Source organism: Vitis vinifera, chromosome 7, assembly GCF_030704535.1.
Source record: "Vitis vinifera cultivar Pinot Noir 40024 chromosome 7, ASM3070453v1".
Classification (NCBI taxonomy): Eukaryota; Viridiplantae; Streptophyta; class Magnoliopsida; order Vitales; family Vitaceae; genus Vitis; species Vitis vinifera.
In genome coordinates, this window is record NC_081811.1 from 8,470,183 (window position 1) to 8,585,341 (window position 115,159).

Here is a 115,159-nt window from a genome sequence, read left to right on the forward strand (position 1 = left end):
AAGGGAAGCACTTCTTGGAAAGGTGTCTTGACAGGGATATTGATGAGAGGTGGTCAGCCCTGATGCTCTTGCGCCACCCTTTTCTTTCACAAGATGATCCGAGATTGTAAGCAACCCATCTAACACTGTCACACATTTGACAGAAAAATGTATAGTGCTAATTCATAGGGTGCGGTTGCATCAATTCCTTCTTGTTCATATATAGTGTAATTTCTTTGAAACTTCTTAACTCAAAAAAAAGTATAGGGGAAATTCTAAAAATTGATAGAAGAAGAAATAAGACACACATTTTCAAGTTGTTTTATTGAATTAATGTATGTATTTCAATATTTAAAAATTAAAATCATTATATGTATATTTTTTTAATTTTTAAATACATTATATTTATATTTTTTAAATAATTTTGTTGGAACCCAATGGAATTTTGACAAAGTTGTGCTAAAAGGAAAAAAAAAATTCCTATGTAATTGCATTGGATTCTATTCATAATTGGATGAGAAGTCATTATTAATATAAAAATATTAAATGAATAAATACCTTAAACAAGTATGAAGTAATGTATAAAAATAATTCGTTGTCTTTGAATCTATTTTTTTTTTTTTCTTTTTCTTTTTCTTTTATTCTTTCCCTTACATATTTTGCCAAAAATTTTATGAAACCAAGCACGGCTAGAGGTTGCAATACAAGTTATTAGAATAAAAGAGAAAAGAGAATCACCAACTGATGGGGCCATGGACATCCCCTTCCCTAAAAAGAAAAAAATTGCCCCTTGAGTTTACACTTAAGTTCCTTGTTTTTATTTTTACTCACAAACCCAATAAATCTTTTTCTATTGCTTCTATAGCATACAAATTTATAGTAAGAGAAAGGAATGGATTCCTTTACATGAACAAGAGCCAGGAGAGATTCAAAAAGTGAAACCACATTTCAAGCAGATGTCAGATATTGCCTATACAAGGAAGAAAACACAGTCATAAAAGCAAACTTGTCTTTTTCATTTCTTTTTCCCTTTTCCCCACTTTCCTTACTCCTTTTCAATTTTGTCTTTCTATTTTATTCTTGCTTTTATCCAATCACTGAATTTAGAACCCAATGCACAAGAAGTTGGGGGTTGTCTCCCATTGTTTTTACATTTTCAAATAAAAGGCAAGAGGGAAAGAGAAAGAGAAGAATAAATCTAAAATCCAATTGAACCTACGATATAAATATGCGATATTATGAATAGTTGTATATGAGTTAAAGATAATCTACTTCGACTTATTATTATGAATTTAGAGGTTGATTCTAATGAAAGTCCTTTAATTTCTTTTATGACTATAAATAAAGAAAATAGATTAGATGAAGAAAAAGAGTGAAGAAATCAAAAAATGATTGGAATAAGGAGATGGGAAAGACTCAATGGATGCACAAAAACTTCAATAATATTATAATTCAATTCATAGTTATTTTCATGGGATGAATGTTAGTAATGAAATAATTAAGTCATAATTCATTGATTGACTGTATCATTAATCGTTTCTTTATTTTGATGCGAGGAACTTATCATGAATCCACTTATTTCTCTCTCAAATTTGGGAGAATCTCATACTCATAGAGGCCTTGCTATTTTCTTATATTCATTTGCAAGAAACAAAGATTAAAAAAAAGGAAAATAATATTATAATTCAATTCATAGTTATTTCCATGGGATGAATGTTAGTAATGAAATAATTAAGTCATAATTAATTGATTGATTGTATATTAATCGTTTCTTTATTTTGATGCGAGGAACTTATCATGAATCCACTTATTTCTCTCTCAAATTTGGGAGAATCTCATTCTCATAGAGGCCTTGCTATTTTCTTATATTCATTTGCAAGAAACAAAGATTAAAAAAAGGAATATAGATAAATTTTTTTATTTCTTTCTTTATTTATAAAGAGATATAATTTTATAAATATTACTTGACAGGTTATTATGTCAATTAATTATAAAATTAACAAAAAGACATCATGAAATAAATTTGAAACAAATTTCAATTACCAAGTTACATTTCTAGACTTTATTTCCAAAAACATGATTTCCATCCAGGGACTTTTTTGGAAATGCATACAGAGAGAAAAAGAAAGACGAAAAATCATTAGAGCACATTTGAAGAGAATAAGAATGGTAATGGAAAAAGATCAAGCTTGGTCTTATGAAGTGTATCATTTTGTTTGATCTTACAATCCTATGAAACATGATGAAAGTAATTATGATGTCTCTCGGATAAGAGAAAATGCTTCCGATTTTATATATTTATAGACCCCTTTTAATTTTATAGACGTGTTTTAAAACATTAAATTATTGGACTAAGAATATATAATATCTACATGATTACAGGTCAATGAAAATAATTTTGTATAAAATTACCTTTTGTGTTATATTTAAAATTCTATATGACATTTTCAGATAATAATCAAATATCGATTAAACAACAATACCTTTAAATACATATGATTCAAAGAAAATGCAAAAAAAATTATTAAAAAAAATATATAATTACCTTTATTCCATGTTACAACACTTTCTTAATGCACATGCATTAAGAAAATAGACTTGTAGATTTGTAGACATTAATGAAGTAATTAATATGGGGATTTGTGAAAAATATCCATTAACAAGAAAAAGTTAAAACAAAATAATATATATTTGGATGATGTACATAATTTAAATTTTTTTTAGCCACTACTTTTCAACAAATTTTCATATATACCATATATTAAGTAACTCCCTTATTCTATTTTAGTCATCCTTTTTGCTTTTCTCATTTTTGTGTCTATTTATTTATTTAAGTGTTGTTAATAATAGTTATTTTTATTTTAAAAATTAATATTTTATATAGAAATGAGAACAAAAAAAAAAACTTCTAAATCATGTTTAATGATATGACTTATTGAAGGGATGTTCTCATTTTTTAAGGAAAAAAAAAACAAATGAAGAATAATGTTTACAATAATAATAATAATAATAATAAGCATTTCCTAAAAATGACATATTTTGTGGGATTTTTTTTTATTATCTTTTAAAATCTTTCATGTCATTTTTTTAATTAATTATTTACCCTTCAAATTGTTCATAATAATTGCTCATATATTTTAAAATAGTACTATATAGGTCATCAGATGATGATATAAATATATAAGATCAAGATAAAAATAAATGATATCATATATAAACAAACGAGATTAAGGTATAAAAAAACAACATTAAGTTGCGAAGTAATGGAATAGTAATGAGACTTAAAGTTTGAATATTATATGATTTTAGTAGTCCTACATTTCGATGACCCTATAATAAGATTTCAAATAGGGTAAAATTGTATAGGTAGTTCTAATTAAGTGAATTTAATAATCATTTAAAATTCAATTTATTAGTTCCAAACATGAGATAAATTCCATTTTTAGTCACATAATCTTCAAGGCAACACAACAAGTACATCACTTTCAAAAATTTCGCCCCTCAAATGTTTGACCAAACTCCCAATTGGTTGGGACAATATTATCCGACTGCACCATCCTACCATCACTAGTAGTCACCTGAAAAGATAGGCCTTGGCCTACCAATTGAACCCCCGTTTCCCAATTCTGGCCCCAATTCCGTTGCATCTGTATCCAGTCAGTCCTTGAACCCTTGACCTTCACATTAGAAACATCCCCCAGACCTCCCACATTGTACACCAACACAAGAATCCAATATGGGTTTCCTTTGATCTCGAACTTCATTCCTCCCTTCTTGTAACAATACACCCTCCGGAACTTCACGGGCACGACTCCGCCTTGGTATATGGCGAACTTTAGAAACATGTATTGCGACAAATCGAAGTGCTTTTGTGGTGGATTGCACCAGGGGTTTGGGGATGTAGAGCTAGGCGGGCAAAAATTTGTTGCTGTCACTCGAATGCCTCCGGCCCCCTTTATGCACCATTTTGAGTGCACACAATATAGCTCAAAACAGGCTCCACATGTCGCCCCGTTGTTGAACAGCGCTGTGCTTAGCGCAGTTGTCTCGAGACCATACCCTTGTTCAAATAAATTTCCATAGCCACATGCTCCATCTATAATAAAATTAACATTAAACTTTCTGATAAAACATAATACATAAATCTAATAAACCAATAATGAGACTTACACATGGTTTCACTCCCATGAATATCACCATAAAATGTTGCACGTCCGTCGCCCCATGCATCGAGGTGGCCTCCAATTTGACCTAAAGCTCCGACGACAAGAGCCATGGCCATGAAACTCGAAACTAGAAAGCTAAGACTAGTCATGGTTAAAGATCAGATGAAACTTGCTTTAATGAACCAAGATTAGAAAGACATGAATTTATAGGGAAAGAGAAGTAACGGAGTTTACTTTGACTATCTAATATGGGAAGGATGCTAAAAGGTATATTGGAGTAAATGGTAATTTAATTATAATGGAAATAGAGATCCAAAAAATTAATGTGAATTCTATATATATGGTAAAGCTTATGCTACGAAGAAGATGCAATTATGACACTTTAAGTATAAAAGACAACTATAGTAATTATTTTTCTAAATGAGATGAAAAAAATTGATATAGAGGGTTTACTTAAATGGAATTTTAGTGACACTCATCAACTAAGTGCAATTAAAGCCATGGAGTGACAACCATATTGTATTTAATGTAATAGCAATAAATGATTTATGATACAATCAAAGGGAGGTTTTTTTTTTTTTTTTGTGGGTCAATGGTGGAATGAGAGTATGGTGTTTTCTTTTCTTTTCTTTTTTTCTTTTTATTTTTATTTTAATTTTTATTTTTGGTCGTGATGGGATGAAAGTAAAACTAAGTCAAATTAGGCTTATTTGATTAAAAAGATACAATGAACTTGATCCTCAAAAAAAATTTGTATTTAAAAAATATTATATTGAACAAAAATATCTTCTTTAATTTTTGTTTTTGTAATCATTCATGTATGAGTAAATAAGAGCAATTTTATAATTTTTTTTTCTTTTTTTCTTTTTTTTTCCTTTCTTTTCTCTTTTGCAAACTTTCTAACATCAAAATATATTAAGATTATGTTTGATTTCCAGAAAATTTGAGGAAAAATATTAGGGAAATAAAATAAAGAGGAAAAATTGAAACGAAGAACAAATGATGGAAAATAAAAAATAGGTTAAAAGTCAATAAATTATTTTTAAGTATTCTTTAAACTTATTTCACTTATTTTCATCTATTATATAAGGATTAAATAATTTTAAAATATATAAATTTCTAAATAATTATATATATATATTTGTATTTTTCATAATAAAACCTAACATGAAAAAACTATTTTCTTAACATTTTTTTCTTTCCCTTATTTTGAGGATCCAAAAATGGAAGGATTGGATTGGAAAAGCTTCCTTTCTTAATTTTCTTTTACCTCCCTGAAAAGTTAAAAGTACTCTAGCAGTTAGGCTCATTTAGAGAAGTTTATGATTTTCTTTATCAATTTATTTATTTTTTCTTTGTTTCTTATGAAATTGAAATATGTATTAAAAAAAACCAAATAATGGTTACTCGAAGAAATTAAGGTTATGTTTTGTTCTATAAAATTTAAGGGAAAATGTAAATGAGAGAAAATAAAGAAGAAAATATTCAATAAATTATTTTTTTATATTTTTTGAGACTCGTTTCACTTATTTCTCTCTCATTATTGTAATATTAAATAATTTGAAAAATATAAATTTTAACTAATTTTAATTCTATTTAACTTTTTTTTTTTTTTGTATTTTCCATGAAAGAAATCAAACATGAGAAAACTTTTTTTTTTTTTTGTATTTTTAAAAAGTGTTTTCAACTATATAAGGTATGTAATTATTTTTTATATAAGAATTTCTACATTTTGTATAAAAAAAATTATTTTAAAAATAAAAGTAGAAAATTATCCAAATGTGCATTTAATTAATACAAAATCTATAGTGTTGACCCAACTTGGCCTGGGTTTCAAATTTTGTCATTTTTCAAAATAATAATTTAAAAAGTGATGGTTGAAAAATACTTCCAAACTTACACAGTTCTTGTTATGTAAAATAATTTTGTTATGACATGTTTTGAAAAAACAATTAATTTAAATGATTTTTTCAAAAGATATTTAATTCAGAATTATAAATCAATCTAAAACTACATCATCCAAAAATTATAGAAACTTGATCGAATATTTATCAAATCCGTTTGAAAGACTTGATCACAAAAACATGTGTTCTAACAAAAACCATGTATAATGTTAGAAAATCGTATCAAATTCCTAATTGATATATATTTTTCCTATATAAAAATTAAATAAAATATTTCTTAAGTTCAAATATCATTGTCATTAGGTTCCTCAAGAAAAGGTACTAAAGATTTCTCTATAAATATTATAGGTTGGGAAAGAAAAATTTTAGTTTATTAAGACTACACGTAGTAGATAAAGATGTGATAAAGAGTAGGAGACACTTGGTAGAGTAAAAGGGCCTACAATTTAGGATGAGAAATGTATGATGCTTCGGAACTTAATAGTTGTATATGTTTTTTCATCCTATCTAATATTCTTTATAGTATCTTTTGTACATTTTTTTTTTTTTTATTTATCTTGGTAACCTTGCATTAATATGTTTACATTGAAACTTTCATTCATACAACACATCATACTCAGATAATCAAGTATCTCCATACACGAGTTAATCAATAAACTAAGACTTATTATGCTTTTCATCTAATATCAACATCATGTCACACTCTTCTACTTTAGAAACTTCCTCAGTATTAATGTAAGATTTATTATAGCAGACTCTATAACCATAACCCCACCTAAAATAGCCTTCCCAATCAAGGTGCATAAATTTTTTGTCTTTTCCTCCTTTAGAGCTACTAAAGCACTTTTATTAATATTTATAATACCATACTTTGCAGAAAATTCATAGCTCGGAGTGTTCAAACCTCCAAAGTCCTTAATTTAGGAATATGGTTAACATTAATCAATAGCTAGACAATGCCATTAAACATCTTCACTTTCACGGTACCAATTCCAATGGCTTTAAAGCTTCAATTATTGTCTAGTAGAAACAGTACTAACATTACATTTCTTATAGGCACCAAACCACTTCATATGCTAGCACATATGAAAAGAACATCTAGAATCCAAAATCAAAGAGTTAAAAAACCTTTTCTCAAGTATAATATCATCTTTATCAAACTTTTCATTAACAATATTAGCAAATTTTGAAGTCTCTTAGGATTCAACTTTTTTTTTTCTAGATACTTTATCAATTTTTCGTAATATCTCTAGATATGTCTCTCTCTTTTTTAGCGATAATGACATTTCACTTCCCTTTAAGAATATGATTGGGAACGATAATCTCTCATTTCATAATATCTTTGTCATGATTTACTTACCATGATATGGTTCAAACTCTATCACAAGAGCTTGTTGAGTATGAAAAAAAATTATTTGATTGTTTAGTGTTTTCTCTCTTTAAAAGAGTAGTTAACACCTCATCCACAATAAATGTTGTCTTTCTAACTAAAAGTGTGGCCATGTCTCATATGATTTCAATTAATAAGGAGGTTAATAAAATAATAGTTTGATCTTCTTCATCAATCTTGATCTCTACACTTAACAATTGAGTTGTTCACTTATTAAGTTTATTTACATGATCCTTAACAACAATTCTTTCATTTATCTTCAACTCATCTAACTACTTCAAATATAATTTATTGTTAAGTATTTCAACATATAATTTTTTTATAAATTTTTCCATAAATTAGAATGAGATTTTTCATTCAAAACACTATATTTTATTTTATGAGTTAGACTTAAATGAATAGTGTTTACTGTTTTTGCTTCGATATCTTTTCAATTTTCATGTTTTCTAGTTTCTTTCCTTGTAATGCTTTAAGACGCTCCTATTTCACTAAAATATCTTTAATAGTACTTTACTAAATAAAAATTATTCTTTCAATCAAAGTGCTCAGTATCAAATTTTATGTCAAACATCTTATCTTGAAAATAACTTTCCCATATTTTTCACACTATAGCTTTGAAACCATCGATTGGAAAATTAAACCATTTAAACTGTCACACTCTAAGGTCTTAAAATATTGTTTAACATACCCATTACTCAACTAATCACTTTCTATAATTAAATAACTAATTAAATGAATAATTGAGTCATTAATCCTTGTTAAAAGACTTAGCAAACTAATATTAAACTTTTAATAACTTCAATTCATTTCATTCTACCCTCCTTAAAATAAATTTCATCCTTGAAATTTGTAGATGATTTTACCCGAAGAAACAAGGAGCTCAAGATTTGAATTGTAGGTTATATTCCAATTGTAGGTTATATTCCAACTCTTGGGTAGCCTCTTCCATCCTATGATATTGTTGTAATACTAACCAAAATAATAATTTTATTTCTCAACACTTGTTCCTTCCTATGAAGGATCCTCAATTGTTTTTTTTTCTTTTTTCCTTTTTCATAAGAAACATTTTCCTAAAGTTGTAATTCTTCCCGGTTTATTACATGTGAAGGGTTTTGTAACTGTGAAGGGTTTTGTAACGACTCACACCCAACCGTGTAGATATTGTCCGCTTTGGGCCCAATGGGCCATCACAACTTTAAAACGCGTCTACTTGGTTAAGAGGAGTCTCTACATATATAGCGCCAGGAACATTCTCCCCTATCCGATGTGGGATATCACAAACACCCCCCCATGCAGACACAACGTCCTCGTTGTGTCCCATGAGATTGCGGGGCCAAATAGACAAAGTCAAACAAACCCTCACACTGGGGTTGGGGATCAATTCTGATACCATTTGTAATGGCCCACACCCAACCGTGTAGATATTGTCCGCTTTGGGCCCAATGGGACCCTCACGGCTTTAAAACACGTCTACTTGGTTAAGAGGAGCCTCTATATATATAGCGCCAGAAACATTCTCCCCTATCCGATGTGGGACATCACAGGTTTGATTCATACTTTTTAAACATTGACACAAGAAAAGGCATTGTAAATGTCCTCATTTATTATTTTGTCATTTATATTTCCATTTACAATGTAAATAATAAAATACTCTTTATTTGAATTCCATGAATAAATATTTTCAAATGAAAATTCCAAGTAAATCAAAATCTAACTTTTTAATTGTAGTTATGAAATAACAACTTTTATTAAAATTCTTATGAAAAAGTTTGTCTAAGTAAAATTATTAAAAATAAAAATCCTAAAAAATTATTTTGAATATTACCATCATGAAAATAACAAACCCCTTCATTTTTTTTTTTTCTCAAATTAAGAAACTTTTAAAATTGGTTTATTTTCATACTTAGTGAAATTTTAGTACAACTAAATCAATATACAAAACAAACTAAAAGTTTTTCAACTTGTTCAAAGGTAATCAAAAGAAAAAAAAAAATCAACTACAAATATTGTAATTTATTTTTTATGTAATTGATTTTTTAATTCACACCTAAATTTCTAGAATTGTGGGCCGATCCTTGCTAATATATTAAACCATAATTTAGACATTGAGGCTTAACACAAACACAACAAAATAATAAAATAAAATAGAGAAGACAAAAGATTTAAGTGATTCAACCAAATTGCCTACGTCCACAAGAGAGAAATCAAATTCACTAATAAACATAAAAAATATATACTTAAACCCTCTCAACTTTTCTCTACCCAAAATCCAATACACCCTTTTATTGGATTGAAAAAAGGTAGCATGTTACTAGATTCTTTGTGTAAAAGAAACAAATGTCAATTTTTAACTTTTATGTTTTGGGATGTTTCAAGACATATCTTAAATTTAGATGTCCCAAAATCATTTTTCAAGTTGAAAATAGTACCTCAAAGACCAAACATCTTCCATCTAATGACTCTCCTTTGGATCACAAAGAAAAGCGTGGACTTCTCTTTTACCTTAAGAGGATAGTGGTTAAAGTTTTCTTTCTAGAGAATGAAAGATGAAAATTTGTCTTACCCTTAACCCTAACAAGGTCTATATAGACCACTAATGAACTTAAGTGATTAAGGTCATCATATGGGCTTAAGTTACTTAATTCAACCTATTGAGTCCTATTTAATTAATTAATCCATTTGATGTGCATTAATTAATTAAATAGTCTAAGTAGAAACCATAAGTCACTTAATTATAAACATTTATGCAATATTGCTCTTATGTATAAGCAACCTTGTGCTTATTTATAAGCACCCTTATGCTTTATGTATAAAAGCATCTTCCATCTAATGACTCTCTGTTAGGATCCTAGCACAGAGATAAGTGTAGACTTCTCTCTTACCTTAAGAGGATATTAGTTAGGGTTTCTCTTTAGAGAAAGGAAAATCAAAAGTTGTTTAACCTAAACCCTAATAGATTTTATGTTAACCATTAGGGGGCTTAAGTGATTAGAGTCCATCATATGGGCTGAAGTCACTTAATTTAACCTATTAAGTATTATTTAATTAATTAGCCCATTAGACAAACTCTAATTAACTAAATAATCTAAGCAAAAACCATAAATCACTTAATTATGAGAATTTATGCAACTTTGTGCTTATGCATGTGCACCTTTATGCTTATGCTTAAACACCTTTATATAGGATATAATTAATTAAAAAAAAAGTTTCTAAAATCATATGCCACTAAAGAATGTGAGCCCAAGTAGGAACATTGAAACCTATAAGAAACTATTGGTTCATTTCAAATCAAATTTTAAAATTGATTCAACATTTCACTAAGGAGAATCAAGTATGCTCCACTATCTCATGAAAATTTAATTGAAATAATTTTAAATTTGTAATCTACTATTCATTGCATGTAAATTTCTTATAAACTAATGTTCATAATCTAGTAAGGTAATAAGTATCAACCTTTTGATTGTGTTGGTTCCTGAAAATTTGAGAGAAATGTAAGGAAAATAAAATAGAGAAGAAAAGTGGATCGAAAGAAAAAGTGAAAGAAAATAAAAAAATATATTCAAAATCAATAAATTATTTTTATATACTTTTTGAAATTTATTTCACTTATTTTCTTTCATTATATAATGATCAAATAATTTTAAAATGTATAAATTTGTAACTAATTTTAATTATTATTTTTTTTCATATTTTTCATTGTGAAATCAAACATGAAAAAAATAATTTTTTGTACAATTTTTATTCTTTTCTTAATACTTTCTAGAAACCAAAAATAGTCTTCAAAATTACCTCTTTAATCCTTGAATTTAGATCCACTTTTATCACAATCAAATTGATATACTTTTATGTATAAATGACATAATATCAAACGTTATAAAAAGAATTACTACAACCATAAATTTCAGGATTATAAATACTTAAGCTTATGTTTGGTTTCCAAAAAATTTAAAGGGAAGAAAATGAAAAGGAAAAATAGATAATTATTTTTATATACTATTTCAATTTTTTTTCCACTTATTTAACTCTTTGTATAAATATTAAATGATTTTAAAATATGGAATTATTTTAATAATTTTAATTACATTTAACTTTCTTCTTTGTATTTTGCATGATAAAGCCAAACATGAGAGAATTGTTTTTCTTAATTATTTTTTTCTTTTCCTAATACTTTTTGGAACCTAGAAGAAAACCTTAAAATTATTTAAAAGAATATATTGTCTCAATTATTCAAAATTCCATGATGCATCTATTAAAAATATTATATTTTGGATTTAATAAACAAATTATTATGGTGTATCTATTGAAAATATGTTATTTGGAAAGTCATCAAAATAAAATATTTTTCATTACGTGATTTTTTAATAATAAAACTATTTTTCTAATAATAATTTTTTTTAAATAACAATAATAAAAATCAACGGTGGATGCAATGGCAGTAACAATATCCTTTACCAATCAGGGACTAGGGAGTCAACATTCCACCAGCCAGGACCGCTCCCAAAAGGAAGAAACTGGGAAAAGGCTACCGACAGGGGCAAACAGAAGTTCGTTGCATTACAGCAATGGCAGCATCCATTTCCCATTTCGCACCCTTCTCTTCTTCTCGAGGCTTCTCTCCTTCTTCTTCTTCTTCTCCTCTTTTGCTTTCTTATCTTCTTACTCGTTCAGTACAGTTTCACAGCAATCACATCCCCAGAAGCTTCGGCATCGGCCATGCCGGCAATAGAAGATACGGGCCTGTGCTGGTTCGGGCTATGGCTTCCTCGTTTGGGTCTCGCTTGGAAGAGACCGTGAAGAAGACAGTGGATGAGAACCCAGTTGTTGTCTACTCCAAAACCTGGTGTTCGTGAGTTCAACTTTATCTACTTCTCTGTATTTTTGGTTTCTTTTCTTCTTTTACGCCGTTTGGTTGCTGGGAAAATTGAGGACAAGGAAGGAAAATGGGGTTGGGGGTGGTGTTGCTGAATGATTGGAAATCAAAAGTTCAAGATTGAGTTTCGATTTTCCTCCTCCTTTCGCAGCGATCAAACGAAGGGTTGATTTTTCTTCTTCTTTACTTTCACACCACTATGATGTATTTGTGGCGGATTTTGCTTTTAATTTTGTTTGACTTTGAGAATTTGAAATGGGGTATTTGAATTTATCTTACGAAGGTATTCTTCTGAGGTCAAATCTTTGTTCAAGCGACTTGGTGTAGAACCTTTTGTGATTGAATTGGACGAGATGGGTGAGTATTCTTCTTTCTCTATACTTCACTTGTTATATGTGTTATTTGAATTATATGAATTTGTGATTGATTTTTGATTGGAAGCCATGGATTTCGCTTAGTTTGTTTATTATGTTAATGCAAGGTATTGCTCTAATAGTATTGAACCTTTATTGGACTCAATTGTGATTAGTAAAATCACTTTGTATGAAGGTAATCAATCTCGGAGCTTATATCTTTCCAGCTAAGGAGATTTAGTGTCCAAGGTCCCATGAAGTTGGCATTCTTGGGTTGTTTAGTGGTGTAGTAAAAAATCTTGACCATCAATCAGTAAGTGAAGAGAGGTAGAATCATCCCAAATTGGCACTGCATGTTCAAGATGGACATGGATACAGCCATCACTTGATGCCTCACTGGTTGGTCTCCCAAGATCTTTAGTCATTGTTCATGTGGTGTAATAAACACTCTAGAAAGCACAGGATGGATGATACCCAGCTGGCATAGGGAGGTTAAGGGTGAGGGTTTGAAGATTGGTGCTTTTGAGTTTAGCTTGGGGTTTATGGAAGGAGTGGAAATGGAGGATGTTCGGAAGTGTGTAAATGATGGACTAAAAGCTCAAGGAAATTGAGAAGCAGATTTTAGGTAGATTTGTTTCTTGTTGTTTCATTGATTTTTCCCCCCTTGTTCTTCTTGTGTGCATGTTTTATGCTTAATATCTACTTGGGTTGTGGCCCCCTTTTGCAACTTTCTATCCATCTTATAGACATGTACACACACACACATACATATGTATATAATATTCTTGTAAGAAAATCGGTGGGTTTAACATTGTATGAGTTTTTATGGAAGGGCCTACATGGTGTTATAGAGAACTTTGTAGCTTAATTGAACCTGCTAGCTACAATAGTGTGTGTGCCTTGGAAGTGTTTGCAAGCCTGCCTTTGATGAATGAGGCTTTATTAAGAAAATTTCTTGAGAATTGGTAGGAGTTGATGGTTACCTATCAATGGAGCAAGTTGAAATCATAGGATTATATTTGCTGCTAAGATACTTCTCTTAGAATGGATTTTTTGGTTAACTTTTATTGATCAATGATGATGGTAGGTCTTTGTTAAGGAGGTTAGCTATGGAGATAATGTGTTTTCAAGGTTTAAGGAAAGAAGGGAACAAAATGTGAGAAGAGAGAGGATGAGGTGAATTGGTAGCAAGCTCAGGGGGGTAGGAGTTCTCAAGAGTGCTTGGTGAGAACTCGAAGTGAGCTTAAGGGATTCTTGGGTCCCTTGTATGAGCTTAAGGGATTCTTGGGTCCCTTGTATGAGCTTAAGAGTGCAACCATTTGTTGGAACCAATTGGAGGCTTACAACTCATGATGGAGGAAATGCTCATCAATCCAAGCTTGTATTAGGGGCAACCAAAACTGATAGGAGGCTTCTTAGGTCTGCTAAAGCTTGGGACTTAGTCCTAGTAGTGGATCAACCCTTTGATGGTGGGGGGGTGAAGGGGCTTGTAATTGACACAACCTTTGGGAGGGTTAATCTTGCAAAATTGAAGGAAGATGTCTTTTTAATCATGCATAAAATAAGACCCCTTATGAGAGGCAAGTTGCTGCTAAGTATCACCCCTCTCAAAATGTAGCCCATTTAGGAAAGTGGCTATGGAGGTTCCTCATAGAGAGTTATGCATTATGATGACACAAGGTCATTGTAGGTATTTATAGGGTACACTCTAATTGATGGGATGCCAGTTTTTGGGAAGATCTGCAAACTTTGGCGCATGTTGTTCAAACTTGTTTGTGTTGTTCAAACTTGCTGGGAGTCTGGTATTGAGTTTCTTTCTTCCATAAAAGTAGAGGAGGTGTTGATTATATCCTTTAAGGGTTTAGGAGGATGTCCTCAAGGTAGGACTCTTGGGCATATTTCTAGCCTCTCTTTGATTTAGATTGTTTCGTAAGAAAGGAATGTGATGATTTTTTAGGTTAGGTGGTGGACCTTCAAAGAAGTTTGGGACTTGTTTTAGTTCTCTTCTTCCTTTTGGACTTCTACTAGTGAAGCCTTTCTAGGCATCCTTTTGAGCCTCATTTCTTTTGATTAGATCCTTTTGTGTAGGACCACAAGGTTGATTAAGGAGACACTTGTTTAATGATTATTGACTTAAATGAGTTTCGCTAAACTAAACTTTGATTGGTATTCTTTGAGTAACCTAAAGCATTTTCAAGATCAACAGCATATATGATCATTTCTTCTATCTTTTCCCCTTCTCCTTAGAGATATATATACATGATTTCTTATAATTTGGGGCTTCATGGGTTTGGACCCCTCACCCTGCTTGGTGTCATGCATGCTATGTTGGCAGTGTCTGTTCCGTCAATGCTGGAAACTTAATGTCATCAGCAACTCCCTGGCTGAATTGCCTCTTTTCTTATAAAACACTAGAGTCAATTTTTTCCCCTTCTTCTTCTTATAAAACAGTAGAGGCAAGTTTAAATGATTTTCTATTGCAATGTCATCTCTCGGGAATTCATCAAAACTTAATGTCATCACCAACTTAATGTCTTCTTCTTCTTAACTGATTTTCTATTGCAGTGTCATCTCTTGGGAATTCATTGAAACTTAATGTCATCACCAACTTGCTACGTGAATTGCTTCTTTTCTTAAATCACAGGAGAAACAGAATTTTTATTTTTTCCTTTTTTTTTCTTTGGAGATGATTTCTGTTGCAATGTATTTTCTGATGAAAACTTCAAATTTAGTTCTTGGAAAAATATTTGTTCTTTCACATTTGTTATTTTCTAGATTCTGTTCATAAAATAAGCATTATATTATAGATTTGTAATTAATATATACTCTTCCTCCAGAGAATTGGAAACATCATGAAATCAATCCTGACCATTAGTTGGCCCTTTGCATTATATAATACTTTAAATGGATCAGATCTTGTGTATGTTCAAGAATTTCTCCTCTCTTTCAGGACCCCAAGGGCCACAGCTGCAGAAGGTGCTGGAAAGGCTTACTGGACAACATACTGTTCCAAATGTTTTTATTGGTAAGAAGTGCTTATATTTATTGTGATATAGTTTTGATATACTTGACTTGGAAGATGCCTTGTAGTTTATCTAGGCCTCATTTAATTCCTTCGCTGAAGGCGATCTACAAGTTATCATTCTTTTAATAGGAGAAGTAAAAAATATGTATGACATTTATAAAATATGTATAAAAGGGCTCCCAAAAAGGAAAATAAAAATAGGTAAAAAAATGCATAAAGTTGTGCAAAAGCATGCTTCAACCTTGATTATATTCTGTTTTCTAACTGTTTTGGCACAAATGCTTAAATCATGAATAGTACAAAACCTTCAAGAGTCAGCCTCCTTTTGTTGCCTGAGACTTGATGTATGAGCCTTCATGAAAGATCATGTCGTTAGTATTGTCAAATGTGAACTCCATAGCATATATTATTTTCATGACTGAGGATAATACTCATACTCTTGTTATTTATTTCCCCAACCCTCTTTTATGCTAGTGCAATGTGCCCGGATATTATTGCTTATTTCTTATCCACTTTGCTTAAGTCATGGTTGAAATGGTTTTTAAATAAAATAAAATAAAATAAAATAAATAAATAAATAAATTGGATAGTTGAGTGTGCAATATATGAAAAATATGTCAGGGGGCATAATGGGGAGTGTGCAATTTACAGGTGAGGAGAAGAAAAGAAATAGAGAAGGTGCTGAGCGAGAAAGGGCATGCCACTCCCCACTAAGCCTATGTGGTTCACTAGTGTAAAGGATAATCTCCTTCCTCCCCCCTCACCATGCCCTCTTAAAAATTTCTTCTGCTTAGCCTCTGGAAGGTGATTGATAGACTCTTCATTTTACCTCATACAACCAGTTAAATGAGACTTCCTTACTTTCTCTTCATAAGATGATCAATGAACTAAAGCCACTACCCATAGGCAGTAGAGAAATAGCTGACTGTCTCTTCCTCCATTGTCTCACTGCACTAGCATTGGCAAAGATTGTTCCATCTGATGAATATCTCCTCAGTTTCACCTAGAGACATTGCAAACTTCATGGTGGATTTTGGGAGAATGTTTAGTGGTTGAGTGTTGTGGTAGGGTGCAACTCATGTCATTTGCATATTATTTCCTTAGGTGATATGGACAGAGAGAGTGAAAAGTAATAGAGAATCATAGAAATCCTGTGGGATTCTACTTGCTATCGTACTTTACTATGGGTATCTGTTACTGAGGAGTTTCGGGGAATTTCCATCAGCTTGATTCTGTTAAATTAGAGAGGGGTGTGCAATGACTTGACAAAGATAGCTACACCTAGAGTTGAGCAACTCCACACCTTTAGTATGCATTGAAATTCATTTTGATACCCAAACTGTGCCTATTCTTTGCATGGCACACCATCTTCCACGTGGGCAAATGCAAAACCTTTTCCTCCTTTTATAGCAACCCATAAAAAATCCTTTTGCAGCTTCCCAACTGGGCCAACCCTGTTTCTCATTGAATATGGAATGGTGAATGTGAACAAAGTGCTTTTTGGAAGCATTAACCTCTCACTTTTTTGAAAGGTATCATGGGTTTTTGTTTTGTTTTTGGGGCCTATCTCCTTAAAAAGATTTCTGAAACAGGGTCCCAAACAACCTCAGATTTGAAGGAGGCACCTAAGGGTAATCAAATAAGAGGATGGCAAGGATCTAACCTTGCATCATAGTATTGCTGCCAACCTCAGAACACCCTGTACCTGAGACACAGGAAGAAATTTGCTCTTATCCAAGTGTACTTGAACACTTGACACCACCTCAGACTAGAACAGAAGAGCCTAGGATATTTCAAGTTGTCAAAATGTGCCTTGCAGAAGAAAATTGTATCATGTAAAGTGGGTAAAAGATGGTCTTTCCCTCTTGTTTTTCACCCCCATCAAGAAGCCCTTCATGGAGCCACCATTAACAGTTCTAGTACACGCTTACTAAGATCCTTCCATTGCTATAATGAAAAGGAACAGAGAAGGCAATCCCCTTGGTGCAATCCTTTAGAGCTCTCTAAGAAAACAAACAAGGTGCTTTTGACTAGAAGTAAAAGTCTGACCATGAAAAATTCTCCTCTTAATCCAATTCACCCATATCTCCTAAAACTGCAATCCAGCCAGCATATACGCAAGAAATCTCAGTCAATGTGATACAAAGCCTTTTTAATGTTGCATTTGAAAGCCTTTGCTATTGTACTCTTCAATCTCCTGTCTTACATTTGTTGGTAACTGCAGTTGTCCACGATTTGATGACCCTCCAAAAGATTGTTTTGAGCTGCAAAAACATCTATGCTAACGATTGCCTGAGGTACCACCCTAATGACTTCACAGCAATTTATAAATCAACTGTAAGGCTAATGGGTGTGAAATCCCTTAGTTCCTTTTTAAACCATTTTCTTGGAACCAGAAAAATGATTATGGTATCTAGGCCATTCAACTTTCCTGTCTTGTTCCCCCTAACAGTCTCTCAGTTATGCTGCCAAAATACCATTGTCAAACCATCTAGGCCAGGCCTTTTTTCTCCCTAAACCTTTGAGAGTCATTTCCATCTCGTCATATTCAGCTACTTTTGGTCGTCTGAACCAATATTTGTTGAAGAAAATCCTGTCATCTCTGTCTTCAGTGTCCATGATCCGACTACAAGCTCTTAAAGAATCAAGACACTCAATATTTATTGCCTTCCTCTTTGGTTTTTCTACCCCCGTCAGCAGCTTCCCAATATGGTTGGCTTGGCCCTCTGGTTTCTGTCCTGTAGAACTTTGTGTTCCATCTCTTTCTATTGTCTTTCCTTCTCTTTATGAGATATGCTTTCCTGCATCGAAGGGTGAGTCATTCACCTTGAGTATTTTAACTGCATAGTTTAGAGCTTTTTTCAGAGCCAAGCACTAGGGAGATCTATGCAGTGATCGGGTCAGGTCTGATATTCATACACATGCCCTTGCACCACTCAGCTTTCACTTGTGAGCGGTATCCATAGACCATTTGGCACTTGGCAGCAGTATCATGGGGCATTTGATACCTGACTGTTGGCCTATATCATGTATCTGTAACAGCAGCTTCACTTTTTTAAAAACAGTGGATTTGGTTCCAGAAATTGGCAATTCATTTGATAGGTTTTTTTTTGCTTCTATATTTCAACTGTCTTGGTTTAAATAAACTAAAAATAACAGTGCTGGCTTTGTACATCTTTCAACTCTGCTAACCTTTATGTTCCTCCTTTTCCTTAATCCTCTTCCCTGCATATTCTACTGTAAGCCTCTTCTCTCCCTTGCATCCCCAAAACTGATTTCTTCTAGTGCCCTTGCTTTTATTAATGAAAATGCTTCCAAAATTTCTTAACTTCACTTTGGGTTTTATTTTAGATCTTTCATCTTCTTTTCCAATTTGAAGCTCATAATACTAGAAAATCATGGATATTCCACTACAACTTGGTCCTGTGGCCCCCTATGCACCAGCATCCTCCTAAGATCCCCTAATGCTCTCAGTTCCTCCCAAAGCTTGTTTCTCTCTCTCTCATGCACTTGCCTGTAAACCCCAGAAAATAACCATTTGAAATAATCCTTCATGTTTCTAAATTGATGAGACCCAAAAAAGCCCAAACTTAGCATCCTGCTCATCCTGCTCTAAGACCACCTTTGAACTTATTTAGGGTCCATTTTCTCAGAGGTGGCAACCAATCAAGTAAATGTGATGTCAGAAAGTAAAATTTTGGTATATATATAGTGAACAAGTATTGAATTATAGTAATGTAGAGAAATATATATATATATTTGCTCCTTCTCCCCATAAAATGCTATGGAGCCAACAAGTTGAGGAAGAAGAAGCAAGGCTTCATTCTTCTAACACTATGCCTAACAAGATGATGACCTTGTACTATGATCATTCTGATCCAGCTAATCCAGTCAAGGCCACCCAGTACCCAGCCATTTCAGGGTCCCAGACCTTCAAGCAAGTCACTAAGGCTAATCCCTCTCAAAAGGAATTAGCATCAAGCTCCTCTTTTTCAAACAAGCAAATTGTGGTGGCTACCAACCCCACACCTCTTTCAACAAAATCAAGATATTGGCAAAATGATTTAAATCAACCTCTTTTGGTTATTGAAAGATAATTTTTCTCTGAAAACCCCAGAGAAATTGCTGCAAAAGCTTTTCAAGAAAATTTTCATTATCCCTCTGGTGATATTTTAAAAACAAGAGAGTTTTATGAAGCAGTCCTTACAGAAACTGGATTTGTTAAAATTAAGCATAATGCTGACAAATTCAACAATATGGGTTTGACATTCTCCACCTGCCATATATATAAGATTCTTACTGTCAAGCAATGGGGTGGAAATCCTAATCTTTCAAGGGAATTTTCTGAACCATCAAAGCCAAGGTTTTTTAATTATTGGGATTATCAGAGAGCACGGTTTAATGCTTTTCTGATCTAGAATAGGGACTTCCATCATTCATGGATGTCTATTTTCCATCTAAGAATCAACTTTCCTCTTTCCCATTTTGGTTCTACAATTGGTGGATTTATTATGGTCCGACTATTAAGATTTTTCCTAAGCCCATCCTGGATGGCTTTGAGCTATTCAGAAGTTCTTTTGATATCCCCAAAGAACTTTCAGCTTTTCCCCCTTTACTATTCTTTTTCAGCAAATTTGGCCTTGCTTGGATAGTCCAATGGGACTATATTATCATTACAGACGAATCAGCAATCTTTCCATCTCTGGGAAGGACTTTTAAAACTAAATGGTGGGATGCCTTGAAAAATGATGCATATATTGATGCAGTCAAGCAGTATTTCCTCAAGAACCCCACACAAGTCTCAGCCAGTGATGATATGTCTCAGTTTCTCCTCAAAAAGCAACAGTTACAAGCCATGCTCGCAGTAGCTAAGACCCCTCAAGATTTCCAGAAAATCCTTGAAGAAGGGAGCTCAAGCTTCTCCTAAGAAAATTCTTATGCAGAGTCTGATGATTCAACAAGCTACCTTCTAGACAATGGTGATGACTGTGAAGGAATCCTTCCTCCAATAAGAAGATCTAAGTAATCATCAGCCTTATGTCTTCCATCAAGAATATTTTACAAGCTTTGCAGTTTCTACACCAAAAGCAGCAAGCATGTGACTACACAGTCTAAAGAAGCCTGTCAGAAGTCTTCTCAGCCGAAAGTAGGTTTTTCGGTGGATTTCGGTGGAAAAGTGAATTTTACTATTCACTATTCACTATTCATGCACGAGGCTACTATTCATCTTTTTGCCTATTTAAGGAGACTTGATCTCCATTTGTAAGCACTCATAATTTTAGATTTGAAACCTCTCCCGAGCTTATGCTCTCCCTTCTCTCTTCTTTCTTTTTCATCATGTAAGCCCTTTAAGCCCCAAGCTTTCTTCAAAGTTTTCCTCCCATTGTAAGATATTTCTCCTTATGTATAATATAAATATGTTTTAATTACCTCCTATATGGATGGTTTTTAATTAAGTTTTGTTTTCATTTCATTTTATGTTCTTGTACCTCCTACATGGATGGTTTTAATTAAGCTTTGATTTTAATTTTATGTTTTTTATTCTTATACCGCCTATCATGGACGGTTTTAAGCTTATAATGAACTAATAAGCTTTTGTTTCCTTCTCTTTTTAAATTTCTTTGGTTATTTATTTTGGGTGATTTCTAACCCTCTTCTTTGTTTTGAATCATGACATAATTCCTGTTTTCATTGCATATGACCTTGTCCTGGGTGTCTATGGTATCAGAACCCTCGACCTGACGTGCCAAATTCAGGCGTGACACCAGTGGGAACTCTCACTCATGACTTACTTAGTGACTAGAGCGAAGTGGGGCTCTCCGCCCACTGGTGACGGTAATTCCTCTGACGGGGGTTACCTAGGACTCTGATAGGTACCTTGACATGCTCTTGGAAATTGTGGGTGTCTATGGTATCAGAGCCATCGAGAAGGGAAGTTGGGTTTGTTTTGGGTGATAAACACCCAAGACAAGGTCATATGCAATGAAAACAGGAATTATGCCATGATTCAAAACAAAGAAGAGAGTTAGAAATCAAACAAAATAAATAACCAAAGAAATTTAAAAAGAGAAGGAACCAAAAGCTTGTTAGTTCATTATAAGCTTAAAACCGTCCATGATAGGCGGTACAAGAATAAAAAATATAAAATTAAAATCAAAGCTTAATTAAAACCATCCATGTAGGAGGTACAAGAACATAAAATGAAATGAAAACAAAACTTAATTAAAAATCATCCATATAGGAGGTAATCAAAACACCCAAAACAAACCCAACTTCCCTTCCCGATGGCTCTGATACCATAGACACCCAGGACAAGGTCATATGCAATGAAAACAAGAATTATGCCATGATTCAAAACAAAGAAAAGGGTTAGAAATCAAACAAAATAAATAACCAAAGAAATTTAAAAAGAGAAGGAACCAAAAGCTTGTTAGTTCATTATAAGCTTAAAACCGTCCATGATAGGCGGTACAAGAATAAAAAACATAAAATTAAAATCAAAGCTTAATTAAAACCATCCATGTAGGAGGTACAAGAACATAAAATGAAATGAAAACAAAACTTAATTAAAAATCATCCATATAGGAGGTAATCAAAACATATTTATATTATACATAAGGAGAAATATCTTACAATGGGAGGAAAGCTTTGAAGAAAGCTTGGGGCTTGAAGGGCTTACATGATGAAAGAGAAAGAAGAGAGAAGGGAGAGCATAAGCTTAGGAGAGGTTTCAAATCTAAAATTATGAGTGCTTACAAATGGAGATCAAGTCTCCTTAAATAGGCAAAAAGATGAATAGTAACCTCGTGCATGAATAGTGAATAGTAAAATTCACTTTTCCACCGAAATCCACCGAAAAACCTACTTTCGGCTGAGAAGACTTCTGACAAGCTTCTTTAGACTGTGTAGTCACATGCTTGCTGCTTTTGGTGCAGAAACTGCAAAACTTGTAAAATATTCTTGATGGAAGACATAAGGCTGATGATTACTTAGATCTTCTTATTGGAGGAAGGATTATTTCACAGTCATCATCATTGTCTCAAAAGGTAGCTTGTTGAATCATCAGACTCTGCATAAGAATTTTCTTAGGAGAAGCTTGAGCTCCTTTCTTCAAGGATTTTCTGGAAATCTTGAGGGGTCTTAGCTGCTGTGAGCATGGCTTGTAACTGTTGCTTTTTGAGGAGAAACTGAGACATATCATCACTGGCTGAGACTTGTGTGGGGTTCTTGAGGAAATACTGCTTGACTGCATCAATAGATGCATCATTTTTCAAGGCATCCCACAATTTAGTTTTAAAAGTCCTTCCCAGAGATGGAAAGACTGCTGATTCGTCTGTAATGATAATATAGTCCCATTGGACTATCCAAGCAAGGCCAAATTTGCTGAAAAAGAATAGTAAAGGGGGAAAAGCTGAAAGTTCTTTGGGGATATCAAAAGAACTTCTGAATAGCTCAAAGCCATCCAGGATGGGCTTAGGAAAAATCTTAATAGTCGGACCATAATAAATCCACCAATTGTAGAACCAAAATAGGAAAGAGGAAAGTTGATTCTTAGATGGAAAATAGAACATCCATGAATGATGGAAGTCCCTATTCTAGATCAGAAAAGCATTAAACCGTGCTCTCTGATAATCCCAATAATTAAAAAACCTTGGCTTTGATGGTTCAGAAAATTCCCTTGAAAGATTAGGATTTCCACCCCATTGCTTGACAGTAAGAATCTTATATATATGGCAGGTGGAGAATGCCAAACCCATATTGTTGAATTTGTCAGCATTATGCTTAATTTTAATAGATCCAGTTTCTGTAAGGACTGCTTCATAAAACTCTCTTGTTTTTAAAATATCACCAGAGGGATAATGAAAATTTTCTTGAAAAGCTTTTGCAGCAAATTCTCTGGGGTTTTCAGAGAAAAATTATCTTTCAATAACCAAAAGAGGTTGATTTAAATCATTTTGCCAATATCTTGATTTTGTTGAAAGAGGTGTAGGGTTGGCAGCCACCACAATTTGCTTGTTTGAAAAAGAGGAGCTTGATGCTAATTCCTTTTGAGAGGGATTAGCCTTAGTGACTTGCTTGAAGGTCTGGGACCCTGAAATGGCTGGGTACTAGGTGGCCTTGACTGGATTAGCCGGATCAGAATGATCATAGTACAAGGTCATCATCTTGTTAGGCATAGGGTTAGAAGAATGAAGCCTTGCTTCTTCTTCCTCAACTTGTTGGCTCCATAGCATTTTATGGGGAGAAGGAGCTTGACTGGGTTGGGTTTTCTGGTTAGGAGCTTGGGTATTCTTTTTAGGGGCCATGGTCTCGTGAACCCTACAAATTCCATGAGTTGAGTGATTAGGAATGGAACTTTCTCCTTTAATAAACTTAATTTGAAAATTAGGGTTTAAAATAATCCAATCAGTTAAATTATACTTAAAAGCTATATACTTAATTGTTTTCTCAGATGTGAAAACAACTTTTAAAATTCCTTGGTTCAAAATAGCAGTTGGAAATTTTGAAATGCATAAAGGAATGCTTAAAATATCATTTATAATGAGATTATGAATGAATTGGGTACCTAATATCTTAGGTGGATCATCTATTCTAACAAGATTAATTTCTTGATCACAAAGAGTGATGTTTTCAAATTCAAAAAGAATTTCCTTATCAAAAAGTTTTGTTCTTATTCCTTGGTTATCTACCCACAAGGGATAAATAGAGCTTAAGAAGGGTATTCCTAGAAGGGCTTTTTCCTTAAGATCCTTAACAAGGATAAAGGTTTGCTTAATACAGATGTCATGGTTACGGATATGAACATCTGTTAATTTATGCTTAATAGCAAGTCTTTTTCCATTGGCTCCAAATAGAGACTGACTAGTCTCTTCGCATAAAGGAATAGGTACAAGACCTTCTTGAAGGCAATTTTCAGCTGCTCCTGAATCAATCAAAGCAATAATATCAAAGACAAATTTATCTTTGACTATTATAGTAAGGGAGACTTCCCACCTTTGGAAGATAACCCTACTCACAGTATTAAAAAAAGTATCTGTCTCATTATCATTAACATGAGAAGATTCTGGAATATCCATAAGGTTTCCTTGGTTGACAATTCTATCGATTTGTTCTTGGAGATCAGAGAGACCTAAACTTATGAATTGTCTTAACTCTTTAATCTCCTTTTTATACTGCTTAACTTCTTCATGAAGTTCCTTAATGCTGACTTCCTTAGGAGACTGTTGGTCAAACCTGTTTAAGATATCATTAAGGTTATAAGGATTAACAGTCTTCTTGGCTTCTACCTTAACAACAGATTTCTTAAAAACTTCATAAAGATTTTGCTTAGTCTTTTCATCTTCAACTTTTCTTAAAGTATCTAGGATAAATTCCTGATCTTGGCTTATGACATTTATAGTTTTAGGACGACAATTACAATTACCTTTAATACATTCTGCTTTGTCACTAGAAGATTGGCTAGAAACTTCACCACTACTGTCTAGTTGATTAATGTCATCTTCATTATCTGAATCAGTCCTTGATTCAGAATCTGTGGAGTTTAACATTACTTTACAAAGCATATTTTTTAGGTCATCTGAGACACTTAAGTTATTAATCTTTTGCTTAACTCTACAATCTTTTTTATAATGGCCAACTTTGCCACATTTAAAACAAATAATTGGCTTGACATCTAAAGGAGTTTCTACCTTTTTCTGGGTATCTTTGTTGACCATTCTTTGGACATGTCTTGTCTGCTTAGTATCATTCATCCTATAGTTGTCATAGGTACCTCTCTTACTGTGGTAAAACTTATCTTTGCTAGGCTTCCTGCTTGGTTTTTGCTTAGAGGGAGGCATAGTTTCCTTTTGGCTGAAACCAAACTGGCTACAGAATGATCCAAATTCATTCTTGTAGATTTTTTGTTCATTCTTCATTTGTTGCTTAAGCTTGAAGTCATTGCACAACTTAATCCCTTCAGCTGTGACAATGCTTATAATCTCACCATAGGTTAGCTTATCATAAGGGATTTGACCATTATACTGTTCCCTTATCTTGATTCTAATTCTCTCAGAGAAAAGCTTGGCTAATTCTGAGATGAATTTTTCTTTCCAAAAAGACTGGTTACAATCTGATCTTAGCATGACTTTGGTTAGGAAGACTTCCTTATACCACCTAAAATCATGAAGTTTGGGACACTTAAGGTTGGTCAAGAGATCTGCAGTTTTATCCTTAATTTTTGCAGGATCTCCAATGAAGTGCTTGGATATTGAGTAGATTAGAGTAGCCACTGCATCCTCTATATCTTAGCCATCTTCGTCCTTAACAACTTCACTATTCTCATTAATCCTATAGGCTTTAAGGATACTATTTCTATCATCAAAAGTGAGATAATTATCCCACCAACCCTTAAGCTGACCTGTAAACCCAGCAACAATGGTCTGAGCTACAGCATGATCTGGCAGTCTATTGTTTAATTTATAGGCTGTACTTACCATGGTCATTTCTTGAAGCTTAGTGAGTATGTTATACTCGGTCATACTATCTATGTTCCATTCATGGATAGTACCACTGGTGTATGAGGCTTGAGTATACTGATTTCTTTCCTCAAACTGCATGTCAGGAAATGTAGGTCTAGGATAGTAATTCCTAGTCTTAAAGGTTTCTAAATTGTTAATATCTTTTGAAATAATTTGACTATGGGGTTCCTCAAACATTTTAATTAGTTCATCAACTTCTTCTTCTGAACTAATATCACCTTTAACCATATTGATTCTCCTATGAGGCTGAACAGTCAAAGGGGCAACAAGATTATCCTTAAACTTCTGATTAATCCTATCAACAAAAGCCTGGTTGATTTGGGGATTTTCCTGGAATTCCTTAGAAAATTCAAAGGACTTAATTTTATCAGTGCTCTTAGTGTTATTAACACGCTTATAAGGATAATCTGGATAATCCTCTTGTTTGAAGAGTTCAAACAAAATCCAAAACTTAATATTTTTCTTTTCTTGTCTTAAGTAGGCATAGAATTCTTCTTGGTAAATGGTTCTAATGACCTTAGGGACAGTGCTAAAGAACCAATCATTTCTTTGCTTATTGACTTTAGAATAGAAGTCCTTTCTTAAGAGATCCTTGTTGATCTCAAAGTCCTCATCACTTAGGCTTATAGTGTTAATCATCTGGGAATATGTAGGAGACATAACAGGGGACTCATCTTGTTGGGATTCCTGAGTAGACTCATTTTCCTCTGTGTAAAATGGTCTAGCCACGTTGGTGTGACTTCTAACACCTGTTAGCTTAATGTTCTTTGGATTTCCTGAGCTGGATCTTTCTTCTTCCCTAGTGGTTCTAACTGGGAAAGAAGAGCTTGAAGCTCTAGAGGGTTCATAAACTGAAACTCTAGGACTACTGGAATGTCTGAAAGAGTTGGAGAAAACCAGTTCTCCTCCTCCATCAGGATATTGAACAATTTGTTCAATACTTTCAGATCGCTGTGCAATGGCTGGAACAGCATTAGCAAAATGCCAATTTTCAGGAAACTCAACATCTTTCCACAAGATCTTCTTGGGAATGATGAAATCTGACTTATCTAGCATATCCGAGTGAAAGTAAGTGGTCTCACCTTTGGGACTGGTGCAAAGAGCCCCAGATCCAACGCTTGTGTTCATGCTCTTATAGGCAAACCTGGTTATGATTGAAACAAAATTGTTTCCTGGTTTGATCTTAAAGTCATGGGTCTTAATATACAGGACAACAAAATCTAAGATGTCTGCATCTCTTATTCTAACTGTGAAGTTAGGATAGCACTGGAAATAAACTGGGTCATCATTCAGTCCAGCTTGGACTGTGCCTATAATAGAATCTCGATATTCGAGATGCCTATTATCCCTTAAACACATGACAATAGAGGTGTTTAAACCTAATCTTGTCAAGGGCTTAGCTGCTACTTGAATCATACCAAAGTGTATGAAATTATAGCCATCTCTCTTATGCTTTTCAATGGATCTGTTATCTAGAAGTCTTATGACTTGGTCGTCTTGTTCTAAGCTAACAGACATTTCAGAGGTCTTGATGGTATAATCTGTGAAGAACTTAAAGGTTCATTTCTTATAAATTTCTTGATTAGACACCTTGGGTAACTTCCAATCATCTAAATCATTTTGGATCTTAGGATAATTGATCTCTTCACTGTTTACAACAGTATCTTGAGAATCACTGGATCTCCTAGACATGGTTCTGAAAATTGAACTCATTTTAGGGTTTTGATCTAGAGCCTAATAGCAGATTGACAAACCTTATGAGACGTCACCCCAACCCTCTTACAGCCTAACAAACACTTATCCACAGCTAACAACGGCTCAACCGGCAGGGCTCGCGCTCCTAGGCACACTGCTACCTATCCTAGGATAGGCCAAAACACCCAAAACAAACCCAACTTCCCTTCCCGATGGCTCTGATACCATAGACACCCAGGACAAGGTCATATGCAATGAAAACAGGAATTATGCCATGATTCAAAACAAAGAAGAGGGTTAGAAATCAAACAAAATAAATAACCAAAGAAATTTAAAAAGAGAAGGAACCAAAAGCTTGTTAGTTCATTATAAGCTTAAAACCATCCATGATAGGCGGTACAAGAATAAAAAACATAAAATTAAAATCAAAGCTTAATTAAAACCATCCATGTAGGAGGTACAAGAACATAAAATGAAATGAAAACAAAACTTAATTAAAAACCATCCATATAGGAGGTAATCAAAACATATTTATATTATACATAAGGAGAAATATCTTACAATGGGAGGAAAGCTTTGAAGAAAGCTTGGGGCTTGAAGGGCTTACATGATGAAAGAGAAAGAAGAGAGAAAGGAGAGCATAAGCTTGGGAGAGGTTTCAGATCTAAAATTATATATATATATATATATAATATCTTCTTGAACTGATGTAGAGAAATGGTTAGGAACAAGTATTGAATTATAGTGAACCGAGTTGCTACTGGTTTCTACATGATAGAGGTGAACAAATGGTTCAACTGGGTTCATGTTATAGAAAAGAAAAATGATATGAGTAGTGCATGATGAACAAGAAACTAAAGGAAATTTGGATCTGTATCAGGTAAACAATATTTGAGCCATAGCTTCCAATTATAAAAATATATCTGGAATTTTAATTGTAGAGTACTTGGAATAACTTCATCTTAAAGGTTTATTGTTCCTCAATAAGAGGAACACTAAAATAACTCGCAATTTAGGATTTTATGAGAGACTGCCTTTCTAAAAATAAAGATTTTATGAAAAACCAGCCGTTCTACAATCTACAGTCTGATTCTCATTGGAATTTTGTTTCTGTCTTAAAAAAAATACCTAATGGTTAAATTCACAAATAAAAACAAGATAAACAATGCCATTTTTACAGTAATTTATATATAAATATCATTCCAGGGATTCCACATGCATTATCTATACTGCTCCATTCTGCATAAACAGTACTGGAGATTTTTATTTGAAAATCATACAGTTATTTTAATGCTGTGTTTAAGATTTGCATGCTAATGTATGCACTTTGATGATTCTAGGTCTTGAAGTATGTTAAGGTTTGCACACTAGTTGACAGTTCAGAAATAAAAAATGATTATGAGACGAATTCAACAGTGTGAAAATAGTGATCGATAAGATTGCACATTTATGTATAGGAATAGGTTATTTTTGAAGACCATCCTTTTCATTTGATGTGAAAATGGCCAGAGCCTGTATTCGGAAAAAGTCTCTCACATTTTATTATGCTGTGAACTATGTATTTTAATTATTTGTATAAAGATATTTTATATTTTAATTATGTGGACGTTGACTGATGATAATTACCCAAATTTTATTCCCTTCTGTGATCAGGGGGCAAACACATTGGTGGTTGTACAGGTGCGTTGTCTATGTGTTTTTTCCTCCTTAATAATAAATGCCCATTTATAAGATTTCTATTTCAAAGGCCTCACTTATCTTAATACTTTTCCATTAAGTTGTTTTTCCTTTTCCCTCTTTTGCTGTCACATATAATTCAATATTCCTTGAGATAATCAAAACAAGAAGATGCATTTTTGCCTTCTTAAATCCTTGCTATTATTCCTCTTAATTTCTTGGTTACACTTCGTTTAAATTTTGTTGTATGCCTTTTCTTCACAATCTTTTATTAGATTTTCCTTACTATATTCCCCCTGCCGAAATTACTCCCAGACAGAAGTACTCATAAATCCTGGACTTGTACCATGGTTGTATGATATTATGAGTTTTTGAATGAACTTGAACTCTCTGCCTTTTTTTCAGCTAGGGTTTACAACACCTTAAATCCTTACATTTTGCTCAATTCACCTTGCATGGGGGCCTAGAAACTCATCACTTGTATAAAATAACAACTGTCAATAAGAACATCAAAATTGGAAGGTAAAAAGTAACCGAACTCTTTATGCTTAATGCTGTGCAGATACTGTGAAGCTATACCGGAAAGGAGAACTTGAACCTTTGCTATCAGAAGCCAGCACCAGAAAGACAGAGAGCTAGCCTCTCTAGCAAATTATACTGGAGGATCTATCCCCCATTGCTGACCTTGGATTTCATGACAAGATGTGCTCTATTTCTGCATCTTCAAAATAGCACAATTCATTTTATTTGACAGATCTTTCTGTATTTCTCCAATCAAATTGTACATTAAACTCATGAAACTGTTAATTTTACTCGTTGAATGTGTTGGATTTGCTCCTTATGCTTCTCATGCCTTCATTCTTTATCCCTTTTCTGGTTGCTGTGATCTTGGATTTCTTCTCCACTCTTTCATATCATGTGCATTGTGCTTGGAAATAGTGGCCTTTGTTTTTAAACAGGAACATGATGAAGCTTACTCAGATCTATCTATATATACATATGGAAAATTTTATTTTGAACAAAGCATATGCTCAGTTGCATTACAGAAACCCAGTTACTACTAGTTCTTATGATGCTGCCTCATAAGATGCTGCCTCACCGATAAATGTTGACCTCCTATATCGGAAATAGGCCAACATTCCCTTACGATCAGGAAGGGTCTCCTTAATCACTGGGACTTCCTTAAAATCTTCAATCCATCTCTGTAATCTAGGGAAGCCATCAGCTTCCAGCAGCTTCACCCCAGCTACTTCTCCCAGGACTTCGAGCCAGCAAGCTATCCATCCAAAAGCCAAGTCCGTCAGTCCAATCTCATTGCCTCCAAAAAACTTCCGCTCTCCAAGGCCATGCTCTTCTAAGATCCTCAGCAGTTCTTTAGCTTCTTTTGTTGCTTTCTCTTGTTCTTCTCCAACAGTCCCAAAGAATGCCCAAAAAGCTGGTAGCTACATCACTCAAAAGATCTTGTCAGAGGAGAAAAAGGGTTTTGATTTCTTTTACTTTTTCTTTCTTACATTAGTGTGAAGAAAGAACATAAAAGAAAATATTTCCCATGTGTGTTTTCTCCACGTTTATACAGACAACATAGAATAAACATAAAGATTATTAGCAAGGTTACCTTGTCCTCTCCAAACCTCAACCAGAACCTGGCCACAGCCCTCTCATACGGATCATGTGGAAACAAGGGGTTCTGTGGCCATGTCTCTTCAATATACTCAAGAATAACAATGGATTCTGCAAGGGGTTTTCCACCATGAATAAGGACTGGGACCTTCTGATGAACCGGGTTAGACTGTAGAAGAAGATGACTCTTGTTAAAGATGTTCTCTTCAACATAATCATATTTCACACCCTTGAGTTTCAAAGCCCATATAACTCTGTGAGTAAATGGACTTGGAAATGCCCCTAGTAGCTTTACTTCTTCCATCTTTGTGTAGTGTTCTTCTTCCTCTCCAACTGGAAAGTTTTATATACTCACATTGCTGAAATGGGGTTGCCTTGTTCTTTGTTGGGTCCTAGGATTGTAATTTGGAACCTGTTTATGGCCAGAGGAAGATTCATTTTGATCTTATCTATAATTTCCATTCATTGTTTTTAACCTTTTTAAGTGCTATCTGACAGGTGTTGTGGACTAAGAATTCTTCAAATATGAAGTCGGTGTGCAGTAGGAGCACTCAGAAAGTGGAGCTGGAGAATGGATGAATCTGATATACCATGAAGAATTGCTCAAATCATGACAGTAGGAGCACTCAGAAAGTGGAGCTGGAGAATGGATGAATCTGATATACCATGAAGAATTGCTCAAATCATAATTCAAGATGTTGGGAACCAGTATGCACTTCTGCCTTCAAATTCAAGCCACATTTGTTAAATGATGTAAAAGTTGAATGGAAGTCACAACTTTTAAATGGGGTTCTATTGTTTTAACCGAAGCCGGAACTTGTAAATGCAGTCAGTAGGGCTATTTTGAATACAAGTTTGGAAGCTCCAACATCTAAGCCTGTGAATTATACAATCTTCCTTGCTCCAAAAAAAATCTGAATTCTCCTCAAGACCATCTTCTTCTAAGGTTGTCACAAGTTCTTTAGCTTCTTTTTTCACTCCTCTCCTGTTCTTCTTCCAAGAAATTATCCTATAGCTAGTTTGATCTGTTATTGCATTCAGGGCCAAACACCAGGATAATATTTTCTTACAGTGATGAGAAGAAAATGCATGAGAGGAAAGATATTTTTTCCAAGGCAAAAGACAAGATTTTCCCATGTGTGTTTTCCCTAACTACAGCACAGAAGAAAACACAAAGATTAGTAAGGTACCATTACCTTGTCCTCTGTGAACTTCAACCAGAACCAATCTGCAGCCCTACAATCATGTGGAAGCAAGCAGTTTTATTGCCTTGTCTCTCTGATATTATCAAGAATAACAATGTCCTCTAAATTGGTTTTGCAATATCCTGCATCGGATTTGGTACAACATTTCTGACAATATATATGTATAAACTCTTTTTAACCATGTAAACATATTTGATTGAAAACCAACAATATCCCAAGATCTTTTTCTTACATGAATGTATATGAGACTACAGTGAAGTACATTATGTGAAATGAAGAGCCTCCATCCACATACAATCTCAGAATTATTCGTTTGAACAAAAAGAATAAAAAAAAAAACTAACTTAAAAGAAACAAAGCAAACATGTCATTGAAATGCAGAAACAAAAATCAGTACAAATGATTATGATGTTGCCGATCCAATAAACATCTCCCGTCTCTGTTTGAAGTAGGCTAGCATTTCATTATGGTCAGGAAGGTTCTCTTTGATCACAGGAACTGCCTTAAAGTTCTCAATCCATGCCTGCAAGCGAGGGAACCTATCATCCTCCATCAGCTTTACACCAACTGCTTCTTCCATGGTTCTCAGCCATCCAGCTATCCATCCAAAGGCTATGTCTGCCAATCCAATCTCCTCCCCACCAAAAAACTTCTTCTCCCCGAGGCCTTGCTCCTCTATGATTCTCAGCAGTTCTTTGGCTTCTTTTACTGCCCTCTCTTGTTCTTCTCCAACGGATTGGAAGAAAGAGAAAAATGTTGGGCTCTGCATCATCCAACACATTAGACCAAGTGAGGGAAAGGCACTCTGATTCAAATTTCTTATCTGAATTTAGACTAGCTAGTAAGGTATACTTACAGTGTGTTCCTCAAACTTAGTCCAGAACCGGGCCACAGCCCTCTCATAGGGATCCTTTGGAAGAAAGGGATTCTGTGGCCAGGTTTCTTCAACATACTCAAGAATAACAATGGACTCTGCAATTGGTTTTCCACCATGAACAAGCACCGGGATCTTCTTGTAGATTGGATTATACCGTCGAAGCAAATCGCTCTTGTTGAAAAGATTCTCTTCTACATACTCATATTTCACACCCTTGAGTTTCAGAACCCATATAACTCTGTAACTAAATGAACTGGGCCAAGCTCCCAACAGCTTAACATCCTCCATAGTTGTTGACAGTACTATTTCTTCTTGCTAACCAGGTACTTACTTTCACATACAGATATATGAGCAAATGGGGGTTATCTTGCTTGGGCTCCAAGCTTTCAGACTGGAAGATTAGGACAGATTTAATTTTTTATAGGCTACTCTTGACTAACTTCAGCCATCACCAAGACACTGTTTTGTTTTTTAAATACTGCATGGAGTTTGACTGGACACCTAGAAATGTATGTATAATAATGGGGCATAAGCCTTTAGTTCTGAAGATTAGGAGAAAGTCAGAAAAGTAGCATCATATAAAATGTTTAAAAGGGCTGCTAGAATGAAGCCATTTCAGCATCACAAACTGATGAATTTGGCAATGGTAAGGACAGACAGATCATGGTCATAAAACACAAGAAAAAGCAGGTTTGTTCAAATTGAATTCCAGTACTGGTCTCTGGTTTTCCCTGTGTTGTCATGTACCTTTGGATTAGAAGTAGGTGACTGATATCAACATTTAGTGATTTATTAACCGGCTATTGACTTACACTAAAACCCGAGGTCTAGGCAGCTGATGAAGGAACTAAAACCTCCAGCAGAGATAATTTTGAATCATCAAATCATGAGCATACATGAAGAAAAGCGAGAACATGTTACTGCATCATACACATTAATCAACACATTGTTGGCAAGCTGAAACACAAGGGAATGAAGCAAGTAAACCATAATATAGAATAAGAGCCATGTTCATATTCTTAGCAGCAAATCGACATAATAGTAATGGGAGTCTTTGGAATATCAGGATTATCCATGAGATAATGAAGTTAATCATTCCATGAAATGAAGAGAAGATCTAGAGCTTCATTGGCTAACAACAGTACTAGCTAAAGCTTAAGGAGACAGAGCAGACATGCCATTGAAATGCAGATAGCTCAATGCTAGTTTCTAAGGTTTTACTGATCCAATAAACATCTCCCTTTTTTTCTTGTAATAGACCAACATCTCGTCGCGATCGGGGAGTTGCTCTTTGATCCCAGGGACTTCCTTAAACCTCTGAACCCAAGCATGCAAGCGCGGGAAGATTTCAGCTTCCAGCAGTTTTAGGCCAGATACTTCTTCAATGACATCAAGCCAGCCAGCCATCCACCCAAGGACTATGTCCGTCAGTCCAATTTTGTCCCCTCCAAAAAACTTCTTCTCCCCAAGCGCTTGCTCTTCTAAGATTGTCAGCTGTTCTTTGGCTTCTTTTGCTGCCTTCTCTTGTTCTTCTCCCACAGTTACAAAGATTGCCATAAAAATTGGGCCCTGCAGAATCCATACCATGTGATTGTTTGTCATAGAAATCAACGGATAGGAAGCTAGAAAATATGCTTGTTAGTCAGTATTTCTCCTTCAAACAAACCACATAAAGGAAGAAAACACTACTAAAACTAACACAAACTGAAAAACATGGAGATATATAGTCACCTTGTCCTCCCCAAACTTTGCCCAGAACCGAGCCATGGCCTTGTCATAAGGGTCCTGTGGGAGCAAAGGATTCTGAGGCCAAGTCTCCTCCATGTACTCAAGTATAACGAGGGACTCAGAGATGGGTTTTCCACCATGAACAAGCACTGGGATCTTCTTGTAAACAGGATTATACTGCAACAGCAAGTCACTCTTGTTGGAAAGATCCTCTTCCACATACTCATATTTGATATCCTTGAGGCTGAGAGCCCACAGCACTCTGTAACTATACGGACTAGGCCAAGCTCCAAGCAGCTTCACCTCTTCTTCCATCGTTGATGAAGTTATGTGCTTCCTGGTTTGATTTCAAGAAGAGGTGGACTTTAATTTAGACGAGATCATCCTGGTAGGATAGCCATCGCTAGTTCCGTGAAGGAGATGAGTTGTATAGTTTTGACTTGTGGTCGTTCATTCCTGTAAAGTTCGTCCTGTGGAAAATGCTACCATAACCATGGATTAAAATATCGCGATCGTGTTTGGCGGACCTCGACACGATATATGAATTTCTCCGACATCTAGTACTTTATCGTCATTTTATCGCGATATTTTCGCTCGGGAAGTGCGATCAAAGTTAAAACTCACCTGAAATTTTTTGCAGCTGAGAGGGGTCGTACCCCAACCAAAAGACATAATAAGTAGCGGGGCCAACCACTATGCTAACCTTGCTTTTTGTAACATGTTCTGCACCAAACTTATATAACCTAAAACTCATTATATAAATATAATATTAAAATAATATTTTAATGCACAAATCAATTATAATTATTTTATAATTAAATGAAAATTTTTCATTTAATTGATTACCAAAAATTTAAAAATTATCATGATAATTTTCTTCATAATGTTTTTAATATCATTATTATATTAATTAAATATTAAAAATTATACATATATTAAATAAATTATAATTTTAATATTAAATATATTTTTAAATTAGACAAAGTATAATCAAATATCACAATATTATTATCGAATAATATTTGATATAATTTAATAATAAATGTGTATTTATATTTTTTTTATTAAAGTATACAATGGTATTATTAAATATGATAAATTATATTATACATATATCAACTTCTTAAACAAAATAACTTTAAAATATCTATTACACTTCTAATTTCATTTTTAAAAGTGTTTTTTTATATTTTTATAAGTTTTAATCAATGATAGGTTTATCGATATTTTGTGACAAAATATCCGCCGTTATATTTTCTATATATCCTTAAAATTGAAATATCGATATATCCATAATTACCGATATTTTTATCTTTAACCATACCTAAGTCTTACGGACAGTTGAATAAAGGTAAAAATGAAAGGAATCAATTATAAAAATATAGATAAATAAGATTAAGATATAAATAATGAGATAAAAAAAAAGAATATATAACATCATCTCATAGTATTTTTTCATAACTAAAGGAAAAAGTATACTTTAATATTATAATAAACCCGTAAAAACTTTTTTTTCACTACTAAGATGATACGTTTAATTTACATAATAAATATGCTAAGTTGGATTATTGTGAATTAGATTATATATGAATTGGCATGAATGAATTATTAACATAATTCCAATCCCTTATACCCGTTAACAGGATTTTAACCTATGAAACTCGTTAACACAATTATAACATGATTAACCTATTTAAAAATTTAAATTTATAAGTATATTATTTTAAAATTCTTTTTAATTGTTTTATCTTTCAAGTTAATTTTTAAATTTTTTTTTAACTAATCTAAATATTTAATTTTATTTATAATATAGTTATAATATAAAAATTAAATTAAAACTTTAATTTATAATTATTTATTTAATGTTTTAATTATAAAATATTTTAAATTTTATAATAAAATATATAAAATTTTATTAGGTTGGTTATTTAATTTTTTAAATTATATGATATTTATAATTTAAAAAATATTTTTTTATTTTTTAATACTAAATGGCTAATTTAACCCAAAACATAAACACGATATTTTAAGATTAGCTTAGACCCATTAAAATTCATATTAGGAGAAAAAAAATATTTGTTCAAAATAATAAGTCAAATTTAAGTCCTAACCTAAGTAATAATTTTCAAATAACATATTTTGTGATACAAAAAATGTAGTAAAATGTAAAATTTTAATATCAAACAAAATCAAACTAATTGGATTGAATTTGAGTTGGAAATTTTAAGATAGAGAAACCCAAACCCGGTGAATTGGTCCGGGTCAGAACGTGGGCCTTAATTACGTTTAGTTTTGAATAGCAGGCCTGAGCCCAGACCAGAAAATGGAGGCGCCACCGTGGCATCATGAGGATCATCCATGATCCAACAAACCAACCCCGTACGCAACGTGCGCATGTTAGCGATCTGCAACGCCAACAGTGTGTGTAATTCCAGAACTACCCCTAGGATTTCAGTGAGAGAGGGGAGAAGAGAGAAAGTGGAGTTTCCATGGCTGTTGCTGCTATTTCCTACGTTACAACAACAACAACAGTGATTACTATAAGATGCCCTAATTACAATATCCATCAGAAGAAGAACAAGTTCGGATTTTGCAGTCAAAGAAACTCTCAGTTTTCTTCAATCAACAATGGAAAAACATCAACAACATTGTCCATCATCACCTGTTCTGCCTCCAACAAGCCCTCCTCATCTTCTCCTTCTCCAATCAGGCATCTCTCTCTCTCTCTCTCTCGAAATCTTTATGTATATATATTTGTATATGGACAGTTTTAATTGTATTATTAAGGCTGTGTTTGGTTCTCAATTCAAATTCCACTCTTCTGTTTGTTTGTTTGCTTGCTTGAATTCATGTTGCATTGAATACAAAGTTCTGGGAAGTTGCTTTATGTTAAGAGAGTTACAAGTACGCCAGACCAAAATTTGTGGGATGTAAAAGGAAAAGAAGTGGAAATGCAGTGTTTTATTGCAGGAAAATGGATAAGAAATGGCAAGAGTAGATTACTTCTATGACTGAGGATTGTTGTTTATTAAAAATGGAGTAGGGGGTTGGGAGAATTATTCTTATGGAAATTGAATGGGATGGATGAAGGAGAGAGATATTGGGTTCTTTTTTCTTTTTCTTTTTATTAATTGGGATGGATGCACCAGCTGGAATGAAACATTGTTTGTGATTTCTTTAATACAAGCTATGAATGCAATATGTAACTTTGTATGGTTACAGTGATAAGGATGTGGGGATCAACGAGTCTCGAGTCCGGAAAGGAATTTTGGAATGAATAAGATCATGAGAACTGAGAGGTAGCACTAATAGGTCACAAGATGAGGAAAGTTAATTTAGGTGATCTGGTTTTGTACAATGAGGAATGTAACCAGGTAAGGCATGATTTCTTGCAATATCGCAGTTTGGAGCATTGAGTGTTCTACAAGAAATGAGAATAAACTCAATGATTTATGATTTAAAAATAAAAAGGTCATGGATGGAGTGGAATAGTGGAGCAGAGAGTAGGTCTTAATGAGAAGGGGTAGGAGGAATTTGGGAGTCAACCTCTTGAATGAGCTGTGAATGATTGGAAACTGCCTAAAAATTAATTTAATGATTGGAACTGTTGATGAACTGTTAATGAATGAATGAACTGTTGATTTGGTGACCTTCAATTTGTCAAGGTGAATTCACTCTGTAGTTCTAAGTACAGTTGCAGCTTCCCAGAGGGTATATATTTCAGATTTCTAGCCATACAGCATGGTATAGATGAAGTACTGGAAGATGGGAGATTGCTTATTTAATGGATAAAGGATGTGACATCTTATTGTTAACAATTCATTCCATTCTGCCAATTCACAATATTTCATTGAAAATTTACGATGGATTGCCAAACAAGGCTAAGAAGCACAGTTCTGACAGGAATAACAGCTACAATTGGATTCAAAAAAGCATAGGCCTCCAGCAATTTGGTTAAGAAAAGCAACATCTTTTAATTTAACCGTTTGCTCAAACAAATATATGGTTTTATATGGCTGAAACCTCAAGGGATCTGTAACTTACAAAAATTTTCCTAGTGATATAATTTCATTCTTATGATATAGCTTGGAGAAAAAGGTGTTATAGCTTGATGTCTGCCTTTGAAGCTTTAAACTGCTGAAATGAGCTTCCATACATAGGGAAAATGTAGGTGAAACTACCAGTTGCTTGATCAATGGACTTTGCATCATTTGATTGAAGCCCATTTCTTGGGAAATCAATTTAAGGCCAAAATGGTTTAGACTATAAACTCAATTGGTTGACACCTTAGATCAATCAATCAAGGTGTTTCAATTATGCAGTTTCCTTTTTTCAAATCAAATTCCATGGGCTTATCAGTTTAAAAGTAGGTTTCAGGAAGCCTATTTTACTATTTTTTTTTTTTTTTGTTTAAAAAAATGGGTTTTAGGAAGCCTACATAAGCTGGGTTTTTGTCAGATTGAAGACAAAATTGTTCATCCTAAAATCAAGGAGATTCCAAGAATTGATCAGTATCCCCTAAAAACCTCATTCTTGAGTGAGGAAAACTATGATAATCTAACCATCAACAACCCACACAACAATTTTCTCCTGGATTTTCTGAGTAGTTTAATGTTTGTTGGAGGATTCCATTGTGGAAACAGTGAATGTTGTTAGCAAATCACAGGATTTGGTTCACAAGGGGATATGGGATTCAGTTTGTAGATTGTTTTGAGTTTGTGATGACAGTGGCCGAGATTTGAGGAAAGCAAATTGATCAATCAGTTTGAATGCTTAGCTTGATCTCCTTTAATGTTGATTATTCACTTTGGCATTGTTGACACCTAGATTAGGTTCCACGATTTTTCTTGCAAAGCTTGTCCTCATAAAAATCACACGAGGAAACTACTTATGTGTGCTGGCTAGGGTTAGATTAAACAAATGTTGCCCAAATATTTTTTTGATACATAATTCTTAAATTGATTAATTCAAGTGTCGTTTGGATATACTTCTTGTTTTCTGTTTTTAAAAACATAAAATGATAGTAACTTCTATATAAAATGTAAAACTTTTTAAGATTTACTTTTAAAAGATGATGACTATTAAGAACTGTTTAAAAAAATTGAGGTATTAAAAAATTTAAATTTTAAAAATTGTAAAAATAATTCTTAAAGACATAAGATAAGTCCATATATTTTATATAAGAGTTACCATATTTTTTTTTTTAGAAGTTATTCCTATTTTCTATGGGGAAAAAAAAGAAACACAAAGTGTATTCAAATGAGTACTTAGTTTGGTTATTTATCATTGAGATTAATTGCACCATTGATTGAATTGGTCTAATCCATTAATTGAATCAGTTTTATTGGAAATGGTTAATAGGTTACTTTGTTTTGATAGTTGTTTGAATTTTGATTGGACATGTTCATCCCCCTCTAGATCCTTTGAGTCATATTAACCTAGAAAATTTCAGTTATTATAGATATCCATAATCAAACTCCATATCTAACAAAATAATGAGACCTGGTAATCAGTGCAATATTGCAATTAAACTACAGCGATAATCATTATAGTGTAGCATCATATATGAATGTTATGTTTGATGTTGTTTAATTGACAGCTTCATCATAGGGGTGGGAAACTTTACGCTATGTTTGGTTTCAAGAAAGTATTAAGGAAAGAAAAAAAAAATTTCCAATACACATGGTTTTCTCATCTTTGATTTTACTATAGAAAATATGAAAGAAAATCTAATATAATTAAAATTAGTTAGATATTTATGCATTTCCAAATTATTTAATCTTTAAATAGAAGAGTTAAAATAAGTGACAAAGGGGTCCGGCTTGTAAGGTCACCATCTGCTTATAGAGACTCTTTCTCCAACCTTTGAAGGAAAATGAGGAGATCTGACGTCAAGTGCAGGAATTCCCTACCGTCAGCATCTGTAAGATATCAGCCTAAAGTTCAGACGGCGGTACTAGGGTCCAGTTACAAGTCTTGATAAGAGGGCTTAGGCTGCAATAACTATAAGAAAAATTAATCGGACCATAAAATTGAAATCTAAAGCAATTATCGACTTTAAATCTATTTTTATTTTCCTATTTTCCTTCGCTTTTTCTTTCCTTTTTTTTTTTCTCTCTATGTTATTTCCCTTGTGTTTCCCTCAAATTTTCTGAAAGCCAAACTTCACCTTAGTGTGTTAGATTATTAATTTATGCCTAGCATGACAGGGTTCCACATTTTGGCACCATAAAATGCAAGTTTTGCATGCAAACTTGTTTTTGCCTCTTTATATTTTTTTTCATGGAAATGCATTAGAAACAGAAGTAAATGAACATCTTAGAAATTGTTGGTTGCATGTATTTTTTTATCTTAGTTTCTTTTTATCCAGTGCATGTGCTATCAGATTCTGTTTTACAAGCAAACTTCCTTGTAATTATAATTGTACTTGTCCCTCAGTTCTACAGCCAAGATACGAAGTGAAGTTCTGTCTCCCTTTCGAACCGTACGGATGTTCTTTTATCTTGCTTTCATTGCCAGTGGTGCTCTTGGAGGATTAATAGCCACCACTCAATTGATTGCTGCACTAACAAATTCATCAAGAGCACCCTTAGTCCCTGACATTTTGAAGGGTCTTGGTATAGACATTGGAGCAGTGGCTATTTTTGCATTCCTATATTCTAGGGAAAGTAGTGCTAAGAATGCACAATTGGCTAGGCTCACAAGAGAGGAAAGCTTATCAAATCTCAAGCTCCGTGTGGATGAAAAGAAGGTTATTTCTGTCAACGATTTGAGAGGGATTGCTCGTCTTGTCATCTGTGCTGGCCCTGCACCCTTCATTGCAGAGTCTTTCAAACTTAGTCAACCTTTCACTCAGGGTCTTTTGGATCGAGGGGTGCTTGTGGTGCCTTTTGTTACAGATGGCAAATTACCTAGTTTTGAGTATGAAGAAAGTGAAGAGATGAAGGATATAACCACCAAAAGGAAGAGACTGTGGCAGCTAGTTCCTGTTTATGTGTCTGAATGGTCCAAGTAAGATTATTTTAGACAAAAGATTAGGATAAACTTGTTGCCTCCCCCTCTTTATCATTTTATTCTATTGTTTTATTTTATCTTTTCAACAACAGGTGGTTAGATGAACAAAAGAAGCTGGCTGGTGTCTCCCCTGAATCTCCAGTGTAAGTGTTCTACCATGTTAGTTCTCTTTCTAATGCAAGGAAGCTCTAGGATTTTATGCTCATGCATACGCATTTTGTTTCATCTCATGCCATGTATATGCTTTCTCTTTCTTTTCTTTCTTAAAGTTGGTTATTAAACAATAAACACCTTGAAATCAGTGTCCACTTTCAGATAATTTGGAGATGAGTTCATTAAATCTTTCATCAAATGTGAAAATGTGGGAAAAATGCTGTTGATTGTCTGCAAGTTTGTTGAAGGTTATCATGAAAACTCTTGCATCAAGAGATTTTACTTATTTGTGTTCATTCTGAAGGTATTTATCCCTACGAATGGATGGCCGGGTACGTGGCAGTGGCGTTGGTTACCCTCCTTGGAACGCCTTCGTTGCACAACTACCACCAATAAAGGGAATGTGGACAGGTCTTCTTGATGGCATGGATGGAAGAGTTCTTTGAATAAGATCTCGTTTTTCTTGTTTTACAAAGGTTAGTTTCTCCTTCAACTAATGGCTCTCTCGATTTCCTTGTTGTAATAAAGATTAGCTTCCTTCATGTGAGTTGAGATCTTTTAGGGCTTTTTCATGAGTTCTATTATATGTATCTTCTCTTCTCTTTTCCCTTTTATTTTGAATTCACCAATATATTCATTGTATTGAAACAAGTCTTTCCAGCTTATTCCTAAAACAACTATTAGGCCCCATTTATTTCTTGGAAACAATTGCTTACACCCTATTCCCAGCCTTTTCAGTTTATTGCCAAAACAACTGTCAGGTCCCATTTGTTACTTGGAAACAATTGCTTACACCCCACTCCCAAGCCTTTTCAGTTTGTTGCTATAACAACTGTTAGGCCCCATTTGTTGCTTGGAAATAATTGCTTACTCCCCCACCCCCAGCCTTTTCATGCCAAACTTATACCTCTCTTAATTCTAGATGAAAATGGTGAATGTGTAAACTGTAAACTCTATAGAAAAATCAATTGAAATAGCTAACAGTGACATTTGGAATTTTGGAAAAAGGTTATAATCAGGATTTTCTTCTTTGTTTTTCAATAGATTCAATTAGAGCCTTAAGGACCATTAAGAGGTAAGACTCTTCAGATTAGGAATGGTCATTGTTAGCTCAGATATATGCAAGAGAAGGCCTCACAATGAAGATTTCTTCTTTTGAATTAGAAACAAAGATTCTGTCAAGAGAAGAGAAAAAGAAGTCTCAATCCTGTGTCACACATTTAATATGGATTACTGGTGCTTTCTTATGGTGGTGGAATTGGTTTATCCCTTACAGATTTACCATGGAAGAACTCACAATGTCATGCAGCTTATACCGGCAACTTTGCTGTAGTCCAAGGTAGACTCTTCCAGTTTTGTTTCTCACAGGACTAATTCATGACATGTCGGAACATTTCAGCTACTTCTTTTTTCAAAAAGATCTAAGATGCTTAATTTGTTACTCATGATCTTCAGATGTGGTTCAACGGTTCATGCGAAGCCTGCAGAAACTGAATTACAAGTTCCATTGGATATACAAACATTGATCTAGTAACTATCACATATATCACCCTACTGATTAAGTTGTTTCAGAAAACTCTTACTCCAGGAAATTTTTGCTTCTTGTGAACAATGCAATTTGTGTATTGTTGTAAAGCCAGCAAGTTAGATCCAAGTTCCCATAAATTTTGAAACAGACAATTCCAAATTTGGATACTCTGTTCTTGGTTTGTGTTTGCTTGTTTCTTCATTTCATAATTCATATGGTGGATATGAACCATTAGCATAGTCATTATCGAATATCCAACTTTGACATAAAAATAGTTGTTAATTTGTTATGTACAGAAGTGTAACTCATTTAGTTATTGTATCTTCTGCATTTTGAATGTTGTTTTCTAGATTGTAAGGGCAAATATTAAGGCATTTTTTTTCAATAAGAGGTGTGAACTTTATGTAAAGATGAAAAAAGGGAAATGCAAGATTTAAGGGCCCTTTAAAGAAGATAATGAGTAAAAAGTTTAGGTTACATTTGATTAGTGGAAAGTACAAGGAAAGAAAAAAAATGCTAAGAAAAATTATTTTCTTATATTTGGTTGTATTATGGAAAATACTAAGGAAAATAAAATACGATTAAAATTAGTTAGAAATTTTTGTATTTTCAAATTATTTCATCTTCATGTTAAAAAATAAAAATAAATAAAATGAGTTTGAAGTAATGTATAAAAATAATTTATTGACTACTTTTTATTCTGCTTCATTTTTCTTTCGTTTTATTTTCTTTCCCTTGAAGCCAAACATCGCCTTAAAGAAATGAAAGCAAACTAAACAAAATGAGAATCCAAACCACCAAGTAGGGTAGAAATCTTCTGTAGGAGCCCCCAAGTCCTGTGTCCTCCTCTTAGCCAAGAAGCCATTTTCCTGATTAGCCAAAATATTGCTCCATCTATCAAGACTCCCAGGGAAAGATGATTGAGTGGGCAATGCTGTTATGGTTCCCTAGTGTCACAAGATGCTTCAAATGACCCTCCCCATGGGCTTATATAGGAGGTGAGAAGCTTCTAGAGACCCTTGGAGACATCCACACTTAGCCACTAGTGGGAAGAGTGTGGAAGGTTCTAGAAATGCTTAGAGAAGTCCACACAACTCTACACTATGGTAGAAGGCATGAGAAGGGTCCAAAGCTTTCTAGAGAAATCTAGAAGTCTCTTGTATATAGGCTTGTACATAGAATAGTCTAGGACATTCTAGAATATTCTTGATTTGTAAGGGAACCCTCCAAGGTTCTAGAGAGTTCCCTTGGTGCCTATAAATAGGTGAGGGCCTCATTTGGCCAAGGCACCACCCAAAATCACTTCCTAACTAAACAAGTGAGCATCCAAGCACTTGTAAAGGCTTCTTTGAGTAATAAAGAGCTTCCATTCTTTAAGGAGTTGCCTACCAAGCTTCTTAAGATTTCAAGTCGCGAGTGTCTTAGCCGAGCAAGCTAAGCATTGAGGAGCAAGGCTGACTTAGCAAGATCAAGCGTCTTGGCTTGTCTAAGTGCCGCACGAGCTTAGTGAACGACTAAGTCCGTGACAAGTGGTATCAGAGCGCGGTTACGAGGTGGGCATAGCAAAGGAAGCATGTCGGGTTCCAACGTGGAGGAGACTAGTGAGCAAACCCGTGGGAGGGAGACCGAGCCTACTGCACGGGGCAGGGGCAGGAAGGATAAATCTCGTGATGTCGTTGCCAACATGGAGGCAAGGTTAGCCAAGGTGGAGCTAGCCATGGCGGACACTCGGGAGGGGTTGGACTTGATCGAGCAAGGCATGGAGAAGGGCTTAGAGGATCTAAGGGAGCAGATCCAAGACCTTCGTGAGAGGGTGCTAGTCTCACAAGTTCAGCCAGTGTCGCACGAGGAGTTTGTGTCCTTCCAAGGAAAGGTCTTGAGCATGCTTGCTAGCATGGAGTCAAGGATAGAGGCCTTGGCCACTCGAATGGAGTCCTGAGACCAGGAAGTTAGGCAGGAGTTGGCCATCTACAAGGCTGCTGTGTCGGCACGGGTCATGGCCACACAGGAGGCATCTAGGGTGGAGGTGCCGAAGCCACACAGGTTTAGTGGCAAGCGGGATGCCAAGGAGTTGGATAACTTCTTATGGCATATGGAGCGATACTTCGAAGCTATCGCATTGACGGATGAGGCGGCTAAGGTGAGAACTGCGACCCTCTACCTTACTGACACAGCTACTCTATGGTGGCGTCGAAGGTTTGCCGATATGGAGAAAGGCATTTGCACCATAGAGACGTGGGAGGACTTCAAGAGGGAGATCAAGAGGCAGTTCTACCCCGAGGACGTGGCTTACCAGGCTAGGAAAAACATGAGGCGTCTCAAGCACACAGGCTCGATACGCGACTATGTCAATGAATTCTCTTCACTCATGGTTGAGATTCCTAACATGACTGAGGAGGAGTTGCTATTCAACTTCATGGATAACCTGCAAGGGTGGGCCGAGCAGGAATTGAGGCGTCGAGGTGTTCAAGACTTAGCCACTGCCATAGCAGTAGCAGAGTCTTTAACGGATTATAGGAGGGGAGACTCCTCCAAGGTTGAGTCTTTGGAGGATAGCCACACCATGGGTGGGGGAGACGAGGTTCCAAGGGACCACAATGCTCCTAAAAAGGGATCAGGCAAGACGTCTAACGTCCGAGAAGGAAGGGATAAGGCGGAAAGGAAAGAGTTTACGCCTAAAATCAAATGCTTCCTGTGTGACGGTCCACATTGGGCACGGGATTGTCCAAAGAGGAAGGCGCTCAGTGCCATGATCGAGGAGAGGGAGCAGGAGGACGAAGCACATATGGGCTCAATGCAGCTACTAGGTGCCCTCCAATTCAACCCGAAGCCTAGTACGCCTGAGACCTCCTTACTAGCAGGGGTGCAAGTAAAGGAGGAAAAAGGGGAGCGAGCTGAGGTAGCCCGCACACACATGGAAGAGGTCACCAAGGGAAAGGTGAACTCAATGGGTAAGAGGAAGCAGCACTCTAAGCATTGGAAGCGCACGGGTCTGCATCCATCTGAAGCCTCACGGGAGAAGAAGGTGAAGAATATCCTGGCTGAACGGGTCACCAGGAGACAAGGGGTCCTTCCTGTGATAGAATATCTAGTCCAATGGAAAGGACTACCTAAGAGGCAGGTAAGTTGGGAACATGCGGATGCCTTGAGAAAATTCTGGAAACACATCAAGAGGTTTCAGAATGAGGCAACGACGAGGACGTCGACGGCATCGGTGGGGGAGAGTGTCACAAGATGCTTCAAATGACCCTCCCCATGGGCTTATATAGGAGGTGAGAAGCTTCTAGAGACCCTTGGAGACATCCACACTTAGCCACTAGTGGGAAGAGTGTGGAAGGTTCTAGAAATGCCTAGAGAAGTCCACACAACTCTACACTATGGTAGAAGGCATGAGAAGGGTCCAAAGCTTTCTAGAGAAATCTAAAAGTCTCTTGTATATAGACTTGTACATAGAATAGTCTAGGACATTCTAGAATATTCTTGATTTGTAAGGGAACCCTCCAAGGTTCTAGAGAGTTCCCTTGGTGCCTATAAATAGGTGAGGGCCTCATTTGGCCAAGGCACCACCCAAAATCACTTACTAACTAAACAAGTAAGCATCCAAGCACTTGTAAAGGCTTCTTTGAGTAATAAAGAGCTTCCATTCTTTAAGGAGTTGTCTACCAAGCTTCTTAAGATTTCGAGTCGCGAGTGTCTTAGCCGAGCAAGCTAAGCGTTGGGGAGCAAGGCTGACTTAGCAAGATCAAGCGTCTTGGCTTGTCTAAGTGCCGCACGAGCTTAGTGAATGACTAAGTCCGTGACACTAGTCCCTTAAGAAACCTAAGAAATCACTATCAAAGCATCACCCACGAGAATCAAGATACTCAACCCCTGAGCAGATGTTTCTCCCAAACTCAAATAGCCCAACTATTCCCTCTCGGTTCCAGAATAGCCAACAAATCATCATTCTATGAAACCCTTGCAACATTTTTGGCATCAAAGGTGCCTATCAAGCAGTACACAAATATCAAACTCCATCTCATAGGTTTTGAATCTATCAAATTCTTACAGTGAATTTCTTGTTGTGTCTCCATTATCTTCATCATGCATTCCTTTAATTATAGATATGGTGAAAGTTTACAGTTTCTAACCTCTATAGTTCAGACTATTTCCTCAAACTTGCTTTTAACATTTTCAATTGTATTGTCAGGTCCTGACTCTGATAGAAAAAAGGAACAAAATGGAGAATTTGAAGAAATAGCCAGCACAAAGCTTTATATTCTAACAATCCTATGGTGTTTTTGCTATATGAAAACTCATCTTTTGCCTCACCAGTCCTGTAAATTTTTTTTTTCTATTTGATAATACAGGGCCTGCAGATCAGAAGTTATTGCTGATTACTTTTGCAGGATTCCCATTTTTTCCTGGAGAGCGCAGAGGATATCCACAGGAAGAGGTTAAACATCGCCCCCATTGCGATGAACGATGATTGGTAGCCGTTATGTTGGTAAGAAAAAGAAAAGGTATTGGATTTACAGTCCTGCATTATGGGCATTTTAAATGGAGATTTCAGGAGCAGTAATAAAAAACATAGATAGGAAAAGGGCAAGAGAAGAAGAAATCATTAAGAGTAGATATGATACATTCTCAACACAGACAAGCTATTTAGCTGGAGATCGGAATGATAGGAGAAAACTACAAATTACAATGCCAGCATCACTCAAATAACTTCTTGAATCTCATCCAAAGCATAATTGTTTGTAGACACATTTGCATAGTTAACTTTGTTGAACCTCACCACAACTGGGTAGCGTGTCTTTGGGTCCTGCCCAGCACAAACCAATGAGTCATTGGTCAAGACTTAAGGGTGAGTTTTAGGTAAAGACCCAAAAAAGGAGAGGGAGAGAACTGACCTGGTCAACAGCTACAACTGATCCAATGCCATTGTACCAGTAGGATTCCTTCCTTAGAATCTTCACCTGTGCAGTCAAAGGTAGATATAAGTTATTTGACCCTGCATTGCATGTGCTTAATCCTATGCTTGGTTGCTAAGAAAATTTTGAATCTAGTGAAACCAGGACTCCACAAAACTCAGAATCAGTAACTTCAGTCAGCCTGCTACAACCTTGTAATACCCTTAGCTTTCTTATGAATTTCGATTTCTTTTCCCATATTCCTACTCTAAATCATTAAATTGGCTTAGTATATAGGAGAGGACTACATGTAAAGAAATTTATGAAGTGAATGAAAATTTTGATTGAAGTGAAGCCTTGTGAAATAGAAATGGAAAATTGGAAGAATATTAGAATTACTGCTAATAGCAAACTTGCTAGTTTTTTGCCAGTGGACTTAAAAGTGTTCAACACCCTCTTATTGAATTGAATATGAATTATATTATACATGATAAATAATTCACTTGCTTTCATCCTATGTGAGTATGAATGATATTTACTTCTACTGGGAATACAAAAAAATAAATAAAATTAAAAAAAAATTAAAAAAAAAAAAAAACAAAAACAAAATTCACATCAGCTGTCAGTTTGTATTAGTTGTATCATCTTTATTGCTGCAAACAGAGATATAAAAGCTCCTAAAAACTGAAGCGATGATGACTGACCTTGGTGCCTCTTTTGGGTCCAATCGGAGGTGGCTTAGGGGGAGGAGCACCACCCTCTGCCACAGGCGCGGGAGCAGGGGGTGGGGGTGGGGGAGGGGGCGGCGGCCCGCCCTCAGAAGCCCTGACAACAAGCCTTGAATTTCTATGGTTCTTGGGGGAGAAGATGACCATGGAGGGGGTGGAGGTGGGCTTGGTGGTGGAGTTAGGAGTGGGGGTGAGGACGAACCCAGAAGCAGCAGATGCCATGCTGCAGCTAGCCATTACCCTTTCTGCTTCAAACACTTCTCTCCTCCTCCTTTCTGCTTGGTGGGTGGTGTTATCTCTCTATGAACAATAAAGAGATTGGAAATTGTGGGGGACAAAACCAGAGTTTTGAGAGGTTTAGACTGGTGGGCTTGGGGCTTATAATTTTTTGTGGGAATTATCTGATCATGATTCATTTGGAGGGTGGCATCAATTCGTGCCACCACTGGGGTGCTGCCACATCTGCACCATATCTCATTCCTTCGGATAATGTGATCCACCTCATCTCTCTCTCTCTCTCTCTCTCTCTCTTCACCTATATAAATAACATGTGCTCATTAAATGTATTAAAATTTATCCAAACTATGATACTTAGGAGTGGGCAAAAAAACAAGTAAATTGATGAACCAAACAAATTAAGCAGGATTATGTAATTTATATTTTTGGATAGAAAATAAATTTGAGGGCTATCATTTTTGAAAAATTAAAATGTATCAACCTATTTTTAGCCTAAATTGAATAAATCAAAACGGATTAAATCAAATCAATTTTAAATCGTGTTGGTTTGAGTTAATAAATTAGCTTTAATTAAAGTCAATTAACTCAATTTGATTCTTGAATTCATTAAAAATCAACCTAAATTGAATTGCATCAATTCCTATTAATGTTGTTCATTGCAAATAATTGAAAAACTCAATTAAAAATGAGGTACATGAGAAATTATTTGAAAGGGTGGATTGAACGTTGTAAAGACACTAAAGAGTCACTTATTTTAATAAATCCTTTATAAAATAGAAGAAAAAAAAGTAAGAAGTCTCTCAAAGGTCATTTGATTAAATAATAGGCAATAATTCTTAAAATGTTTTGTTATTCAAGTAAGAGCTAGTATTTTGAGTTGATTTATTGTATTGGATTTAATTTTCCTTTTTTTCTTTTTTCTTTTTTCGTTTAGGTATGATAAGGAATGTGGTGTTTAGAATTTTAGTCAAAGACCTCTCTTATAGATCATACTCTTCTCATCTAATATTTCCCTATACCAAGTCAGATTTTTTAAACTTAGATGTCTAGAGTGTAAGGTGGTTTTTGTTTTTTGGTTGAATAGAAAAAATCAAAATATTTTATTTTTTTTATTCAATTAAAAATAATTTATTGACATTATCCAATATAACTAAAGTGAACTTGTTATTAATGGGTTTAGTTTAGGTATGTTGGTTGATATCAACGAGTTAGTTTTAACTGAATAGAAAAAGTAAAATATTTTGATTTTTTCTATTCAATCAAATAATAAATACCACCTAAGACTTTAACCAGTCCATTTCCACTTACAACCCCATGTCAAGATCAAAGGTCACAAATAATCAAAATTTTCCCATTTCATGTTCACTAATCTAAAATTATAAAAGAAGAGAAAATGTTAAAAATATCATTTAAGAAAAAACAAAAACAAAATAAAAGTGGAAGAGCTTGAGAAAAGTGTATTTCAAATAATTTGGCTTTCTTATAATCAAATAAGAAAAAAAAATTATATAATTTTTTTCTTCATTTTTCTTATTTATTTTATAGCTTATACTACTCTTTACCTTTTAACTGCATTCAAATTATTAATTAGGAAGGTTTGAACTTTTACATCAAAAGAACCTAGAAAATGCCATGAGGCATATATTGAAACTACATCGACTCATTTGATTTATTTATCTATATTATTTAAATATGTTGTCATCTTAATATAAGAAGTTAAAACTTAGACAATTCTATGAAAGAAGCCAAAGAGTAAGTGGAAACAGGAAATAGCAGCTTCTTTGGAGGAAAAAGAAAAACAACATGATTGGAATGCATCTTGTGTACAATGCTAATGCACTAATACAATATTTAAAAAATAATAATAATGGGTAGAATAAGACACCTCTAAGGCTATTAGGTTTGCTATAAAATATGCACTAATAGTACAACACAAATGTAGGACAAATACTCTTCTTTACTATGTAAGATATTTTCAATTTATTACAATTAGTGGTACTTTTATGTAACGTTTATTTTGGTTGTTATCTTGTGAAATAAAATTATTTGAAAATTGCATTAAGGAACATCTACTTTTCCATAGGTAAACGGAAGTGAATAATTCAATTTATGGTTAACCTCACGTAGAGAAGATTGTAATTGGTGAGGATAAGTTAGTACAATACAAGGGTGGAAAAGAAAAGGGATATATATTGTTCGGGGGATATTATATAATGATTTTGTTTCAAATGCATGTTTTTGTCATTGTCCAACTATTGAAGTACAAAAGGATCAGACGCAAGTATGCATTCGTTGTGATCATCACTATGATGTTATCTCATAGTGATGATTATGTTTGTATTTATGTACTTCAATATGTTCAACAATTAGAGGACGAAGGAGGTATGATCAATGTGCAAATTTGAAATTGGTAAGTCATGCACACCTTATAAGTTGTCATTGATTCCATGCTACATGCCTCACATTTTCATGATTTTAGTGTGCTAAATTGTTAATGCTTTTGGGGCAACAAAAACTATTAAAGTTCACACCTTTAACAATGCGCATAATCATTACGCAAATGATGAATATTCATCTCAACTTTCAATGCAGTCAAACAAAGGTGCTCTTGTCATAGAACAAGTCATAAGGTTAACTCCTTAGTATTTGTCATATCAAATTTACAAAGATTTCTTTAAATGATATGGTGTTTCATTGTGTTATAAGCAAGATTAGAAATAAAAAGAAATAGCAAAGGAAAGAATATATGACCTTCTATAGAATTCATATAAATTATTGTCTTGGTTATGTAAGTGATTAGTACACATTAATCTTAGCAAAATTGCAGAATGTATGCAAATAATTGATTTTTTTTTTTTTTTTTTTTTTTTTTTTGCAATAGTTCGATAGTGATTCTTTTCTAGTGCAAGATTTCTTAATGGGTTATCAACTTGTCATTGCAATTGACTCAACCAATTTAAGTGGACCATATAGAGACTCTTTATTCTTTATGCCAACATATGGTGTTGATGATGATTTGTTCCCAATTGCATTTAGTGTTATCAATTCAAAAAAATTATGAATATTGGTTAGGATTTTTATAGAAATTAAAAGACATACCTTATAATAAAGAGGTAATCACAGTATTTGATAGGCAACAAGTGATTCTTTGTAATGTTCCTAAATTTTTAGGGTTGAAAATCATGCATTTTGCTAGCATCATGTAAAGAAAAATTTTAACAACTACGTGACCAAATACAGTATAAAGGGCAGAAGAGCTAAAGAGGATAATATGTTATTACTTGACAATGTCGCCTTTGGATGATAATTATGTTGTTGTTATAGAAAAATTGTAGACATATAATAGTAACTTAGCAAAGTGGGTTGAAGGTAACAATCTACAACATTAGACAATGTCAAAGTTTCCTTAAAAAACATAAGGGTAATATGATAACTAATCTTATCGAATCATTAAGGCTATGTTTGGATCCTAGAAAATTTGAGGGAAAATGTGAGGGAAAGAAAAAAGAAAGAAAAAGTGAAAGAAAATGAAAAATAAGTTTAAACTCAATAAATTTTGGATGTAATCACATTTTGTTTTTAAATTAATTTGACAATCTAAAAAAGATTGGATATAAGTCTCGTGGATTTTATTACAACATATTTAAATGGATTCATAGATAATGATATATCCATGAAAATTCCTAAATGATTTAAATTTCCTAAAACAAATAGTACAAAATCTCATAACATGTACTTAATCAAGTCAAAATAATCCTTGTATGGATTAAAGTAATTCGAATGCATGTTATATAATTGTCTTAACAAATACTTGCTAAAAGAAGAATATGTAAATAACTCTATTGTCTATACATTTTTGTTAAGAAATCATAAACTAGATTTGCAATTATTATAGTATATGTTGATAACTTAAATCTTATTGGGACTCCTAAAAAGCTCACAAAAACAACAAATTATTTGAAAAATGAATTTGAGATGAAAAATCTTAAAAGAAAATAAGATTTTGTCTTGACCTGCAAATTGAACATTTTCCAAATAGATTTTTAATACATCAATCAACATACATTAAGAAAAATTTGAAGCATTTTTATATGAATAAAACACATCCCTTAAGTTCTCCAATAGTTGTCCAATCACTTGAAGTGCAAAATGACTTTTTTCGCCCTTGTAAAAAAAATGAAGAATTACTTATTTCTAAAGTATCATATCTTAGTATTATTGATGCACTTATATATCTTGCTAATTATATACTATTCCCATACATTGTTTTTCCTATTAATTTATTAGCAACATACAATTACACTACAAATTGAAGATATCGGAATAGTATCAAACATATATTGCACTGTCTTCGTGAAACTACTGATATGAGTGTATTTTATTTAAAAGAATCAAAGTTACAATTACTTGGATATACAAATATAGGATACTTTTCCAACCCACATAAAGTTAAGTCACAAATAGACAGTGTGTTTAATTGTGATAATACCGTTATTTCATAAAGATTTGTCAAAAAAACAATGATGACTACCTCTTCAAGTCATTTAGACGTACTTACAATTCATTAAGCAAGTCATAAATGTATATGACTAAAATATATGATATAACATATTAGAGAATCATGTGGACTCTTTTGTATTAAAGACAACCCTATGATATTATATGAATGCATGCATTACACATATAAGAGGGGTTGTATTAAAGGAAATAAAACCAAACACATTTTACCAAAATTCTTTTATACTCATGAACTCTAAAAGTGTGGTGAAATGGATATTCGGTAAATATATTCAAATGATAATCTAGCAAATTTATTCATAAAGTCATTATCAACCTTAACATTTAAAAGATTAACACGTAAGATGAGAATGCACCAACTCAAGAATATCAACACAAGGGAGAGTATGTTTATGAAATAATATTAGTGTACTATACTTTTTTTTTCCTTTATTCAAGTTTTGTCTCATTGGATTTGATTGATAAGGTTTTTAATAAGACAGTCCTAACAAACCAAAAGCATAATGTATATTTTTTTCTTTATTAAATTTTTCTCATTGGATTTTTTTATTAACAGGGTTTTAATAAGACATTCTTTTAATGTGGTGAACATCAACAAGGAGCGTTGTAAATGGAGTGATGAATGACCCCAGCATTAACTAAGAGTTAGATTAAAGTTTATTTATAAAAGATGAGTAAATGGAAGTCATTTATATCAAATATATAAAAAGTTCCGCATACTTCATATTGGTCACACCTCGAGTAAGAAGTTCTCTCATTCTTTCTATAATTTCTTCTTCTCCCTTGTACATTTATAACGGTATTATATATATTTCTTTATATTCTTCTTCCCGACTTACAATATGTTTATTATCATTTTATAACATATTTAATGTTTTTCTATAAATATTTTAAATAGATATTTCTAAAAAATAAAGGAAAAAAAAGGGAGAATTATGTTTTGGGGTAGATGGGCCCCCAAATTAACAAAAGGTCCATGTAACTTTTCAAATTGAGTTGAAGGATATGAAATAGTAACGGACAAATATACCCTTTAAGAACACATATAAAATATTTTATAAAATTAAGTTAAATAATTTTTTTTTTCAAAAATACTAAATTAAATAAAAGTAGTTTTCAAAAATATTAAATTAAATTAAAGTATTTAAAAAAAATATTAAATTAAATATTTTTTAAATATTAAATTAAATAAATTTTAAATATTAAATTAAATAAATTTATTTTTTTAAAAATATTAAATTAAATAAAAGTATTTAAAAAAAATATTAAATTAAATAAAAGTATTTTAAAAAATATTAAATTAAATAAAAGTATTTTAAAAAATATTAAATTACATAAAAATATTTTAAAAAAATATTAAATTAAATAAAAGTATATTTCAAAAATATTAATTTTTTTTCTCAAAATCAATAAAGGGCATTTTTGGAAATACTGAAAGATGATATCCTTCAACTCAATTTCCATATTTTCATTGGGTCTTGGGCTCAATTTGAAGAACCTTTTGTTAATTTGGAAACTCATCTATCCCCAAAACATAATTCTCCCGAAAAAAAAGCCTCTAAAATCATATTATTGAACGTGTGTAATTTTTGTTTATGAAAATCGGAATTTTTGCAATTTCCCGCATGCGCCGTTAATCAGACCCCTGTCACGTGCCGTTCTCGCTCTTCAATCTCTCTCGGAGCTGGGGTTTCGGACTTCACCATCGACAATGAAGAGAAGAATTTTCCAAACCAGTTCTACAGCACCATTGCACATCCCCACCGGTCTTCAGGGACCTCAAGGTTTCTTCCTAATTTCACAATTAACCTTCTATTAATTTATTAGTTTTTTTTTTTTTTTTTTTAAGTTTTCAATTATTTTCGGAGATCGCATTGCTTCGAATTATATTATTTGGTGATTTATCGAACCAATTCACGGCAGATTTTCTGAAATTTCTTAGTTTTACATATCTTTCGATGCTTAATCGTTTGATATTAGCGAGTAGTGTAGCATGTCTTGTTTTGGTTCGCATTTGATCTGGTTTGCAGTTTCAATTTGAGGATATTGTTCTACAAAATTGCAGTTAAATAAATATAGTTGAATTTGGATCTGAATTTATGTACATTTGGATAGGTAATTCCGCCAAAAAAAAACCTGAAAATTTTCTATTAGAAGGGAAAATTGGCTAGCCAGTAACTATTGGAAAAAAATAAAATCTGTGAAATTGGACGAAGCCGAGGGAGATTTGAATTATTTTTAAAAATTTGGATAACCACTCCAAACTACCATTCTCAACAATACCGGTATGTAATTCCCCATTCCCCATTCATTCAATAATCATGAAACTATCATCAGGGATAGGACAATTGGAAAAATGGACAAGTTCAACATGCTGAGCATTTCTTACTATTAACATTTCTCCTAAACTTTCTAGACGTTCGGTACCTCACCTGTGCATTTTGCGCGTGGCCAACTCTTAGTTGTTGTTTGTTTTTTTTAACTTTTTGCTCAAAGCAATTTGCTTTCAGATTTCAAATAATTTGTTTTCACTTTTTGTTGACTTATGACTTATTTCTTAAATTTTTTGACTGAATAGGAAAAGCTAAAATATTTTACATTTTTTGAATACTAAAAGTGAACTACCATAACTAAAGTGAACCTATTGGTTTTTTTTTTACTTTCTTATTGCTTCATAGAAATAAAATATTAAAGCAAACCAATAACTTAATATTTAACACTATTTAGTCTTAAGTTTTATTTAGAATTAACTCAAAAAAACAAACGCCACCTTAGTGAGGTTCAAGTCAAATGGTCCTTGGCAAATGTGGGTAGTTTAGATAATTGATTTTTTTTTTTTTTTTCAAAATTACTTGCCTGGTGAATGAGTGATTTTGTGGTATTGAATGCTTGTCTGGAATCTGGATGCTTGCTCCATGGGTTTTGGTATGGCACTTGTGAGGACTTTATCCTCAATAATCCCATCATTCATTGGTAGAAACTGAAGCATTCATGCATCTTTGATCAGCTGACTTGTGGCTTCATTTGGGATAGCTTCTTACTTGTGCTTCTATTTCTAATAAAAGCACAAACATAAGCCTTGATTTTTATTTGGCTTATTAGTTGATGTTTGGGATTATATTTTAAAAGATTTTTTTAGTGCTAATTTTTTTTTATTTGTCTGGTTGGCAAAAACATTCCTTAAATCTCCTATTGCTTTGTAATGACCATTTTATCCTCTGAAGAACATTTTCTTCACCGATTTGAATACATATAAAATATTTAAATTTCATTTTATACCTAATAAATATTTATCCAATAATAAATTCATCACACCCAAAATTCCCATATTCATATTTTATAATTTAACTATAATAAATAATCATAGAAAATAGATTAAATATTACAAACTATATTAGTTTTTAAACCAGCATAGATAAATAACAATTAATATGAAATAAGTTTTTTCAAAAAGTATAGATAGAAAAAAAATAGAATCGATATTATCTCATGTCAGAATATTTATCCAACCATAAATGAATTAAAAGAGGATATATTTGGAATTTTAATTTTTCCTTTAAAAATAAAGGGGCAAAAGTGGTAGTATAAAAGTTTCATTAAAGTCTATAGAGCTTCTTGCATAAATCAAAAAACGTCTTCTAAAAGAAGCTACCTTATCCTTTCTTTTATTTTAAACTATTTTAAAATTCATAACACTATGATCATAACTTCAACATTACTAAGAGCTCGTTTGGGATATCATCCTGTTTTTTGCCTTAGTTGGAAGTTGAAGCTTAAACCAAAATCATAAATTTTAAAGCTCAATATTTGTATTGTAAAAGTTTTATTAAAAATGAAAGAACTACTTGCATGAGCTAAAATAAAGTTTCTTCAAGAAGTAATATTTGTATGACGTCCATATTGAGCTCTTTTATAAGTCATAAACTCTTTGAACAAAATTACTCAAATAGACACCAAAGCTCTTATTAAACTTTTAAAAAAGCTTTTGGCTTCTCATAAGTCAACCCAAACGGGGCCTAAAACATTCATATTTGGCTTAAAAAATTCTCAAAAGTCAATCCAAATTGGGCATGTCTCTTACAATGAAGTATGGACCAAACACAACACACAACCACAATACTTTGATACACTTATGACATGAGAAATCTTGAAAAAGTGGGATGCTGATATGGCAAAGACAATGATCTACAAAGATGTGTTTCTTCTGTAATTGCATTACAAATAATATGTACATAAGTTTAATTGATGTAAATTTTTATACCACAATATATACCCCGGAAGAAGCTCCAAAACATAACTTTTTTTTTAGATGTATTGGTAATTTTCTGCTACTTGTTTCATAGTTTTTCCTTGAAATTCTTGTTCTTTTTCTATATTATAGCTATATACTTGTGTCTTGATGCCTCCAAGGCATGTATCTAGTCATGGGAAAAAATTATGATGAAGTTCTGGGCACATCTGGGAAATGTTTGAGTTCTGTCTGGGACTGTAATATCCAACACTGTCCCTGATGTGGATACAGTTCCACTTTGGAAGTTTTCTTGGTATGAAATATCACAAGTCTGGAAGAGTTATTTGTTTCTTTGTTTTTTTTTCTCCCCTGATAGGCAGGGTCTGTAGGAAATAATTCGTGCAAATGACTTGTGGCCTCTATTGCCATAATCAAGACGAATCTTTCTTTTCTTCCCAACAAAGGAGCTGTGCCAACTAAGTATGGTTTCCTTGATAGAGTAGGCCATAACCCACTGAACACCAAAAAGATAAAAAATAAGCTGCCAAATCATGGCTGCCTTGGGACAGTGAAGAAACAAATGATTTGTTGATTCCTCTTCTGATTTACACAAAAAACACCTGTTTGGTAAAAATCAACCCCTCCTTTTGAGTTGATCCATAGTTAGGATTCTCCCCTAAATAGCTTCCTAAGCAAAGAAAGCTAACCCTCTTTAGTACCCCAGGGTTCCAAACTATGCTTGAAGGGAACTCTCTAGCGTTGCAAGGAACTAGGGAGTAAAAGGACTTAACAGTAAAGAGGTCTTTCTTTGAAACCCACCAAGACATGACATCCTCATCGTCCCTTCTAAGCACCTGTTCGTGTAACCCTTTGAAAAAAGCTTTCAGCTCTCTCATTTCCCAATCCTTGTTAAGTCTTGTGAATACAGGGTTCCAGTGACCCACTTCCCTTGTCTGTTCCCACAACTGAGCTACCAAGCATCTTTAGAGGAGGCAAAAGAGTACAAGCTTGGAAAAGCCTCTTCCAAGGAATCCTTTCCACACCACCTATCCTTCCAGAACCACACTCTTCCACCATTCCCCACCTTTTTTTTTATTTTTTTTTTATAAGTAAATAAAGGGCTTGCATTAGAAGTGCCAAAAGACGAAGAAAAAAGTACACACAAAGTATACAAACAACGCCTGAAAAAAAATTAAGTAGTGAGGAGACAAAAAAAAAGGGTCATCCCCTTACTTGACAAACAACCAATCTATGAAATTACTCAAGGACAAAGTGTGATCCTATATGTACACTCTAGCCCAATTCACAAAAGTATACAAGAAAAGAGATTTAATTGCTTGGTCGGACCACTTGACATCGTTGAAAGCTCTTCCATTCCTTTTCTTCCATAAGGTCCACATTAAACACAAGGGGGCAGCCCTCCATGCCTTCTCCCTTTTTTTACCCACAAAAGAGTCGTGTCATCCTAGCAAATTCCTTCTAACTGAAGAATGCAAAACCCACTGCACACTAAAAAGGGAAAAAAATCAAAATTCACAACATTCTAGCCTTGCCACAAAACAAGAGTAGGTGGTTGGTAGTTTCCTCCTCTTCTTTGCACAAGTAGCACCTATTCAAGATATTCCAACCCCTTTTTTCAGCTGGTCTATGGTCGGAATTCTGCTCCAAGACGCCTCCCAAGCAAAAAAAACTCACCCTCACAGGACCCTAGGACTTCCAAATGATACTCCATAGGAATGGTTTTCTAAAAGCCCTCGTGTAGAAGCAGTAAAGGGACTTAACTCAGAATTTGTCGTTCTTATTATCTCTCCAGCTCATAATTTCTTCCACTTCTCTTCTCACAACCAAGGGTTGTAGTTTGTGAAACAAAGCCTCCACCATCCCTAACTCCTAATCGTTAAGATGTCTTGAAGAGCGGGGGCTCCAGCTACCCAAATCCCCACCCTCCTCCCAAGCTTCTAACACCCAACCATCTTTGTTAACTGTCAAACAAAAGAAGTTAGGGAAAGCTTCTTTCAAGATTAACTGAGAATTTGTTGCTCTTATTATCTCTCCAGCTCATGACGTCATCCACTTCTCTTCTCACAACCAAGGGTTGTAGTTTGCGAAACAAAGCCTCTGCCTCCCCCAACTCCCAATTGTTAAGATGTCTTGAAAAGAAGGGACTCCAACTACCCAAATCCCCACCCTCCTCCCAAGCTTCTGACACCAACCATCTTTGTTAACTGCCAAACGAAATAAGTTAGGGAAAGCTTCTTTCAAGGTTAACAGAGAATTTGCCATTCTTATTATCTCTCTAGCTCATAAGGTCCTCCACTTCTTTTCTCACAACCAAGAGTTGTAGTTTGCGAAACAAAGCCTCCTCCTCCCCTAACTCCCAATCGTTAAGATGTCTTGAAAAGCATGGACTCCAACTACCCAAATCCTCACCCTCCTCCCAAGCTTCTGACACCCAATCATCTTTGTTAACTGCCAAATGAAATAAGCTAAGGAAAGCTTCTTTCAAGGTTAGTTCCTCACACCGTAAATCTTTGCAAAACTTAACCCTTCTCTCATTCCCTACCATGAAGTGGAATCTACATCTTAATTGCTTCCATTTATTTCTAATAGCTTTTCACACCCCCACACCATAACCTTCTCTTCTCTCAAACACCACCCCCCATCCTCTACTCCATACTTCCCAATGATAATTTGTTTCCAAAGAGACTCCCCTTTTGTTGCAAATCTCCAACTTCACTTTCCGAGCAAGGCTTTGTTTAGGACCACAAAACTGCGGATTCCTAGGCCACCCTCCTTCTTATCCGCACAAACTAAATTCCAATTCACCAAATGGGGTCTTTTTCCAAGGGCACCACCTCCCTATAAAAAATCCCTTTGAATCTTTTTTAGTCTAGCACACACCTTTCTAAGAATAACGAGAAGGGACATGAAGTAGATCGGAAGACTTGACAGGGTACTTTTGATCAATGTAAGCCTCCCACCCTTAGAGAGGTATTCCCTACCTTAAAAGCCTCCCTTTTGCTAAACTCCATTAACCCATTCCTAATCACCTTCCAAATCCCACTCCATAACCTTCCCTTGAGGCACGAGAACACCATTCTCCCTCTTCCTCTCCATATTTCCCTATAATCACTTGTTTCCATAATGTCAACAAATCTCCAACACCATTTTTCAAGAAGAGCCTGAATTAACATAGAAAGATTTATGATACCTAAGCGCCCATCCTTTTTCTCCATGCAAACAATAGACTAATTCACCAAATGCAGCCTAATTTGGGACTCTCCTCCCCCTAAAGGAGATCTCTTTGAATCTTTTCCAAACTTAAGCTCACCTTGCAAGGGATGGCAAACAAGGACATATAGTAGATTGGGAGGTTAGAGAGAATGCTCTTTACCAAAGTCAATCTCCCTCCTTATGACAAGTACTATCTCTTCTACAAAGCGAGCCGTTTCTAAAATCTCTTCTCCATTGCACGCCAAACACGAGGGGATTTGAAAGTGACTCTTAAAGGAAGGCTAACAAGATAGGAGAGAGCCCACTTTGCAACCTAGCCAAATCCTCAAAATTAGGAACCACCCCACTGGAATCAACTCGCTTTTGTCTAAGTTGATTTTTACGAACACTGCTTCAAACCACATGAATGCCCAACTCAAGACCTCCACATGCTCCTTACTTACACCATAAAAAAACTAGGGGTATCATCAGCAAATAAAAGATGAGACACTACCAGGCTATCACCTCCTCTTTCACTAGCTAGGAAACCCTCTAGAAACCCTCCTTGTAAAGCTCTCTTCAATATACAAGAAAGCGCCTCCATTGCCAAAACGAAGAGGAAAGGAGAAAGAGGATTTCCCTATCTTAGGCCTCTAGAACTTTGGAAAAATCCTATTGGGGAACCATTAAACAAAATCGAGAAACGAGTTGAAGAAATACACCACCTCATCCAACTTACCCACTTAGCCCCAAACCCCATCTTTTACATATATACATACATATATATGTGTGTGTGTGGGTGATTAGAAGAATGAACATGCCATAAATGATGAAGTTCTTGGATTTGATACTACTCAATAGTTAATAATGAACCTTGTGTTGAGCTTCATGCTTGGCTCCATTTCTTCCACATGGACATCTGGACTTGTCTTTTTATTTTATTTTAATTATTATGTTGCCTTCTGTCTCAAAGATATTAGCAGGGTGAAAAGAGGGAAGTTCATGGATCGGGAAAATGCTCATCCTCCAAGTTGCAGAGCAGATGCAGATGCATCTTCTATACCTATTGGAGGAACCCAGGGTACAAGATGTAAGTGCTATTTATTCTTGCACTTAGCTTTAGTTTTCTGGAGCAGGGTAAAGTACCTTTGGCTTATGCTTCTCTGGCTTATTCTTTCTAATATTTGCACTTTTTCATTTGTCTTTAAATTATTTTAATATTGTGTTATATTATAATCCTGAATGATGCAAGGTCATCAGTATGTAGTACCATTAGGCAAAATGTTATTCTTCTGATGCAAAGGTAAAATGCAGGTGATGATCCAAAAACTTCTGAGTATGCATACTTTAAGAAATTGAAGAAAGATGCAAGCAAAAGTTTCTGTCCACTGCCTGAAGAGGATGATCAATTGAAGAAATTCAAATCAATTAACTGTAGTAGAGGTAGGGTCAAGCAGTAATGCTTCTTCGTTGTTGTGTAGGCGTTACGCCATAATGCTTCTTGATTGTTATGTCGGTATTGAGCAGTACTGTTTATTAATTTTTATGTAGGTAGGTATTGGGTGGTACTGGTTCTTAATTGTTATGTGGGTGTTACCAAAATTTCTCATAGTTGCTGAAGTTTTTATTTAGTACATGTCACATGATCCAATTTGGAATCATTAAGACTAACATTTTACTTTTATAACATGCAGAGACAAAGAACATGGTAAAAGACAGCAGTAAGGACCTCAAGTCCTCATTGCACATTAAACAATTTACACCTGTTAACTTCAATTCATTCCTCTCACCACATGGAGGTGCATCAAAGAATTCAGGTATGCACTGTATTAGGGCATTTAAGAATATTCTGAACACTACACTTGTCATTAAATGGCTCAATTCATTCCTCTCACCATTTGGGGGTGCTTCAAAGAACTCAGGTGTGCACTGTACTGGGTCATGTAAGAATATTTTGAACACTGCTCTTTTGATTAGATGGCTCTTTCTCACACACACACACGCACAAAAGAGATGCCTATTATTAAAGAAAAAGGAAGGGGATATGTAAAAGAAACAATAGTAGCTATTTTTTATGCCATGTTACATGCATCTTCCCTATAATTAAATAAATTTTCTTCCCTCTAATATATTCTGAGTCTTTTTCTATCTTATTTTTATCATGAAAATTTTTAATCGTGTACCAATAACCAAATGAAGGGTGCTCATTACACATGTCTAGATGCATTGTATGATTGTAAAATTGGCAACAACATGGCAGATATAAGTTCAATTTTACCATCCTGAGACCTTGTTTAATCACATGTTGGCTGGTGTTGCTAAGTCGAACAAATCTCTTCCGATGCTTAACAAGAGGTACAAAGTGTTGATGTCATCTTCTGTTTAGGTTTTTTCAGTTAAGTTTGCCATGACAATTGATTTTTCTGTTGCACATACAATATGACACTTGTGTGAGGCAACCATCTTCTTTGTTTCTCTTGTACATCTGTTTTCATATAAAATTTGTGGTCCCCTCTTGGTCATCTCCCAATAACTATGAATAAGTGAATCTATTCCCCACTTAGCTATCAGCATGTCAGACATGGTGAGATATACATGTCAACTAACGTCCAGCACATATTTCTTGTTTGGGCACTTACAGAAGTATCCTTCTTTATTTACTCTAGAACATATATGTAGAAGAATGAGTGAATTATGCCCTTATGTGTTGGAATCTATTTTAAAGTCATCAGTTTCTTTACCATTTTAGTCTCTGAAGTCTGTACATATGCATATGCAAACTCAAGCAAAGATAAGTAAACACAAACAAACAAGCACAACTACACAGACTAACTTGTAAAGTCAGAAATGCACAGATATGGCTCTGTACCCATGTCCAGATGAGGTGCCTAACCCTGTCCAGCTTGTTAGATCAGTTGGTAGATTGAAATTAAGGTTCCATAATTTTCAAAATTTTTCCCAATTCTGTCTAGAGTATGACATGAGACTAGATTATGAAATTTCTCACTTCCTCGAATGTGGATTACCTATAGAATCAAATTTATACTCTTGATTCTACTTCTGCAAGTAATGGCATTTGACGAATTTGTAGATGTAGATTTGAAGGGAGCTAGCACACTGTTGGGTGATACATGCAGCATACTAAAAAACACAGGGGAATGTAGTAATGCATCCAAAACTAGGGGTATATTTATACTAAGCCCTAATCATTCTCAAAGATGCTCCATTTTGTGGCCAAGAAGATGGAGGTGAAAAAAGATATATGGAAGTTTACAAAGGGTTTTTATGAGATTGAAGATGTTCTTCTTTTCCCCATCTTCTTGGCTGCCAAAAATAGAACTAATTTTTGTATATTAGTGTGGATATGTAAATCTTCTGAAATTATTTATCATTTCCAAATCTCAAAATTGATGTTGCTGGCAGATGCATTTTTTAGCATCAATCTAACCATGTAGGTGTCTCCACTTAAAAATTTTAAAGAATTCTTTGTGAAACCAAAGTAAATTATTTTCAAATCCTCAGGAACCCAGTGCATAGATGAAGAAGCTTTCTCTAGAAAGAGACAGAAATTACGTCAGTGGGTAGATACCTCATTTCCTGAAATTGATGCACTCTATTCGAAGGGGTTAGGCATTTGACCTTACATAAATTGTTTAATTTCCTGAAGCTTCTCATTATAGATTCAGTAGAAAATTTCTCAGGTATGATTTCATTTCTGTGCTACTCAGTCGGCTATCCCCTAAGACTAGTGAAAACAAGGTATGCTCTTTCAATTTTCATTGGATCTTAATCCTCTTTTGGTCCTTGATTATCGTTCTGAAAACTAATTTCTTTAGCAGAGTTCTAAGGGTCAAAAGATGCAGCCAGTGGAGATTGATATGAAATTGAAGTTACAGACTTTTTCTGAGTCATATATTCACTCCAACAAACTTCAATATAGTCCAATACAGAATTTTAGGAGACTTGAAAATGGACCATACTTGAATGATGGTTCTTCATTTTGTCAGATTGACAACTCAAAAGAAAAACTTCTGTGGAAATGGGATTTAGGTTCCCCCCCTCCAACCTGCCCACCTAGCAAATTCCATCTTCAATACCAAAAGCAGAAGCCTGATTGTGACTTAGATGGTGAAAGCTCTGCATGTTTGTGGACTGAGAATGATTCAACTTCTGATTTTTCATTTGAAAAATATGGACTGGCTGTATCAAGCCATCTCAAGGAACTGGATGAATTCCATGGCCAGAAAGAACTGATGCTTGGAAGTGAAACACACTCTCTCTTGCTGGATTGGGATTTTGACAACATGAAAGGTGACGAAATATTAAGTATTGCCTCTCCCAATATGGACCTCGACATGAATTCCACATTACCAATTTCATTGGCTGATGATTATTGGCAGAGTGGAGATAATAGGTTTAATGCAAGTGGGTTGTTTCCATCATCGTTACTATCCTATACTTCATTAACACACTCATATTCAGATAGCTATCACAACTATGACCATGGACAACATAGCCTTGAAGAGAGAAAATGTCTGGTTGCAAAGCTGCATCATTTTCCTTTAACCTTATCATACTGTCCTAATCTTACTGAATATTGCACTTATGACTACACGTGCAAAGATGGCAGCATTGTCTGTTCTCCTCAAGGCCATCATTGGTCCATGAGCATGTTTTTCAATGAGAAGCAGCATCCTGGTTTGGAAGCTCTTCTCCTTTCTTCTGGATTTGATTTTGATTTAAGACAGAAGCACTTCTTGTTAACTGATTACCCTGGAGAACATCACTCATCTGCTTATCAGGCTCTTCAATTTCCACAAAAGGAAGGCATATGTTCGCACTTTGTAGAAGATGAATTTACAAGTTGGCTGGACAACTCAAATCACAAAGAAACCCTTGGTTGTTTTTCTGGAGATATACTGAACATCGGTGACTGGTCCTCCATTAATTTGCTGATGTCTCTCAACAAAGAAAGGGCATGTCCTTTGCTGCTTGATAAATCAAGCTGGGTTGTGTCTGAAGCAGAAACGGATATTGATGATTGTGAAGGCAAACACACTTGATGGAAACATATGCATTGTTGGTGGGACCTTCATGATTCAACTAAGGGTGCCAATTGCTGGAAGGTGGTGTTGCTTTTCGATCTTCATTGCAAATGGTTCATCATGGGTAGTTACATACATCAATGAAAAAATTTTAATGTTTGAAGCTTTTAGGTAGATATAATACTTGGATACTTATGACAATTGCTTTACTCGAATACTCTTATCAACTCACATCATATGCTGTTGGTTGAAACATAAATGTTCAACTTCCATTGTACATCATCATAACATTCACTATTAAAGAATACAATATTACCAGAATGGATGATGCTAGCTTAAAGTTACTGCATTTCTGATTTTGAAATCTTCTTGCATATCAATCACTATTAAGATATTAGATCATATAATCTTGGTTATAGCGTAACTTAATGACTGGTTATTTCCAGCTTTAGCAGATAGATTATAGCATACAGTCTGCTTTGAAATGTATATTTTGTGGTGCAGGTGCCATCATTTCCTGGACACTTAACTGAGAACTTCAGTTCTGATTGCACCTAAATATTTCAGATTTTGGAAGGGCCTTATTTTAGGTTGTGCTTCATTTTGTGGAAGTCATTTTCAAATGTATATCTTCTTCTGTTAACTACCTTACTAAACATCTGGTCATAAGTTGATGTGATTGGTAGGTTATGAGTCTTAAAAATTTTTGTTAGATAAACAATATGAAGATAGTGGATGTGATTGGTAGGTCACGAATCTTGAAAAGACTTTTATGTTAGATCTTTTTTAAAAGATTGTGTAAGTGTTGAATATATTGGCAGGAAATCTTATCTTGGGAGATTTATCGATCCCAAGTTCTCTACCATGTTTTCCTAATTTAAGTTTCCTCTATTCAAGTCTTGTTTTCCCAGGAAAACAACCCTAGATGGGGCAAACAGCTCCAGGAAACTCCACAGAAGCTGCTATCTTCTTCTGGTAAGTTCCATTGATCTCGGATTGCCTACTCCCTTCATTTTCTGGGTTGCCAAACCTTTAGTACCTCGAGGATAACTTACACTGCATTCAAGCTACTCACTTTGCATTTAATACTGCCTGTAAGTTTTTTTATGGGATGGTGTAAAAGAGAACTCAACTGGTATTTTATTTACTTAGTGTTGGGACAGTGCTTTTAAACATTGCCTTATGCATTGAAGGCAAAACATTCATCATCATGCTGCAGTGTTGAGATTGCATTTACACAAAATCAATACGTCACCAAAAAACTGGCTGAGAAGCTCTGTGGATACCACTAGAAACCCTTATTTTTGTGATTAAAAATCTGAGTAGCATTTCTTTATTTCATTTCTACTAGAATTGATACTATTCTGAGATTTGTTGCTGGGTTTGGTGCACATCTTTAATGGTGTGGTACCTTGGAGAGATGGCCTTTGGCATGTGCCAGAGCCAAGTTTGGGGATGTCCTTCAATTTTGCACAATGTTTGAGATTGTGCCTGGCCTCTTTTTAGGTGCTGGGGGGGCCTTGGGCCCTTTATGAAGCACTATGTCTTTAATGACTCTTCTCTAGTATGCTTTTCTCATTGTTGTTTTGCTTCTGGGTACCTTTACAATCGCATCTCATTAAATCTATGGTCACAACCTAAACAACCATCATTTTTGTGCAATTCTTGAATCATGTTAAGCATGTTTAACAAGTGCTATAAAGTCCCTCCGCAACTACCCCTATTTTTTGTTCTCCATAAAGATAGCCTACGACTTGTATACAGGGTGTAAGTTATTAAAAAGTCTAGTATCAGTCTTAGGTGGTGTTTGTTTTTTTTGTTGAATAGAAAAAATCAAAATATTTAACTTTTTCTATTCAGTTAAAAGTAATATGTTGACATCATTCAGTATAACTAAAGTGAATTTATTATCAATAAGTTTAATTTAGTTATGTTGGATAATGTCAACGAATTACTTTTAACTTAATAGAAAAAGCTAATATTTTAACTTTTTTTTATTCAATCAAAAAACAAACACCACATTAATCATCGATAAAGTTCTCAAATGGTTTCTGAGGCATAGGTAAATTATAATTTTTAAAAGATAATATTGATATATTAATATTTTATTAAATATAAAATAATATCTAAATATAAAAGAAAATAAATTTTAAGTCATGAGTTTTTCTAATAAAATTATTTAATAAACTTAAAAGTTTTTACCCACCTTTACCTAATAACGGTTGACTTTTAACAAGTCGATTTGAATAGAATCTTTGGTATTTTCACTTATGTATAAAATTATTTTAATTTTTTATAATATTTGTACCTATAATAAAAAAAAATGTGTGCAAAAATTATAAACAAATGAAGTGGAATAATTAGCGTAAAATTGAAGTCAGGGCTGATTTTAAAAACTAAATCAAGTGCCCATCTTGTCGTTGGTAAGGCAAAAACCATGGGCCACATTCTCCCAACTATTCACTCCAAACAAAAACAAACTATTCTACTATTTAATCACGAGCTTTACCGTCCACGGACAACGTGAACTGCCTCCGCAAGTGGGTTAGTTTTGACACGTGTCGTGACCCCACTGGTCTCCGCAACATCCTCCCTCGACACCCACCCACTCCCCCGGTGCCCCCGCCACGTCATACGACCAGGGCAGCCTCCGTGACACTCCGCTCTTGAAGACCACGCGCCCCACCGGAGGATCTTGTGCTTTTACCATAGCGCCCCCTCCCTCATTAAATCGCCTGCACGTGACGGTTGATGCCACGCTGCTGTCGCGGGGCTCAGTGATTCGGTGCTAACGGGTGTACACACTGTAGAGTACTGATCTCGCAGTCTCGGTACATCCTCCAGGTCATGGTTCTCCCTTTATCTCAATCATACGGCCCACTTTGATTTATTCTACATTTGACTTGCTGATTCAATCATCCATAATGTAAAATGGGGTTTCACCTAAATCAACTATTTTTCCTTTGTCCTTCTAATCTCAGTGTACGTTTATCCACTGTTACAACCAACCCTTGTTGTTTTGTTTAAAAATATTAATGAAAGGACAAAATAATAATAACCACTGCCATTTAAAGTAACTAAAATGATAAACAAATTCCACCAAATCAAGAATTCCCCCTGTTTTTTATTCTCTCCTTCCAATCAATTATTGATGTTTATCACACCATCTAGATTAATTAAGCCCAATTTTTAATTCTTAATTTGTGAATTTCCATGAATTCCAAATCCTGCACCTAATCTAAGACTTAAATGGAAGAGAGGTTAGATGGCAGATACAGTATAGATATATATATTAAAAATTCTTTTCTGAAATTGTTTTAGTTTCCATGTTTAGTTATACCTAACATTAAGCATTTCTTTATACTTTTCTTTAACTTAAATTTGGTTGAATCTGAAAAAGGGTTTTAGGCTCAACTAAGGAGCACTTTTTACATCCTTCTTTGATTCTATTTTCTTTTCTTTTTTATGCGCTATATTAGAAATAATTTTTTTTTAAATGCATAAGGTATTACATCATCTTCATTGTATTCTTCAAATTGCATGATCATGACCTAACACGTATGATTTGTTAAGCTCATTTAACAAATGGGTTAAGTTCAATTTTTTATGAATTGGTACGAAAAACTTTTTAATACATTTCTAATATATTAAAACTATTAATACGATTAAGTAAACAAGTGGAACATATCATAAATAATTTGGGTCATAAATGAATCATTTTGATACGATTAAATAAACAAGTTTGATGAGTTAAACAATTAAGATCTACTCATTTAGATCATCTAAAGCCTTTAGCTCTTTGAATCCTTATTTGTTCTATCGTATAAAATCCTCATGTGAAAAACAATTCTTTGCTTGCGCTAAGTAGATTGACATGATTTTAAGACAAACATGATTACACTAAACTTGAATATGCTAAATTTCATATTTTTTTTGTCATAGTGTCATATCCTATAAAAGTTAATGCCCCTAACTTTGACTCTGATTGTTTTTATTTATTTTATTTTAATATTATGCATACATCTTAATAAAATGGTGTTTGTTTGTTTGCTTTTTTTTACTCAATTTTAAATATAACTTAAAACAAAATATTATTTAATAGTTTTAAGTTTTAAGTTGTTTTATATATTTTTTTAATATTTTCTTTTTATTAAGTATTAAAAAAAAAATTTTGTTTTTTTGTATTTTTTTTTTCAAAAAAAGCTCAGTTATGTTGATTGAGGGTGAAGTTGGATCTTCAGATTATGTTTTATTGGTTGGTTTCAATGAGTTATGCTAGTTGATTTCAATAATTTACTTTTAGCATTAAGAAAAAGTCAAATATTTTAATTTTTTTATTTAATAAAAAAATTTTAAAAATAAATAACTAGTCAACAAAAAATTAAAAAACAAATAATACCGATGTTGAAAATAAGTTACTATTAATAATTTATTTATTTATTTTATAAAAAAAAAAACATCATCTAAGATCAAATTATGTAAGATTAATTGCATGAAATGGGTTATTTTTTTAAATCCATTATTAACTTTATTTATTTATATATAGATAACCTATTTCTAAAACTACTAGACCCTTCTACTCCTCTATTTCCTATATACCACACTAGAGGAGGTTCCAACACCTTGCATGTCAATTCATACTTTATGGAAATGTAATTTAGCATGCCACCCACTATAGTTTTTGCATTTCCTTTTAAAGGATCCACCATGGGAAAGTGACCTTTTTCATGCCCTTTCCATAAGTTTATTCAATTCTTGTCTTTTTCTACTACCCAAATCTCAACCCTTCAACAATTACATCATTATGTAGTTACACCCCCCTAATAGCTGAATTAAATACTCATCATTCCATGAAAAATACCTTCCCAAGTCCCTTTCACTCCCTCTCAAAATGATCCCATTGACAATGAAAAGAGATTCGGTTGATGGCCCGTCAAAAGATTTTTTGTTCTATTCACTTGTGACAACATCCCTAGCTTAAATCATTCATTTTGATGCACAAGTAATATATTGATGGGGGCGGGCTCGCTCACGTCTTTGAAATTAATTATTAAAAATATTCGAAAAAAAGAAAAAAATTAAAAAAATTAAAATATTAAAATTAGAAAAAGAGAACAGGGTTTTCTTGTTTGGTTTTAAGTTTTTACTGATACCAAAAATTGTAAAAATAATGTAATTAGAATTTTATATAATAACATTCTTATGACCATTATGCTCTCGTGACCTGAATCCATGATGATGACTCTCTCTTTTAACATGTGGTTCTCGTAGTTCATGTTTATGATTATGATTCTGATACTAATTCTTGAAATCATTAGGATAACTCATTTTTAAGTTTAATAGAGATATTATTATATAATTGAAAAATAGTAAAAATAATGTAACTAAAATTTTATATAATAACATTTTCATGACCATGATGTTCTCGTGGTTTGAAGTCATAACGATGACTCTCTTCTATCACGAGATTTTTGTGACTCATATGTATGATGATGACTTTGATACCGATTCTTGAAATCATTTAAATGACTTATTTTTAAACTTAGTAGCGATATTAATATATCTCAATAGACATGCCATGAGATTGATGATATTATAATAGTAATTATTATTTTTATTATAGACACAACATGATTTACTATTATATTTTTATTTTTAATTTATATAATAATTTTTTAATATATTTATAATTAATTATTTAAAAGAAATTATTTTTTGATATAAGATAATAATGTATAGTCTAATAATTAAACAAAACTTTCAAAATAACATTTAATTTCAAATATATATGCCATCATCTTTATTCCTATTTAATATTTTTTAAATGTATAATAATTTACATCCTCTTTTATATTGATTTAATTATTTTTTATTTTTTATTTTCTAAAAAATCATTTTTATTTTTATTAAGAAAATTTGGAAATATCTCATAGACGTTTTTCGTTTTTTTTTTTTTTCCATTTTTGAGCTAGTATTTTAAAAAATGATAACAAAAACACACTTTTCAAATTTGTTTTAATTTTCTAGTTTCTTTAAAAAAAAATTAAAAATAGAAAAGAATCTAAATCAATGGAGAACAAAGAGTGCCATTATGGTAATTAAATTGGAAAAGATGTCCTACTTATACCATCAAACTTTTCCTGATTTATTACCGTTAGACGACGCGTTTCGGGATGTCGATGTAATTTAGGAATGAATATTAATGGTTATTACTAATTTTTATATTTATTATTTTTGGGTCAAAATAAATAAATGTTAGGTTTTTGAAGACCAACAATAAATTATTTATTTATTTTTTATTAACTTTGGATCATAATTTTCTTAATTTGGTAAAAAAGAATGAAATAAAATCTTAGGTCTTAGGGCAGGGGCACGAATGATAATAGGCCTTTAGGGGAGGCTAGCGAGAAAAAGACGGAAATATGGGGGTGTGACATGAAAATATGAAAGATTACAGGGATGATAACGCAAGACTGTGTAAAATATTAACAATGTTATCTGTGATCACCTGGTTTTCATACTTCGCTTTCTCTCTCTCCATCTAGTCTCTTCGGAATCGAAACACGTAAATCAATCAAAATTAAATAAAGTCATTTCAAGTCCGTCAGCGTCGGTGCGAAGAAGGGAAGAAAAGCCACTTCCGCTCCCCCACTCCGTCGCTCGATCCTGTCCGATTCTCCGGCCTCATTGCCACCGGAATGTAAGATTCCGGCTACCTCTATCCGGCCACACCGCTGCTCACCGCCAGGTCCTAGTCCTTTATCTTGCTCTGCAACTTTTTCTCTCTACAACTTTCTCTCTCTACTATGCTTCAATTTTTTCTGTCAGTAGCTTTTTGCCACTCTTACGATCTCGCACTTTTCAATGCTTTGTTTGTCTCTCTCTAAGACTTTCTCTCTCTAGATTGCCTTTTCTTTTGGTCTGCTGTACTCGCAGCTTTCTGAAGCAAATTGCAAATCTCGATTCTGGACTTCTGGTTTTGTTGTTGTTGTGTTTTTTTTGGGGAGCCGGGGGCTAATTTTGTTCTCAGTAATCAGTTTTATGTTTTCATTGCAGTGATTTTAAATAGTAGTTTTGGTTTGGCTTTTTTATTTTTATTTTTATTTGATTATGAGTTTAGGGTTTCAAATTGAATGGATTGCGCAGTTTGAGTGAATTGAGGGCCTTACAGCGACGTGTGATGTGATTTTTCATGGGAATTATTCTCTGCGGACAGTAGAAATGTCTCTTTATTCTTATTCTTTCTCATAAATCTAGGTGCTGTGACCTGTGGGTTTTATCCTCCTGCATCTACTACGCGCTTAGAACTTGCAGATTTTGAATTCTCAGCCTTGGATTTGTGGTTGATACTGTCTCTATTGCAAAGAAGACTGGGTTTTATTTTTATTTTATGATCTTTTATTTGGAGTAAACCTGTGGTCTATTTGGAGGTTGGTTTTGTTGTATATGCTATGCAAATATTTTGAAGTTATCTTCTTTGTATGAAGTGTACTACTATTCAACTATTCCGTGGCTTGAATGCAGCTGCACTTCTTTTCCTGCTGTTGGCTGTAGTCTGTACTTTCTGTTTCTTGCTGCATTTTGTTGATTTTGCTGACTGGTCAAAAGAAACGAGTTCTTTCCAAATTTGTATATTATAGGCATTAATTGGTATTAACTTTGCCAACTTTCCGATCTCAGTTGCTGAAATGAGCGGGATTCACAACAGCAAAACTCGGGGTTTTGAGAAACCATTTCCGGGATGCTTGGGAAGAATGGTTAACCTCTTTGATTTGAATGCAGGCATGCCTGGAAACAGGATGCTTACTGACAGACCCCATCAGGATGGTGAGGTTTTCTTTGCATAGGTTTCCTTTTTCTTATTATTTTTTCATTCCCACCAGAATTTCTATTTAGTTTGCAGAACAAGCTTGAACAAAAATTTGTGATATATTGTGTTTAGGTTCTCCTACCTTCCTAAGTGTTCTTACATGTTGAGAGGGTATAGGGGAATTAAAGTATTGATTGGGTTCTAATGTGATTGGTTGATTTGGTAAATTATTTAATTGGTTGATAGTTACTCTGAATTCCAGCAGAAAGGGGGTAGTGTTTGCGTGGTATACTTGGGCCTGATCAAATTTTGTGCTCCAAAATTGGCTCAGAAGTCATAACAAGAATACATACTCCCCAATTTTCTTATATTTTAAATGACTGAAAATAGAATATTGAAGATTTGGTTTATTTATGATAATTTCTCTGGTTTCTTTGTAGGCGTTTCTCTTAGGGCTTAAATATTTACAGGTTGATCTTGATTGCTTCCTTTGATTAGTTGCTCCCCTTTCACTCTCTTGAGGGTATAAATGCATGAGATAAAATCAATTTTTAGACCTGAAAAGCTTCTGATTAGAATAATTCTCTCAGTTAAAATGGTACTAAATTCATGATTATTGCCTTCTTTGTAGCTCCTATGATAGGAAGGTTGAGTACCATGAAGGCTACTTTCCTTATGACATCTTTTATTATCTTCAGTTTTATATTGCTAATAACAATATCAAGTCAATTGTTGACATGTCCATTGATTATCAGGTTCTCCACTTTCAAGAAGTCGATCTGATGTGGCAAGGGTATCAAGTCCCACTGGAGATCAGGTAGAGGATAAACCGGTAATCTTTTTAATCTTTCTAGTGGTAATAATTATATAGAATTCAAAACCATGTGTAGTGGGTCTGTCTTGGATATGAATTATTGTTTTGTTGTCCTGATATGTGTTGCATTCATCTTCGCTGTGCAGATGGTGTCTGAGTTAAGCAGAACTTCAAACAGGAAGTCAAATGGGACACCCGTGAAGATGCTCATAGCCCAAGAAATGTCAAAAGAAGTGGACTTGAAGCATAACCCGCCCGGTGTGGTTGCCAAGTTGATGGGTCTTGATGCCCTCCCAGGCCGGCAGCCTGATCTATCTCCACAAAGAAGCCATTCAAATGGTTATTCACGAAATATTTCCACTCATTCAGGGATACCATTGGGATGTTGGCAGCAAGAACATGGCTTCTTTGACAAGCAAATGCAAAATGATGGTCATTGTTGTCAGGACCAGAATGACTATAAAGATGTTCATGAAATCTGGCAGCAGTCTCAGAAAACCAATTACATAAGAGATAAATCGCCACAGAAGGGACGACAAGGTGATAATGCAAATGAGAAAAAGATGGCTCTTGTTCGCCAAAAGTTCAATGAAGCAAAAAGTCTGGCCACAGATGAAAAACTTCGCCAGTCTAAAGAATTTCAAGATGCTTTGGAAGTTTTAAGTTCCAACAGAGATTTGTTCCTGAAATTTCTGCAAGAACCAAATTCCCTGTTTACTCAGCATCTATATGAATTGCAGTCTATTCCTGCACCTCCTGACACTAAGCGTATCACTGTCCTTAAGCCTTCAAAGGTGATGGACAATAACAAATTTGCTGCATCTGGAAAGAAGATTGAAAAACAGATAAGGAAACCAGTCCAGATAGGTCAAGCAAATTGTTGGGAAAAAAATAATCCTGGATATTCCCCTCCTTTTTCCAATCAGAAAGCTGATGAATATCCTCCTCAACCAACTCGAATAGTTGTACTGAAGCCTAGCCCTAGTAAGGCTCATGAAATCAAGGTTGTTGTTTCTCCACCTTCCTCATCTCCAAGAGTACTGTGTGATGAAGATTTCCATGGGGAACCAGATGATGATGAGGCATGTGAATCAAGAGAAGTGGCAAAGGAGATCACAAGGCAGATGCGTGAAAATCTGAGTGCTCACAGGAGGGATGAAACTTTGCTTTCTTCTGTGTTTTCCAATGGTTATATTGGTGATGAAAGTTCATTTACTAAATCAGAAAATGAGTTTGCTGTAGGAAACCTTAGTGATTCAGAAGTCATGTCACCAACTTTGAGGCATTCTTGGGATTATATTAATAGCCCATATTCTTCCTCCTCCTTCAGCCGAGCATCATATTCTCCAGAGTCATCGGTTTGCAGAGAAGCCAAGAAGCGTCTTTCTGAAAGATGGGCCATGATGGCATCAAATGGTAGTTGTCAGGAACAGAAACACGTTCGGAGAAGCTCTAGTACATTGGGTGAGATGCTTGCTCTTTCTGATATAAAGAGATCAGTAAGACTTGAGGAAGTGGATATTAGTAAAGAACAAGATCCACGGGGATCAACTTCATGTGTGACTAGTAATTTGGTTAAGGATGAAGAGGCAGATAATTCACCTAGAAATCTTCTGAGGTCAAAATCTGTCCCTGTGTCATCCACAGTTTATGGTGCCCGACTCAATGTTGAAGTTTCGCATCCAGAGGTTGGCAAAACACATGTTCCTAAGGAGCTGACGAAGGCAAAGAGCACAAAATCATCATTCAAAGGGAAAGTTTCAAGTTTATTTTTCTCTAGGAGTAAAAAATCAAGTAAAGAAAAATCTGGTGTATCTCTATGTAGAGATGAATCTCCATCTGCCACTGCTGAAACTCTTCCAGTACATATGACTGCTGGGAAAGTTTGTGATGATGTGTCTCAGTGTGCTAATGACAGTGGTACTGAAGAGGGCATATCTCATGGTCTACGCAGATCATCAAGCAAACCTTCTTCCCCAGATTTAATTGGAATGGTACCAACGCAATCCATAATTTCTAATGAGGTATTTCAATATTCTTTATATTTTTATCCATGCTTCCTCTCACTAGTTTGCTTATGTTTGTTTGAAATATATTTTTAGCTGTTGGCTTTCTTGTTTTTGGAGTGGTAAGCAATGGCGATAGTTGTGAGATATTGGTTCAAAAGCTGTTTTAACTTGCATTCTGAAATGTTGCTGCTCTTTTCGCTATACAAAAGTTTGAAAGCCTATAGATGTGTTATGAGATATTCCCACACTGCATATTTCAGTTCAGCCTCAGGAACTTCTTCCATTCATATGCTTTACTTAATCACACTGTTTCCTATGAGTTAATTTTGTCTCTATTTTGAGTTGGATGGAATGGAATGGATTGCTTCTGTGAGTCAATTGAAGGTAGAATAGAATATGTTAAATCTATCATGGATTCTGACATGAGGTTGTGCAATGCGGTAGTCACCTCTAAGCAAAGTAAATTTGAAAGGTGCATCCTTTTTTGGAATGATATTCCACTGAAATATGTGTCGGACATGATAGCAGAACCAAAAAATGAAGAAAGCCTAAGATAGGACAGTCCTTTTTTTTAGGCTATGTTTGTTTCTCGGAAAGTTCTAAGAAAAAAAAATGGTAAGAAAAATGATTTTCTCATGCTTGGTTTTATCATAAAAAATATGAAAGTCAAATATGATTAAAATTAATAAATTTTTTATATATTTTTAAATTATTTAATCTTTATATAGTAGAGTTACATAAGTTATATAAACTTAAAAAGAGTTTATTAACTTTAAATCTGTTTTTTATTTTCCTTTAGTTTTTGTTTTCTTTCAATTTTTCTCTCTATTTTCATTCATTTGCATATTCTGTTGAACTTTCCAGGAACCAAACATAGCCTTAGGGTGCTCTAGATAAACTTGTGTTGATCAACTGTTGTTAGCTGTGACAATCAAGCATATGCTCTTTGTATCTTCAGTATGCCATTGTAAAATGGTAGTGGAATAGCTAACTGCATCCGTTTAGCTTGGTTCCACATGTTACCATGAATTGGATTCCTTAGTAAATCTTTGAGTCTACATACGCCTAGCTTGGTTCCAAACATTACCATGAATTGGATTCCTTGGTAAATCTTTGAGTCTATAGAATGTCATGACAAAGTCTGTTGTCCAAGATAATCATACTATGGGATCATTGATCAGGAGTTTCTTTACTTTTTGCAGGCTGGATTGTCTGTGGCAAAGCCTGTCACACCCGGAAACCCAAGTGAGAGTCAGGGCCAGCCAAGTCCAATTTCAGTCTTAGAACCACCTTTTGAAGAGGATGACAACACAAATCTAGAGTTCGCTGGCAATATCAAGACAGACCAACAGGGTATGTATTGTTTGTAGTTGCATTAGAAAAGGCTTTTTTTCTTTTTATGTCTTTTTTAACCTCTCTTGCTTCATTTTTTTGCTGTATTCCATGGCTTTCTGAACAGGTACTCAGGTTCTTGTTCATCCTCTTAAATCAAACTTGATTGACAAATCACCCCGTATAGAGTCAATTGCTCGGACTCTATCATGGGATGATTCTTGCACAGAGACTGCTACACCATACCCATTGAAACCCTCCTTGGCTTCCTCAAGAGCTGAGGAAGACGAACAGGATTGGCTTTTCTTTGTTCAAACACTATTATCAGCAGCAGGCTTTGACGACAATGTGCAAACCGACACATTTTTTTCCAGATGGCATTCACCCGAAACCCCATTGGACCCAGCATTGAGAGACAAATATGCAGAGCTGAATGACAAGGAGATCCTCCATGAGGCTAAGAGAAGACAACGGAGATCAAATCGGAAGCTAGTTTACGACTGTGTAAATGCAGCACTTGTGGACATCACAGATTATGGGCCAGACTGTACGCAAAGGGCCAGGAGGTGTAGTGGGGCCTACAACACAGGGGTAGAGGGTGGATCATCCTCACCCATCCTAGTGGAGCGGGTGTGGGGCAGGATGAAGGAATGGTTTTCTGGTGAGGTGAGGTGTGTTTGGGGTGAGGGTGGGGACAACGACCTGGTGGTAGAGAGGGTGGTGAGGAAGGAGGTGGTAGGGAAAGGTTGGGTTGAGCACATGAGACTGCAAGTAGATAATATAGGGAAGGAACTAGAAGGGATGTTGCTTGAAGAGCTTGTGGAAGAGGCTGTGGTTGAGTTGACAGGTAGAGTGTGACGAGGCATTTCCTTTTTATTATTATTATTTTTTTTCTTCAAATCTCCAAACCAACCCACCACCCCCCTCCCCTGTTTTTTATTTGTAACTCTATTATTTGTGTATCCTGATTTTCAGCACTCTTATTTGTTTAATGCTGCAAATTATTGGAATGTGTATTTCTTTGATGTTTGATTGTTTTTTTCTTTTTCTTTTTTTCTGGTCCTTTGTTTAATATAATAATAATAATAATAATATATTATGAACATATCATATAAAGATAATAATTATGTATTTAGTCAATACGTTTTGAGGTATGGTACCTGCACCCGACTATTTGTCTTTACTCTTTTATCTTTCATATCTTCCTACCCATTTGACCCCAGAGGCTTTGTTTGTTGGGGGCCATTACACTGTTGTCTTTGATATGATGGATGGATGGAGGGTGGTGAAATGGAGAGCTTACCCATGTGGCCAACAAAAAAAAACGAGTGTTGTTTTGTGTAAAATTTAAACTTATTGTTATTTGGACCTGTGATTCTTAGTGGAAGTATTAGCTGTTTGTGGCATATGAGGACACATCCCCACCCACTTGAATCTGAATGCTCTCTCTGACACGCACAACAACCATATCCTCTATCCTGAAACTTTCTTTTTCATATCAATGTCAAATTGGGTTGGGTTAGGTTGGGTTCTAGGGTTGTTAAAGTAATAAAGTCTACATATTGATCCTCAGTTGAGTGGATTGGGTTCATGCAAATAAGAGATTGTTGGATTTTGATGACTTTTTGTTCAGTCACAGGGGTTTTTGGTGACAATCAGGCCTTTGATTTTTTTGTTGAATTTATCAACTTTTTGTGTTTGTTGTTTAACACCGATCAACCATCATTTTTGAAAAGATTAAAAAGATGGGTTCCTCAACCAACCCTACTTGTTACTGTCGGCGACATGAACGACCTGAATTGACGTTACAACTTTAGTCCATATATACATGCGGTTGTGTGTGTGGGGTGCAGGCCATGGCCATCTTTGCAAAATGCGACTCAAAAACCACTCTGGCCTTAATGCTGATGACACATCATTATCGGGTCATTGCTCATTATTTTACCATTTCTTTTTTCTCTACAAAAATTTGGAGAACTCGTTCTCGAATCTCCATCTCTCTGTAAATGGGGCACAGCATCTTGGAAAAAAAAGTAGAAGAAAAGAAGGGCAGGTGGTACAAAGGGTTGAATCTCTCCAAAGGAAAAGAGGTAAAGAAGTCTGGGGTTCTTTTAATTCATAAAGGGTTTCTCTTTACTCGATTGTCATGATAGAAATTAAAATTACGAAAGATAAACTGATATCAAGAACCCACCTTTGTCCTAGAAAAGTAACACAAGTTTCAAATAGTTGCAGCATCATGAGGGAGAAGTGTATCTCTCCTTTTCACCTACTTTACGAAATGCCCACAATCTTTCTCTCACATGGGACGTCTTTGCATGCAATTAGTGACTAAAAAGTGAAAGCAACAAAAAGAAAAAAAAAAAGATAATAAAGCATCGATACATGTTTTTATACCCACCACCGCCTCTAAATAGTCAGACCCAAAAACTACCCATTTGGTAAAAGCAGCAATTTCCAATGATATAGAAAGCCTATGCATTAAGAAATATGACAAAAAAAAACTGGGAATAATTCAAAAATGAGTGGACTCATAAAGTGGTAAAAGTAACTCTAATTGGCTATAAAAGCAAAATCCAAGGTAATGAATGTGATGGTACAGAGGAGAGATTCAATTCAAATTGGATTAGAGAAAAAGGTAGAAACCATGAGAACTAATTTGAAATAAAGTTAAGAGGGTTGAAACCAAAGAATGATGACAAATCTTAATATGATTTGAAATCATACAAAATCAATGGGTTTGAATAGAGTGAGATCGTATTTGCATCATGATGATGTTGACCCCTCGTGTTCACTACATAAGCAGAGCTAGGGTTTGAAGAATAATTGATTATTTTTTAAGTTTTTTTTTTTTTTTTTAATTATTACAAAAACAAGTTTAATTACTATTTATATTAATGTAAACTTCTTAAATTGGTTAAGAAAGTCATAAAGGTCTCAAATAAATAAAAATAGTATCAATTAACACAAAGTTCTACTTGGTGGTGGGGGGTGGGGCAAGGGGGATTTTGCAAGGAAGTCCTCAATATCAGAAAAATTTCCTTGCTCTTTCTTGACATCCAAACAAAGCCTAAGTACGGATGTATGGCACATTGAGAGTATAACGCACATATTTAAAATTTGTGAGTAGATCTGAAGCATAGATTCATACCATACGATCACTTAATCTTAACATTTACATATTTTGAATGACTGATATTCAGAAAAATAGAGGGGGGGTGGTGGGGATTGTAGTTTCAATCATTACTGTGAAGACATATTTCCAAAGAGAGTTAAAGGCTAAAGCTACTTTCATGGTATAGGTTTAATGGGATAACAGCCCCACTTTTGCTACCACAAATTACCCTCTACTCTTCTATGAAACAAACCACAATTACCCACCCACAAAGGACAAAGATTGGAACCCATTTGGTCGCTGTAATCACTGAATTATACCAAAATCAGAGAAGCGAGATTGCGGTTTCTCTCTTTTCTTGGGTTCTGAATGCAATGTGACAAAATATTTGAGGGAGCAAGGAGAGAAAGTAGAGGGGATAAGAGGGTAAATCCTTCCAAGGAGAAGGGTTCACAGTGGGACAAGAGATCACAGCTGTCAGGGATGAAGGAAGGGGTTTGGATGAATAAATCAGATAATATCATTTTGTATGTCATGTGGGTTAAAAGAGGGGAATATTCCAAGATGGCAGGCAAAAGAGCAGATAAAAAGTTGATATAGAATCTCTCACAACCAGACAAATCAAACTTGTAGTAGTCAAATTAAATGGAAAGGTGAGATCACATGACTTACGGAGCTGCTGCGATCAGATTATCCATGACCTCCATGACCTCCATACGTGGTTTTGAAGGACCCCCACATGAGAAGAAAATGAAAGGGACACAGATTTTTGTATGAGGCACAGCACAAGGAAAGTGACAATCATTAATACCAAGAGTACTGCCTCTGTGTGCGTGTGTGGGTGTGGGTTTGTGTGTACGTGGGGATTCTGCAGAAATACAATCGATTCACTTGTCCTTTGGATCAAGTACTCTGGTTTAAAATAAAGCAAAAAAAATAAAATAAAATGTACACTATATCGTCTCTCTGTGCTTCCTATGACACCTCCCTAGCCTAATTTTTTGCTTCCAAATAATTTAAGAATCGTTAAGATTTTTAATCAACCCATGGAATAAAAGATGGGATTCACAATGGCAGTTAAGAACATCACAACTCTATCAGGGTGCACTCGATCAACAAGAACCAGTTTAGAGAAACCAACACAATTTTGCACCTACATACATCACAGCTTCCACCAGAGACTCAAGGAATAAAGAATTGAAGAGCACTGGAACACGCTCGACTACAAAGAAGGATTTACAAACACATACAGCCATGTTTCTCTCTCTCTCTCTCTCTCTCTCCCTTTGTCCTGTGAGATACAATGCCTTCTCAAACCTTCATTAGTTGGATTCCATGTTCGATGATGCATTCTCATTCAGTACATTATACTTTGACATTGCCTCTGTTCAAACCATACTGCAATACAATATGCAAGAATGCCTCATTTAGAAAAAGTCACTAATATTTGTCTGGCAGTTAAAGTTGAAGATCTACAAGGAACAAAATATGAAAATGTTAATAAGCGTGTAAAATGATTGATACTAAACAAATGACCTTTTAAATAATGCACAAATTTCTTACTCATGGCAACAGCATGCCCTCAATTTTGACATAAACACAAAGTAATTTCACTATGAGAAAATTTACACTATCAATAACATTTCATGGATCCAAATGTTTTGAAGGGATTAGGAATTCTCAAATGCTTACTAGTAGACCAGAAGGTTAATGATTGTTCATGCAAAGACAATCAACTTGCATTTGTTATTAGTTAATGCCCAGTGGCTTGTGCCACTGATCCTCTTCTCTTTTTTTCCTCTTAATTTATATCCTATTTCTCATTCAACAGACATTAGGAAGACAAAAAGAAAAAAATTTATAGCCAATGCAAAGTAGGTTTTTTGTCTGAAACAATTTAAGGAGCCAAAAAGCAAGGAAGTGAATAACAAAAGAAAATACAAACATATAAAACCAGGACCACAAGCAAATAAAAAATAAATGAACATGCACCCACCACCCACACAAATAATTGTAATAATACAGGACTAAATTATATTGATCACAAACAACCTCAAAATTAAGCAGAAAATTTTATATAGTGGAAATTGAAAGTGGAAGCAAATAAATTTTCAAGAAACCTATAAATGATCAAGGTCCAATTGATCTTGCTTTTACAAGTAAAGGAGGATATGCATTTGGTGAGTGTGCAACTGACAAATATCAGCAAATAAGTTGGACCACCTAATTATTTACTGCTTTATACCCAATCACAATAAATTAGAACCTAGCATATTTGTATGACTTATCTTCTTTACCATAAAGCCTACTTCAAGGATCCAATTTTGAAGAGATTGCTTCTTTCATGACCAGATTTTGTTTGAGTCAGGCAAGAATCTAGTAGAAATAAAGCAAAAGATAAAAAGCCTCTATAGTTACTTTTACGAGCTAGATTTTGATTTCTTTTCAAAGAGGGGAACTAGATCTTCAATCCTTCAAAGGGGAATTACATGAATGCCTACTTTTTATCTGTCAAATTTCCAAAGAAAATAGTTTATTTCTCAGAAATTAAAAAGAGAAACATCCTAACTGGATAAATATCAGCAAGCAAATTCCCATGGTTTCAATGCTCAAGTTTTCGCACTTATATCAAAATAAAATACCTTCTCTCTCATCCGTGAGCTCCAGGTCTCCAAATAAGCCCCTTTGCCATCACCTTTTGATGACCCAGAAGTTTGGCTTGCTTGTGGGTTTAGGAGTGGCTCCCGATTCCTCCCAGCAGCAGTATAATCATCCTCAATGTCATAATCTGTTTTCCGAGTAGAAACCATGGCTCGCAGGATCATTGCTAGTAGTAAAGATAATGCCTGAAACAATATTAACATCAATTTCTCCTTCAAACTCCATCTTTGTATACTATCATTAAACATTGTGAGGCCATGTCCACAGTTAGTAATGACTTCATATGTTTCTTTTAATAAAAAATGTAAAACTCTACTTATTTACAATCAAAACCCCACTTAAACAAAGCCTTAAAACCCCAAAATATTGCACCCTTGTAGATCAGCTCATCCTCCAGAGCATAGAAGAAGACAGACTTTGGAAAGAGATATTTTTAAAAGATTTTGGAAACAGACTTTCTTCATCTCACTCCTTTCATTTTCCTGTTGATTCCTAATTTATGTTTAGGCTTTTACCTGAACAAGAATATTAATCATTGAACTGCAGCAATTCATACAAATACATGCACACACATACACACCTGCAGCACAAAACTTTACTTGGGCTCTTTATACCAAACATTTATATTTTCAGCAGATTTCAAAAGGAAATTTTTATACCTGGGAGCTATCAACAAAGAGTATCCAGTTCAATATTTAAAAGTCATTTTTAGTGGCATATGTATTCATTACTGCTTAAGTTGATTGCCCAAAATCAAGGTCTATTATGAAACCTTTTTTTGTTTTTTTGTTTTTTTTTTTTGATAGATAAGAAGAAAAATATATTAAAAAAGGCCACCAAAAAAGCGACCCACGGTATATAAAACATTTACACCCACCACCAAAGGCCAAAGCTACAAAACAAGAAAGGCTTAAGCAACACCACCCTCGACAAGATCCCAATCAATTGAAAAAATTGAAAAGAGTTGAAGGAACATCATCTATAAACAACTTCATTTCTGACCAAAGAAGACAAACAAAAGAACTTTTTAGACTTTGGATTGAAAGTTGATTCCCATCAAAGGCAATTTTATTCTTTGCCTTCCAAATTGTCCAAAATAAGCATAATGAACCAGCTCTCCAAACCTTCTTGCGCTTTTTGCCCACAAATGAACCATGCCAACCTATAAGTGTCAGTCTAAACGACGAGGGTAGCACCTAAGACACCCTGAAAAGGGGCAAATAGCAACTCCCACAAGACCCTTGTCTTTACACAATGGACAAGGAGATGGCTTGTGGATTCTTCCTCAATATGGCACAAAAAACATTTATTTGCCAAAGATCTTCCTCTTTTCTTAACTTGATCTAAAGTTAAAACTTTTCCCCACGTTGCCTCCCAAGCAAAGAAACCGACTTTAGGTTTCATCCATGCCTTACATATGATGCTCTATGGGAAAGAACTCGATATCCCCAATTCCAAAGCAGTATAGAGCAACTTCATTGTGAACTTGTCATTCTTTGTCTCTATCCAAGACACCCTATCTTCCTCATCCCTAAACACCCTCAACCCATGCAAGCGTGATAGAAACCTCTCCACACTTTCCATCTCCCAATCATTGAAAGGTTTAGAGAAACAAGGGCTCCCCCACACACCTCTTTTTTACTTGAATAGAAGAATCCTAAACATCCTCCACCCACACCTCCTTAGAAACTACTAAGGCAAATAAGGATGGGAAAGAGCTACTTAAAGAAGCAGTCCCAACACCACTTATCCTTTCAAAACTTGACCCTCCACCCACTACCCACCAAGAAGGAGATCCTACTGCTTACAAGACCTTCCTTATGGCTTTCCAAAAACCAACACCAAACCCCTCCCTCACTTCCCTGGAATACCAGCCCTCCTCTTCTTCTCCATACTTCCCATTGATAACTTGATTCCAGAGGGTCCCCTTTTCAATCACATAGTGCCAATTCCACTTGCTCAAAAGAGCCTTATTGAGTATGGAGAGAAGCTTCACACCCAAACCCCCTTTCCTTTTGTCTAGGAAAATAGTATCCCATCTCACTATATGTGGTTTATGCTCAAGAGCCCCACCAACCCAAAGGAAGTCTCTCTGGATCTACCAATTTACTTTATGTCTCTATTATGAAACTATTTCAAGAAAGATGAGGTTGAAAGCATTCATGACCCTGTTTGAAGAACTAAAAGTTGGCACTGCCCATAGTTCAATGGAGTAGGACACATCACAGACTTCTTGCAAAAAATAAATTCCACTACGCAATATGCAATATACATTTTTTTTTTGATAAGTAAATGGTAATAGTATAAAAGCACCAAAAGGGGTGCATCAAAGTACACATGGTGTATACAATGCTTGCCAAAGAGCGTCAAAAAGGATAAGGAAAACAAAAATACTCCCTCCTTCAATCTGACCCAGACCAATCAATAGAATCGACTAAGGACATAGTTGTATTTTCTATAAACAAATTAGACCAAGATAACAAGTTGCACAAATACAAGAATTTCAGCCTTTGAATAGAGAGTTCCACATTCTTGAAATATCTTCTACATCTTTCTTTCCATATTGTTCAAAAAGGACTTAAAAGCGCTGCTTTCCAAACTTGTTTATGCTTTCTTCCAACAAAAGAATCATATCACCTTAAAAGGGTCTCAGTTAGAATGGATCATCCAATACGCCCCAAACACGAAGAACAAGAGTGCCCACAACACTCTTGTCTTTCCACAATGCAAGAGGATATGATCAATTGACTCCTCATAAGCATCTTGGCTAAAGACTAACCCCTCCTTTGTAGTTGGTCTAAAGTCAAAATTTCCCTCATTTGATGCCTCCCAAGTAAATAAGCTTACCTTTGGAAGAACCCACACATTCCACACTACACTTGATGGGAAAGGCTTTCCCTTCCCACCTCAAGGATAGAATAGAGGGACTTCACTGAAAAGGGTCCACTCTTTGCCACCACCTAATACTCCTTGTCCTCCCTTTCCACATCCACCACCTTATCTTGAAGCCTTGACAAAAAGCACTCCACAGTCTCAATCTCCCAGTCTTTGAGAGGTTTAGAGAAATTAGGAATCCAAACACTCCTCTCATTAGAGTGCATCCACAAGTCCGTCACCCAAGCCTCTTTAGAGATAGCAGGGGCAAATAAGAAGGGGAACGAGACACACACAAGCTCATCACCACACCATTTGTCTTTCCAAAACTTAATCCTTCTCCCATTGCCCACTATGAAGGAAATTAGACAAGAAACTAATTCCCACAAATTCCTTATAGCCTTCCATAACCCAGCACCATAGTTGCTCCTCACTTCCTTAGAGCACTATCCCCTTCCATTTCCTCATATTTACCACAAATAATTTCTTTCCAGAAGACATCCCTTCCTATAGCAAAGCGTCAATTCCACTTGCAAAGGAGGGCCTTATTTAGAGAGTGAAGGTGTCTAATTCCAAGACCTCCCTTTCTCTTGTCTGAACAAACAATAGCCCACTTCACTAAATGAGACTTACTCTCTAAAGACCCACCTTCCTAAACAAAATCCCTTTGAATTTTCTCCAACCTTAAACAAACTCTCCTCAACATCCGAAGCAAAGACACAAAGTAAATTGACAAGCTAGCTAACGTACTCTTGACCAATGTTAACTTCCTCCATTAAGAAATATATTGTCTTTTCCACATTGCCAATCTCTTTCGGAACTTTTCTTCAACCCCGTCCCAAGCCACCACAGAATTATGAGCAACTCCTAGTGAGAGCCCTAAATAAGTGGTTGGGAGTACACCCACTTTGCAACCACCTTAAAAGCTAACTCCTCCACATTCAACACCCTTCCAACCGGAATGAGGTCACTCTTAGCCAAGTTAATTTTCAAACCCAAAATGGCCTTAAACCACATAATCAACCAATTCAAGTAAGTCATTTAGTTAGATGTGGCCTCATAAAACACCAAAGTATCATCGGCTAACAAAAGATGGGAAACCTCCAAACCCTCTCCATTTCTACCAAACACTTTGAAACCAAACAAATAACCACCCTCCCTTACCCTTCTAAGAAGGCAACTAAGCGCCTCCATGGCTAATACAAACAAACACGGTGAGAGGGGATCCCCTTGCCTTAATCCCCTAGAGTTCTGAAAAAACCCCGATGAAGTACCATTCACAAACATCGAGAACCTTGATGTTGAGATGAACCAACCAATCCAATTGATCCACCTTCACCCAAAGCCCATTTTTTCTAACACCTCAAGTAAAAAATTTCAATTGACATGGTCATAAACCTTCTCAATATCAAGCTTGCACAAAACCCCCGATCTATTGCTTCTCAGCATCATGTCAATTGCTTTATTTGCTATAAGCACCACATCAAGAATTTGTCTACCTTCCACAAACACATTCTGTAATTTGGAGACCATTTTGCCCACCATTTTTTTTAACCTATTAGCCAACACTTAAGCCAACAACTTGTAAAGGCTGCCCACCAAACTTATTGGCTTGAAATCCTTCGAATCTTTAGCTCCTCCTTTCCTTGGCAACAATACCAAAAACGTAAGATTGAGGCTTTTCACAAAACAGCCCTGCTCATGAAATTCCTTAAAGAACCCAAAACCTCTTCCTTAACAAAATCCCAGCAACAGTGCCAAAAAGTTATAAAGAATCCATTTGGCCCTGATGCTTTATTCCCATTAAACTCTGACAAGGCATTGAACACCTCCTCTCAAAACGGTTCCTCTAGCTTTGTTCCTTTTTGTACAATTTACTTCTTCAATATCCAGTCAGTTGATTAACACATTATGATTTTTATGAGTCAAAATAATTCAATAATTATACAAAAGAATCAACCTGTACAAAAGCAGTCATGATTCCCTTTCAAAATTTACAAAAATATGACTCAAATCCACATACTTTTGAGCCCTAATTGGTGAAACCTCAAATTTGGATTAAGACTGATGAAATAGGATGATGTGTAAATGAGTAAAAGAGTAGGACTCCTAATGTCCTTTTGGAGGTACTACGGGGAGAAGGATAAATATAGTAACACATTTGGACTACAACGTACCTGAATTGAGACCACAGTTATGCCAACCCACTTACAAATATCAATATTGCCTTCAATGAAAGAACGAAAGTTTTCAAGTTCTCCAGTTGGGTCAAATGGAAGATCCTGAAGTCATGATAGGAACAAAGTTTATGAAAAATGATATGCACACAGGGTGAAAAGCGCCAAGCACTCATATGAAAGTAGATCTATTTATGATCTTCACAAATATAATCAACTCACCTTTTCCCAATGATGATCGAAAGCAACAAATGCTATCAAACCCGCTTCCAGTAAAATGAGTAAAACTGTGAGCATAGTATACTAACGTTTTATAAGGTTAAGGAGAGATGCACAGAGAGATAGAATTGAATGCAGACAAAATTAATCGAAAAATAAAGTAATTAAACAAAATGTGCAAAATGGACAGAGTGCATGGATTACGAATTCAAGTGCCAACTATGATTCCTTTTTCTTTCTCTTCAATAGTGTGTTTTTTTTTTTTTTTTTTGGTTTTTTATTTTTGTTTTTTGTGGTTTGTTGGTTTCCAGTCTGTTACCAGTTGAGCAGCCCTTAAGGGCAGTTGGTTTAGGTTCTTTAGTTACAGGAGGTTAGTCACATAGACATTATATGGCCAAAATTGAGGGACAGCAAAGTGGAGTAATAGGAAAGTAAGGGTTGAAGAGAACGACTAGTCTACTGAAAGGGTTCAAATGAAGAATTCTGAGGATAGGCTTCTAAAATGGAGTGCTGATTCTAGAAAATATCAATCATGTCAAATGATGATCTCTCAGGCCCATTTATAGGGTTTTTTGTTCTAGGCAAAAGTCAACCAGGGGAAAAAATTGTAGACCAGTGAGATGATTCCAGATAGCTTTTTAAAGGGACCCTAGAACAGGAACTATAGATCACCCAAGACTGCCATCAAATAATATCTAAGATAATTAGTTCAACATCCAGACATGGACTCCTAGCAATAACTCCACACAGTGATTCCAGTACAACTACAAGTAATGAATGCAGGCATCAGCTATAGGCAGTGATTGCAACTACATGTAGTGACAGTGGACAAAAATTGTAGGCAACAATTACAGGCAGCAACTTCAAAGGATGTGATCATAATTCCCCCAAAGTGCCCACTTGTCCTATAACATTATCATCAATGTTGGCAAGGTTGCGCCCTTTGATTATTAGCCAAACAACAGTTCGATGGCTTTCAACAATTTATAAGAGTTGTCAACAGAGGGGTTTGAACCAGAAATTTTAGCTCCCCTTAAAAAGATGATGGAGAAAAAGGAATCAAAGATCTGAACTAGTGAAAAGAGGAAGACGAAAAACTGTTCAAGATTTGAAAGAGAACCAGGGAGGTTGGAATGCTTTGTAAATTACAAGATACAAAAAGCTGAAGGGGGTGAGAATGGCAAGAAAGACTAAGAGCTGGCTACAGTTTGCTGATGAAGTTAAGAATAATTTCATGGAATGTGAGAGAAGAAACTGACAGTGAAAGAGGAAGGTTATAAAGTCCCTCATTTGATCACAAAGTATAGGCCTTATGTGTTTACAAGAAACAAAAATTCAGAATGTGTAGGTAGAGATATTGAGGAGCTTAAGATTGGGAAGATTTTTAGTTTGGAAGGAGGGCTGGTCTTTTGGGACAAGAGGGTGTTGGAGCTTGATGGCATGAAGATGGGGGGATTTTCTATTTCACGCTGCTTCAAGTGTATTGAAGATGGCTTTGTTTGGATTTTCTCTAAGGTGAATGAGCCAACTTCAAAGAGGGAAAGGGAGGGTTTGTGGGCTAAGTTAGGGGCTATCAAGGGGTTATGGGAAAACTTGTATTGTGTCGGAAGTGATTTCAACAAAGTCAGGTTCTCATGGGAACATAACAGCAAAATAGGTTGTCTAAATCCATGAGAAGATTTTTAAAGATTATTGAGGAGTTAGAGTTGCATGATCTTCCTTTGCAGGCGACCCTTTCACTTGGTGTGGAGGATTAAACAATTAGTCTATGTCAAGGTTGGGTCAATTTTTCGTATTAGAAGAACGGGAAGGTCATTTTAGTGGGTTGGCACAATGCCCTTTGTCAAGGCCAATATCAAATCACTCTCTACTTCTTCCAGATGATGGAGGGATTAGGGGAGGGAGTATACCATTCAGGATTGGAAATATAAGGTTGGCAGTTAAGGGATTCAAAGAATCACATAAGGGGTGGTGTGTGGGATATAATTTCAGAGGTTCAAATAGCTTGATTTTGGCCTCTAAGTTTAAAACATTAGAATCAGACTTGAAGGCTTGGAGTAAAGAGGATTTTGAGTAATGCATGTGTCAAGCCAAGAAGGAGATGACTCTTAATTAGGTAGACTTTTAGGATTCTTAGTAAAGGGAAGTAACTCTTTCTTTTGAGAAAGCCAAAGCTAGAAGAGTAACAAGGGAAGAGTATTGCAATTGGGCTTCTTTGGAAGAAAACTCTTGGAGATAGAAATTGAGAGAGATTAGTTAGAGGGAGACAAAAACACTAAATTTTTTTAGAAAATGGCTAATGAGAATAATAGAATGAATTGTTTGGCCAAAATCAAAATTAAATGGAGCTTTGCTACACAAGGAGCAAGAGATAGAGGAAGGGATGTGTGAAAAGAGAGAGAGAAAAAGGGAGAATCCTTAATTATTGTTATTGAAAAACTGTAAAGAATACACATTGGACTTGGGTATATATATACATGCTAGTGGGACCCACAATACAATAAGGAAAGAAAAGGAAAAGGAAAAGTAAATAACCTAAATAACTATACATTATCTAACACTCTCCCTCAAGCTGGAGCATATATGTTATATGCACCAAGCTTGTTATAAATGTATTTAATTCTAGGACCTCTGAGAGATTTAGTAAAAATATTTGCTAGTTGATCATTTGAATTGACAAAACTAGTCGCCACACATCCTGATGCGATCTTCTCTCTAATGAAGTGACAGTCAACTTCAATATGTTTGGTCCTTTCATGGAAGACTGAATTGGATGCAATATGCAAAGCGGCTTGATTGTCACAGATGAGCTTCATCTGTTCATCCTTTCCAAATCTCAACTCCCGAAGAAGATGTTTCAGCCATATGAGTTCACATGTTGCCAGAGCTCGATACTTAGCTTCAACACTAGATCTGGCCACTACATCTTGTTTCTTACTCTTCCAAGATATTAGGTTACCTCCAATAAAAACACAATACCCGGAAGTGGAACGTCTATCTGTGGGTGAGTCAGCCCAATCTGCATCTGTGTAACCAACAACTTGGGTATGACCTCTGTTCTCGTACAACACACCTTGACCTGGTGTGCTTTTGATATATCGAAAAATGCGGATTACAGCATCCCAATGGCTATCACATGGTGACTGTAGGAATTGACTAACAACACTTACAGGAAAAGAAATGTCTGGACGAGTAATGGTGAGGTAGTTCAGTTTACCTACAAGTCGCCGATATCTCCCAGGATCTCCTAAAGGCTCCCCCTGTCCTGGTATAAGTTTGACATTTGGATCTATAGGAGTGTCTACCGGTTTACAGTCTAACATACCGGTTTCTTCCAAGATGTCTAAAGCATACTTCCTTTGGGAAAGAACCACATCGGAACTGGATTGAGCTATCTCAATCCCTAAGAAATACTTGAATTTCCCCAAATCTTTAGTCTGAAAGTGGGTGAAAAGGTGTTGCTTTAGGTTCTGAATACCATTCTGATCACTGCCTGTAATGACGATGTCGTCCACATAAACTACCAGATAAATACACTGCCCTGAAGAGTTATGATGATAGAAAACGGAATGGTTTGCTGTATTGCGGAACATGCCAAACTCCTGAACAATAGAACTAAAACGACTAAACCATGCTCGAGGAGATTGTTTCAAGCCATATAGAGAACGGCATAACCTGCACACTAAACCAGACTCCCCCTGAGCAACAAAACCAGGTGGTTGCTCCATATAAACTTCCTCAGCAAGATCCCCATGAAGGAAAGCATTTTTAATATCTAACTGATAAAGAGGCCAAGAACGCATAGCAGCCATGGAGAGCAATAGACGAACAGAAGCTATCTTGGCAACAGGAGAGAAAGTGTTACCATAATCAGAACCATACACCTGAGTATAGCCTTTAGCAACTAAGTGGGCCTTAAGGCGATCAACCTGACCATTAGGGCCAACCTTAACTGTGTAGACCCAACGACAACCAACTGTAGATTTACCAGAGGGTAAAACAACAAGATCCCAAGTGCCATTGGAGTGTAAAGCAGCCATTTCATCTACCATTGCCTGTCGCCAACCTGGATGGGAAAGAGCCTTAGGGGTGATTTTGGGAAGAGAAACAGAAGATATAGCAGAAACAAATGCAGAATAGGGTGAAGATAATCGATGGTAACTTAAAAAATTGTAAATGGGATGAGGATTACGAGTAGATTGATTACCTTTCTGAAGAGCAATAGGTAAGTCAGCAGAAGGAGGCAGAGCCGGGACAGGAGAAGCCGAAGGGATAGGAGGTGAGTCAGCAGGTACCACAGCCAAAGAAGGAGGAACAGCGACACGATGACGGCGATGATAAACCTGAAGTGGGCGAGAAGGCACTGCATCAGGTGGGGAGATAATGGGAAGGGGTAAGACTTCAGAAACAGGAAGAGACTCAGAGGTGGAGAAAAACGGTGAGTCCTTAAAGAAAGTGACATCAGCGGAGAGAAAGTAGCGATGAGTCTCAGAGGAATAACAACGATAACCCTTTTGAAGTTTGAAATATCCCAAGAAGATGCATTTTGTGGCTCTGGCAGAAAGTTTGTCCTGTCCAGGAGTGAGAATATGAACAAAGCAAGTACAACCAAAAACACGAGGAGGAAGGAAATAAAGTGATTCGTCAGGGAAAAGAAGGGAATAAGGAATCTGATCGTGTAATACAGATGATGGCATACGATTAATCAAATAACATGCTGTAAGAACAACGTCCCCCCAAAAACGAAAAGGAACATGACTATGGAGAAGGAGAGTATGAGCTATCTCAACAAGATGTCGATTCTTACGTTCAACTACCCCATTTTGTTGAGGAGTATAAGCACAAGAAGACTAATGAATAATCCCATGTTGGGACATAAATGAAGTAAATTGTGTAGAAAAATATTCCCTGACATTGTCACTGCGCAACACACGAATAGAAATATTGAATTGGGTTTGGATTTCAGCATAAAATTTCTGAAAAATAGAGAATAACTCAGCTCGATTTTTCATTAAAAATAACCAAGTACATTGAGAATAGTCATCAATGAAAGTGACAAAATACTGAAATCGTAAAGTAGACGCGGTCCGACAAGGACCCTAAACATCAGTGTGGACAAGTTCAAAAGGAGACTTTGCCCGATTATTCAAACGCTTTAGGAACGAGACACGAGTATGTTTCCCAAGCTGACAGGACTCACACGCAAGCGACGACAAAGATGAAAAACTAGGGACCATTTTCTGGAACTTGGATAGACTAGGGTGGCCCAGGCGACTGCGGATGAGGAGGGGAGCATCAGTGGAAATGCAAACTGCAGGTGAAGGCGAGGTGAGGTGATAGAGGCCTTGAGACTCACGTCCTATGCCAATCGTCTTCCCCGTACTCTGGTCCTGCAAGGTCACAAATTTATCACAGAAAGTGATAGAACAGTTAAGAGTGCGAGTTATTTTGCTGATGGAAATAAGATTAAAAGGACACTCAGGGGCATAAAGGACAGAATGGAGAAGTAGGGAAGGGAGAGGATGAGTGAAACCAAAACCTTTAGCCATAGTTTGGGAACCATTAGCTAAAGTAACAGTAGGTAAGGCAGAGGTAGTAGTAATAGAAGAGAAAAGATCCTTATTACCAGATATGTGATCAGAAGCGCCAGAATCTAGAATCCAAGGTCCAAGAGAAGATGTGTGGGTAAGACAAGTAGAAGCATTACCAGTCTGGGCAATAGAAACAACAGAAGCTGACTTGGTGGCCTGATAGCGGAGATAGTCGTCATACTCACTGTCAGTGAGGAAAATACCCTGAGATGTGGAGGAACTGGGAGGCTGAGGCAACTGAGGATCAGATGACTGGGCCACGTGGGCAGTGCGGGGAGGTTGCCCATGTGACTGATAACACCGATCACGAGTGTGGCCAAGCTTATTGCAATAGGTGCAATGAGGACGTTGGCCTCTACCTCGGTTACCACTGCGTCCTCCTCGAGAGTTAGTTTGAGAAACTAACACAGAAGAATCTGAAGTGTAATCAGATGGCAAAGTCTGAGTGGAGGAAATACGGAGGAGGTGAGCAAACACATCATCTAAGGATGGAACGGAGGAACTGCCAAGAATCTGATCGCGGACGGTCTCAAGATCTGGACGGAGGCCAATAAGCATAAGAACCATGAAGAACTTGTCAATCTGTATGCGTTGATCCCCAACATCAGTAGTAAGAGGCATCATGGTCAAGAATTCCTCCTTAAGAGAGGCAATCTGACCAATATAAGTAGATAAATCCATGTCTTGTTGTCTGACATTGACAATAGAAGAAACCACCTTATAAAGACGTTGGATATCATTCGTGTATAGCCCTTTCGTTTGATTCCAAAATTTAAAGCATGTTTTGTAGGCCCGAAGATGATGCAGAATCTTAGGATCAATTGATTGCCATAACACACTACATAACTGTGCATCCATCTTCCTCCATTGTACTTTGTCAACCTCAGGGATATCCGCCTCCTGCGTAACAAGGTGATCCTCATAACCTTGACCCATAAACCAAAGCTCTATAGAGACAGACCAGGACAAATAATTTTCACTGCCAACCAATTTCTCAGAAGTAATCATAGGAGATCCAGATATGACATAGGAAAAAGGGGAACTTTTAGTAGCCATATCTACTTATCTGGTGAATGAAATATGTTTGGATCGAAGAGAACCATAATACGGCTTATCGTGGACTTCCTAAGACACTTGCAGGTCTCGGGGTGGAGAGGAAGTCACCGGAGGTCGCCGGAAAGGCGGTTTAGAGGGCCGGCAGAGACAAAAAAACCCAAAAAATGCACTTCTAGGGCTCAGATGACACAAGCGCAGATGGAGGGTGGCTAGACGGCGTCAAGCGAGGCTGGAGGTGGAAGCACGTGGCCGGAAAATGCCCCACGCGCCCTCACGCGCCGGCGCGTGAGATTCAAGCCGCCAGAGAAGAGACGCGCGTGGCTGGGATTCTTCCTCCGGTGCTTTGAGAAAAGTTGAAGATCTCCTCCTTGCGCACTTGATGGTATGGTCGGTGTCAGAAAAGGACTTCGCCGGAAAGTCGCCGGAAAATTCGTCGGCGGTGAGGGTTTTCCGACGGCGGTGAGGGTTGATCGGAAGCTTTAGGAGATGGAAAGGGTGACCGGAATGAAACACGGTCACTGAAAGATTTTTCAGAATGGATTCACGGATAAACCGGAAATAATTAGGGTTTTTTCTCCCTAGACTCTGATACCATGTGAAGAGAGAGAGAAAAAAAGGGAGAATCCCTAATTATTCTTATTGAAAAACTGTAAAGAATACACATTGGACTTAGATATATATATACATGCTAGTGGGACCCACAATACAGTAAGGAAAGAAAAGGAAAAGGAAAAGTAAATAACCTAAACAACTATACATTATCTAACAGGATGGTTCAGGCTTTCTACAATTTGTTGTCTAATATGGGAAGTGGAAACCTAGTGTCATTGAAATGTCTTTTAAAACCTTAAAAATAGTCAAGTTGCTCAAGGATTAGAGGTGTCTATCAATAAGGAGGATGTGTTTAAGGCCTTGTCAGATTTGAATAGGGACAAGGCTCCAAGGTTGGATCACTTTCCTATGATGTATGCCAATTCAAATGGAGCTTTGTGAAAGACAACATGATGGGGCTATTTAAGGAATTCTATGACCAAGGTAAGTTTGAAAAAGGGTTGAATGTTATGTTTATGGTGTTACTTAAAAAAGAAAAAAAATGGATGTGAATGGCCTGAAAGACTTTAGACCTATTAGCCTAGTGGGTGGTTTATACAAGCTCCTTGCTAAAATGTTAGCTAATAGGTTGAAGGGGGTTGTGAGAAAGCTTGTTTCCGAGTTCCAAAATGTGTGTAGAGGGAAGGCAAATTCTTGATACAACACTTTATAGCTAATAAGGTAATTGATTATATGATGAAGAGTGACTCTAGTGGTATAATTTTTAAGTTTGACATTGAGAAAGCATATAACCATGATAGTTGGGTTTTTTTTTTATTTATGGTTATCCATAAAAAGAAATAGGGTTTGGACCAAAATGGACTAAATGAATTAAGTGGTGCATCATGACAACAATGTTTTTTGTACTTGTTAGTGGCACTCCTTCAAGGTTTTTTCAAAACTATAGAGGATTGTGACTTTGAGACAAGGGAATCCTCTTTTTCCCGACTTTTTTTGTTTTGGCAATAGAGGTGTTCAATAGTCTTTCAGAGAAGGCCGGGGAGGGTGATTTTTTGTTAGGTTTTAGGGTGATGGTGAATCTATCCTATCTGTAGTCTATCAACAACATCCTAGTCTTTTGTGAGGCCACATAGAGTCAAATGATACATTTAAGTTAGGTACTAATGTGTTGCTGAAAATTAACCAAGAGAAAAGTAAATTGATACTAATAGTGATTGTGACTAATATGGAGGATTTGGCTCTAGAGTTGGTATGTAGAGTTAGGGAGCTTCCAACAACTTATTTAGGGCTTCCTTTAGGAGCTCCATTGTTCTCTTGGCACGTGCTTTTCTGAGCCTTACTGCGTCTCCATTGGTGGTCATTGTTGCTCACATTTTCCCTATTTTCAAATCTCTTTTGGAGATATATCTTAGAGGGATTAGGTGGATCCCGATCATGATTTTAGTAGCCCTAAGTTTAGTTTAGAAGTAGTTTAGAAGTGGTTTTTTAAGTTTAGTTTAATTTAGGTTGAGTTTAGTTTAATTTAGTTTAGAAGTGTTTTCTGAATTTAGTTTAGTTTGAATTTAGTTTAGAAGTAGTTTAAAAGAGTTTTTTGAGTTTACTTTAGTTTGAGTTCAATTTAGTTTAAAGGTGGCTTAGAAGAGCTCTTTTAGTTTAGTTTAGTGTTTTTTGAGTTTAATTTAGTTTAGAAGTGGTTTAAAAGAACTTCTTGAGTTTAATTTAGTTTAGTTTAGTAGTGTTCGAGTTTAGAAATAGTTTAGTTTAGTTTAGAAAGTGGTTTAGAAGAGTTCTTTGAGTTTAGTTTAGTTTAGAAGTAGTTTAGATTAGTTCCTTGAGTTTGGTTTTAGTTTAGAAAGTAGGTTAGATTAGTTTAGTGAGTTTGGTTTAGCCTAGTGAGTCTTAGAATAAGTTAGGGAGCTTTGGTTAAGGGCTTACATGAGTCTAGTGAGTTTGGTTTAGAATTAGATTAAGTATTAGTTTAATTAGAGAATTTTAGATAGAATTAGATTAAGTGTGAGTGAAGGTTAGGGAGAGTTGTGTGTAGGTTAGTGGGTTGAGTGAAGGTTAGGGAGAGTAGCGTGTAGGTTAGTAGGATGAGTGTAGGATAGGGAGAGTTTGGAGATTAAATTAGGAATTCTCTAGAAGGTTGGTGAAGTAGTGTAGGATAGGGAGAGCTTAAAGAGCAAGTTAGGAATTCTCTAGAAGGTGAGTGTAGTGGTGTAGGATAGGGAAAGGTTGGAGAGCAAGTTAGGAATTCTCTAGAAGGTGAGTGTAGTGGTGTAGGATAGGGAAAGGTTGGAGAGCAAGTTAGGAATTCTCTAAAAGGTAGGTAAAGTGGTGTAGGTTAGTAGTGGCTTGGAGGACAAGATAAAAAAAGGAAAAAGAGGAAAAAAAGTGGTCTCTAGAGAGGGAGAGCCTTGAGAGAAGACGTAAGAAGCTTAAGAGAATGTGAAGTCATTTTGGTGAGGGAGATCTTTGAGGGAAGAAAAGAGAGAATAGAGAGAAGAGAAGAGGGGAGAGTAGAGAAGCTTCATGGTTATGGTGGAGTCACCCATGAATGTATGAAGATCAAGAGAAGTGAAGCCCCATTTGTGATCGAAGTGAAGCTCCATTGGTGACTGAGGAGATGAATTTTCCAAGCACCAATTCGGTGCTGCATGTGCTGATCTTTAAGGTACTATTGCTGCATTCCAAGGCACCACCTCAATATTAAAGTTGCTGAAAATTGGCTCCACAATTGATGAATTTGAACCTACCTAGGTATGCAAAAATAACACCAAGACATAATCACACTTCAAAGATCACACCAAGGCATAATCACAATTCTAAAATGTCTATTTTGGCTCCACAAAGGAAAAATAACACCATGTCTTTAAAATGTCAATTTCAAAGGAAAAATAACACCAAGGCATAATCACACTTCTAACATATTTAAAATCAATTTAACATTCAGAATGTCCAAAACAGAGCATGTGTACAAGGTACTTGAAGATAAAATTATATCTTATGCTAGGAAAATACAAATAAAGTGATATAGCTGTCTAAAATTAAATTCAAAGGGTGTACTATCAGGGAAAAATTCAATCATGAATCAAACATGTCATCTTCTAATTTAAATTCACATATCAATCTCAAGAATACAAAACAAAGCATTGAAATAAGCTATTACTTCAAAAATAAGAATTTAAAACTTGAAAATGAATGTGTAGGGAATTGCCACTTCCTAATTTAATTTGAATGAAATTTTCCATGATAAAAGAACTCCATAAGAAGCCATGTCCAAATTTCATTCCCATAAAAAATTACAATTCATTTTGAAAACAAATTTGAAATGCATACCAATTCAAAAAGGTAGCATCGATGTTTTTTGAAAACTCATTTTGAGCCTATGGAACTAAGAGGGCAAGAGGGCATTAGAAATGAGAATGGCCATTTTTGAAAACCTTAAAATCATTTTGAAAGTCTTGAAAACAATTTTCACAAACACAACCAAACAAGGGAATCAAAATAAGTAAAGAATACCTATCCAAGCCAAATATGTGCATTAGTGTGTGTGAAATGTGAAGATCAACATGTAGCTGTATCTAGCTTTATTAGTAATCTAAACATGCATCAAAGATTAATTCAAAGACCCTAAACATGTTACTAAATCACCAAGAAATCAATGAAAAAAAAAATTCACAATTAAGCATAACACAAAATTAGTGTAGGCATGTGAAAGCGTTCTAAATAAAAAGGCACCAAGTGATATATCAAAGTGAAAATTAAAAAGAAAAAAAAAAACAAAATCACAATTTCAAAATAGACTTTTAAGTCAATTATCATTAACATATCAAATAACTTTCTTAGGTAACATAAAAAATGATCTCAATCAATCAAAATTAAAAACATAGAATCCACTAAACCATATAACAATTCAATATGATAACAATCAATCAATTTAACAAAAAAAAAATCAATAATCAATAGTGGTCTTTTCATCCCCCCAAATCTAAATCTAAACATGCCAAAAAAATTTCAAAACAAAAGAGAAATTGAAGAAATAGAAACATGTATATAAGAATCAAAACAAAGGAGATTAATGAGCATTCCTTGATGTCTTCAAATTCACCAATTGTAGAGCCAATTTTCAACAATTTTAATACCGAGATGGTGCCTTAGAATTCAACAATGATACCTTAAAGACCAGCACATGCAGCACCAAACTGGTGCTTGGAAAATTCAGCTCCTCCGTCACAAATGGAGCTTCACTTTAGTCACAAATGGGGCTTCACTTCTCTTGATCTTCATTCATCCATGGGTGAATCCACCATAACCATGAAACTTCTCTACTACCCTCTCTTCTCTTCCCTTCTTTCTCTCTTTTCTTCCCTCAAAGATCTCCCTCACCAAAATGACTTCACATTCTCTCTAAGCTTCTTACATCTTCTCTCAAGGCTCTCCCTCTCTGGAGACCACTGTTTTTCTCTTGCCCTCCAAGCCACTACTAACCTACACTTTACCCACCTTCTAGAAAATTCCTAACCTGTTCTCCAAGCTCTCCCTATCCTACACCACTTCACTCACCTTTTAGAGAATTTCTAACTTGCTCTGTAAGCTCTCCCTATCGTACACTACTTGACCCACCTTCTAGAGAATTCATAACTTGCTCTCCAAGTTCTCCCTATCCTACACTCATCCTACTAACCTACACACAACTCTTCCTAACCTTCACTCAACCTACTAACCTACACACAACTCTCCCTAACCTTCACTCACACTTAATCCAATTCTAACTAAAACTCTCTAATTAAACTAACACTTACTCTAATTCTAAACCAAACCCACTAGACTCATCTAAGCTCTCTAACTTATTCTAAGACTCACCAGGCTAAACCAAACTCACTAAACTAATTTAACCTACTTTCTAAACTAAAACCAAACTCAAAGAACTAATCTAAACTAAACTAAACTCAAAGAGCTCTTTTAAAACACTTTCAAACTAAACTAAACTAACACTTCTAAATGACTTCTAAACTAAACTAAAAGAATACTAAACCAAACTCAAAGAGCTCTTCTAAACCACTTCTAAACTAAACTCAAAGAACTCTTCTAAACTACTTCTAAACTAAACTCAAAGAACACTTCGAAACTACCTAAACTAAACTAAACTCAAAGAACACTTCTAAACTAAACCTAAGGCCACTAAAATCATGATCGAGATCCACCTAATCCCTCCAAAATATATCTCTAAAAGAGATCCGAAAATAGTGAAAATGTGAGCAACAGTGACCAACAATGAAGATGCAGTAAAAGCTTAGAAAAGCATGTGCCAATGGGACAAAATGGAGGGTCTACACCATTCAAAGCAAAGTCAATTTGGGATAGTGTAGTAGAAAGATTTTATAGAAGATTATCATTATGGAAAAGACAATATATTTTGAAAGAAGAAGACTTACCCTAATTCAAAGTACCTTGTCCAGTTTACCCATTTATTTCATGTCCATGTTTACATATCCAAAAAGGTCAAATTAAAGCTAAATAAAATTCAAAGAAACTTTCTTTGGGGAGGAGGGGCTTTCGAAAAACAAAAGATGCATTCGGTGAAATGGTCAATTGTTTGCAAGGAGAAGAGAAAGAGGGGCCTAGGAATTAGAAGCCTCTCTTTAGTTAATAGGGCTCTTATGGGAAAATGATGTTAGACTTATACTTCGGAAGGACAAGCCTTATCAAAAAAATTCATTCCAATAAAGTAAGGAGGGGAAGAGGGATAAAATTCAAAGAAACTTTCTTTGGGGAGGAGGGGCTTTCGAAAAACAAAAGATGCATTCGGTGAAATGGTCAATTGTTTGCAAGGAGAAGAGAAAGAGGGGCCTAGGAATTAGAAGCCTCTCTTTAGTTAATAGGGCTCTTATGGGAAAATGATGTTAGACTTATGCTTCGGAAGGACAAGCCTTATCAAAAAAATTCATTCCAATAAAGTAAGGAGGGGAAGAGGGAGGTTGGTGTTCATGCAAAGTACAGGAAGAGTATGAAGTTACGGTTTGTTAAAACAATAGGAAGGGATGGGACCTAGTTAGCTATTAAGTATCCTTTGAAGTGGGAAACGGGAGGAAGGTGAAGTTTTGGAAGGATAGATAATGGGACAAACTCTTATGTATGGCTTTTCCTTTCTTGTATGTCTTAACATTGTCGAAAGAGACTTAGGTAGTGGAGGTTTAAGATGATTTGGGGAAGGGTGGTCACTGGAATTCTTGCTTCACTAGACACTTGAATGACTAGGAGCTAGATAATATAGATGTTATTTCTCAAGACTTCAAGGAAAATCTGTGAGGAGGGAAGAGGGGGATAGAGTGGTATGGATGAATTTTAGGAATGGGGTCTTTTCTAATAGATCTTTATATTCCATTCTAGAGCCAATGCATGTGATTCCTTCCTTGTGACCATTATTTGAAATTCACGAGTCCAATCAAAAGTGACATTTTTTTTTCTACTTGGGTAGCGAGTTATGGCAAAGTGTTGACCTAGGATCAACTTCAAAAGAGAGGGTGTTCAATGGCGAACAGATGTTTCCTTCACAAAAATGAAGTGGATTCAATAGATCACCCTCTCCTTCACTACGTGAAGGTAAGTGCACTATGATAGCTTTTTTTCTCTTTGTTTGACATTGTAGGGGTCCTTCCTTTTACGATCAAAGAGCCTCTTTTAAGTTGACATGACTTCTTTGAGGGAAGGAAAAGTAAGAATGTATGGAGAGTCGCTCCACTATGCATTTTTTGAACAATTTGAAGGAAAGGAATCAAAGAGGAAAATAAGCAGCAATCGATTCAAGCGCTAAACTACTCTTTCCTTAGCAATCTTAGGTCATGGGTAGCTTATACATAGAAGAAGCCAGTGTTGTCACAAGTAATAGATGATATCAAGGCGATAAGATTCCTTTTAACCTAAGACAAAAGGCGAAAAACAAAATGATAGCCTGATTATAGTAAGGCAATAAAACATATACATATATTTACCTACTCAATACTTAACCCATATAAGGCTTTTCTTCAAAAATCAATAGTATTAATTTTTTAATCCCTCATAATGTCTTATAAAATTAACAAAATAATAATAATCATTCAAAGGGTTAAATATTATACCCTACGTCATAAGAAACATCATATTCATCCTATTTAAATTCATATTCTGATTTTTCAGACATTTAAACCAAATAAAAAACAAAATAAGAGAATGAACATCCTACAGAAGCTTTGGGCATTATCATCATAGTTATCATTGAAATTAAAATTGTCATTACTTCCATCAAAACTAGATTGGTAGTCCTCCATCTCATTATCTCTATGATTGATAATATAATATTTCATCTTGTACTTTGTTTAATCCAATGTTGGATTGAATGAAATTATAATCTAAGTATGTTTAATCTTAACTCATGGTCAAAGGCAACCGCCTCTATGCCTTGCGTTTATCTCAAGGCAATTACCGAGGTGTTGCCTCTTTGAAGCCACCTTGTTTGGCTCTTCAAGAAGGCAACTTTTATCTGCCCCACCTGGCTTGATGGCCTAGGAGGCCGCCTTTGATCTAGAAGAAGCCCAATGCCTTTAATTGATTTTTTTAGCTTGAGTGGGATCTAGCGAAAGAAGGGAGTTTTTTTTTGTGTTCTCTCTTTTTGGCGATGCCTTTTTGTACCTATTGTATAAGTCTCATGTACCTTGGCGTATAACTTCTTTTTTTATATTTATTACATTTTTTTGCTTATGAAAAAGAAATGTTTTTGTTTTCTATGGTTCCAACTAAACAAAAATCTAAGATTCAAAATAACTTCCCTTGTATCAACTATCAGCACCCTGACAAAGCATGAGTAAAAAAACACCATGGAATTATAACGTTAAGTTTCAAATATCAATAGAATAGTGTCATTCGTCCATTTTAAAAGTTATTTCATGAACAGCAGGATTCCTTGGCAAGTATAAGTTCTGCATGTGTGAATGTGTACACGAGTCTGCGTATGAGAGAGAGAGAGAGAGAGAGATGTAGGCAGGATACAAAACAGAGGCAGCAGCCATTAATTGCCTCAGCCGCAATGTGACCGATGCAAGTAATACAACATACCACAATGCCCACACCCATAAATGAGTAGATGAACCTGTCACCGAAAAAGAAGCCCCAAATTAACACTTATATGGGTCCTCAAAAGCTGCCTACACTTCTCACCAGATTTCCCATTCAAAATAAACAGAATCCCAATTGCATCGTGATAAGCAAACAAGCGCAATCTTTATAGCATAATTCAAAATTTTAAAATTAATATATTCAATTACCAATTCAAACCCCAACTTCAATCAAAAGTAACACAGCTCCATTGAATTATGATATCACACAATCCTACAAGTGCAAATGGAACTTTAAATTTGAAGCGTTTATAGCTAATTCATAAACACCTAATTCAGAACCCTAACTCCAACCAAATAAAATAAAATTACCAGCAAAACAAGAATAAATTCCAATTTACAGGACAAAATTCAAAAAATTTAAAATACCATGGAGCGGGAAGCTTGATGAACTGGAGTACGAGCCCGTTGTCATCGGACCCAGAAACCATATCAGCGGCGAAAGCAAAGGGATTGATCTTGTCTTCAGGAACCCTAGCCGTATCCGACATCAAGAAAGGAAATTGAGAAGAATCCGGCGACGGCGCCGGAGGTGAAGGAACCGGAATTTGGTGGTTCCACTGATTGAGCATCCATAAGGAGTAGAAAATGATGGAGATTCCAATGAAGGTCTGGAGGAAATTGAGGACTTTGAGGAGGAATGCGAGGGAAGAGTGGCACCGGTTACGCATTGGAACTGGGTGGTTTTCTCCTGTGATTGGAGCGTGTGAAATTGAAACCTTAACCCTAACCCTATACCTAATTCAGAGAAAGAATTGCATAGTTGTATCTCATCTCATTACAGAAAAGATCACAAGAATTGAAACAAATCCAGAAAAGCTATACACTTTTTGCTTTTCCCTTTTGGTTTTTTGCTTTTTGTTTTGTTTTCTAATACTTTTTTTTTTTCTTAATTTTTGAAATGAGATGGTGGGATGAAATTGAAAATATAATGTTGGATGTTTTTGCTAAATAATTCTCCCTTATTTTCATAACAAATTTTGACCAAGTATGAAGCAATCCTTTCCATTTTTTCTCCATCATGTGCAATACAAAACCTTCAAAGCTATTTCTCTTTCATTTTTAACACACTTTACAAAACAAAAACTAAAAAATAATTCAAATTTATTCATGAAAATCAATTTCTCTTTTATCAAACATGTTCTTAAAAATTAGAGGTACGTTTGACAGATAATAGTTTTATTTTCTCTAAAATTAAAAATTTTAAAATATATTTGATAACTAAAAACTATTTTTTATTTTCTGTTTCATGAAAAAAAAAGTGTGTTTTTAGAAAAAAATTTAATTGTTTTTCTCTTTTTTAAAAAAAACTATTTTAAAAAATAATTATATAAATATATAAAATGATTAAAAATAAAATACTACACATAAAAATTATTTTTAAAACATATTTAAAAATATTAAAAATTGGTTAAAAATATTTTAGGTTTCTAAACAGATTTTTATTTTACAAAATATCAAGAACAATTTTTAAAAATTATTCTCTAAAATTATTTTTTAAAACTATTTTCTAAAATTATTATCAGACAGACCTAGAACACTACTTATTCTAACTAACACAAACTAAGTTGTTGGGCATTTCTTGAGCTAATCATTATTTTCTCTATTCTTTGTTTTCAATTTTTATTGTTTTGATTTTGGGTTATCTCAAGAAAGAAATATGAATTTTTGTCCAATGAAGATGAATATTTTGAAAGTTTTCTTTTTGATCTTTAATGCTATGTTTGGTTTCCAGAAAAATTGAGGGAAAATAAATAAAGAGGAAAAGTAAAAAAAAAAAAAAAATTTAAAATACAAAATAAAAGTGAAGGAAAATAAAAAATAGATTTAAAATAAATAAACTATTTTATATGCTATCTTAAATTTATTTCACTTATTTTAACTTTTTCATATAAATATTGAATAATTTGAAAATTTATAAGTTTCTAATTAATTTTAATTATATTTGATTTTTTTTTTTTGTATTATGTACAACTAAACATGAGAAAATAATTTTTCTTAATATTTTTTTCGTAGTACTTAATGGAACAAACATAACCCAAGAAAATTGATTGGCTAAGAGCCATTGATTATGTGATTTGTAATAATTTTATATGATTTTAGGATTGATTGTTTGAATATCTTGACAAGATTATATAATTATATAATTTTGCAAATATCCAAAAGATAATTAGTTAAAATTGACATGTTTAAGAAAATTTATATCGTTTGACATGACAAAAAAGTATAATCAAGTAACTAATGCATGATAAAAAGATAAAATTTTCATACAAAAATAAAATATGAACGATTTAAAAGATGGAATATGAAATTATTAACAATGTTTTGATATATGCAAAAAATCCTCTATGAAAAACGAAATGTGTAATCAAAACAATAAATACCTTGAAAATTTCTCATTAAAATGATGATGAAATTTTAATCAAAACAATAAGTATCAATCATTTTTCTTGTGGCCTAACTATATTTGACATTTTCTTTGGTATTAACCTTAATTTCAATTGTGTATCATTCAATTAGGTCTTAGTAATAGAATAAACTCATTGTGTCATTGAGCACCCTCAACAACTTTTGGATCCTATCCTACTATTTCTAGGCAATGAAACAAATTGGCAATCCCAAAGAACAAATTTATCCTTTTTGTATTATAGAACTTTCATAGTACTAAACTTGCTCTTCCAAAATTATGATCTTACCTTCAAATTAGACTTAAAATTAAAAAAAAAAAAATTAAAAAATGAAGAAGAAGAAGCAAATATGAAATGAATGCCAATTGTAGAGTTAATATTAAAAAATTGATTGTATAAAAATATAAGACATATTAGTCCAAATATAATTGATAATTAAGAAATTACAAAATTAATTTATGTTCATTCACTCTATCACGGATTTGGTGCAACTTTTTAATTGCTTGAAGTCATTTTTCAACTATTAAAAAAGTCTCACAAATTAAAATGGTTTTAAAGGTAGAAGATGTTTGGGGTTTAGAAGCACTTTTTTGTAAATTTATAAAGGAAATGTTTTTATATATAGAAGCTTTTATTACAAATTTGATCGTGCAATTGATAATTGGTTTATATATATAAAATGAATAATTAAAAATTGGAAATGGGCAAAAGATTTAGTTAAAAAGGTCATAATTGAAATTTAGTGAAGGCATCATTAAGAATTGTACCATTTGGGCATTCTAAGGTGAAACGATTATAAGTCATGACTTTTTTGAAATGAAAAACAAAACCCACCAAAAAATTTCTCATAACTTTCATTCAAAGAAATAAAATGAAAACTTTCAAACACCTTCAAATTTCATTTATGAAAAATGAAGCAAAGATCATAGTGAAAGAAAAAACACATTATTATTATTATTATTATTATTTTTAAAAAAAAAAACATTCCTAAATCTTAGGCAAAAAAAGAAGAAGAAAAAGACAAGTTAAAACTATTAGAAAAAAACACAAATTATTTTTCAAAAGAAGCACAATTCTAGCCAAAAGGAAAAACCTAAATCTCCGCAAAAGGCAAAAATGAAAGAGAGAAAAAAAATACTCCCAGATCATAGCAAAAAGTGAAGCTAAGACTAAAATAATGTTAAAAGAAAATGTGGATTACCTCACCGCTCCTCTCAAGGAAGAGTGACTTGTTTATCTTTCTGGATATGTAACTCAAGAAATAGCCAAAGAAAACTCATGAAAAATAAGAATTAAAGAACACATTAATTAAACCAAGCACATGATTGCAAACAACAAAATCATATTAAAAAAATTGAAAATAAAATAAGGGAAAAAACAAATCATGTCTTGATCTATGATTCAAGCACCATAAGAAAAAAAAACAAAAAAAAAAACATAAAATTAGGTTGAAGACCATACCTTTGGAGAAAAAAGTCATATCATCATCGAGAGAGGTAGGTTGAAGACCATACCCTTAAAGAAAGAAGCCATGAGAGAGATCAAGGAAAGAGAGCCACGAAAGACTGAAATCATGACTTTGAAGAGAAAAGCTATATGTTGAAGAGAGAAGTTGTGAGAGAGAAGAAAAGGACTCATGAGAGACAAAAATTGATTATTGTGATCTAACTAAATTGTAACATGTAAGTTGCATCATTGACATTTTAGTCTGACGATGAACTATTATTTCTCAAAATTTGTGTGAAAAGACACTCGTACCCATATCTTCACTTTTTATTCATCTTTTAACTTCTTGTAAATTATTATAATCTCTTAGTCTTAGAAGGGTAAATTATGAAACAACACCAAAATCCATGTCGAAATACTTTTATATTACATTTCTTATCTTTATATCTAATTACATATGAAAGTTGTTTGATTATGGGAAATACCTAAAGGAGGTGAATAAGCGTTTGAACCTTTTTAACCCAGAAATTAATATTTTCAATTATTTAACTCTCTTATTAATTAAGGGAAGCCTAAAAACATTCAACATAAGAAAGACAAGATTTTTTTTATGTGGAAAACCACCCACACAATGTGCGAAGGTAAAAAACCATGGGGTCAAAAACCTTAAATCACTAATCCACTATAAAAAAATGCAATACACAATTTTACCTGACGAAAGCTATCCTTAAGTCTTATTTCCCAACACCTACACTGCACTTTACATTGATGACTTGGCACCATGTGTGCTCTTAGTGGATCTATCCTTAATGTTTGAGGGGATGTAGATCTCCTTCTCAAGCCAGAGAATGCAAAGACAAACATTTTGACAGTTTACAACTACAAGAAGGCTAATTAGGTTTTTCCAATATTTGCATCAAACTAAAAGCCTTTTTAAGCAAGGTATTTATAGGATACAAATACCTAGTGGACTAGGATTTTGAAACTAAATCCAATTACAATTATAAAATTAATCCAGTTATAATTGTAAATTAATCCAATTACACAAAATTGGAATTTTACCACAAACAATTGAGTAGCCTTACAAGTTTTATTTATTTATTTTTATTTTTAACATTTTAAAAACATTTTGTCTCAATTTTAAAGAACCTCTAGTCCACTACAAAGCCTTATATAATTCCTATTAGTCTTTCCTAAACATTTCTATATTTACCTATATCATTTTAGTTGATCAGACAACTATCTTAAGTCTTCAATGGAGAGTAAAATATATAATATAAAAAGTCCTTACGGACCCACATTTTTCACGTGTGTTCCAACTTGATGGCGAGACTCACTTTTTTGGTGAAAAACTAATATTTGTAAAAATTGGAATCACCATTTTTTTTAAGGGAAAACAAAAAAGAAAGAAAACCTTAAAAATGACTCATAATTTTGGAAAGACAAGTATGAGAAAACCCAAATCTAAGTTTGGGAGTCAGGTTACCTATCGGGAAGGTATAGTGATAAGCTATAGCAACCCTCTAAGTCGTAAGGTAGGTATCTACTAATTAAGTCAATGTAATTATGACAATTGATTGATTAATCTATGGATACCAAGGATGAAGGAGTATATCAAAATGATAGTGAAAGCATAACCAAGAAATATTCAAACAAATCATACACATTCAATAGTCAATAATCAAAGAGAGTGAAGAACGTACCTTATTAGCATATTAAGCACTTCCATAAAACAAAAGAGTTAGTTCACAATCAACAATTTTATAATATACACAATATACACTTCACTAAAGTAAAAGGCAAAGAAACAACATGATAGAAAAAAAGAAAAAAGTAAGACAAATAAAATATGAGAATTAAACATATATCCTAATATAAACAAAAGAAATAAGGAAAGGAAGTGTACCTTGATAGCATATAATATAGAGATGAGGTTAATTCATAAATAATGATAATAAACTAAAAAAGAAAAAGAAAAAAAGAATCAAAGGCTAAACCCATATGTGTATAACAAGTCTCAAATTAAAGAAATGAAAGATGACAAGAAATAAACTCAAGTGAAAGGTGCACTAGTCATGTCTTCAAATTCAAAATTTACTAACACATATTTATCGATAAAAATCAATCCACATAAAATATCAAATGAATTATTTTAATCTAAAGAAAAGTTTAACTAATATGCATAATTAATTTATAATCTGAATCAATAATAAAAAAAGGCTCACAAGCATATTCAAAATTGATCAAATTATCAAAAACATATGAATTATTATTAATAGGGAAAACTAGTGATTTTCACAAAATAAATTCCAAATAAATACCAAGAAAGGTTATTTTATCAAAATAAAAATTCGGTCACATCTTTAACAAGTCTAGATTAATATCCAAAAGCCCAAATTAAATAATTATATTCCAATTAATATCAAATTTATTCACAATTAGGTTACTTCATAGAAAAATCGGCAAGTGATCAAAACATAAGAGTCTACAAAATAAATCTAAGAAAAAAAAATATCTAGAGGTTGAATTTTATCATGAAAAAAATTGGGCGGCCTTTCCTATATGTTTAGATTACAACCTAAAAAGCCAACTTAACTAGTTATGCTTCAATTAGTACTAGATTTCATAAAAAAACACAATTAGTCAAGAACAAAACAATTTTCCATAGCATGCAAGAATTAATTTATTTAATTAACTTAAAGATGCTACAAAAATTCACATAACTCATTTAGTATATCTATTTTTTTTAATGAAAAATAATCACAAGACTAGATCACATAATGATATATTTAAAATTAAATTAACATATCTCAATTCTAGAGGAATACTTGTGCCAGGTGCAAGAAGAAAAAAACATATATTTCATTTTAGGAATCATTTCTTAATATTTTATGTATAAAAAATTGAGGAAGTCTAGATTAAGGAAAACATATCTGAAGAAATTAAAGAGGCCGTTTAATAATTTAATTTTTCAAAACAAGATTGATTGTAAAAAACAAAGTGAAAAATAAACCTTCTGAAAGATTGATTTATATATTCAAATTGGTTATTTTTTATTCAAACAAAATTCTAAATCAAATTCAAGAAATCTATAATACTATGGAATAATTAGAAAATTTTTAAAGAGTTTCTAAATGGTTGGATTCCAATTTATAAGTTCAAAGGTATAATAATCAACAACGACAATAGAGAAACAATTTTTTTTTTTTGAAAATTTCATATGCAGGGATTATTCAAATTGATCATAGAGATAATTCAATCATGTATCAAATAATATTTAACACCAATCATTCACACTCTAATGATCAATAATTTTCAATCAAACTTTAATATATGATCATCAATGATTCTTTAAAACTAAAAAAAATAAAAATGCATATATCAAAAGATCAATAAGCTAATAGTCATGAACATGCAATCTCCAAAAATTCCTTAAACTCCATCAACATGAAAACATCAATGAATTTGAAGCATTCAACCTCAAATTACTTTCACTAAATTCTCAAGATAATTACTAAAAAAATTCATGAACATTCACAATATATAAGCATCAATGATTCTCAAACATTCAACATCAAGTGATCATAAAAAATCTAACACTCTGTGTGGCCTATACATCCATATCAAACCTAGTCTAATACATCCAAAATCATGAAAATGAGAAGTAGGAGAAGAAGAAGATATTGAAAATAAAATCAAGTTAGGAAATTAAATAATCTTACCTCAAGGTGTTTCCAAATCCAATTTTTGTCTTGATGTTCTTCAAGTTGGTGATGGTCTCTTAAGTTCTCTGTCTTTCTCAAGTTTTCCATAGCCATCCTTATTTCTTTCCAAGTTCTCTCAAAGTTCTCCTCAAATTCTCTTTCTCTAGAGAACCACTTATTTTCTTTATTTTTCCCATTTCCTATTTTATCTCTCTCTTCTCTTCCAAGCCACTACTAACCTACACCACTTCACCCACCTTCTAGAGAAATCCTAACTTACTCTCTAAGCTCTCCCTATCTTACACTACTTCACCTTATTTCTAAAGAATTCCTAACTCACTCTCCAAGCTCTCCCTATCCTACACTACTTCACCACCTTTCTAAAGAATTCTTAACTTACTCTCCAAACTCTCCCTATCCTACATTCAACCCACTAACCTACACACAACTCTCTCTAACCTTCACTCAACCCACTAACCTACACACAACTCTCCTTAACCTCCACTCACACTTAATCTAATTTTAACTAAAACTCTCTCTAATCTTCACTCAACCCACTAACCTACGCACAACTCTCCCTAACCCATTGTAAGACTCACTAGGCTAAACCAAACTCGCTAAACTAATCTAACTTACTTTCTAATTAACTAAACCAAACTTAAGGAACTAATCTAAACTACTTCCAAACTAAACTAAAAGAACTCTTCTAAACTACTTTTAAACTAAACCTAAACTTAAAAAACTCTTCTAAACTCTTCTAAACTAAACTAAACTCAAAATAAACAACAAGAGTTATTCTGAACTACTTCTAAACTAAACTAAACTAAACTCACATAACTTTTCTAAACTACTTTTAAATTAAACCAAAACCACTAAACTAAACTAAATTCAAAGAGCTCTTCTAAACTACTTTTAAACTAAACCAAACTCAAACTAAACTACAAGAGTTCTTCCAAGCTACTTCTAAACTAAACTAAACTAAACTCCAAGAACACTTCTAAGCTATTTTTAAACTAAACTAAGGGCACTAAAATCATGATCTGGATCCACCTAATCCCCTCAGAATATCTTTCAAAGAAATTTAAAAAATAGTGATTGAAATAGTCACAATGGACCACCAATGAGAGCTAAAAAATAGCTTAGAAAGGATCGTAAGTGCACAATAGGGCAACAAAGGATGTAGGAAGGCAATCCCGTATGAAATGTGTCAAGATGACAAAATAGAGGGTCTACGATAAGGCTAAATGTCAGGTTGTAATCAATGTTCTTAAAGCTAAATCTTCTAGTGAGTGGTACTTCGATAGTGGCTACTCTAGACACATGAAAGGCGATAAAACTTATTTCACTTCCCTTGAAAACTATAATGGTGACATTGTTACGTTTGGAAATGGAAGCCTAGCTCGCTTGAAAGGCAAGGGTAGTATAACTATCCTTGGTTGTCCTAAGCTAGATGAAGTTCTTTATGTTGAAGGACTCAAGACAAACCTTCTAAGCATAGTCAAATGTGTGACAAAGACCATAGGGTGAATTTTTGCCAAGACTTATGTGAAATAGTCAATAAAGAGGGAAATATAGTCATCATAGGACATAGGACAATGAATAACTGTTATGTGTAAATCTTAACTCTAGAACACCTCTTGTGTATAGTAGGACAATGTACAAAACTCTAGCACAGAAGGCTAGGTCACAATAACTATAGGGACCTTGTGCACTTAGTGAATACTGAAAAAGTTAGAAGTATCCCTAAACTAAGTGGTGAACCTAAACCCATTTGTGGTGAGTGCATGAAAGGTAAACAAACTAAAAGGTCACACAAATAGGTTAAGGAGATAAGAACCACTAGACCTTTAGACCCTTTTTCATATGGATCTTATGGGTCTAATGCAGACTGAAAGTAAAAGTGGCAATAGAGATGTCTTTGTAGTTGTGGATGATTTTTCAAGATACTCCTTTGTGAGTTTTTTTAGGGAGAATTAGAGACCATAGAGCACTTGAAGTCTTTATTCAATAGAATACAAGTGGTGATAGGTCATCCAATTGTAAGGATTAGGAGTGATAGGGGGTAAGAGTTTGATAATATGGATATTAACCTCTTTTGTGAATCCAAATGAATTAAACATGAGTTTTCAGCCCTTAGAACTCCTTAATAGAATAGAGTCGCTGAAAGAAATAATAGACTGTTACAAGAAATGGCTAGGGTGATGATTCATTATGCAATTTTAGGTAGAAGCCATAAATACAACCTATTATAATGTCAATAGTATTTTTCTTAAGCCTAGAACAAAGAAGACATCTTATGAATTGTAGATTGGGAAAAACCTAATTTTAAATATTTTAAGACATTTGGCAGTGAGTGCTATATACTCAAGGATGGAGAGAACCTTGGCAAACTTGATGCTAAAGTTGATGTAGATGTCTTCCTAGACCATTCTACTACTAGTAAAACCTATAAGGTTTATAATCAAAATTCATTGATTATCCAGAAGTCTTCTAATGTGGTAATAAATGATACTAAGTATTATCAAAGATATAATTGAGAGTCAAATTTTAACACAAGAGTTAATTGGAGATAACCCTAAAGATTTGGAGATCACAAAAGATAACCCTAATGATATCCCAGAAAGAGACATTGAAATTGTACTTCTAGATGACTCTCCTAAAGAAACAAGA

General features: G+C 34.6%; 11 protein-coding genes across 18 annotated transcripts in view; 5 read left to right on the forward strand and 6 right to left on the reverse strand.

The window, feature by feature from the left end:
* LOC100259935 (mitogen-activated protein kinase kinase kinase 20-like) overlaps window positions 1-110 on the forward strand; it is a 1,038-nt gene extending 928 nt beyond the window's left edge. Inside the window, exon 1 of the mRNA XM_002267794.3 lies at window positions 1-110. This exon is cut by the window's left edge and continues 928 nt beyond it. Coding sequence (XP_002267830.1) covers window positions 1-110 — 110 coding nt within the window.
* Window positions 111-3,372: 3,262 nt separating this feature from the next.
* On the reverse strand, window positions 3,373-4,307 carry LOC100246415 (expansin-A25). The gene is made up of 2 exons (XM_002267068.4): window positions 4,150-4,307; window positions 3,373-4,075 (listed from the first exon to the last, which is right to left on the reverse strand). Exons 1-2 carry the CDS (start codon window positions 4,292-4,294, stop codon window positions 3,465-3,467), a joined length of 756 nt encoding a protein of 251 aa, XP_002267104.1. The 5' UTR covers window positions 4,295-4,307; the 3' UTR covers window positions 3,373-3,464.
* A 7,569-nt stretch (window positions 4,308-11,876) lies between these two features.
* On the forward strand, window positions 11,877-30,420 carry LOC100265126 (monothiol glutaredoxin-S10). Its single transcript, XM_002267016.5, has 5 exons — window positions 11,877-12,285; window positions 12,593-12,666; window positions 15,613-15,687; window positions 29,556-29,582; window positions 30,142-30,420. The coding sequence occupies exons 1-5, from the start codon at window positions 12,002-12,004 to the stop codon at window positions 30,216-30,218; spliced, it is 537 nt and encodes a 178-aa protein (XP_002267052.1). The 5' UTR covers window positions 11,877-12,001; the 3' UTR covers window positions 30,219-30,420.
* Window positions 30,421-30,646: 226 nt separating this feature from the next.
* LOC100243021 (probable glutathione S-transferase) lies at window positions 30,647-31,524 on the reverse strand. Its single transcript, XM_002267697.4, has 2 exons — window positions 31,195-31,524; window positions 30,647-31,021 (listed from the first exon to the last, which is right to left on the reverse strand). The coding sequence occupies exons 1-2, from the start codon at window positions 31,501-31,503 to the stop codon at window positions 30,647-30,649; spliced, it is 684 nt and encodes a 227-aa protein (XP_002267733.1). The 5' UTR covers window positions 31,504-31,524.
* A 1,092-nt stretch (window positions 31,525-32,616) lies between these two features.
* On the reverse strand, window positions 32,617-34,235 carry LOC100248141 (probable glutathione S-transferase). The gene is made up of 2 exons (XM_002267655.5): window positions 33,261-34,235; window positions 32,617-33,167 (listed from the first exon to the last, which is right to left on the reverse strand). The coding sequence occupies exons 1-2, from the start codon at window positions 33,567-33,569 to the stop codon at window positions 32,808-32,810; spliced, it is 669 nt and encodes a 222-aa protein (XP_002267691.1). The 5' UTR covers window positions 33,570-34,235; the 3' UTR covers window positions 32,617-32,807.
* Window positions 34,236-34,254: 19 nt separating this feature from the next.
* On the reverse strand, window positions 34,255-35,500 carry LOC100251558 (probable glutathione S-transferase). Its single transcript, XM_002266708.4, has 2 exons — window positions 35,013-35,500; window positions 34,255-34,850 (listed from the first exon to the last, which is right to left on the reverse strand). The coding sequence occupies exons 1-2, from the start codon at window positions 35,322-35,324 to the stop codon at window positions 34,491-34,493; spliced, it is 672 nt and encodes a 223-aa protein (XP_002266744.1). The 5' UTR covers window positions 35,325-35,500; the 3' UTR covers window positions 34,255-34,490.
* Window positions 35,501-37,387: 1,887 nt separating this feature from the next.
* Window positions 37,388-48,444, forward strand: LOC100253269 (protein LOW PSII ACCUMULATION 1, chloroplastic). Of its 6 annotated transcripts, XR_002030377.2 has the most exons (7): window positions 37,399-37,719; window positions 41,448-42,020; window positions 42,116-42,166; window positions 42,481-42,652; window positions 43,221-43,251; window positions 43,341-43,515; window positions 43,632-43,885. XR_002030377.2 is itself a non-coding variant. In XM_010654141.3 (5 exons), the coding sequence occupies exons 1-4, from the start codon at window positions 37,499-37,501 to the stop codon at window positions 42,620-42,622; spliced, it is 987 nt and encodes a 328-aa protein (XP_010652443.1). In that variant the 5' UTR covers window positions 37,399-37,498; the 3' UTR covers window positions 42,623-42,652; window positions 43,221-43,885. The 6 variants fall into 6 exon arrangements, 2 of the variants coding, with proteins under 2 accessions (XP_010652443.1, XP_059593974.1); XR_786250.3 differs by lacking the exon at window positions 43,221-43,251 and having other exon boundaries at window positions 37,388-37,719; window positions 43,453-43,515; XR_002030378.2 differs by lacking the exon at window positions 43,221-43,251 and having other exon boundaries at window positions 37,391-37,719.
* On the reverse strand, window positions 48,279-49,767 carry LOC100256684 (photosystem I reaction center subunit IV B, chloroplastic). Its single transcript, XM_002266388.4, has 3 exons — window positions 49,301-49,767; window positions 48,597-48,662; window positions 48,279-48,508 (listed from the first exon to the last, which is right to left on the reverse strand). The coding sequence occupies exons 1-3, from the start codon at window positions 49,559-49,561 to the stop codon at window positions 48,404-48,406; spliced, it is 432 nt and encodes a 143-aa protein (XP_002266424.1). The 5' UTR covers window positions 49,562-49,767; the 3' UTR covers window positions 48,279-48,403.
* A 5,876-nt stretch (window positions 49,768-55,643) lies between these two features.
* On the forward strand, window positions 55,644-66,889 carry LOC104879826 (uncharacterized). 2 transcript variants are annotated; one of them, XM_010654142.3, is made up of 8 exons: window positions 55,644-55,863; window positions 62,497-62,613; window positions 62,838-62,966; window positions 63,218-63,340; window positions 64,615-64,707; window positions 65,046-65,148; window positions 65,225-65,282; window positions 65,363-66,889. In XM_010654142.3, exons 1-8 carry the CDS (start codon window positions 55,791-55,793, stop codon window positions 66,584-66,586), a joined length of 1,920 nt encoding a protein of 639 aa, XP_010652444.1. In that variant the 5' UTR covers window positions 55,644-55,790; the 3' UTR covers window positions 66,587-66,889. The 2 variants fall into 2 exon arrangements, with proteins under 2 accessions (XP_010652444.1, XP_010652445.1); XM_010654143.3 differs by lacking the exon at window positions 64,615-64,707 and having other exon boundaries at window positions 55,645-55,863.
* A 6,062-nt stretch (window positions 66,890-72,951) lies between these two features.
* LOC100241277 (uncharacterized) lies at window positions 72,952-79,558 on the forward strand. Of its 2 annotated transcripts, none has more exons than XM_002267483.4 (6): window positions 72,952-73,316; window positions 74,249-74,395; window positions 75,134-75,210; window positions 75,339-77,216; window positions 78,404-78,554; window positions 78,661-79,558. In XM_002267483.4, exons 2-6 carry the CDS (start codon window positions 74,257-74,259, stop codon window positions 79,389-79,391), a joined length of 2,976 nt encoding a protein of 991 aa, XP_002267519.1. In that variant the 5' UTR covers window positions 72,952-73,316; window positions 74,249-74,256; the 3' UTR covers window positions 79,392-79,558. The 2 variants fall into 2 exon arrangements, with proteins under 2 accessions (XP_002267519.1, XP_010652446.1); XM_010654144.3 differs by having other exon boundaries at window positions 73,064-73,316; window positions 75,134-75,195.
* Window positions 79,559-82,913: 3,355 nt separating this feature from the next.
* LOC100261783 (tetraspanin-18) lies at window positions 82,914-106,077 on the reverse strand. Its single transcript, XM_010654145.3, has 6 exons — window positions 105,301-106,077; window positions 104,807-104,906; window positions 89,583-89,663; window positions 89,361-89,465; window positions 84,291-84,494; window positions 82,914-83,046 (listed from the first exon to the last, which is right to left on the reverse strand). The coding sequence occupies exons 1-6, from the start codon at window positions 105,600-105,602 to the stop codon at window positions 83,014-83,016; spliced, it is 825 nt and encodes a 274-aa protein (XP_010652447.1). The 5' UTR covers window positions 105,603-106,077; the 3' UTR covers window positions 82,914-83,013.
* Between the last annotated feature and the right edge of the window lie 9,082 nt (window positions 106,078-115,159).

Coding starts and splice junctions, on each gene's coding strand:
- LOC100246415 (XM_002267068.4), bottom strand. CDS start 4,294: ATGACTAGTCTTAGCTTTCTAGTTTCGAGTTTCATGGCCATGGCTCTT. Junction 4,076..4,149: donor TCATGGGAGTGAAACCATGT/GTAAGTCTCATT, acceptor ATTTTATTATAG/ATGGAGCATGTGGCTATGGA.
- LOC100265126 (XM_002267016.5), top strand. CDS start 12,002: ATGGCAGCATCCATTTCCCATTTCGCACCCTTCTCTTCTTCTCGAGGC. Junction 15,688..29,555: donor TGTTCCAAATGTTTTTATTG/GTAAGAAGTGCT, acceptor TTCTGTGATCAG/GGGGCAAACACATTGGTGGT. Junction 29,583..30,141: donor ACACATTGGTGGTTGTACAG/GTGCGTTGTCTA, acceptor AATGCTGTGCAG/ATACTGTGAAGCTATACCGG.
- LOC100243021 (XM_002267697.4), bottom strand. CDS start 31,503: ATGGAAGAAGTAAAGCTACTAGGGGCATTTCCAAGTCCATTTACTCAC. Junction 31,022..31,194: donor TGAGGTTTGGAGAGGACAAG/GTAACCTTGCTA, acceptor TGAGTGATGTAG/CTACCAGCTTTTTGGGCATT.
- LOC100248141 (XM_002267655.5), bottom strand. CDS start 33,569: ATGGAGGATGTTAAGCTGTTGGGAGCTTGGCCCAGTTCATTTAGTTAC. Junction 33,168..33,260: donor CTAAGTTTGAGGAACACACT/GTAAGTATACCT, acceptor TGGATGATGCAG/AGCCCAACATTTTTCTCTTT.
- LOC100251558 (XM_002266708.4), bottom strand. CDS start 35,324: ATGGAAGAAGAGGTGAAGCTGCTTGGAGCTTGGCCTAGTCCGTATAGT. Junction 34,851..35,012: donor CAAAGTTTGGGGAGGACAAG/GTGACTATATAT, acceptor TGGATTCTGCAG/GGCCCAATTTTTATGGCAAT.
- LOC100253269 (XM_059737991.1), top strand. CDS start 45,701: ATGGCCACACAGGAGGCATCTAGGGTGGAGGTGCCGAAGCCACACAGG.
- LOC100256684 (XM_002266388.4), bottom strand. CDS start 49,561: ATGGCTAGCTGCAGCATGGCATCTGCTGCTTCTGGGTTCGTCCTCACC. Junction 48,663..49,300: donor GACCCAAAAGAGGCACCAAG/GTCAGTCATCAT, acceptor TTGACTGCACAG/GTGAAGATTCTAAGGAAGGA. Junction 48,509..48,596: donor CAGTTGTAGCTGTTGACCAG/GTCAGTTCTCTC, acceptor TGTGCTGGGCAG/GACCCAAAGACACGCTACCC.
- LOC104879826 (XM_010654142.3), top strand. CDS start 55,791: ATGAAGAGAAGAATTTTCCAAACCAGTTCTACAGCACCATTGCACATC. Junction 62,967..63,217: donor ATCAATTAACTGTAGTAGAG/GTAGGGTCAAGC, acceptor TATAACATGCAG/AGACAAAGAACATGGTAAAA. Junction 65,149..65,224: donor GATGCACTCTATTCGAAGGG/GTTAGGCATTTG, acceptor AAAATTTCTCAG/GTATGATTTCATTTCTGTGC.
- LOC100241277 (XM_002267483.4), top strand. CDS start 74,257: ATGAGCGGGATTCACAACAGCAAAACTCGGGGTTTTGAGAAACCATTT. Junction 74,396..75,133: donor TGACAGACCCCATCAGGATG/GTGAGGTTTTCT, acceptor ATTGATTATCAG/GTTCTCCACTTTCAAGAAGT. Junction 78,555..78,660: donor TATCAAGACAGACCAACAGG/GTATGTATTGTT, acceptor CTTTCTGAACAG/GTACTCAGGTTCTTGTTCAT.
- LOC100261783 (XM_010654145.3), bottom strand. CDS start 105,602: ATGCGTAACCGGTGCCACTCTTCCCTCGCATTCCTCCTCAAAGTCCTC. Junction 89,466..89,582: donor TCGATCATCATTGGGAAAAG/GTGAGTTGATTA, acceptor TCATGACTTCAG/GATCTTCCATTTGACCCAAC. Junction 83,047..84,290: donor GCTCACGGATGAGAGAGAAG/GTATTTTATTTT, acceptor ATTGTATTGCAG/TATGGTTTGAACAGAGGCAA.